The sequence below is a fragment of the Microtus oregoni genome, unplaced genomic scaffold (genome assembly GCF_018167655.1).
Source record: "Microtus oregoni isolate MIOR12 unplaced genomic scaffold, Mior012 000055F_ref0000237, whole genome shotgun sequence".
Lineage (NCBI taxonomy): Eukaryota > Metazoa > Chordata > Mammalia > Rodentia > Cricetidae > Microtus > Microtus oregoni.
The window spans coordinates 11,695,458-11,820,642 of record NW_024543831.1 but is presented as its reverse complement, the minus strand read 5'-3'; the positions used below and the strand labels follow the sequence as shown (position 1 = coordinate 11,820,642).

The 125,185-nt window shown below is 42.1% G+C and overlaps 3 protein-coding genes and 1 long non-coding RNA gene across 4 annotated transcripts; 1 reads left to right on the top strand and 3 right to left on the bottom strand.

Annotated features, from left to right (window-relative positions):
• Positions 1-13,034: 13,034 nt before the first annotated feature.
• On the bottom strand, positions 13,035-22,313 carry Psma4 (proteasome 20S subunit alpha 4). The gene is made up of 9 exons (XM_041638664.1): positions 22,196-22,313; positions 20,852-20,877; positions 20,576-20,618; positions 20,140-20,302; positions 17,859-17,936; positions 16,589-16,677; positions 15,261-15,391; positions 14,330-14,453; positions 13,035-13,436 (listed from the first exon to the last, which is right to left on the bottom strand). Exons 2-9 carry the CDS (start codon positions 20,852-20,854, stop codon positions 13,282-13,284), a joined length of 786 nt encoding a protein of 261 aa, XP_041494598.1. The 5' UTR covers positions 20,855-20,877; positions 22,196-22,313; the 3' UTR covers positions 13,035-13,281.
• Positions 22,314-23,011: 698 nt separating this feature from the next.
• Hykk (hydroxylysine kinase) lies at positions 23,012-45,820 on the bottom strand. The gene is made up of 5 exons (XM_041638581.1): positions 45,725-45,820; positions 42,152-42,502; positions 40,321-40,460; positions 32,871-33,054; positions 23,012-25,916 (listed from the first exon to the last, which is right to left on the bottom strand). Exons 2-5 carry the CDS (start codon positions 42,498-42,500, stop codon positions 25,456-25,458), a joined length of 1,134 nt encoding a protein of 377 aa, XP_041494515.1. The 5' UTR covers positions 42,501-42,502; positions 45,725-45,820; the 3' UTR covers positions 23,012-25,455.
• A 10,939-nt stretch (positions 45,821-56,759) lies between these two features.
• On the bottom strand, positions 56,760-99,402 carry Ireb2 (iron responsive element binding protein 2). The gene is made up of 22 exons (XM_041638462.1): positions 99,264-99,402; positions 97,573-97,662; positions 84,858-85,023; positions 84,058-84,195; positions 82,204-82,422; positions 80,578-80,647; positions 79,874-80,057; positions 78,919-79,058; positions 75,948-76,119; positions 74,698-74,795; positions 71,678-71,794; positions 70,530-70,689; positions 69,500-69,635; positions 67,899-67,983; positions 67,309-67,465; positions 66,859-66,983; positions 63,309-63,413; positions 63,079-63,221; positions 60,743-60,890; positions 60,536-60,658; positions 57,861-58,046; positions 56,760-57,177 (listed from the first exon to the last, which is right to left on the bottom strand). Exons 1-22 carry the CDS (start codon positions 99,280-99,282, stop codon positions 57,067-57,069), a joined length of 2,892 nt encoding a protein of 963 aa, XP_041494396.1. The 5' UTR covers positions 99,283-99,402; the 3' UTR covers positions 56,760-57,066.
• A 6,232-nt stretch (positions 99,403-105,634) lies between these two features.
• On the top strand, positions 105,635-122,562 carry LOC121438203. The gene is made up of 3 exons (XR_005973080.1): positions 105,635-105,721; positions 114,426-114,490; positions 122,126-122,562. It is a non-coding gene; the product is annotated as an uncharacterized LOC121438203 (long non-coding RNA).
• Positions 122,563-125,185: the final 2,623 nt, after the last annotated feature.

Below are 125,185 nucleotides of genomic sequence, written 5' to 3'. Positions count from 1 at the left end.
ATGAAAGCCAAACTGAGAAGTTAATTAAAAATAAAAATGGATTCTGTCTACTTTATTGCTGAAAGTAAATGAGTTGTCTCAGATTGGAGAAAAGAAGAGCAAGAATTGATAGGATATTAAAATTCAGCTCCTCAAAACAAATGCTGTAGGAAGCAAAGGCGAGGGTTATTTCAATACCACAGTCAAATGTTAGATTCCAAACATAGATTCATGTAGAGATCTTGGTTTTATTATATTTATCCTTGGTTTACATGTGTGTAACCAAGCATACATGGAAGTTAGAGGACAAATTGTCAGTTCTCTTTCTAATATGTGGGTCCCAGGGGTCAAACTTATACTTTTATTAAATTGAAATAACTATATTTAATTATGTTTAATTAAATATGATAAGTATATTTATATGATTAAATATATAAATTAAATAAATATACTCAAATATATTTTATATATAAGCCATCCATAAAACCCAAGTATCCTACTGGAATAATAATTACATAGCATACTGTCATAGATTTGATTGCCATTAGAAAAACAAGTATTAACAAGCAAATGGTAACTCACCTAATAGAACAGTAAGTTATAATGTATCTTGAACAGAAGTCAGCTCTTGCTTACAATGAAGAGACTGGGGAAGTGGCTAAGTGGGTAGAGGTCCCCTGTGCAAGAATGAAGAGCTGAGTTTAGAATTTCTGCCCCACAGAGGAAGCTGTGCGTGGTAGCACAATCTGTAAGTCCTGTCTTGGGCAGGTAGAGACAGGCAGGTCCCTGCGGTAGAGACCCCAGATCGCTGGCCAAATAGTCTAGCCAAAATGTTAAGCTTGAGACAGAGAGAGACCATCTGTCAAAAAAGAATTGGGAGAAAGAAAGAGAGAGAGAGGAAAGAGACCTGACATGAAGGTCTGGCTCCACTGTGTAGTGAGCACACCTGCACATAGATGGCACCCACATAAAACACGCGCGCACGCGCGCGCGCACACACACACACACACACACACGCGCGCGCGCACACACACACACACACACACGAGTAAAGATGTTATTCCCAAGTTAGGAAGGTACAATATTCCAATATTCCAAGTGTTAGGATCCTTTAGATTGGCAGTGATGAACCACATTATGAAAGAGTTTTTCTTTTAAGACCAGTCTGGATTCCTGTAGCTAAAGTCTCTCAGCCGATCTGCAGTCACAGTCCTGCACTGCTTAACCACAAAAAGCTGTTCCCAGGAACGCGCTCCTAGGTAATTCCTTTATCGTGAGAGCACCATAGAGTGCGCTTTCACAAACGAAGGCAGCCATGACCCATTAACTGATGTCATCTTGAGGGATTAATATGTCACTTGTGGAGTCCCTTGTTAATGAGGACATTGTTTTACTCAGGGTATGTTGTCTGAGGTTTCCTGTCCTGTCCAGTCCTTATTCTGCCTGGTTCCTGCAGTTGTTAAGTCCCAAGGAAGTCACACAGAGGTCTACATTAACTATAAACTGATTGGGCCATTAGCTCAGGCTTCTTATTAACTCATAACTTATATTAGCCCATTATTCTTGTCTATGCTAGCCACATGGCTGAGTACCTTTTTTCAGCGAGGCAATCACATCTTGCTTCTTCTGTGGTGGGCTTACAACTGCACAAAGAGCTTCCTTCTTCCCAGAATACTCCTGTTCTCATTGACCTGCCTCCACTTCCTGTCTGGTTGTCCTGCCTATACTTCCTGCCTGGCTACTGACCATTCAGCATTTATTTAAAATATAATTGACAGAATACAGTTGTCCCACACCAAGGGTAGGAATGGGTTTAGTATTTAAGAACCCAACATTTATTATCAATAAAGACAATTTATTGCAAATATTTTGTGTTAAAAGATGGTTCTCCATCAATGATACTGTTATAAGTTTAAACAAATATATCAGGCCGTTATTTTAATCTGTACAAGATGCCAGTGTAAATATCGAGTCTATGTAAAGGATAAAATTTAAATATTCTTACTAAGTGCATACTCTATCTCTTTCTCCATCTTCTTGTTCTAGAGAGACTACTTATCTATAGCTACTACTATGTATGTGAAAAGTGAATCCAAAGTAGCCATTATACTGCAGGTGTAGCTACAGATGTTCCAGTTGTTTGCAGTTGCACACCAGAACTGCCATCTCAGGATGTAACTCATGGAACCAGGCAATCCTAATGTGTGGTAGGCAAGAGGATTAAGAGCTCTAGGTTGTACACAGGCTTCAAGATAGCCTGGGTTGCATGAGACCCTGTGCAAAATGACTGCCTGCAAGGTGACTCAGTGGGTAAGGACACAAGCCTGGGAACCCGAGTGTGATCCCTGGAGCCACACCCATGTGGAAGAAGGAGAGAACTGTGCCCACAAAGCTCTCCTCTGATTTCCATGGGCACACTGGCACACTTGCTCCCACTCCAACAATAATAAACAAAAGTTTTAAATTAATTTGATTGCCAGTTTAGTTCCCAGAGTATTCCCATGGTATTGATTTACTTATTTATTTATTTATTGTTTTAGCGTTTATTTATGTTTGTCTGTGTTTGTGTGGGCGTACGGTGCCACCACAGCACATGTGGAGGTCAGAGGGCAGCTTTTAAGGAGCAGCTCTTCTTTTCCACCTTGTTCAGAGGCTGGGTCTCTCTTGTTTCTGCAGCCTGTTGCTGGATTTCTGATACATACTGTTGAATCTGGCTTTTTATGTGGGTTTGAGAATTGAACTCGGGCCTAGCCCTTTAACTTGCTAACCTATCTCCCTGGTCCTAAAATCTGATCTTCAAAAAGCCACAAAAGTTACAATTAAACTTATTTCACTTACGTGTGCAATGTGTAAACTATCTGTATCAACTCTCCTTGTTGCTCTCACCAGATACAGAAAGGAGCAGCCGCAGGAAAGATTCAGTTAGGTGCATTAGATACAGTCCAGAACGGCGGGGAAAGCATGGCTGCAGGCAGCCCCAACAGCCAGAACCCATCCCTGGGACGGCTAGCCCACTCAGCAGATCAGGAAGCAGCGAAAACCGAATGCTTATCAGGCTCTCTCCTTTTCTCCATTGTATTTGGCCCCGGCTACCAGTCTCTGCTATGGTGCCGGCCATATTTAGGGTGAATCCTCCCGCCTTCACTTAAGCCTCTCTGGAAATGCTCGCACAGACGCTCTCAAGAGATGTCTTCTGTGTGGTTATAAATCTGGTCCGGCTGATGACGAAGTTACCATCACATCACACTGTAACTCTTGCAGGGAAGTCAAGATAAGAGACCCAAATGCACCACTTCCGGGACCTGCTTTGAATCTCCTCTCGTCCACTCCTCTAATTGATTTAGCCAGGGTTCCTTTCCTATCTAGCTTCGTTTCCTGTGGAATAGTAATTAACATCAAAAACAAACACTCCCTTGCAAGGTTGGAGTAATGGATGGCATTAATGGTTCCGGTGAATTGATTATCTTTAATCCAATTCAGCCACCTGATCCAACGATCTTAAAATTGGAAATTAGTTGGTAATTCCCAGTCCCACAGCAGCCTCGTGGAAGGCAGGTGTGTCGTGTGTGTGTGTGTGTGTGTGTGTGTGTGTGTCCCCCTCCCCCCCCCCCCCCCCCGTCTTCTGATAACCTGTCCCATTAATTTGAGGTGTTTCTCATTATTTTTTGAAAAATGACAATTTCTTGAAGTCACCTATAGGAAGAAGGTTATTTTAATATTTATTTTTATTTGGTCTTTTTTTAAAAAGATTTATTTGTTTATTAAGTATACAATGATCTGCCTGCCTGCAGGCCAGAAGAGGGAACCAGATCTCATTACAGATCATTGTGAGCCACCATGTGGTTGCTGGTAATTGAACTTAGGACCTTTGGAAGAGCAAGCAGTGCTCTTAACCTCTGAGCCATCTCTCCAGCCCCTTATTTGGTCTTCTCAGTTGTTGGTGAAGCAAAGTAACAATTGTTTCACACACACACACACACACACACACACACACACACACCACCATAGTCTATATCTATCTATTTATCTAATTCATCCATCTATCATCTATCTCTCCATCCGTCCATCCATCCCTCCATCTAGCTAGCTAGCTATCCATCTATCTTTCCAATACTCTGTGGGTTGATACATTGGAAAAGACAGCCCTCTCCTGGAGTATTAGGAACTGTTCAGCCTTTACTCTGACTTCTGATAAACCTGAGTTCGCATCTTCACTCTCTCACGTTCTAGCTATTCATTCACTCAATAAACATTTGAGGACTACCCACATAACAAATTCAATGGAGGACACAAAAGCAAACAGAAAATGATCCTGTCTTCATAGGACTATTGCCTAGGGGAAACCAAGCTACGCTGGTGTCCAAATCTGATAAACACTGAGGAAACACAGATAACACACTGAAGGGAGAATAAATAGCCCTTGTGTGGGGTGGGGGTAGGGGCGTCTACTAGAGACTGCAGTTTTTAAAAAGCCTGCCTGACAAGGTGACCTGATCTAGAACTGTAGGCGGAAGAAGTGCTGTCCACACAGAATCCAGACGGAGGGAAAGGAAGAAACTTAATAGGAAGAGCAGAGAGGGGGATCCGGTGATGTCCGCTTGCAGGTTCAGGTCAGGATGAAGAGAATGAACTCTAGTCCAAGGACAGTTGGAAGCAGGTAATGGTTCAGGTTTACATGGAAGATTGTGTTGTGTGAGGGGTGGTCCTTGGTGTTTGCCTTGTTCCTGTGACAAAATATCCTACCAAAGCAATGTGGAGAAGGAGGATTCTGAGGGAGTCGCAGGGGCGGATGGGGGTTGGGGGATGGGGTGTGTGTGTAAAGCAGCTGGTTACGCTGTGCCCACTGTCCTGAAGCAGAGAGAAATGAGTGCTGGCTCTTTCCTTTTTATTAGGTCCAGAACCCACATTTACAGTGGGGTTTCCCACCTCAGTTAGCCTAGTAATCTCCTATGAATATTCCCCAGATTTGTTTCCATGGTGACTCTAAATCCCATCAAGATGACAGGATAAATCATCACATCCTCTTTAAGTGAAATGTAACATACAAATATGAACTTTCATGTGAAATTGGATACATACAAGAATAAAAAGAGCTCAACAAATTAGAAAATCTTTTGTTGTTCTTGTTTTGTTTTATGAAGACAGGGTTTCACTATATAGCTCTGGCTGCCCTAGAATTTACTATAAAAACCATGCTAGCCTTCAACTCAGAGATCTGCCAGCCTCTACCTCCCAAGTGCTAAGATTAAAGGCGTGTGCCACCACTTCCCAGGAAAAAATTAGAAAGTTTTAAAATACTGGCAAACATTATAATATCTAGGAAGTTAAAGTTTGACTAACGGCATGACACACCATAGTTTTTCCTCACCCCTGCCCACTCCCTATTCTTCCTGGCATTGATGAGAACTGAATTCTCAGCTGCCACAGAAGGGATTTCAGTTCCATCCATGTCCAGCTTTGTTCTCGTCCACCATCCGCAAATGTCCAATGATGGGGCCCAGAGATGGTTGTTCATAGCTTTCTTTTAATACATACGTGTTAGCATGTGTGTGGTATGTGTGTGTGTGGTGTAAAAAATGGCCCCCAAAGGGAGTGGCACTACTAGGAGGTGTGGCCTTGTAGGAATAGGGGTGGCCGTGTTGGAGGAAGTGTGTCACTATGGAGGTGGGCTTTAAGGTCTCATATATGCTCGAGCCACGTCCAGTGAGACAGTTCACTTCCTGTTGCCTTTGGATCAAGATGGAAGAACTCTCAGTTCAAGCACCTTGTCTGTCTGCATGCTGCCTTGCTTCCCACCATGATGATAATTGACTGAACTGTAAGTGAACCACCACAATTAAATGTTTTCCTTTATAAGAGTTGTCGTGGTCATGGTGTCTCTACAGCAGTAGAAACCCTAAGACAGTGTGTAAACCTCCTTTTAATATTTACGTGAGTGTGCGGTGTGTGTCTGAGTGCCAATCAGATTAGAACTCTTACGTAGGTTCCAGGGATGGGACTAGGGTCACCAGGCTAGTCTGCCAATTGCTTTTATCCACTGAGCCGTTTGGCTGCTCTCCATGACACAACCCCAGTCCTTGCATCTTCTTGTCACCAAGAGTATGGAATGTTGGTATCGTGGGAGCCAGTTTTACATGGAGCTAAATAACAACAATCTCGTTAAATGTGAAAACAACTATAAATAAATATATCCCATTCCACTATGGCTGCTTCAGTATCTTCCTAAAAGAGGGGACGTTTGAACAAGTGCACTTATTAATTGTAATCAAAAGTCTTATTTCAGGGCCTGAAAAATGATTGCTCGGTGGTTCGCTTCATACTGCTCTCACAGAGGACCCAAGTTCAGTCCCCAGCACTCTTGCTGGGTGGTTCACAATTGCCTCTGACTCCAGGGCAGCAAGGATGTTCATGGTCTGTGCTACCATCTGAAGCCATGTTGATGTCCACAGGCCATGCTGCTGCTGGAGTCACCAGAAACCACGTGGAAGCCCATGGTCCTCACTGCCACTGACTGCAAAGGGTAAAGGCCAGAAAGCCACTTTTGCGGTGGTGCCAATGACTGCAGACTCACAGTTGAGACACAGAGGCTTCTGGGACAACCTCCCCGCCCCCACCAACACACAAAGAAACGTCTAGACAGGACGCCATTGAAGAGAACTGTTAAAAATTGTGATAAGGAATGCTGAAGTTTAGCTCTCCACACTTGACAGCTTCTGGTGGGGATGGGGAAAGAACTCCAGTTACTTTAAGGGCCTGACCACTGAGAGTTTGAGCGTGTTCCAGTGAGAATATGGACAACATGGACTTCTTCTCTTACCCCTTTTTCTTTTTTTTCTTCTTCTTCTTCTTCTTCTTCTTCTTCTTCTTCTTCTTCTTCTTCTTCGTTTGGGGGGAGGTCAGAAGGGTGAGGGTGAGTCTGGGAGGACTGGAAAGTAGGCATGATGGGTGCATTATATGAAATTCCCAAATAACCAATAAAAATATTATGCTGAAAAGAAAGTTGATTATTGTGTTCTTCAGGACTTAGGAGACACGTGCCCTTGGATTCTCCCAGCTGTGTGACTGTGAAATTTTCAGGGAATGTTATTACATAAGGTTCTGCCACTGAACTACACCCCCAGCTACACAAGGTTCTTTGGTGCAGAATCAAAGACTTGGCTTCCTCTAGTGCCAGGTATACAGGAACCTGGAGAAGGAGCCTCCTGCCAGTGGGAAAGGAAGTGAGAATCCTCTCCAGAGCTGAGAACCACTCAACAACTGTCAAAACTTAGATATTTAAAGAACCAGGCTACTTCCCATTTTTATTGGCTACTTTAGAAACAATAGAGGAACACAAATTCATTTTATAAACTGTAACCCTTACATGAGTGTAGGACAGACTAAAATAAACCAAGACAGGGTGGGCACAGTGGTAGATACCGCTAATCCCAGCATTTGGGTGACAGAGGCAGGAGGATCTCTGTGAGTTCAAGGCTGCCTGGTCTACAGAGCGAGTTCCAGGACAGCCAGGGCTATGAAGGGAGACTCTGTCTGGAAAAATAAATAAATAAAGATAAAACAATAAACCAAGATGGGCCTGTGAGATTGCTCAGCATGTGAAGTTGCTGTCGCAGGAGAGAGGGACTCCCATGAGTTGTCCTCTGAGTGCTGAGTGCCGCTGTGGTACATGCACATGTGCCAAACACATACAATATGAGTTAAAATGCAATAAAAATGTTATTAATACCAACATAAGACTCCAAATTCCATCTAGGGATATTATCCTAAATAAAGAAAATATATGTGCACATAAAAACTTGCACCTGATTTCATGTATATGAAATATCTAGAATAGACACATCTGGAGAGACCAACGGTAGATCAGGGTGGGCAGGGGCGGGGATGATGGGCATAAGGTTTCTTTCTGCAGTGAGGAAAACATTCTGAAGTTGGCTATGGTGATGATTATTCAATTCTGTGACTATTCCAAAGGAGACTGAAGTGCACTCTTTTAAAAGTCAGAGCTGCATCTATGCAGTGGCCTTGAACTCCATGAACTTCTGGTCCCCCTATCCCCACCTCCCAATGCTGGAATTACAGCTGTGTGCACTACTCTCAATGTTGTTCGGTGCTGGGACTGAACCAAGGGATTTGTTCATGCTTAGCAAACCATCTGAGTTGTATCTCCAGGCTGAGCAACACATGAAGAACGGTCAGCAAGCCACCCCTCCATGGCCTCTACATCAGCTCTTGCCTCCAGGTTCCTGCCTTATCTGAGCTCCTGTCCTGATTTTCTTTGATGACAGTGACATGGAAGTGCAAGATGAATAAACCCTTTCTTCCCCTTACTTTTTGGTCATGGTGTTTCATCATTGCAATAGAAACCCTAACTAAGGCAACATGTATGTAAAAAAAAAAAATAATGAAGAAAAAACAACTTCAAATGATTGACAGTGTTACCTATACAAACAAAAACCACTCCAGTATGTCGGCATATAAAATTAAAATGCAAAAACTAAAGTAGAGAAATACTTGTAACACAGATGGCAAAGGGGTCCTTAAAAGAGCCTGGAAATGGCGCTCACAGCCGGCATGATAGAAAGATTAGTACAGTCCTGCACAGGGCTGGCGTGCACATTCATCAAGCCTTACATACTTCCGTAAGGGAAATGTGCTCCGTATTCACAATGGATCTTTCTCAGCCATAAAGGAAAATGAAATCAAGACATATGCAGGAAAATGGATGGAATGGAACTGGAGAGTATCAGGTTAAACAAATTAAGCCAGACCCAGAACAATACCTTCAGTATTTTTCTCATATGTAGAATCTAGATTTAGGTGTATGTATGCCATTCCTGAGACTGCAAACTAAGAGCTGAGGTCTCTTTATCACCATCCACATGTACCCTGATACCAAGAATTAACCAGAAATGTACTTGTTCAATAATTTAGTTTCCCCCACTGAGAGCTTTCTTTAAAGATTTATTTTTTATTTTAAGTGGATATGTGCCTGAGTGTATTATGTGAACCCTGTGTATGCTGTGGCCACAGAAACCAGAAATCAGCTCTCATGGAATTAGTTATGGGCAGCTATAAGTCACCCGAGTGGGTACTGGGAATTGAACCTGGGTTCTCTGCAAGAGCAACAAGTGCTCTTAACCACTGAGCCATCACCTCTCCAGACCAAGGGGATTTTTAGCTCTTGCTCTTTCTTGTTTTTTCCTGCTAAAATAAATGCTTTCATGGAACTTTCAAAGTGCTAGACTGTAGAAATTCCAGACTTATTTCTGATGAAGAAAAACACCAGAAGTGGAATTATACACAGGAGCACACAATTCGCCACCACATCGCTATTTTTAAAAGCATGATCTCAAACTCTCTAAAGTGAAATCAAGAGTTTTGATCTTAAAGTTTGATTCATAATTTAAACCTGAGCTGTCTTTGGGTTCCTAATCGTTTCTGTCAGAGGGCTGCTGTGTTGGAGGTGCCCCATGAGAACCATCCAGTTCTGCCCAGATGAGAATTCAATAATTGCTATTGGTGAAGGGTGCCTGTTAGGACGGGGGCAGCTAAGGCTACAATTGGGATGCATCAGGCAACCCTCTAGAACCAGAAAGCCCTGCAACTGGGATAAAAATATGCCATAGAGCAGCTGAAAAGGAGGCTGGGTGAGATACGCTAATCCCAAAGCAGGGGAAAACATCTCTGTTACAGCCGGGGCTGCCGCCACCACCCTTGGCTTCCCAGTATAAAGCTGTCAAGAGAGAGTGTCTTCCCCAAACTCCACAGATGCGTTCCTAAGGTGGTGGCAAAGTGCCCTGGGCTCTCTTATATACTGGTCTCTGAGGTGTCCTAACTTCTGGGATGTGGCAGGGGTTTGTCACAACATGGAAAACCCACTGGTCCTTCTAACCTAAGCAGGAAAGGGTTTTTCAGAATTTTACATAGCATATCAAGAAGGGGCACTATTTATCCATTCATCAGTGTCTATTTGTTGCTTTGAATGTGCCAGTTCCTGTTTATGGAACTAGGATATGGCTACTGAAAGAAAACGAAGTCCTTTCTCTAGAGATGTATCTGGGAGATGGACAGCAAATGTGACCACAGCTGGTGAAGAGCGCTGTGGAGAAAGCACGGCAGGGCAGGTGGCTCTTCCAGAGGCGCCGAGTGAGAAGGGAGCAGAGAGAGGTACCGGGGCGGGGGCGTGGGGGTTCCAAGGCAGAACTGGCAAATGTATGAACCGTGAGATAAGGACCAAGGACCGCCAGATCATTTGGATGAACTGGAGAGGGGAACATAGGCGGAAAAGGCAGCAGAGGGCCAGAGTACAGGGTGCTCTCATGGGCCAGTGTAGAGAACTGGACTTTTACAGAGGCAGTTGATTATGGGGAAAGAAAACCAGTTCAGCCTGCTGCAACCCAAACGAGAGATCATTCCTGATCCCTACAGTGCTAACTGGCTGGACTCTGAGCACAGGCTGGAGATACAGCCAAGACAGTTTTTGGACTCACTTTTCTACCCAGTCCAACTTTCAAGTGTAACAAGACAGAAGAAACAGGATCGTTTAAGGATAGACAGCCAGTCCTATCAAGATTTGGGGGATTGTCTACTTACAAATACGTACTTATGACCCCAGTATGCTGGCTAGTTTTACAACAACTTGACACAAGCTAGTCACCGGAAAGAGGGAAACTTTCAAATAGGGAAAAAAAAAAAAAATGCTACCATAAAATCAGGCTATATAAGCAAGCCGTTGGGCATTTTCTCAGTGATTGATGTGGGAGGGACCAGCCCATTGTGGGTCATGGTATCCTGGATTGCTGGTCCTGTGTTCTGCAAGAAAATCAGGCTGAGTAAACCATGGGGAACAAGTCAGTAAGCAGCACCCCTTCATGGCCTCTGCCTCAGCTGCTGCCCCTGGGTTCCTGCCCTGACTTCCCTCAGTGATGGACTATTGCCTGAAAGTGGACGATGAAATAAACCCTTTCCTCCCCAAGCTGCTTTTGGTCATGGTATTTCATCATCAAAATGAACCCTAACTGAGGCGCAGTGCTTTCCCTGCAGTTTGTGTAGCCTGTTTTGAGTAGTTTGAGGAGTATGTTCCTAGTGGAGGGCCAACAAGGTGACCCTTGACCTTCTCACATCAGCTCTACTGATGCTGAGCCTACTATCCACCTTGTGTCACGTTTTCATGCATAAGTGATTTTTGGTTGAAAATGACCTTCAGACACAGCGCTTGCTCATCTGCTAAGTGCAAGAAGACTATGATGTACCTTGAGAAAAAACATTTATCCCTAATGCTGTTGGTTGGGCCTTTTACAACTGTGTATAGTGCACACACCTGCTATTATCTCAGCACTTAGAAAACTGAAGAAAGATGGCTGTGAGTTCCGGGCCAGCCTGGGCTACAAAGACACATACGCCACATGCATACACACGCACCAAAAAAGGTGTCTCTTAAGTAGAAACGTGTATAAAACAGGTATGAACAGATGAATACACTATATATAGTTGATCTTAGCTAACAGGCTCCAAAGTGATAATTAGCTGTATGAACAATACAGTAACTGTTTCAGAAAAGTCATTATTAAGACATCTCGAGGACTGGACAGACAGCTTAGCTGTTAAGACAGCGTAACTGCTCCTGCAGAGGAATGGCGTTCAGTTCCCAGCATTCATGTTAGGTAGTTTGCAACAACCTGTAACTCCAGCTCAGGGGATCTTGGATGGCTGGCCTCTGTCCGCTCACACACACGTACATATATATAAATTATTAAAAATAAACTAACACACATCCTGCAAGAAACTGCTATTACTTCAATGTACTTTGGAGATAAAACTGGGATCCTGTTGGGTGGTGCACATCTTTAATCCTAGCACTTGGGAGGCAGAGGCAGGTGATTTCTGAGTCGAGGACAGCCTGGTTTACAGATCGAGTTCCAGGATAGCCAGGGATACACAGAGAAACCCTGCCTCAAAAAAAAAAAAACAAAAAAAACAAAAAAACCAAGAAACAAAAAACCAAAACAAACAAAACCCAAAACACTGGACCCTGTATTTGACAGACACTAGCTAAGGAAATCAGTTCTCATCCTGCCGTCATGAAATACCCCAGGTTTTTAAAGCCATGCCTATGTCTGGATCCCCTGGAGCTAAGAGGCATGGAGTTCAGCTTGTGCCCAAGTTTGAAAAGCCAATCAGGTGATCCTAGTGTGCAAAACTTACCTCTCCAACTTTAACAAGCGTTAAGAATCCCAATCTACGGCTTGTCAAATCAGGTGAGGAATGCATCTTTGTGCTCAACTGTGAGTTCACCATGCCCAAGACTCTAGGTCCAGTGCCCCAGGGTGGAGGTGAATGCAAGTGCAAGGACACAGGATGGGACTGGGTTTCAACTGCAGAGACTTGAATTCAGGTTCTACTCCTGTGATTCTATTCCTGCTGGGAGTCCATGAACCACATTTTAACAACTGCACTCCACTCCTTCTGCCAAGCCACAGAAGCACAAGCGGACAGAATGAGCTAAACCTAGCAAGCGTGCTCCCTCCGGCCTCACTGGAGCTGCTCTTCCTTGTTGGTCCCACTTCTCAGGCTGCAACTCCTCCCACGCTATCTTCTATGAGGCTGGGGCTGTTGACTGTGGGCAGCCTCAGTTCCAGTGTCAGGACTCAGTATTCCTTACAGACATGCAGATATACCCTAAGGTGCTGTTTAGTCTAACTGTTCAGTCTCAAACCAGTCCCTGGAGACCAGCAGGTAGCCTGTCCACTTTGTAAAATCCGGGTAAGTCATAGTATACATACCTCATCACTCTAGCAACCCTGGTGTTCTTTTGTTTACTCATTTTTATCATATGTGTCTGCATGTGGGTGGGCTATGCATGAGTGCAGACGCCAGGGGCACTGCATTCCCCAGCAGATGAAGTTGTGGCTGTGACCCACCAATATGGGTGCAGTGAATTGAATTTAGGTCCTCTGCAAGAGTAGTGTGTGCACTCTTAATTGCTGAGCTATCTCTCTGGCCAACTGTGGTATCTTCAACAATTATTGCTACAAAGAAATTTTTCCTTCACCATAACCAATCTTTCTAAATTTTATTCCAAAAAATTATGTGTTAAGATTAAGATGTCTATAAAGATGTCCATCATTACAATAAAGATCCAACTGGACAGATACGACAAGGACCCAATTCAGTATGTAATGTCCTATTTCCCCAATGGGCAAGTTAAAGAAGAAATAACAAAAAACCTTTCCAGGGTGGAAGGCCAGGACCACGCCTAACTGAATTGGTGCCTCTAAGGAGTTATAAAATCCGTGATTTTGTTTATTTATCCTTTTCTTTCTGTTCTTTTTCCTTCTTCTCCCGCTCAGCTTTAGCTTCTTCCTCCTCGTGTTTTTTGATCAACTGTTCTACTTCCTTCTGCTTGAGGACTCTGATCACGGTCTTTCCACTCTCTCTTGTTAGTGTGGCGATTTCCACTAAAAACACAAACACACACTTGTGTCAGAGGCAGAATGGCTTACTCTCTCTTTACCTGCATCTTGACCTTTTTCTTACTCTCCCATGTTTTATACTTTTAACGATACACTCACATTTTTACAGGAACAGAATACCTTTGATCCTGTGATACCCTGATTACCATTTTTACCTAAGGATCTTTTCTTCCCCCAGTAACTTTCTCAGCAAACATCTGTGTTACCCAGTAAGGCCAGGTCAGAAGTTGTTCTGACCCACAAGCTGAGCTGACCAGAAGGAACAAGCCAGAATATCCAAACAATACAACACTATTTTTAATGAACTTTCCTAATTTCTTTTTTTTTTAAATATTTATTTATTTATTATGTATATAATATCCTGTGTACATGTATGCCTGCAGGCCAGAAGAGGGCACCAGACATCATTACAGATGGTTGTGAGCCACCATGTGGTTGCTGGGAATTGAACTCAGGACCTTTGGAAGAGCAGGTAATGCTCTTAACCGCTGAGCCATCTCTCCAGCCCCCTAATTTCTTTTTAAAACAATGACCCAAAAGGCAGTTTCCATCAGGCATGGCGATGCACTATGGAAGCACAGGCAGGGATCACTGCTAGCTTGATGCCAGCTTTGTTCTAACAGTGAGGCCAAGGCCAGCCAGAAGCACAAGATCTACAAAACAGGAATTACATTCAGGCTCAAATCCTTAAGTCTGCCCTATGACGTAGGACTGTGGCTCTACAATTCAAGGCTAATCTTAGTCATTTAACAGCATGGAGTCTCCAGTATCCCCTAAGGTGACTGCTCCAATAAACTAAAACTCATTAAAGACCTAAGGCTGTAGCTACTCAATGAATCCCCTCACTCAGTTAGACAAATCAGGAGGACTGGGCTTACCTTTCTCAGCTGACAGTTTACTAACATCCATGGTCTTATTTAGCACCTTGATAGCGAGAGCAAGTGCCGACTTCAGAGTCATCTCTCCTTCTTTGTAGTCTTGTTTCAACATTGACACGGCTGCCTACAAAAAAAAAAAAAAAAAACAAAGAATCAACACAGAGTTTCCTTCAAATTTCTGCATTTAGGGGAGAGTACAACGGACTGGCCTAACACATCAACTGCCTAAATTCATATCAGCTTTGTAACCGGTACAAACAATGTTGACAGTGGGAAGGGTAACATGGATGGGGAAGGGACTAGGGTGACCAGTGTTCTGAAGGCCTTGAACCTGTGATCTCCACTAAAAGAGTTCAGAGGTGAGCAGGACGGTGGTAATGCACACCTTTTTTTTTTTTTTTTTTTTTAGTTTTTCGAGACAGGGTTTCTCCGTAGCTTTGGAGCCTGTCCTGGCACTAGCTCTTGTAGACCAGGCTGGCCTCGAACTCACAGAGATCCGCCTGCCTCTGCCTCCCGAGTGCTGGGATTAAAGGCGTGCGCCACCACCGCCAGGCGGTAATGCACACCTTTAATCCTAGCTCTTAGGAGGCAGAGACAGGTACAACTTTGAGCTCCAAGCCAGCCTGGTCTACAGAGCAAGTTCCAGGACAGGTTCCAAAGCTGCACAGAGAAACCCTTAATGGGGAACAAACAAACAAAACAGGGTTCAGATGTGAATTAACACATAAGAAAAAAGTTCTTACAACTTATAATTGAAAACTATCACTTAGCTATAAATATCATCAACAAACTACAGCATATAGCAGCAGAGACCACACTGAGGCCACGCTGACACTGGTGTTAAATGCTGTTAGACACTCTTGCACTAAATGCTACTCCAACAGCACAGACCTTAGCCTTCCCTGCATGTCAGCGTCACAAAGATACTCACCGCACTGTTGTTCCCGATACACGTGGCTTTCCATCCCCCGTAATTTCCACTTGGGTCACTCTGATAGAGCTGAAAGCCATAGTGTTTATCCCAGCCAATGTACAGCAGAGAAACACCAAAGGGACGCTTTCCTTTAACAAAGAAAAAAAAAATCAATAATCTCAATTTTAAAACCCAACCACCTCAATTTAGAGATGCCCATGGATGCGGCCCAAGCCTGTCTGTGGAATTAGGCATGCATAAATTGCTTTTGTGTTTTGGCCACCACAGATAAGCTCAGTCACAAATGCCACTTCTGTTTCCAGGAGCTGGACTCCGGCTAGGGAGGAAATGAGGAAACTGAAGCCCCCCACCCCCGTGCAGAATTTCATTATTATGTAAAAATAATCGGTTTCCAGACTTGAAAAGGCTACTCTGGCCACGAAGCATCCTGTTGTGGCATATGGAAGCATATTTTCATGAACAGGCGGAGCACCCAAGGGTTCAGGAGGCTGTGGCAGAAGGATGCAGAGAGCTCCAGGTGAGTCTAGGCTACACTGTGTGAATGTCTCACAAACAAAACATGTAGAGAGTAAGAGACTGCAGAGTGCTTATCCCTAAGCTGGGCTTTGTCACTCCTCCAACACCCAGTGATCACGGAAGGGACAAAGATACTGTAAGAGCCAGAGGTGGCGGATGACAGAACAATGTTTTCCAGACACAACAGGGAATTCACAAACAAGCTCGCAGTAGTTGTGACAACATGCTCAAGACCCATGCTATATAGCACATGGGAGGAGGGATGGGGGGGTGGGAGGGACACCAAAGGCGGAGGGATACAGGGGGGGCAGGAGGGAAGGGATTGGGGGATACTGAGGGGAGGAGGGATATCGAGGGAGGTGGGCATGACGTCCCACCTCCAGCTGATGAGTTTCTAGTATTGGCAGCTGCTGGGAGAGGAAGTCATTTTCTTTACAGGTGTGGCCCTTGCTAAAGTGACAATGCTATAGAGCAGGTCCCACACCCAGAGCGTTTGTTTAGCACAAACTGGACTGCAGAATTTAAAAGAGGAAAGTGGCAGGGAAAAAAAGAACATAAAGTCGGGCAGGTTGGCAGGTGGGGGAGAGATTTGGAAGGAAATGGTAGGTAAATATTATGAAAATTCACTGTATGGAATTCTCAGAGAATAAAAATATATTTTTAAAAATATATTTTAAAACCCCCAAAAGAAACCCAACAAAGCCAAAATATCAACCTCAAAAAACCTTAACACAGAACAAAACAAAGCAAAAGTTTATTCCTTATAGAATGTCTTAAGTTTTCAGAGTATTCCCAAAGAAACTCAGTACCTCCAAACTGTGTATAAGCCTGTTTGATATCGCATAATGCTGTAACCAACTGCTCACACGGAATTGGCTCCTGGTACTGTAATAAATACCTATGGTAAAGAGAATGACATATTAACAGGCTTCTCGAAAATATATACAATGCAAGGAAATGCCCTCTGGGGGGGGGGGAATATTTATGTGTTGTAATAAGAGCGATGGGACTGCGTCCCGCCACCCGGGCTTTACCCAGAATAATTACACGAAAACTGTATTCTTTTAAGCACTGCCTGGCCCATTAGTTCCAGCCTCTTATTGGCTCTTTTATATTGATCTAACCCATTTTTAATATTTTGTGTAGCACCACGAGCTGGCTTACCAGGAAAGATCTTAACCTGTGTCTTTCTGGAGTGGGAGAATTATGCCAACTCCTTACTAGGCTTTTTTTCTCCCAGCATTTTGTTCTGTCTACTCCGCCTACCTAATTTTCTCTCCTATTAAAGGGCCAAGGCAGTCTCTTTATTTAACCAATGAAATTAACACATTGGTTAAAAAAATAAAGAAACTGCTTGGCCCTCATAGGTTAGAACAGAGGTGGGTGGAGTAAACAGAACAAAATGCTAGGAGAAAGAGAAAGTGAGGTAAGACGCCTCAGACAGATCTCCCGGGCAGATGCGATGAAGCTCCAACCCAGGATGGACGTAGGCTAAAATCTTCCCGGTAAGAGCACCTTGGGGTGCTACACACATTATTAAAAATGGGCTAGTCCAGGTATGAGAGTTAACCGAGAAGAGGCTAGATATAATGGGCCAAGCAATGTTTAAAAGAATACAGTTTATGTGTTGTTATTTCGGGGCATAAGCTAGCCAGGTGACCAGGAGCTGGGGCGACAGGAACAAAGCCTGCAGCTCCCACAACATATATGGGGTAAATGTATAGCAGTGACTTATATTCTGAAGAGGACAGAGGGAGAAAAATACTAGTATTCTCATGTGTACCAGTATTTTATAATTTTATAAGTTTGTTTGATTAGGAAGAATACACTTTTCAATTAATGGACACTCCCCTCCCCCCCTCCCCGAGGGTATCTCTCTCTGTATAGCTCTGATCATCCTGGAACTCACTCTGTAGAGGTAGAGCAGGCTGGCCTTGAACTCACAGAGATCCCCCTGCCTCTGCAGGGATTAAAGGTGTGCACCACCGCCGCCTGGCCAATTAGGGGGTTTTCTAAACAACTTTAAACCCTTCCTTGGAGCCACGGGACTTGCTGGGTGTCCCACTACTCCATCCGTACCTTTGAGCAATGAGCCTTAGTTCATTAGTCAGGACGTTAGCATCAGATGTGATGCCTGCCACACTGCAAGCCATGTCCCTTGAAGGAAAAAAAAAAGACCAATGTAAGAGGAAAGATGCTTGCTAGGGCATTTCTGAGTGTTAAGAAGTACCTAGATCTATGAGGGATTCCCCAACTTTCCTTACAGGACCAGCCTCAGGGAAAAGGCTAGAAGATCATGATCTTGGGAGATGTTTAGCTAATGTCATTCAGCACAAATGATAAACAAATGCAGTCTCAGTTCTTTAGCAGACACATTTATTATTGCCCTCGGGGAGCAGGCAAGAGAAGGAACACTAAGTAGCTAAAGCAAGAGAGCCCAAGAAAAGGCTATGTTGAGTGGACAGACCACTCCACTGGGGTGTAACTCTCACTGCCTGGCCTGACAGGTGTGAGGGGAAGAGACACAGGGTGGGGGTTCACGGGCTGTCTAGGCATGTACTCCCTTTTCTGCCGGTTCCCAAAGCTTTCCCTGGGTCTCCACAGTCTAGCTACCTGCTGGGACTATGCCTCAACAAGTGCTCCAGTCACTGAGTAGGGCCTAAAGTGACTGTGGGGGAAGGACACTGTGTCAAGTGAGTGTGCCAAAAGCCCATGAGAGCACGAGGCCCATGCAGGAGTGTCTTTCTGGTGGCTATGTAACCTGGCACAGAACCCAACTGCCTTCTAAGTACCTATACCTTTCCTCTTGGACAAAAGTAGACCCCAGCCTTAATCAGAGAAGCCTCAGCTTAAGTGCTGGTAAGTGCATATCATGGATGTCTATGACGCTGGGGATAAGTGACAGTTGTGGGACAGCCCTAAAGAAGTCGCTTACACCACTGCCTCTCTAAGGCTTTCAGACAAGGCTTGTGGGAAAGGGGCCGGGAAGACAAAGAGTGGGCTGTAGACTACACTAAAATCATCAGTTCACAGCTGCTTTGGGCACAGGCAAGACCGGATGCTGTGGGATATTTGTACACTGTGTGAAGATGAATACAGTGACTGGTGTAATACAAAGCTGAATGGCCGATAGCTAGGCAGGAGGTACAGGCAGGATTTCCTAGGAGACACCAAGAGAGACAGAGAGGAAACAAGAGGGACAAGATGGAAGAGAGGTAACACCATGTGACAGAATGCAGATTAATATAAATGGGTTAATTTAAGTTATAAGAGCTAGTTAGGAATAGGCCTATAGGCTATAGGCTGAGCTTTCATAATTAATAAGACGTCTTCGTGTCATTATTTGGGAGCTGGCTACCAAGACAGAAAAAGACTTGCCATAATCCTACCAATAATCAGTCGAGAAGGGGCTCATAGGATCCTGTCTTTATACTGCAACTCTTAGCTGCTGATAGATTCTGACAAAGGAAGGATCACTGTCCTTGGTTATGTGCCAACTGCTAAGCCCACCGGCCTCCAATAGCTTTCAGCCCACAGTTACACAGATGGCCCTGGGAATGTCAGTCAATCTGTAAACAGACTAAACTTAAGAAAGATTTGTGGGGAGGGAGAAGGAAGACGGGGAGGGTAGGGATAGGATGTGAAAAGGGTCAGAATGTACGGTATACACCTCCAACACTGTAATAAAAATAATTAGATAGGCCTCAGTGACAAACATTCAGTGGGCCTACCCCACAAGGCAAAGTCTCTATGAAGCACGGCCAATCCTCCACGAAAAACAAAGTCCCAAGTACTCAACCTGAACAGAAACTAGATGTACTATGTGGCTGACTGTGCCCAGATCTCCAAATCCCGGTTCTTTGGTAAAGAGTCAGTGTAATTCTCCAGGATCTCTACTGTCATCCTAAGCAATACCACTAGGGCTTGCTTTATGCTAGGCATTGTGTGAGTTTATTTCGCTCATTTATTTTGTTTCTTTAGATTTCTATAACCACTCTGAGTCCCCAAGAAGTCAAATAATTGGTACAACATCACACCTTGTATTGATGGACGTTGACTTGTAAACCGAATCTGTGTGACCAGTAAGTACATACTTTTATCACTGCACAATGCCTTTTTGCACTGTTTAGCTTTGCACTCGAAGTGAATTACACATACTGAACATACTGAGACATAATACAATAAATGGGCTTCGAGGAGGTTTCAAGCAAAATAAAGCAAATACACATTTTCACAAGAAAAGAATTAATCTACTCCCTTCAGTTCTACCATCTCACACAGAAGACTCCTTTCCAGACATGCCAATCCCACTTGGGCTGGGAAGTGAAATAGTGCAAACTCTCCCCCAAGATCCACTTACTCATTAAGTTTGTAGATTTTTTCAGAAAAAAAGACTTCGTCCAGAAGCTTGTGGATGTTGCGCCGCTCTGCAGCAAGCAGGACTCCATCATTGGCTAAGATCCCCAAACAGGTGCCCGCGTGTCCGATAGCTTCCATGGCATACTCCACCTGGTATAACCGACCTGCAAAACAGCGAGACCCAGCGTCCCTCTGTGTTGCTACAGTGCTGAGCCAGAGAATCCAGCAGAATCCAGCAGACACAGCGGATTCAGCCTTAGTTTCACTACTCAACCTAGGGACAACAGCTATTTCAAAGTACAAGAAGAATGAGCCTAACACCAAAAGACACACGTATAGCTCCCCCCCCCCCCCCGCCCCGCTAAAAGTATAATACTTAAAAAAAAAAAAAACTAAACAAAAACTTTCTTTGAAGCAAGTTAAATTTTCTAATTTACCTTCTGGAGAAAATATTGTGGTCCTGGAGTCATATCTTCGAGACTGCAAAGGAAAAACAGAGCGATGATGCCTGTCACTGAAGTCAGTCAGCTTCTGGAAGCCCACAAACCTACAGCTGCGTCCCGGTGCTGAGTTCAGGGGAGGAAGCCACCATTCCACCCCACCCCACCCCACCTCCACCTGCTTCTGCTTCACTTCTCCTGTCAGTCTCTTAGCTGCAAACAAGAAGTAGCATTCAACAGGCACGAATTAAACAAAACGTGTCATGAACTCACCATGGCTTCTGAACTTTATGTAACTCCTGTGAAAAGAAAATAGGATCATTAAAAAAAATCATAATTTAAGAAGTATCTTCTAGCCAGGCACACGCCTTTAATCCCAGCACTCGGGAGGCAGAGGCAGGCGGATCTCTGTGAGTTCAAGGCCAGCCTAGTAGCTAGTTCCAGGACAGGCTCCAAGGCTACCCAGAGAAACCCTGTCTCAAAAAGCGAAAAGTGTCTTCTACCTTTTAAATAGTTTGCTCCACACCCTCATTCAGCTAACACTATGCATCAGGCAGCCATCGGGAACTATACTGGATGCCGAAGGTGAAAGCCAAGTCTGTCTGAAGAACTCAAATCGAGAGGCCAGAGGAGAGGGACACAGATCATAAAGTAACCAGAAGAGGCACCGAGGGTGGGGTGGGAAGAAGGGATGGACAGCAAGTAAGTTTTTGTGAAACAAAAACCGAGAATGAGAGTGAATCACAGATGGGAGAGACAAAAGTAAGTAGAAAAGCCTCAAGTCGAAGGAAAATTGGGAAAGGGTGAAGGGAAGGACATTCCAATTAGAGCGGGATGAGAAAGGTTAATGAAGTGGAAATGAGCGGATAAGAGACAAGACAAATTGTCTAAGCCCGATAAGGCCCTAAATTTCAGGGTGTAGGGGCAGGTGGTAAACCTGGGCCTCATATTTTCGAAAGACAGCAATGGAAGCTCTGCCTTTGTGGAAAAATAGCACCCTGAGTTCAGTTCCTATACTGCCAAATAATGGGAAACCAGGAATCGTGGCTGAAAAATTAAACAGACATCTGAAGGGTCTGGGTGCTCAGGTGAAAACTTAATCTCTTAACTCCTGACGGCTCCGTCGAATGACTGGGCGCAAGGACCCAAGAACTGACATTTTAGGAAAGTCGTCGGCAAGCTAACCTGCCAGGAGTCGATTCCAACGTGTAGGAGAAACAGAAAGGTGGCCCCGAGCACAGCAGCCAGGCCACGCCGGGTTTCGATTAGGCTGTGAACACAGCTCTACCTCCACGCCCCGCGCCGGCGCCACAAGCGTTGGACTTTCCCCGCAGCTCCACTTTCCCGAAGGGACTCGCAGGGCCGCCCCACCCCTCGCACCGACGCAGGGGGTCCCAGAGCCCGGGCCCGCCGTCCAGGCCGCGCGGGGATGCCCGACGGCGGACGGCGGGGTCCAGTCCCTGGCAGGCCGGTCACCGAGGAGGCGGGTGCAAAGTCATCGTGCCCACGGCTCCTCGGTGGCGGCCGCCCCGGCCTGGGCCGTTGTCTCCACGCAGATAGCCCCCGCCCAGGACACAGAGACCACGCTTCCGCGGGCCGTAGGGGACCGAGCCTCACCGGAGGAAGACAGTGAGGGGTGCAGATCGGTGTCGCTTTACTCAGCTGGAGAACCAACCCGGATGGCCAAGCATCCGCGGCGAATATGGCTCCCGAGCATGCGCAAAACTGCCAGGGGGCGGGGCGGCGAGGACGCGGAAGTCCTCCTGGTGGCGGGGCGGAGACAGGCTGCCCCCACGTGGACATTGGAGGAGAACAGCCTCGTCTTAGGCTGGGGTCGGAGTTAGAGGTGGATTGGAGGTAGGAGGGAAGAGCGTAGTCTGCGGAAAGTGGAACCAAGTTCGTCGTACACTTTGCTACACTTTGCGCTACACTTTCTGTTTCTCTTCCGGACCGTCCTAACGAAGCCCAGCGTAGCGACTATAGACAGAACCGAATCACTTGCTATTCCAACCTTGCCCCTTAACAGCTTTTCCTTCATCCTACCCTGAAGCCTCATTTTCTCCTCTCTCTGATCCAGCTCTTTCATTGGGAGAATTTCTCTTCATCCATCCCGCCTTTCTTACCTGGTTTCTGTGCTCATGTTGGGGTTGACTGTGCCTGGTTTAATATTGAAGTCATCTCAGCCCACTGGACAGGGCTTTATCCTCTGTGTAGGGTGCAAAATGATTTGGATCTGTTTTTGTTGTTGTTTGTTTTGTTTTTAAAGGGGGGAAGCTTAGAAATTAGTGGCATGTAGTCTGGGCCTGGCCAGTACTCAGCAGGCAGAGGTAGCAAGTTCAGGGCCAACCTGGTTTGCCCTGTGAATCCCAAGTCAGCCAGGGTTGCATAGGGAGACTGTCTCAAAAATGAGAGAAAAAAATAGTAAAATATCCATACAGTGCAGCAGATATTTATTATAACAGAAATCAGCAATATTTGCATTAGGAATTTAGTGAAGGGAATCCTCGTTAGCAAGAACAATCCAGAGAGAAACTGCAGGTTCCACTGTATAACAGGATGAACGCTGGTCTGGAGTAAGCCGAAGTTTCAGTCCGTTTTTCTGGTCCCTAGTTTCCTGATTAGCCAAGTAAAACAAAAATCTTAAATGTGAGAATCCCAAGTGTTTCACATGTGAGCGATCTCATTTGTTCTCGTTCTCTCCATCTCTCTCTCTCTCTCTCTCTCTCTCTCTCTCTCTGTGTGTGTGTGTGTGTGTGTGTGTGTGTGTGTGAACAGGAGAGGAGAGGCAAAAGAAGTATGGGATTCTGTAGTAATTAGGAGCAAGGATCAAAACCCAAAGACCTAATTTAAGATCTAAGCCTGGGCTCTCTTTTGAGTCTATTAATTCAGCTTTTAAAGGCTCTATTTTCAGACTATCTGTATAATTCTGTTCTGGATTAAATAATGTTCAATAAACATCGGTGATAATATATATACTGAACAACTTATGGCGCAGGAAAGAGGGCTGCTTCAGATTGTTGACCTAAGATTCTGATTTGTTAAAGCAGCAGGGCTCACTGGATATGGCAATGAGAAAAGCAAGCAGCATGTCACACCAGGATTTTGAGCTTAGGTAACCTGGAATCTGATCCATTATTTAGTAACTATTTATTGTGCCTCTGCTATGTGCGGAGTCTATGCTAAGAGCGTGTCATATTCTCTTACAAAACCTGAACTCTCTGGCATAGGTACAACCATTACCTTGATTTTACAAAACCCTAACCCTAACTCTCTGGGATAGGTACAGCCATTACTTCAGCTTTACAGAAAAGAAATCACAACATAGAGAAGTTAAAAATGAATTCCAAGTAAACTCAGAGAAATGCCTAGCTTGGGAAATTTAGACAGGTCGATAGGCAGACAGACAGACAGACAAGCAATTACAGTATCATGGCCTACTCACACAGACAGATAAGCACTGATGAGGTGTGTGAATGGCCAGGGTTCTGACCTGAGCCATCTGTAGAAAGCGTGGTTAAACCAAAAAAAATGGACCAAGTGTGGTGGACACGCCTACAGTCCCAGCTACTGGCTTGGTTGCATGAAGCAGGATTATCACTTGAGTCCAGCATGGACAACACAGTGGAATCCGGTCTAAACATAGAAAAGAAGCCCACCCTACAAGAATAAGTAAATAGCCACTTACATTAGAGTCATGGAAAGAAACCATTTCATTTCATTTCACTAACTCTACAGATTCCTATAAAAAGACAATCAGTTATAGAGAATGAAGAGCATCTGGTGTAAGGCTAGGGGCCTACACTGGGAGGCTGAACAGGACTGTGAGAACCAAGGGGCTGAAGACCAGCCTGAGCAGTGTAGGGAGCACCCATCTGCTGAGGATCCTTGCTGCTGTCGGGGTTAATGGCCTTGCCTGGATGTCTTCATTTGCTTCCACGCAGTTCCGCTGTTGTCTAATGTCGACCTCTGGATCGAGCTTCCCAGTAGCTCTCAATGTTCTGAAGTGTTTTCCCCTACGGCACCATAGCATCTTTCCTCTGGCGTGCGTTCATCTTGTGAATGTGTCCAAAGACTCTTCTGTGGGAAAGGCACTCTCACAGGTGCAAGGAGAGACACACAGACATAAGTGTCTCATGGCTCTACAATGGTCATATTGACAGGCTAGATGAGCAGATAAGACAGCGAAATGCTATGGTAAAGACAGAATCCCATGGGATGCTAGGGAGGTGAGGTCAGAGTACATACAGTTAGTGTTGTGTAGACTAGGTGTTTAAAATATGTGGATTATTTAAAATATATAAATATAGTTTACATATGTATTCCTTTCACAGTTTAGTTATTGATTTGCCGGGTGGTGGCGGCGCACGCCTTTAATCCCAGCACTCGGGAGGCAGAGGCAGGCGGATCTCTGTGAGTTTGAGGCCAGCCTGGTCTACAAGAGCTAGTTCCAGGATAGGCACCAAAGCTACATAGAAACCTTTTCTCAAAAAAACCAAAAAAAAAAAAATTATTGATTTAAGGCCTGGAATAGACTTTAAGAAACTGATTACAAATCATATATAATTATGCATGATTGAAAGAAAAGACAAACAAAGCCCACAGAAAGACATGCTTACTTGTGTGTTTTTCTCGTCTAGTGCTGAGGTTAAGCCCAGGGCCTTGCACACTAGGAAAGAGTTCTATCTAAATGTAGTACTTTCTTAAGAGTAGAAGGTAGTCCTAAGGTTGCTGTAAAAACTAGACCTTCCTTCGCCTCTTCATATTCGGCATGGATTTGTTTTACCATTTCATTTTTAATTCTGCAGGAAAATCCTTCATGAATTTGATCTGGACCTAACTGAGTTTTGATTGCCAAGGAAATACAAACTTGTCTCCGGTCACGTGGAGATCCCGGATTCATAGGACTTGGCAGTTTCGAACCAGATTTCTTCTACAGCCTTCTGGCCCATGTCGAACATCTGCTGTAAATGCTTCCACCCCGTTTTTGCTGTAACCATGAGGTACTCTCTGTTCTCCGGGTACAGCTGGCAGGAGTACTCAGCCATGACAAGAGACTGACTGAAGCGACTGCAGACAAGGAGAAACAGTGCGCTCCTCTCCACAGCCGTCAGAGGGATCACGCTTTCAAACCCTGCAAGGATGTGGCCTCCGACTTGTATGGGGTTTGTGCTTTCAATCATCATGTACATAATGGTGATTGCCACTTCAAAGACATAGTAGCCATAGCTCATGTCACCAAAGTCTAAAATCCCAGAGACTCGATACACAGCATCTCCAGAGGCTGGCTCGCTGGAGTCTACTAAGATGTTATGGTCGTTAAGATCACCATGATTGATACCTGAAATTAGAAAAATCACATAAAAAGTTATTTAACATGCCAACTCATTCTCTTTCTATCTAAAGCAAAGCCATCTAAAGAATTTGACGAGAAAAAAAAAGAACAAACTCTATTTTCTTAAAGCCATTTTCCCTGGAAAGGAACAGGCAGAGTTTTGGCTCCTTTGCTCTTGTTTCTCACCAGTGCAGAGGGTAAGGCTGAGACTGCAGTGCTTGCAAACACCCTGGAGGACTGCTCAAAGCCAGAGATGTTTAAAAGGAACAGGAGCACATTCATATCATTACAGGAAGCAGAGTCTTACATGGAACATATGCACCTTTATTTATAGCTAGGCTTCAACACGTCCTGATAGCCCTCGTGTGATGATGCACACCTTGTATCCCAGACTCAGGAGGCAGAGGCAGACAAATCTCTGTGAGTTCAAGATCAACTTGGTCTACATACAGAGTTTCGGGCCGGCCAGGGCTGTAGAAAGAGAGAGACCCTGTCTCAAAACCAAAAATAAACCAGAAACTGAAAGTGTTTAGAAAATGTTATAGCAATTTGACATCCGAGAACATGATACATGGCCTGATTGGTTATATCTAGTGTAGTTAGCTGCATGTGGTCCAAGCTCTGACCCAGGCATACACAGTAGAACCATGCATCAAACTTTAATATGTTGGGAAAACAGAAAACCCCTAACTTGTCTTTATCGTGGGCAGTTTGAAAAACACTGATTGAAGCTACTGTCTAGAATTTCAATACTGTCAGTTTGTTTCCAGCAACCAAGCACTGAGACCCAGATACCTTATAACTAGGTGATACAGAACATGTCTTTTTAACTTACAAATGTATTCTTTTTTTAATATTTATTTATTTATTATGTATACAATATTCTGTCTGTGTGCATGTCTGCAGGCCAGAAGAGGGCACCAAACCTCTTTACAGATGGTTGTGAGTCACCATGTGGTTGCTGGGAATTGAACTCAGGACCTTTGGAAGAGCAGGCAATGCTCTTAACCTCTGAGCCATCTCTCCAGCCCTACAAATGTATTCTTGAAGCGGAATCTGAATCTGTAGCCAAAACTGGCATAAATCTCATGACAGTCTTTTCGCCTGGGTCTCCCATGTGTGGGGAGTAGAGGTGTGAGCCACCATGCTCAGCTTAACTTCCATATGGTTAGGTTTACCTAAATTACGCTTAATTAACATGTATCACAGTAATACCAATGAACACTATTGTAAACCATAGATTCTATTTATTTATTATGTATACAGTGTTTTGCTTTCGCGTATCCTTGCAGGCCAAAAGAAGGCAGCAGACCTCATTACAGATGGTTGTGAGCCACCATGTGGCTGCTAGGAATTGAACATGGGACTACTGGAAGAGCAGCCAGTGCTTTTAACCTCTGAGCCATCTCTCCAGCCCCTAAACCATAGGTTTTAAATTACACATTTCTGAAATAGGAATGCAGCATAGAATTAATTCAAAATATAGTAAAATTAGACAGAAATACAAGGGACAAACAGAAAATCCACACCACAGTAAGAGATTACAGCAAGTAATCTTAGTGATGATGGAGGAAGGTCATTGGCTAATAAAGGCACTGCCCTGGCCCATTTTATTGGTTAGAGGATAGGTGGGAGGAGAAAACAGGACAGAACACTGGGAGGAAGAGGAAGTGAGGTCAGAGACTTGACAGCTCTCCTCTAGGGAGCAGACGCCTGAGAGAGACGCCATGCCCTGCTCCCGGGATGAAGCTCCGACCCAGGATGGACTAGGCTAGAATCTTCCCGGTAAGACCGGTTCTCACAGATTATTAGAGATGGGTTGATCGGGATGTGAGAATTAGCCAGTAAGGGCTAGGGCTAAAGGGCCAAGCAGTGTTTAAAAGAATACAGTGTCTGTGTAATTATTTGGGGGCATAAGCTAGCCATGTGGGCGGCCGGGTGTGGGGGACGCAGCCCTGCCGCCCCATATTACTACATATGGCGCCCACAAGGACAACTGAATCCACAGAAAGCCTGAAAAAGCTTGGGAAAGAGTAAAGCATGTTTTCTTGATAGTGACAATTTCTCGGATCTACTCTGCTTGCTAGAGGCAAGCAAGCGCCTCATCTGAGAGAGGCTTCCTGACTCAGCTTTAGCTGCAAAACCCTGCAGCTCATCAAGAGGTCCTGCCACGAAACACTTAAACTGTGTTGACGAAAAGCTGAACACATGCTTTTCGGTTTTCAGCCATAGCAGGAAAAAAGCTGTGCCGTTTAAAAATGCCGGCTTTCTGGGCCATCCTGCCAGGGCAAACTCTGACTGTTTGAGGCAGGAGGGCCGGCTACCGAGAGAGGACTTGAGTGTTGTCTGTTGTAGCTCACTTGCTGGCAGGGACCTTGAAATGCCATACACAGTTGTTGCAGTAAACATGGCTACAGCCTGTATATCCGCCACGAGGCTGGAAAGCTAAGGAATGGACTGGATCCAGCCTGCAAAGCCACGCCTTTAATCCTACTGATATTGCTTGGTAAATTAAAGACTCGTGTGGTCAGAAAAAGAGAGATATACAGTAAAGAGAGATTCAAAGACAGAGAAAATTTCTGAATGGTTTACAGTGTGTTAAAAATATATGCAGACTAAAAGTTGAAGTTCTTGAAGTAAAAAACAAAAAAAGGAAGAGAGTTGTTATGTGTGTTAGCACACGCCTTTAATCCCAGTACCTAGAAGGCAGAGGCAAACAGATCTCTGTGAGTTCAAGGTGTAGTAGTGTACACCTTTAATCCCGAATGCCTGGGAGGCAGAGACAGGCGGATCTCTGAGAGTTCAAAGACAGCCTGGTTTACAGAGTTACTTCAGGTCAAAGATACAGAGAACCTGTCTCAAAAAACAAAGAGTTAAAAGTAAAAATAAACTAAATAGAGGTTAAAACAAAGCTGCACAAAGATGGAAAATACACAGAGACTTTTGATACTGTATGCTATTATGCTCTCTTTGAATTGTTTAAATGCTGAGGAAGGAGCAACAGATGCTAAAAGATATTTATTGATAAATGCTGCTGAACTAATCCGACATAGATATTTTGATGCCTTAACTTTGAAATTTGGATCTAAGGACATGATGCTTTGGAAAGGAGTTTCTTATTTTGTTTTCACAGAGGATGAGACACTGTTCATTTCTTCTATTCCGATTTGGTATGATGGACCACGCCCTCCTGAAGGGTTGCAGTGAACATCTTCAGAAAATTGCTTCGCTCAACTGCCAACTGAGATGAAACTAGCACACAGGTTATACCATGAAAGACCTAATTAACGACGCCCCCATTCAGCAGGAAGCAGTTTGGAGAGAAAAAACTGCGCCCATGTTCCCAAATATGGTTTATAAACGTCCTTTTACATTTAAAGGGGGATATGATATAGATATGAATAATTTACATTAGTATAGATTTTGCTTTATTGATAGAAATTTAAGGTCAATTTTGTTATATGTATAAGTGTTTCTGATTTTGATTAAGGTATTGTGATTGTGTAGTTCATTTAAATATGTACTGTATAATTGAGAAATATAGGTTGTTAATGGATAATCATCAATAATAGTAAAGCTTGTAGTCATGTTAGTTAGATTTTCTAGATATATAGAGATATATTTTAGATAGACATTCTTCGTGTCTTTCAAAGATTACAGAATAGGACATTTAATGTTTTAATAACTGAGGACTTTTCATGACAATGAGACACTCTGCTCCTGGCAGCACCAATCTACTTCCATAGGAAGATGGGCATCGAAGAGGCACCTTATGGGGTTTGATAGCCATTTGGGCAAGAAACTGCTCTTGCCTGGACTATTGCATAAACTGGAAACAGAGAACCCGCAGAGAGAGGACTACTGAACTTGCCTAAGGTGAGATGATCTTTCGGGGTTCCTGATTCATGAAAAAGTCTGCGAGACATTCTGCAGGACACAACAGATAGTGACTGAACTGACTTTGAATTTTCCTGCTATATGGAAATGTCTGCTGGATACCATGGGCCTGAAGGCTGAAGATGGATGCCCCAACGGTACAGAGGAACTTTGGGTGACTGTCCAGGCAGCGAGATGTCTCTGTCATTTCTATAGTTTAAAAGTTGCTTTTTTCTTGTTTGCTTAGGTAGTATTGTATCTTTCTGGAGTCTTTGATGGAGTTAAGAATAGTTAGTTATAGTTATAGTTTTCCTTAGTTATGATAAAGATTATTGTAACTTTTAATTGATAACTGTTTTGTTATATGTAATTTTGCTATGTTAAAGCCTTTTTTTTTTTGTTTAAACCGAAAAAGGGGAAATGATGGAGGAAGGTCATTGGCTAATAAAGGCACTGCCCTGGCCCATTTTATTGGTTAGAGGATAGGTGGGAGGAGAAAACAGGACAGAACACTGGGAGGAAGAGGAAGTGAGGTCAGAGACTTGACAGCTCTCCTCTAGGGAGCAGACGCCTGAGAGAGACGCCATGCCCTGCTCCCGGGATGAAGCTCCGACCCAGGATGGACTAGGCTAGAATCTTCCCGGTAAGACCGGTTCTCACAGATTATTAGAGATGGGTTGATCGGGATGTGAGAATTAGCCAGTAAGGGCTAGGGCTAAAGGGCCAAGCAGTGTTTAAAAGAATACAGTGTCTGTGTAATTATTTGGGGGCATAAGCTAGCCATGTGGGCGGCCGGGTGTGGGGGACGCAGCCCTGCCGCCCCATATTACTACAGTTGTGAGGAGAGACAAAAGTGATCGGAAAAAGATACCGAAAATTTCAACAACCTGGGAGACAAACCTGACTGAATGGGCATACACCCCAAAATTACAGATATAGCTTCACTTTAATCAAACATGGAACTTTTATTTTATTTTAATATTTATTTATTTATTATGTATACAATATTCTGCCTGTGTGTATGCCTGCAGGCCAGAAGAGGGCACCCAACCCCATTACAGATGGTTGTGAGCTACCATGTGGTTGCTGGGAATTGAACTCAGGACCCTTGGAAGAGCAGACAATGCTCTTAACCTGTGAGCCATCTCTCCAGCCCCCAACGTGGAACTTTTATAAAAATGTAACAAACATCATATCATAAAGTATTTAAGATAAATGTCAATGACTAAAATCATATAGACTTGTCCTGTTCAAATTAATAGCCACTAACCACAGATGGCCATTTCAATTCATGAGATTTGAGCCTGGAGAGAAGGCTCAGCAGTTAAGAATACTGACTGCTCTTCCAGAGGACCTGGGTTCAATTCTCAGAACCCAAACGGTAGCTCATAACTGTCTATAACTCCAGCTCCAGGAGATCTAACACTCTTATACAGACATTTATGCAGACAAAATACCAGCGCATGTGAAATAAAACAAATAATTATTTTTAAAAAGATTAAATAACGTGAAATGGCTCAGTTCTTTTGTTACACAAACCATATTTCAAGTATTCACTAACCACATGAAGACTGTTTTACTGAACAATACAGATATACTTTTACTTTATTTATTTATTTATCCTATTGGCCAATAGTGATATGTAGTGTGTTTTATTTCGGAGTGTTTGTTTATTGGTTTGTTTGTTTAGAACAGAATTTCTCTATGCTGTCCTAGAACTCCCTATGGTGACCAGGCTGGCTTCAGACTCACAAAGATCCTCCTGTCTTTGCCTCCCAAGGCTCAGATTAAAGGCATATGGCACCATGCCTGACTAACATGTTTCTTAATCAAAATGCAATTACAACTGAAATCAGCAATGAAAAGATAACTAAAAACTTCATCATATTATGGAGGAAATAACTTATATCTCTAAATATTATGAAAAGAAGATGTTCAAAAATGAGTTACAAAATATCTAAAACTAAATGAAAATTATGTATTAGGACTTGGTGTGCACAGTTTCTCTTATAGCTGTAGATAGCTATATTTCCAAAAACAGTTCAAACGTTCTCTGACTAAGACACCCAGGCAGGCTGATGAAAAGAGGCTTCAGCAACTGTGGAGATCACGTAACGGGAGCGGCAGAAAACAAACAGCACAGTAAGAGACAAAGCAGGCGGAATAATCTAATATCACCTCCCTGCTTGGACAGAAAATGAGCCAAACAAAAGCTGGCTCCCATATTTTCTAGTTTAAAAGCAATAGAACTGACTGCTACCGGGTACAGGATTTCTCACTGTGGAAATGAAATGTCCTATAATTAGATATTCAACGTCTGCACAACCCTGTGGATATATAAAATCGTGGAATTGTACAAATAAAGGGATACGTTGTGTCTTCAGTGACTCATATCCCAATAAAGCTGTAAAAGAATAATGGGAAATATTATCTTCAATTTTAAAAGGACTAACAACATATTCTTTGATAAATAATAAATATCTCAGAATAAACTTTGCTTTTTGAAACATGCTCTTAGCATATGTCCCAGGCTGGCCTCAGGTTCCCAATCTATCTTCCTGTCTCAGCCTTCGAAGGACTGGAATTGAGGTTGTGGCCCACTATCCCTAGTTAGAATAGGTTTTTATAAAGTCTAAAGCCAAACGGTGCCTTTTCCAAATAAACAAACTTTAAATTTGAATATCAGTATAAAAAGAACTGGGCGTGTTGGCACATGCCTTTAACCCCAGCACTGGGAGGCAGAGGCAGAGACAGATGGGTCTCTGTGAGCTTGAGTTCAGCCTGGTCTACATAATAAGTTCCAACACACATGCGCGCACACACACCCTCACATGCTCACACACATACACACACACACTCACAAAAAAAGAGGAGGAGGAAGGAAAGCTAAGGAAAACAGCTTCCACATTTGTAACAAAATGGGTGCAGGTCATCACAAATCAAGTCTACACTTAGTTAATTTCATGTCTGTAGTCCAAATAAGGGCAAGGAATCTAAGTTGTGCCTCCATGTTTTCCTGACAGTATAAAACTTGCCAGTTTAGAGGTTGAGAAAAATACATACTTTGATTGGGAAAATACTCACATTCTCGAAAATGACTTAATTTGGTCATTACTTTTTCCTTGAACAACTGAATGACCTGTTCAACAATCTCCCGGTTTCGATTCTGGCTTAGAGCACCCATGTATTTCTCCAGAAGAGGGATATTTTTCAGATTCCAGATGAAGTTCTCCCGATGAAGAAGAGTTAACTTCGGATGACGAAATTCCTAGATGAAAAGCAAGAAACAGGAGAGGATGTAGCTTAGGCGGTAGAATGCACAACGCCCTACCTGGATCCAGTAAAAACTAGGCATGATAGCATTTGCCTGCAAACCCAGCCCCTGAGAGGTGGATATAGGAAGATCAGAAGCTCAGAATCATCCTTGGCCACATAGTGAGTCTGGGCCTGCCTCAAAAATAGAAAAAAGTAAATAAATAATTTTTTTAAAAGCAAGAGACAGCCTGTTGACACCTTGACACCCTATATCTCTATGGAGAGATCAGTGTCTTGCCATACTCTCCCCTCAAAAGGTGCCTATAGGAGGCAGATGGCACTCTCTTATGCCAACTGTCCTGCCTCATTTATGGTAACCCATAAAGCAAGGTGGATGAAGTGACACCTCTTAAAATCCAGCCTCATGTGGGGTTCCCCTCTGTATGCTGTGAATACCATTGGTGAATAAAGAAAACTTCCTTGGCCTACTGATAGGGCAGAATTTAGATAGGTGGGGAAAAACTAAACTGAATGCTGGGAGAAAGAAGACAGAGGCAGAGAGAAGCCAAGTAGCTCTGCTGGAGACAGACGCTGGAACTTTACCCAGTAGGTCACAGCCACGTGGTGATACACGGATTACTAGAAATGGGTTAAATTAAGATATAAGTGTTAGTAAATAAGAAGCTAGAGCTAATGGGCCAAGCAGTGACTTAAATAATATGGTTTCTGTGTGATTACTTCAGGTTTGAGCTGCCGGGACAGTCAGGAAACAAACAAGCGAACTTCTTACAACACCAGCCCTTGGAAGGTTGAGGTCAGAGGACCTTTCTTTTAAGGCTAATATCTCTCTTTCTTTATAAATCCACAAAATATTAAGTCCCTTTTTATTTGATCAAGACCTTACAGTTTTAGGATCATAGTTTCATTTTACTTGATCTTCATTGGTGTGAAGACAATTTTTTCCTTGTTTTAACTTTTTTTGAGACAGGGTCCTACATAGCCCACTCTGGCCTTGAACTCCCTATGTATTTAAGGGTGACTTTGAACTCCTGATCCTCCTGCCTTCACCTCCCAAATGTACTAGAATTAGAAGCATATGTCACTGTGTTGGGTTCTTAGAAAGGGATTTCTAACTAGTGTTTTATGGTGGTTTGAGAGAAAACGGCCCCCAAAGGGAGTGGCACTATTAGGAGGTGAGGCCTTGTTGGAGGAAGTGTGTCACTGTGCAGGTGGGCTTTGAGGTCTCTTCTCTCAAGTTTCACTCAGTGTGATCGTCAGTTGACTTCCTGCTGCCTTCTGGTCAAGATGTAGCCAGCTCCACGTCTGCCTGCATTCTGCCATGCTCCCTGTCATGATTATAATGGACTGAACCTCTGAAACTGCTGTGAGCCACCACCTCAATTAAATGTTTTCTTTGTAAGAGTTGCTGTGGTCAAGGTGTCTTTTCACAGCAATAAAAACCCTAAGACATGCTTACAAAAGGAATTGGAGGCTGCTCTCAAGATCATGGTGCCTCACACCTGTAATCCAGCATCTAGGAGGCTGAGACAAGAGGATCACTGCAAGTTCAAGGCCACCCTGGCTAGATGTAATGGTTTGAATAAAAATGGTTCCACAGCCCCTTCGGGAGTGACACTTTTAGGAGGTGAGGCCTTGTTGGAGGAAGTGTGTTACTGGGGGTTGGGCTTGAGGTTTCAGAAGCTCAAGCCAGGTCTAGCGGCTCACTGTCTCTTTCTGCTGTCTGCTGATCCAGATGTAGAAGTCTCAGCTCCTTCTCCAGCTCCATGTCAGCCTGTGTGCTGCCATGCTTCCCACCATGACTATAATGAGCTAAAACTCTGAACTGTAAACTAGCCCAATTATATATTTTCCTTTATAAGAATTGCTGTACTGGGCGGTGGTGGCGCACGCCTTTAATCCCAGCACTTGGGAGGCGGAGGCAGGCAGGTCTCTGTGAGTTCAAGGCCAGCCTGGTCTACAGAGTGAGTTCCAGGACAGCTAGGACTGTGACACAGAGAAACCCTGTCTCGGGGGGGGGGGGGGGAGGGGGGGGGCACAGTGAATTCCAGGCCAGCTTGGAAGAGTCTGTCTCTAAAACAAAAAATAGGACCAGTAAGATGACTAACTGGGTCCAGGTGCTTGCTATTAGGTCCAATGACCCGAGTTTTGATCCCTGAATCCCACAAAGTAAGAGAGAACTGACCCTAGAGAATTATCACCTGACCTCTACACTTCTAACACACCACACACACGAGAGAGAGAGAGAGAGAGAGAGAGAGAGAGAGAGAGAGAGAGAGAGAGGTGGGGGAATAAATACTTTTGTTAAGTATCCAAATCAAGAGATCTGTTTTCACCCACTCGTCTCATCTGAACCTGGCCCCTCTGTTATTTCTCAGTGCATCTTCACTCACTTGGTTCCACCACTCTGGCCTCTCCGGAGTCCAGGGGGCCTCAAGGCCTTGGTATATGCTGTTTCTCTCCTCCAGGATGCCCTTTCCACAGTGACGCTAGAGTCTTGCTTCCACTAGGCAAAAAGCACCTCTGTACAGACTTCCTGACCACTCTTAAAATTTCAACCCCTTCTCCAGCATTTCACAGCCCCCTCTATAGGAATATATTCATGGGAGATACTGTCCCTTAAGATGATTTCTTGCCTCTCATATTCACAGCAAATATAAACAGATGGGATTATATCGATCAAAGCTTCAGCATAGGAAACACTCAACAGTCCCTGGGACTGGGGAAATAGTCAGTGCAGTGATCTGATGATAGGCACAGGTCTGTAAACACTAACACTGAGAAATGGAGACAGGAGGATCCCTGGGGCTTGCTGGCCAGACAGTGTAGCCAACAGTGTAGTCAACTTCAGGCTTAGTGAGAGACCTAGCTCCAAGAATAAGGTAGAGGGCAAGTGAGATGGCTTACCTAGAAAGAGTATTTGCCAAGCCCGATGGCTTGAGTTTGAGTCCTGAAATGTAGGAAGAGAGAACTGACTCCTGTAAGTTGTCCTCACTGCAGATTTCTACACATGCACTATGGTATGCATGGCCACACACACACAGACATGCATGAACGCATGCACACACACAACATGAAAAGTTAAATAATAACAAAAAGATGGAACGCAATCAAGAAAGACATTGACGTCAACCTCTGGCCTTGACAGGCACTTGTGCACGTGTTAGTGCATACCCACACATAAACGAACATATTCACACACAAAGTCAGCGATTTTAATCTCAATCAATAGTTCAGGAAAAAGATGTAGGGGAAGGGCTAGCGTGCAAGATTTGTAAAGAATTAGTAAACTCAAGAACAAGAAAAACAATATAACTCAATTAAAAAATGAACAAAAGACTAGAACAGACATTTTTTTTTTCCCGAAGACAATACAAAAACAGTCAATGGGCACATGAAAAGGTGGTCACGACCAACAACCATCAGGGAACTACAAACTGGAAGCACCATGAGCTATCACTTCACACTCGTGAAAACAGACACGATCAGAAATATGAGTGATAACTAGTGTCGGGAGAGTATAGACAAAGAGAAGCTCTGTATACTGTTGACAAGAGTGTAGTCACTACAGAACACAGCATGGGAAGTTACTAAAGAAATTAAAACCCAAACTACTATAAAGACTTATATAACCGTTACAAAGTTTTTTCTGGATAAAATTAATATATGGAGAAAAATCTTGTAAAAATACACTTAAGCCGGGTATGATGGCCTACACATATAATCCCAGCACTCAGGAAGCAGAAGCACAAGGATTGTTACAAGTTTAAGGCCAACTCAATCTACACTGTTTCAGCCATTGAAACAGCAAGACCTTGTCATGGCGGCTGGAGAGAAGGCTCAGTGGTTAAAAGCACTTGCTGCTCTTGCAGAAGACTGGAGGTCTTTCCCAGCATTCAGGGGATCTAGCTCCCTCTTCTGGCCTCCTCAGGAAACGGCCCATGCAGTACACACAGATGTAGGCAAAACACTCACACATAAACTAAATAAATCTTCAGAAAGACCCTATCATAGCAAATAAAAGTAAAATAACTACTTAAATTCCAGGTATATTGCTATCCATAAGTGGATATTGTGTGTGCGTGGTGTGTGTGCGTGGTGTGTGTGTGTGTACATGGGTACATGACTCACGTGTGCACGTGCATACCTAGACACCAGCACATCTTCCTCAGTTGCTCTTCATTTACTTTACTTTTAAAATTACTTATTTACATGTGCATGTGTGTGCGCATGTGCGCATGGATATATATGTTGCACATATGCATACAAACACCCATAAGAAAATGTGTGTATTTATTGTGCCAGGGCATGAGTGTGGAGGTCTGAGGACAACTTGTGGGAGTCAATTCTTTCCTTCCAGCACGTGGGGCTCAAGCTTGGCGGCAAGAATCTTCACTGCTTAGCATTTTTACCAGACCCCTCCATCTTATTTGTGGAGACAAGGTCTCTAAGTGACCCTGGGACTTCCCTATTTGGCTAGACTGGCTGACAGAGAGCCCCACAGGATCGCCTGCCTCCACCTCCCCAGTGCTGGGAGATACGCTGCCATTCTTCTATGTGGGTATTGGGATCCTAATTCATGTCTTTGTGTTTGTGACAATGGAGTCATCTTCGTACGGCCATAAATGGACATTTTAGTGAACATCCACAAATGGAATTGCTCACACTTAACTGAAAGTGTTTGGATCGACATGCTTAATATGTGTATTACCCAAAGTTCTATGCAATACAATTTTTGTTGAATATGTAAACAGAGTGCAGTAGAAAAAGTTTATAAACACTAAACATCAATTCCAGCGAATGAGATTACTGATAACTTTTAATTTTTCTTTGTAACTTTGCTGGTTTTTTAAATGAGTTACTAAAGTGCTTTTGTTTAACTAGGAAGTAAAGGAATTATTTCTGCTTTGGGATAGCAGGGTCAATTATTGCTGTGTAGATGGTCATATGGCCTTAACATCTGGCCAAGAGGAGTAACAGTTATAAAAGCTAAAGCACTAAACAGAATTTAAATCACTGGCATTAAGTAATGAAAACAAAGTAAAATGAGTTTGTCCCCATTCACTACCTTGACAGAGGACTAAGTGCAGAGAGAAGACCCAGGAAGAGCCCAGAATGTTCAATGAGTTGAAGAAACGGAGCTGAGAGTCCAGGAAGACCAAGGCGTCTAGAGTTTGCAGGACAGACTTCCAAGGTCAGGCTGCAGAGAGAACACCAAGTCCTCCTTGAGAATTTGAAGGATTGGTATATACCCCATGTGCTAAGTCTGCGGAATGGAAGGTCTACAAGGGATTTGATTGGGCACAGAGGTGAGGCCGGGAGCAGTGTCTGCAGCTACCCACCACTCTGGATGTTATAGGATGTTGGGTAGAGAACTCAGAAGGGGCTTGTATTACATAATTCTTAGATTTAAACCCAGGCCTGGTCCCACCTGTCAGAAGTTACATTCAAGATACAAAAGAGTCAAAAGGTTTACAATCAACCTAACTGTGTCTACTCCCGGAAGTTCAGTGAGTACCAAACATGAGAAACACGGAAGCTGGACATGGTCACACATACCCCAAAGGGGAAAAAAGGAAAATGGCCTAAATATGTCAACTAAATGGCAAAGACTCTCGGTTTCTGCTGGGCAGTGGTGCACGCCTTTAACCCCAGTACTTGGGAGGCAGCCGCAGGCAGATCTCTGTGAGTTTGAGGCTACCCTGGTCTACAGAGTGAGTTCTAGGACAGGCAGAGGTGTTACTTGGAGAAATCCTGTCTTGAAAAACAAAAACACAAAAGAAAAAAGAAAGACTCTCAGTTTCTTTGTTTTTAGTCAGGATGTCAGAAAATAGCTAGGCTTGAATTTTCAGCAATCCTCCTGCCTTAGCCTCTTAAGTGCTGGGACTACAGACATATACCACCACGCCTGGTAAACACCGTCAGATTGCATAACAAACAAAAACCCCAAAATAAGACACTAAAATTGTTTTCCTGTAAGGAACATTTCAAGTGTGATGACTGCCCATGGAACAGCACTGTTTTCTGTTCGCTAACTTCGAGCCGACTACAGATACATTAACTGAAGCCCTTGATCAGTTTTCATTAATTATTGATTATCCAACTGCTGAACTAGCGTCCTGGATGTTCCTCACCTTTCTGGCTCTCAGAGTGCTGTAATCTGGTTTTGCAGGTTACTGCCTGTAAGTTACAGTTCCGACTGCTTACTTTCACGGGAGCAGGGGGGGAAGGCCAGGTCTTAGAATGTAGTCTAGGTGCCCCAAACTGAAGAGATTCCTGCATCTGCCTCCCAAGTGTTAGGGACAAACCAACTTCTTACTGTCACAGAACATGTGTCTTAGAATCTGACTCCACCTTATATGTTCAGTTTTATCTCTTGTGCGCCTTATTTATAACCCTTATATATCACAGCCACAGTGAATTACCCGGAGGTTCCGGAACATGGTCCTTCACTGTACTTCATGTGCTCCGTCCTTCACCTGGAAGGTCCTTCTTCCACCTTTCCTATGGCCAATGCACTCCTAACTTTAGAACAAGTTTGGAGTTACTTTTGGACCCTCGTCTTCCAGTGTGTCAAATGTGCAGTGACGGATGGATGTCAGAAATAAAAGCTGAGCAAATACGCTGGGGAGGTTAGCAGGATGCTTGTCTAGCAGGCGTGGAGCTCAAGCTCCAGGGCCATATGAACGAGGCATGGCACATGCCTATGATTCCAGTACTCAGGAGATGGAGGCAGGAGGAGCAGAAGTTCAGGTAATCTTTGGCTACACAGTGAGTTTGGGGCCTGTACTGTATGAGACCTGCCTCAAAAAAACATGAATATATGAAGCACATTGTTCTTAAGAATCTCACTGGCCGGACGATGGTGGCGCACGCCTTTAATCCCAGCACTCGGGAGGCTGAGGCAGGCGGATCTCTGTGAGTTCGAGACCAGCCTGGTCTACAGAGCTAGTTCCAGGACAGGCTCCAAAGCCACAGAGAAACCCTGTCTCGAAAAAACAAAAAACAAAAAACGAAAAAAAAAAAAAAAAGAATCTCACTGCTAGCTAGATGTGGTGTGTGCATATCTTTAATCCTTTAATCCCAGCACTTTTAAGGCAGAGGCAGGAGGATCTCTGTGAATTTGAGGTCAGCTTGGTCTACATATTGAGTTCCAGGCCAGCCAGGGCTAAACAGTGAGATTCTTTCGCAAAGCAAATAAAACAAAAATTATAAGATAAACAAACAAAAATCCCTCACAAAATAAGGCCCCAAATCTTACCTCCAATGTCTTATCCAGCTGGGCAGCTAGCCTTCCTATTTCATATAATTGCTGGTGGCTGACGGCAACCTGGGCTATGGGTCTTCCTGGGAGGTAAGTGAGCATTCTCACCAAGTAGCTTTTGATTTCAGATCCACTGTCTAGATTGAAGGAATGACATATTCTGTCAATCAGTCTTAAGGAAACAATAAAGCTACTTTTTCTTTAGAATTACTATTGAAAGGGAAAGGAATTTCACGGCAAGAAGGAAAGTACACAAAGCTAAGACTATGCTGGAATGTTCTGCAAGGTAGGGCAAAGGGGGTCAAAGCGAACAGAAGGATAAACCATTTACACACTCAAACAGCCCCAACTACGCAGGCCTTCCTTAGCTCCAAGGAGTACCTTGAACCCGCATTTTCATATACACTTGCAATGAAATGAGGAAAACCAGGTGTAAAAAAAGGGCCGTTCCATAAGTCACAGGTTCCTTTGTGGCAAATTGAAGCGCATCTTGTATCTGTAACACAGCTCTACTGTCTATTCCTCAGGGACTGGAGTGGGTCTTTGTTGTTAGGGGCAATACAAATTAAAAACTAATAGATAAACAAGAGAAAAGATGATGGTGCACCTCATACTTAAAAAAAAAATCCAAGAAAAGGGAACACTACTGCATTGCTGGTGGGAATGCAAGCTGGTACAACCCCTTTGGATGTCAGTGTGGCGATTTCTCAGAAAATTAGGAAACAATCTTCCTCAAGACCCAGTAATGCCACCTTGGGTATATACCCAAAGGATGCTCAATCGTGCCACAAGGACATGTGTTCAACTATGTTCATAGCAGCACTGTTTGTCATAGCCAGAACCTGGAAACAACCAAAATGCCCCTCGACCGAAGAATGGATGAAGAAAATGTGGTACATTTACACAATGGAGTACTACACAGCAGAAAAAAGTAACGACAGCTTGAATTTTGCAGGAAAATGGATGGAGCTAGAAAACATTATTTTGAGTGAGGTAACCCAGACACAGAAAGACAATTATCACATGTACTCACTCATAAATGGTTTTTAAACATAAAGCAAAGAAAGCCAGCCTACAAACCACAATTCCAGAGAACTTAGACAACAATGAGGACCCTAAGAGAGACTACATGGAAGTAGAAAGTAGAAAAAGACAAGATCTCCTGAGTAAATTGGGAGTGTGGGGACCTTGGGGGAGGGTTGAAGGGGGGAGGAGAGAGGCAGGGAGGGGAGCAGAGAAAAATGTAGAGCTCAATAAATATCAATAAAAAAATCTATAAAAAAGGAAAAAAATCCAAGAAACTGATCTCGAGCTCCTGCTGGCTAAGCTAGGCATATCTCGGCACTCTTTAAAGGAAAGGGGTCCAGTCCCACAGAGGAGAACCTGCAGCTTTGCGTTCAAGCATTGTACCCGAGGTCACACATGTAGCAATGACAAACCAGGGTTTAAAACGCCTGAAAGCTTGTTTCATGTTCTTTCTACCACACCAAAGCACTAGCGTGTGCAGCCAGTCTAATAAACAAAAAGACGTCCTTGAGGCTGGAGAATGACTGGCGAGTGCCTGCCTAGCATGTGCAGGGGCCTGGGTTCGATCCCTAGCAACACATATAATCTTTTTGCGTTGAATAAGAACAGAAGATATTCTCCGGATTTTCGCAGTTCCCTTAGTTACTATTTAGTGGGACATCTCTAAACAGAAAATTTAAATTTATACTGGATCTCGACACAAACCATTTCCAAACGTTATCTCCACTTGGAATTGTCTTTGATACCACGCTTCTACCTGTAGCCAAAATGCAACAATATGACTGCATCAGGAATCTCTTACCGATGGACATGAGCGAGATCGTGTTGCCTCCTTTAGTTCGGCACACGGAGCCTGTTGGAAATCCAGCCGCTCTCAGAAACATGATGACATGGTTCTGCATTTCAATCAGGTCTGGAGTTTGACTAGACTCCATGCTGCTTATTTTGAGGACATATTCAGCAGGGTCATCGCTAGTGTCTGTGGTTCTTGAAACGTGAACATGAAAGTTTTGGTCGTCATAGCTAGGGAGGGGCCGGATCTTAGAAACTTTGAACCCAAATACTGATTCTACCAGAGAAGAGGCTTGAGCCTCTGTAAAAGTGGGCTTGGTTAAGGCGTGGGACTGCTGACCGTCTTCACTTGACATCATGTCTAGAGGAAAAATGACAGTCAGAAGAGAGACATATTACAATGACAGTTATTTAAATGATTATTCTTAAGACAGACCAGTGTTTCTTTACATTGAATCTATGCTTCTTGATATTTTTTTATATTTATTTATTTATTTATTTATTTATTTATTTATTATGTATACAATATTCTGTCTGTGTGTATGTCTGCAGGCCAGAAGAGGGCACCAGATCTTATTACAGATGGTTGTGAGCCACCATGTGGTTGCTGGGAATTGAACTCAGGACCTCTGGAAGAGCAAGCAATGCTCTTAACCACTGAGCCATCTCTCCAGCCCCCTGCTTCTTGATTTTTATGTGTAACGTTTTTTTGTGTTTTGTTTGATTGTTTGTTTGTTTGTTTGGTTGATTAGTTTTTCGAAACAGGGTTTCTCTGTAGCTTTTGGAGCCTGTCCTGGAACTAGCTCTGTAGACCAGGCTGGCCTTGAACTCACAAAGATCCGCTTGCCTCTGCCTCCCAAGTGCTGGGATTAAAGGCGTATGCCACTACCTCCGGGCTTTATTTGTAACTAATCAAATTAGTGAATGAGATCAAGAAGAAGTCCTCGAAATTGAGAGGTGACTCCGCAGCTAAGAGCACTTGTTTCTCTTTCAGGAGACCTAAGTTTGGTCTCCAGCACTCACAGTAGGTGCCCCTAACACCTGTAACTCGGGTTCCAGGAGGATCTGACACCCTTTCCTGGACTTTGTAGGCATCTGCAGTTAAACACGTGCACCCTAGCCACGCAGAGACATTTAAAAATTAAAACAATATTTAAAAGAAAAGCAAGTTGATGTTCTGTCAGGGCAAAATGGTCCATGTGTATAATCCCAGCACTTGGAAGACAGGGGCTTGGAGGACTGTTTCAAGTCCAGGCCACTTGGTCTACTTTGCAAGTTCTAGGCTGGCCAAGCTGTCTAGGGAGATGTTGTCTCAAACAAAACAGAAGTGGATGTGTTGGCGAGTCAATCCTTGTGTCATAAATTATTTTTAAACTTCCCTCCCAAATTGAAGGGACAATTCTAAGGACAAACACGCTCACAGATGCATTTTTTTAATCATCCAATTCAATCCTTTCTCTTGTCTATCAACTTTACAGGGAAATGTAGGTGCAACAGAATTAAGAGATGTGTCAAAACTAGTACTATGTTCTAAGAACCCAGCTCTGTGGGCTGTGAAGATGGCTCACAGGGTGGGGGACCAATATGTGAGCATGAGGTTTGCATCCACGGCAACCGTAAAAAGCCAGGCTCGATGGCACGTGCCTGCAATTCTAAGTTATTGCATTCTTTCATGTTTTCATTTTTTGGGAAAAGGTTTCATGGCATCATATAGCCTGGACCTTCTGATCCTTCTCTTTTACCGCCCAAAATGCTGAGATTACAGGGAAGTACCATTATGCTTGGTTTATTTGGTGCCGGGGATCAAACGCAGGGCCTCACACACGCCAGGCAAGCACTACACACACCAAGTGAACCACGTCCCCAGCCAAGCTGTTGTATTCTTGACAATCACGTCTCACGTTTACCTTCGACCGTGGTATTTGCTTTTAGAAGCAAGTTAAGCCTTTCAGGTTTTGTTCGCTAACATATTGTCACAAAGATTAAACAGGGTTTCAAAACAATCTTTGCACCTGAAACTTCTGGAAACTAATATATTCTGTCACATTGCCTTTGGCCTTAAGACTTAACAAGGAATTTTAAACATTCCTTCTGAGTATATATATAACATAAGGCCAGTGTTCATAATGTAATGTTAACTGAAGCATTAATTCCAAGGTGAAATCCTTTCCAACTCTGAAAGTATTTACGGGTTTTAAAGCAAACGTGATAGGAATTTGATAGGGAGCTGGGTGTGGTGGGGCACGCCTGTTGTCCCGCCGACCCAGAGAGAGCAACAGAGAACACTACTTGCTGAAAGCCAGTCCAGACTGCCTCTCAGTTCCAGTCTAGACCCGGCTACAGAGGAAGACTCCTCTGGAAAAGAAAAAGTTCTTAAGAGTTGAAAAGACTGTTAAAGGCAACTAGTGAAGGCCAATCTCCAGAAAACGTTCCCACGACCTTAAATGGGGTTTGTTAGGCATCTTTTTGCAGAGCCTTGCTTGCTAAAGCAGGGCAAGGTATTATTGGCAGGTCTGGTCACAAGACAATCTGGTGCACGACACAGGTGCTAAGTTGCAAAAAGTTGTCCAAGTGCCAGCTGCGCTAACAACCTCTGAAACTTCAGCCACGTGGCCTCTCAAAGAGCTCAGCGACGCCTTCTCTAAAAGCCCCTTCTAGCATTAATATCGAAGCTGTTTTTGCTGTTGTGTACCCGAAGAAAAGGCTCACACTGAATCCTGCCACTGCAGCAAATACGCGCAAAGGAAAGTCTTTATCAGAGATTTCCATCTTAACCAAAGGTGCTCCGTGTGTGGAGAGGATGGAGGGCGAATCCAAATCCTATCTAGGTGTTAGTGTACTTCTTGCCAACAACATTTAGCTCCTGAAAAGACTCAAACGGTATGGGCTTCTAACTGGGAGGTTGGCACCATATTCATAATTTTTGTTGAACGAAAGGGGAACGAAGAAGGAGTGGACTTTACACTCTGCACTTTGTGCAAAGTACACCAGAAAAAACCAACAATAAAACCAGAAACCAGCGTTTCCTCTCTTCCTCTCCTAAAGTGTTACAAAGTCCCGTGAACTCTGACCTAGCACTTCTTCCAAGTGGGTGGGTCTTCAGCGACCCTTCTGCTCTGCGCTTCCAAAGCTGGGAAGCAGGCGCTTGCTTTCCCTGCATCTATTTGGTACACCAATGGTTGCCACCACTCGCAGTACACAGGCTGCAGGAACTCTCTCTACACGGTCATTTTCCAAGGGCGATTGGAAGCAGCAGCACCAGCTGCTCCAGTGGGTCTAGCTGCGGAGAAAGGACAACGATGGGAGGGGGGCGACCCATAGCTGGGTTCCCACCCTGTGTCATGTAAGTCCAGGGGAGCCTCTAGGATGGCTTCCATCCCGCATCGTGCAGGCCCGCGAAGGGTGAAAACCTCGGAATTGCGCTCTGAGATTTCAGCCCAGTTGGGGCTGGACAGTGAGCTGCTCGGTCAACAAGCAGCGAGTGTAAGGAGCACCAGGGCGACAGGAGCCACCCGCCCGATTTCAGCGACGTCCCCTTCACGGAGACCCCGGGCTCGTCTAAGCCTCCCCCAGTGCCGCTCACCCGCCGAGACCGGACGTCCCAAGGCAGACCCGCTCTCCTCGTTCAGCAAGCCAGAAGCCACGGTGCTGGAGGTTGAGGATCGACCCGCGGCCGCAAGCCCCGCCCTGCTATTGGATCCGCCCACATTCCGCCACCCAATCAACGCACACTACTGACCGCCCATGCCCAACCCTTTCCCCGCCCCCATCGGAGGGACCCGGCTTATGATTGATTGTCTGCAATTCGGCTCTCTAGTTAGGATTCAGAACTCTTGCTTATGATTGGTCCCCGAGTAGCCATTTAGTAGACTTTGGGCCCTTGGGCGGCGTCTGTCAATTTAGACCCGGTGGGTTTAGTCCCGCATCGACTTAGAGCGCGCCCGTCTGGAAGCTGCCTCTTGAGAGAGCTCACTTCTTGGCTTTCTTTCTTCAATCCTTCCCGCTCTTCCTGGAAGCGCGTCTCCTGGAGGCCATCTTCATAGATCGCGGCCAGAGCTCCATTCTCCCCAGAAGGGAATCCCTAGTCCTGAAACCTCAAGGGTCGGTCCCCCTCTGTGAGCCAAGGGGGCTCGCTGTCTGGGTGCTGGAATGTTCCAACCCGAAACAGCTGTATAAGCAAGCCTACGCTGTCTGTGCTGACGGGGAAACTGAAGTCTAGAGTGCACAGAACAGTTAGACTGTGGGTACCAACTCTCAGTTCAGGACCTTGGCCACAGTGCTCGTTTTGAAGCGAAGTAACTCAGTACAACAGAGGGAGAGAGAGAAAGCTGTTAGCACCACAGTTCAGATCTGGGGTGACAAGCGATTCTTTCTTTCACACCGAGGAACAGAGATGGCAGTTGGGCTAGAATCCCTACTTAGGTCAACGGGAAAGTGCTCAAGAGCTTGCCCGGGATTCTGGAACGAGAAGTTAGTTGGACAATCTTAATTTTGAAGGACACAAGACCACATAGCTGGACGTCCTTCTCCAGCTAGTCCGACTCCTCTGATCGGTCAGAGTACTCTCCTGGAAGAGCCTGTCCGTCTCTCACTCGGGCTGGCAGTTTGCTCTCCTTCTGATGTTTTGGTGTGTGCAGTTCTTGTGTTTTTCCCGTCATAGCAAACTCACGGGTGCGATAGCCACTCTGATTTATTTATTAACTTGCCCGTTCTCCCCAATTCCCACCAACCACCTAGCGTTATGAGAAATTTGTTCCCTCCTTTAGATATATGATTCTTATCTGTTTCATTTCTAATCTTCAAGTAGCAAGGATGTTTTTCCTACACGTTAGGATGTCAGTGACTTTGACTTGGATTTCCTGTAACCAGAAATGAAACACTCTGTGCGTTCTAAGGCCCCTCTGCAGAATCTGAATTCTTTTTTTTTTTTTTTTTTTTTTTTTTTTTGGTTTTTCGAGACAGGGTTTCTCTGTGGCTTTGGAGCCTGTCCTGGAACTAGCTCTGTAGACCAGGCTGGTCTCAAACTCACAGAGACAGAATCTGAATTCTTCTCACCTTCTCTCACCAGTCTGCTTCTACTGGACATTTTCTTTCTCCTCAGCACTAGGGTTGCAGAAATGCACAGTAATGTCTGACTTTTTACGTGGGTTCTGGGGATCTGAACTCGGGTCTTCATGCGTGGGTTGCAAGGAGTCTAACCCACTGAGCCATCTCCTGTGACATACTTCAGAAATGCATAGTCTGGTATAGTGATGGCTGTGCAATCCTAGCACTTGAGACATTGAGACGGGATTCTGAGTTCAAGGCAGCCAGGCTGGGCTACATAAGGAAGCCCTGTTGTAAAGGAGTCAAAAAAAATGCTTTCTGTAACTTGCCATTTTCACTTTAAGTAGATATTTTCCCATTTTAAGGGTATCTTTATACATAAACTTTTTGTACATCTTAAAATTTTGGTTGAGACAATCTCATGTAGCCCAGATTGGACTCCTGTTGTCACCTCCAAGTGCTGAGATGATAGTGCACACCACCTTGCCCAGTTTTTGTGTACTTCAGATTGTCTTTAGGATGAACTGTTCAGTATTTTAAGATTCCTAATGTGTGCTGCCAAACCATTTTTCCCTCAACATTGGAGATTTTGTGTGTGTTTGCATATGATGTATCACACACACACACACACACACACACCCCTCCAATTTGAAACAAAGACAATTTGCAGTGTCAGGGCTCAGTGTCTAACATGTATAATGTTTTGGGTTCAACCTCAACAGAAAATGTGTTCTAGAAAACAATCTTGTAGTTTAAAAAATATATTAAAGCTGGGCATGGTGGCACGCACCTTTAATCCCAACACTAGGGATACAGAGGCAAGTGGGTCTCTTTGAGTTTGAGGACAGCCTGGTCTACAAAGCATGTTCCAGAACAACTAGGGTTGTTATACAAAGAAACCCTATCTAGAAAAACCAGTGTGTGTGTGCGTGTGTGTGTGTGTGTGTGTGCACATGCAACCATAGGCAACATTGTAGCCTCAGTTCTCTCCTTCACCTTTGCATGGCTCTGGAGATAGAATTTGTGTGACCAAGTTTGTCCAACAAGCACCTTCTATTGCCCTGTGGCAACCATGCAGTTTTGTATTTCCTTTATATAACGGACATTCAGAGTTTAGTGCTAACACAACGAATACATAAAATTCAATGGTCATATGAGCAGACTATGAGGATTGTACATATACATCTGTTTTTGCTATAGATGACTAATTTTTAGGTACTAATATGATACTGCTGGTACATGTTCTGAGAAATGCATCCTAAGGTGATCCCATGTGCAAGTGTCAATGCATTCATACAGACTAAAATGGCTACTAGGAGACATCTTAGAAACCAGTTCTATGTGGTCTGTAATTCACTGGTAATCTCATTTTGCAAATGTCAATGCAATTACACAAACTAAAATGGCTTGCTGTAGGAAATCCTACAGCCAGTAGCCCTTAAGTTACCTGCCCACTGGGGCGTGGCCTCTTATACTATTTATGTCAATGTAAAGCGTGCATCCGGCCTCTTTTCCGGCTGCAGGATTCGGTTGCTGTTCTCCATTCCAACAGAGGATATTGATTTGTGAGTCTACCCCCATAAATAACCATCTATTATTCTCAATTCTGAGCTAGTGTGGGATTTCTTTCAAGTGTCCTTCTTCAATGGCTATTGGGTGACATCTTAGAAAACAGTTCCATGTGGTCTGTTATTCACTGAAAAGTTACTATGTGGCCCAAACATAACCTGAACACCAGTGGATAGCCTAGCAGTTGTAAAATCTATCCAAACAACTCTCATCAAAACAGCAAGACTAGCTGTAAGTGGTAATTAGGAAGCAAAACTGAAATCAAGTGATAAATGCACCAAGGCTGTTGTTTCTATGAAGTCTGAATATCCCAACTACCAGGATGCACTTGTGTTGGTATTTGCTTTTGTGACACTACCCTAGAATCTGAAATTGTAATCATTTTAGTCTTTGAATGCCAATGTTTGGAGAATATTATTGTAAAGTGTGATGCATTTTTCCTACTACTTTTGCTAACAATTCAAAGGTATTTGATTAAAGAAAATTAACCTGTGAGCAGGAGGATGCGTCACCAAGTAGCTGACAAGCAGTGGTAAAAAGGGACCATGTGTAGCAAGGCAGAGAGAAGGATGGTGGGTTTTTGGGTTTTTTTTTTTTTTTGGAAGATGCCAGCAAAAGGAGGTTAGCTACTTGCTATTCTGCTTGCCTCTCTGAGTGAGCAGAATCCCACCTCAAACCTTGAATTCTGAGTTCTTTAGATTTAGATAGTTTCCCTTAGTGGCTTTAAAAAATTTGAGACCTGCAGGAACAGAATCCCCTCAGACTGCAGGCCTTGCAGCTGAAGCAGTGCTTAAGGGGCAGCCACTGCAGATAATTAAAAAAAAAAAGTCAAACAAACATAAAAAAAACAAAAACCAATTGGCATCCAGTGGGTGGTAGAACCACACAGGAGGGGTCACACCAGCCAGCTCTTCTGGACCTCCCTATGCTAGCAGTCCACTGTGACTTGCCTGGAGAAGTCAACAGAATTGGGGAGAGATTTGGGAAATCCTTTAGAAAAGTAGGAGAGAGTTAAATAATATTGAAAACAACTTCTACATTAAAAATGGGAAAATAACAATGCAGGATGCTAGGGATCTCTATACCGTACTTTAGAAGGCTTGATGTTAGAAGCAGAATATGGGAAGATCAATGATTTAACCAACACTGATTAATACTGATAATCAATACTGTCAGTATGGTATTTAATGCCTTATCAATAATAGCCTTAGTGGTTTTTGTTCTAATAATGATGAGTGGATGGATAGGATGCAGACCTTGGAAAGATATACTAATGAAAAAGAAAAAAAAAAAGCTCAGACATGGGCAGAGGAATTTAGAGCAGAACTTACCACACAAGTGCATTGTAAAAACTGGAGAGGAACAGCCTAAGGTTATTAGAACACCAACTTTAATACATCTGGTTACTTACTGTTCAACAACAACCACCAGATGATATGCATCCCCAAAGCTATGCAGAAGTTAATTGGAATTTTGTAGATATATTAGAATTAAAGAGATTTAAGGAGCAGTAGTTTCATATGACATGCATTCACCCTTTGTGAAACAGATGTTAAATTCATGGGCAACTGGAACAGAATTATTCCACAAGACTGGAAGGACTTAGTTACAGCCATATTATAATCTGGTCCTCAATTACAATAGAGAACTTGGTGTAGAGAGGAAACCAGGGCTCTAGAACGAGGTAGGGCTAGAGGTCATGAGATTTCCCAAAACCAAATTATTGGTAAGGGTCTGTATGCTGGTTTGCAAAGACAGTGTATATTGAATGATAACACCCTGATTCTATGTTGTATAGCAGCTTTGAATGCTTGGGACAGGGTTGAAGAATCAGGAAAGAGGACTGAGTCATTTACTAAAATTTTACAAGGCCTGAAAGAAGCTTTCACTGATCTTTTATACAGATTAACATCAGCTTTAAATAGAAAGATTCTGATCCAGATGCTTGACAAATATTAATTGAAACTTTGGTTTTTGAAAATGCTAATGCAGAATGTAAAAATGTGATAAGGCCTTTAAGGGCAACATCAGCACCTATAGAAGAATGAATCAGAAATAAGTCAATATTGATTCTAATGATGATACCTGGATAGGAGCACTGCTTTCTAAAAATATGAAGAAAAATCAAAATATTAGGTGTGTTAATTGCAGTAGACAAGGTCATCTGAAAAAGGAGTATAGGTAAGGTGCTCCTAGAAACGATGCTTATTCTAGAAATAATTCAAACAGAAGGCCCCAGCCCTCTGGAGTATGCAGAAAGTGGGGCAAAGGCCAACATTGGACTAATGAATGTAGATCAACACGGGATAGGCAGGGTTACCCTTTGCCATTGGGAAATGTCCTCTGGGGCCTCTCCAAGGCCTCAATATCAAATGTAGTTTAATCTTTACCTGCCAGCATTGGGAAAATCTTCCACAAAGTGATTAATGGCCTGTCGTTAAAAAACATACTGAACCGGATGCCAGAACAGCTTTAGAAGATAAAACAAAATGTTCACAAGATATCATAAAGCAAATACTTTGGCAAACTTCTATAAATGACCAAAGGTAGAATTTGAATAAACAGCATAGAAATTGAGGGTTTAGTAGACACAGGTGTAGATGTAACAATAATTGCACTAATTATGGCATCCAGGTTGGCCTCTTCAGGAAGTAAATGTTCAGCTTTTAGGGCTTGGCAGTTTGTCTCAAGTAAAACAAAGCATGAGATGGGTTGAATGTATAGGGCCAGAAGGACAAATAGGAAAATTGAAACCAAATATGGCTAACAAAGCAATGAATTTATGGGGAAATGATTTACTGCAGCAATGGAAAACAGATTAACATTCCCCCAATCTCAGAAAAACACTATAAAATAAGGAATGCTTATGAAATATCAAAATATACTATCAAGAACAGTAACAGACCATTCAAATCATAGATAAGCAGGGCACCACAGTTGTTGGTATTCCAAAGGTACCAACAGCCCTACCTTTAAAATGGCTGATTGACAAACCTGTTTGGGTGGAACAGTGGCCTGTGACATCCAAATAATTACAGGCCTTAGGCTAGTACAGGAGCAGTTAAATGCCCAACATATTGAAGAATCAACCAATCCTTGGTATTCTCCTATATTTGTTATTTAAAAGAAATCAGGAAAAAGGAGAAAGGTAAACACATCGAAGAACTGTTAATAAGGTGATTCAGTCAAAAGGGTGTGTTTGGAATTTCCCTGCCTTCTCTATTACCTGAAGGATTGAATATTATAGTTATTGAGTTAAAAGACTGTTTCTTCACTATACTTTTACAAAAAGGATGAAAAATTTGCCTTCACAGTGCCTACTTATCATGATTCTCAACCCATTAAGAGATATCAATAGAAGATTCTCCCTTGAGGGATGTTAAATAGCCTAACCCTGTGCTAATGTTTTGTTAGACAGTCATTGGAAATAATTTGTGTACAATGCCCTCAATCTCTTATTGTGTGAATTCATTGTGTCAATAGCCTTTTGGGTCTATAATGGTCTGATAAGAGCTGATGAAAACCATGCTTGCTCTCTTGGATGGTGGTCAGAGTTCTGTTCTCAGCTTCTGGTGCCCAAAGAGGACCACAGCTCTCTACCATTAATGTTTTTCCCAAATAAATACTTGGTATACTTTATTCTGGGTTATCATGGACCCTTGTTAATTACACCTACAATCTGTAATTTTTCATTATATAGAACATTTTACTAGCTGATTCAAATATAGATACTTCAAAAAATGTTTGAAGAAGAAAATTTTGCCTTGGTGTGGATTACAAATTGCTTCTGAAAAAAATACAAAGGGGAGATTCTACTAATTACTTAGGATTTAAAACAGGTTTACAAAAAATTCAACCACAAAAGGTACGAATCAGGAGAGATCAATTTCAGAATCTTAATGACTTTCAAAAATCGTTGGGAGACATTGCCCATGTAGGGCCCACTATTAGAGTAACAAATAAAGAACTAAGTAATTTGTTTCAAACCTTAGAAGGTGACATGGACTTAAATAGTTCAAGAGAATTATCTGATGAAGCTGAGAGAAAGATGACTTTGGTGGAAATTACAGGATGCTCATGTGGATCGTTTGAATCTGGAGTTTGATTGCATTCTGGTTATTTTACCTTCTACACATTTCCCTACAGGAATTTTAATGCAGAGGGAAGATAGTATCTTAAAATAGATATTTTTTTATCACATAAACAGAGTAAAAAATTAAAACCTATTACATCTATTAGAAGTAATGCTCATTATGCAGACAATATACAAATTAAGACTGACAGCATATGTATCGAGTAAAATGGAACAGTTTTGGCTCAGCCTGCTCTTCCCACAGGGATTTGAATCCAAAGCTTGATCCTGCTAGACACGTGACCTATCATTGCCCTAAACCCTAACTCCTGGACTATCCTTTCCAATCAGTGGAAAGCTGACCATATTTACAAAACCTTGATTTAGGCAGAGTGCTGTGGTCCTAGCTCCTGGCTGTGGAAGACTTGTTTTGCAAAAATATCAATAAAATTGCAGCACAGTGAGTGACACCATTAGTAGGACCTGCAGTGTGAAGTTTCCAGAGCATATGACACCACTGTCCTATAACAAAGCCATTTTCTCCTGTAATAAACAATTCATATCAATGAGCTTTCCAAATCTGTCCTAAATGTTATCAGTTACCGTAACAAAGATCTATGGTATAAAGGAAACATGCAATGCCATTTCTAGTAGCTTCAATTTATAAGTAACTATGTATTTAAATTAGTTATTAGAATGAGGAACAGACAGATTAGGGAGAAAGAATCAAGAAATATCAGCTACGAATAGGAGATTTCAGCTTGAAAAAAAAATTTGCTTTGGGGCAAGTAGTTGGCCACAGTAGCGGCCCTCAACTCAACCAATCCTCCTTGTTTTAGCTCCATAAGCACTGAAATTACAGGCATGCAACACCACACTCGGTGAAATAGTTTTTAAACATCCAAATGTCAGCTCAGCATTGAAATTGCCTGGTAGAATAGACAGTCTCCATCCCTTGAATGTTAAGTTGCCTGCCTTGTGCATGTACAAAAGATCCTGGCTTAGGTCAGGTTAGTCCTTTCACACTGAACTGATTCCATGACTTGACTATGTTGGAACACTCCCTGAATTAAATCCATTTACTGTTTCTTAAGTGGGTCCTAACCATATTTCAGACTTTCGATTAAGTCTAAGCATAGAAAGGAATTTCGAGATATAATGGTGAGATTAGCTGGTTCAAATGCTGGATGGGAATGAACAAAGGCCAAACATTACAGAACATATTTAAGGAAAAATTTATGGATAGCATTTTATTTCTTAAGTCATGCTATTTTATTCTGTTATAACAAAATACAACATGAGTCAAATGTGGTAATACAATTTCTTTATTAAAAATAATTTACAGCATCAATAACATATACACAATTTCATTAACTGAACTTTACCTCCAATATATTTCTATACAATACTTAACATTATTGAACTTAAAACTGTTATGCTATTTTGTTGGCTTTAAATAACAATGATTTGTAGTTACTTAAGATATATATATATATATGTATGGTTTTATAGCCATGTATTATGCATAAAATTGATAAAACAAAAACAAAACAAAAAAGATCACATCAGCACAGTCACAGTTCCCCTTGAAGGGGAAAAAAAATTCCATTGAAAAAAGTCAAAGTCCACTTCCTTTCCCTGTTTTTTCCCCAAAATCAAATCTAGTATCATTATCCAGTATCTTAGTGTCTTCTCCCTAGACTCAAAAGCAAAAAGGAAGCCGGTTTTCAACCCCTGAAGAGTGTCAATTTTTCTCATCTCGTCACTTACCACTGAGGAGAGGAATGCACACTACATTGTTATCACATATGAAAATAACTGGCTCTGGCTTTACAACATCTAGTTCAATACCAGTAAAACCCACACAGCCTGGTGAAGAGATACCTCTCATCCAAGTGTTAACAGAGACGGGTACCTGCTGGAAGTCTTTCCTTCATTTGTACGAGCAGCACAACTAAGGCACACAACAGCATGGAACACACGTTCTTGAGATAAAATGCTGCTGTTGGTAACTGCACTATGTTCACAATACTGATTGCTTTTTTGTGTTCACTTCCTTTCCCCAAAATTGGTAATGTTTAGAAAATAACAAAAAATACTAAAAATAGTCAAAATAAAGGAAGTAACACATTAAACACAGGCCATCACATTTTTGCATCATTTGGCTGGAGGCAGAATTATAAAATATACGCATTGAGACATGCGCTTAATTTCCTTCCCCCATTTAAAACCATGCTTATCAAGAGTTTAGTTCACTGTTTATAAGCAAGAGATCGAGAACCTTGACTTTGTTCCTGAAATACAATTTTTTTTTTTTTTTTTTTTTTTTTTGAGACAGGGTTTCTCTGTGGCTTTGGAGCCTGTCCTGGAACTCGCTCTGTAGACCAGGCTGGTCTCGAACTCACAGAGATCCGCCTGCCTCTGCCTCCCGAGTGCTGGGATTAAAGGCGTGCGCCACCATCGCCCGGCTGAAATACAATTTTTTACACCATTCCTGGAGGGTGGACTGGAAATGTAAATGTTTGATTCACAGCATCTTAGATGTCTATATCCACACCTTTAACTCAGATTATTGACAGAGTGTGCCTTCAAAATAAGACACCCCCCATATAAACATCCTGAATTAACATTTCTTCAAAGCATGTACCAGTATTTTAATATTCAACTTGTAACTTCCCCATTCCTAACTCAGGATTCCACCAGATGAACACAGATGCACAGACAGAAGACACATGGCTTCTACCAGAACACAATATGATTTCAAAGTAGCAAGAAACACTCATAACGAGACTTTGTTTTGTCAAATTCTAGTCCAACTAGATATACATATCTGAAAAAGACTTCAACAGACTGTATGACTGATTATGTGCAAAGTTCAGTTCCCAGTGCTCCTTACTCACTACTGGTTTGGTAGTTCCTGAATTTTAGCATAAAACAAGTACTTTTTGTTTTGTGCTATGCTCAAAACCAGATCAGATGAAGAAAACATTTAAAAAAAATCATTGCACTTAATTAACATTTTGCTGCTAAGTTTAATTTCTTAATTAAAAAGAGGTATAGGGCCTTCTAAAAGTAATTACCAACCCTTTTAAAAACGATTTAAACCATGGACAAAAGCATGTGATGTGGTATAACAGATATAAATGCAACTGGGGGAACACACGACGTGCAGACAGCAGTGATCGCCAAGTGTCTTATCCTCACGGTCAGTCTTGATTACAAACAAACAAATCACAATGAAATGAACAGAGTGATGTATCCCAAATATTCAAATAGCAGTAAGTCAACTTAAAGGACTGAAAAAAAAAAAACTTTAAAAATACTTTGGGTGTATAGCCAAATAATTTTGGGTAGATAATTTTAAGTTTAGAGGAAATATAGAATTGATTCAAAGTTGTTTTCAGCATTCATAAAAGGAGTGTGGAATATCAGCTGGTAATACCTAATTAAGGTTACAGAAGTTACAGCATCATGTAAAATGAGTAAAATCTAGCCCAAATTAATACACCAGAATTTGGGGCTTGCCAGAGGGGTCACAGTGGCAAATTACTAAAAAATTAAAGAGCTGTATCATAGCATATATATTTGACCTAACACATGGTATCATACAATCATCTATATTTTGCAGTTTTTTATCTTCAGGCATGGAGCAAACTTTGGTTGGACTGGTCAGAGGAACTGTGATCTGGGGCAGGTTCTAATCTTCAGACATATTGAGACTAAGGGTAAACCTGATTTATATTACAAATTGGGAATATCAACTGTGTCCAACTCAATTCTGGAAAGAAATACACTTAAAAATTCATTTATAAATTAGGGTCTAATCTGGATTCTTGTATTTCAACTTGCTATTCTTAAACCAACAAACAGCAATCCAAGTTTATAGGGCAAAACAAAACAAACAGCTTCAGAAAGGCTACTCATATGAATCTTCAACACAAGTTCAAATTCTATCTTTATTTACAAAATGTTCTGATAAAATATAACCCCCATACTTACAGGTCTCTTCCACAACACACTTCACACGTTGATTTTTAGCAATGTTAATAGCACCATTCGTATATTATTTAAGATCAAGATTTCATTTCAGTTACTACACTGATTCATACTCATTTACATCCATGGATGAGAAAAACGAGTTTACTGGAATTATCTGCAGCTCCATGGCAAGGGTTCCTGGCTCCAGCACAAAAGGCTTTGCAGTTACCAGTCACGAAAGATACCACGGTGAGTATATACTATGAGAATTTTCGAGCCACAAAGTTTAATAAGCCTCCATGTTTGTACAAAGTTATCTCCACATCATTTTCAAATGATGCAATCACGCGGAATTCTTTTCCAGTACTCGTCTTTAAACAAACAAAAAGATGTGTGAGCGTCAGAGCTTCAAAGTGTTACTTGGTTAAGATCATTTGCATCCACATCCACTAACTACCTGATTTATTGCCTCACTTTCCCGGTTCTAATTCCTACATTTCATTGCCCCAAACCCTTCCGATGTTTAAAAACATGAGACCCCTCCCAAAGAGCTAAGTGGAAAACCAGGTAGTTTGCTCTCTAATTCTAAAGAACTCTGCAATTCCACAGCATGACGCGGATGCTGCTTCCCTTAAGTCATTACTCACTATATACATTTACGAGACATAAGTGTTGACCACATACAATGTCTACTGTCCCTGACTTTCTTCCCTTAGTTATAAAGTCTTACTATAACACTGAGTGATGAACTCTTGCTTCTCTTTGGAATGGATTATTGCCTGGGTCAAATTTAGATCAAAACATAAACAGCTGAAAATCCAGCACAAGGAACTGAGCCTCAGTTCTCTATCAGACATCTTTTTCCTAGACTAACCAACCAGTTCCTTCTACCTTTCCTCAGACACGAGCTCTACTAATAACACATATTAACAGGAGAGAGCTACAGCTAACATGCACTGACATTAGCATGCAATGAGAAACAGCTCTTACTCACTAACAAAAGCCCATTTGAGTACAGAGTACACAATTGTGTATTTGGAAATCTTCAAGATACCTTCATATTTAATGTAATTCCAGGAGAGAGTTCTTCAGGAAATGATAAAGAAAATACTTCTCTACCAGAGAGGCCCAAAGTATCTGCATTTTCTCCAGGAAGGTACTCAAGTGGAGCGATGCCAATTCCAATCAAATGATCTTTGTGTATTTTTTCATAACTTTCAGCCAAAACAGCCTTTACACCCTGTAACAAATATGCATTTTATTTCCTCACTTTAATTTTCATTTATCACCATCATCATCTTATTATGATTATTTCTGAGACAGATCTTGGTTTGTAGCCTAAACTGGCTTCAAATTCATAGCAATCTCCCTGCTTTCTGGCCTGGGGTGCTAAATTTGTAAGATGTACAATCATGTCTGTTTTACAGGGACTATTTTAAAGAAAAAAAAACAGATCTTTGGCCTTTGTTTTCTATAGTTATTTTTGTTGGACTATACTATTACTGAGATTGTAGTTGTATATGGTATCTACAGAAATCTTTTCTAGATTCTTCTTTAAACAAAAACAAAACCGAAAACAAAGAAATCCTACAACACTCTTAAAACTGAGTGGTGATGGCACACCCCTTCAATCCCAGCAGTATGGAGGCAGACCTCTGAGTTCAAGACTAGCCTAGTCTACAGAGACAGAGAGTTCCAGAACAACCAGGGCTACACAGAGAAACACTGTCTCAAAACACAAACAATGCCCCCCCCCAAAAAAAACAGAAACAAAAATCCTTACATTGCTTTGACCACCAAAACAGCTCAAGGGTTAACACTCTGACTCGAAGTAGAACTCTGGGGGCCTTTGGAGAGGTAGAAGGAGGTGGATCTGTGAGTCTCAGGCCAGCCAGAGCTACACAGAAAGATTCTGTCTTAAAAATAATAATAAAAAGGTAACTGACCTGTCAAAAGAATAAACTAGAAATAAGACACTGCTATCAGCATTAAGGTCTGAGTCAGTCTGCAAACTGAGCCCATGAGTTTTGAGATCTAGAAGAGTGAGGACCCAGGAACACTGGAGAACTAATACGCAGTGAACTATAGCTCTACTCTGAGCTAATGTTTATTCTCTAGAAAAAGTGAGCTAGAGAGGCGGTTCTCAAGCTGTGGGTCATGACCTCTTTGGGGTTGAATGACCCTTTCACAGGGGTCTCATATCAGATATTAACATTACAATTCAGAACAGTAGCAAAATTACAGTTATAAAGTAGCAATGAAAATAATTTTATGGCTGGAGGATCACTACAACATGAGGAACTATATTAGATGGTTGCAGTGTTAGGAAAGTTGAGAACCACTAAGCTAGAGGTTCCAGGCTTAAAAATAAGGTTTCTTCACTTAAAAACAACAAAAAAAAAACACTGTCTCAAAGTCTTTTAGGACATTTCCCCCACCTCCTTAATCATGCATTCTTCACCATCTTTGCTCCTCCAAAATTTGAACTGTACAAATGTGCTGTATACTTGTTCAAGTATTGCATGTTTACCTTGTACTTATACAAAAATATAACTTGTTCTGAGACAGGGTCTCTACATAGTCCTGGCTGTCCTAGAATTCACTTTGTAGATCAGGGTGTCCTCAAACTCACAGAGATCCTGCCACTGCCTCTGGAGTGCTTGGATTAAAGGCATGTGTTACCATGCCTAGCTCAAGAAAAAACATTTAAACAAAAACGAGGCACACTGGGGTACTGGGGGGTACATGTGACATGAGACAGGGATGACAGATGAATTGATAACACCAGACTGAAAACAGAGACGGTGTTAACACATGCCTCCTGTGTAGGTCACTGTCCTGGAAGAAAATGATAGACTCACAGAAAATATAGACAGGTTTCTTACTTGGTCAAGGAGTATGATATTTGGCTACCTGAGTCTCTTGACAGAAACGAAGTTAAAGAGGGGTATTACACATGATAATTTTTTTAGACAGACTTCTCCTTTCTCTATATTGCCCCATGCAGATTTCCTTACATATAAAAAGATTTGAGGTTTTATCAAATTCAGAGTAGCAAAATAAAAATATATCATCTAAAATTATTGAAAAAATGTGAGATCCAAATAAGCATATAAAATTCAAATAAACCAAATAAACTTTGAAAATATGTTACCGAGAAAAGAAATATTAAAAATTCTTTTAAGTTTAAGAATATAAAATGATATCTTGCATATCACCATAGAACCTTCATCTGGTGATGGATGGAGATAGAGACAGAGACCCACACTGGAGCACTGGACTGAGCTCCCAAGGCCCAGATGAAGAACAGAAGGAGGGAGAACATGAGCAAGGAAGTCAGGACCGCAAGGGGTGCGTCCACCCACGGAGACGGTGGGACTGATCTAATGGGAGCTCACCAAGGCCAGCTGGACTGGGACTGAACGAGCATGTGATCAAACTGGACTCTCTGAATGTGGCTGACAATGAGGGCAGACTGAGAAGCCAATGATAATGACACCGGGTTTTGATTCTTCTGCATGGACTGGCTTTTTGGAAGCCTAGTCTGTTTGGATGCTCACCTTCCTAGACTTGGATGGAGTGGGGAGGGCCTTGGACTTCCCACAGGGCAGGGCACCCTGGCTTCTCTTAGGATTGGAGAGGGAGGGGGAGTAGAAGGAATGGGAGGGAAATGGAAGGAGGTGTAAATTTTTAATTAAAAACAAGAATATAAAATTTGAGAATCAGTACCAGCAAATAGGGTCCTTTGGCAGCCCAGTCTCTTGAATTTCCTGAACCGTATTTTTTCCCTGCTAAGATTATCAGTGGGATACCTTCTTTCTGGTATAGTTCTGCAGCTTCAAATACATCAAGCTGTAGATTAAACAGACAGAAAAATATTTAATAGAGAAAATGATCCTGTGAGCAATGGCCAAGGCACTCTGTGTACACCCTTACCGTCTGTCCTGATGGAAAATGAATTGTTTTGGGAGCTGGCTTCCCAATAAACTTGTTAAAAAGCTTAATGTTGGCAAAGGTGCCTCTCGTCATCACAGCATCGTTACCTCTTCGGGCTCCGTAAGAGTTGAACTCTCGAGGAGTAAGACTACAAAAGTTATAAAAGACAGTTTTCATGCCAGACAGAAAATAAAACAACTGAGTTGTACAAAACTGTTAAAGGCTGTTGTCTACCTCCCAACCTTAAAATATCTCCAGTTAGTTTAAAACTTGAAAAGATCTCACGAGTTTACCACCAATCTACAAAACCACACAGTTTCTTAGGTAATTGCCCCCATTAATCTGAAGCAAATCTCGGATCTCATTTTCTTTTTAAAAGGCAAGGTCTTAGGTATGTAACCCAGGCTGATCTCAAACTTGCAATACTCTAACCCAGCAAGCAGTTTTAGAATCTAGAACAAAACTATCTCAACAATCAACAACTGATTTTGATTAGCCTCTGATTTTATCTTTTATATAGAAGTATCAATGCTCTGAACTTGTACATTTGTTTTTTTCCAAGGCAGGGTTTCAGTGTGTAGCCCTGGCTGTCCTGGAACTTTCTCTGTGGACCAGGCTGGCTCGATCTCAGAGATCTGCCTGCCTCTACCTCCCAAGTGCTAAAGGCATGCACCACCTCTACCTGGTTTTAAAAAAAACTTTTTACTTCAGGATATAGTGGTGTAGACTAGTGGTTCTCAACCTTCCTAATGCTGAGACCCTTTAATACAGCTCCTCTTATTGTGGTGACTCCCAACCACAAAATTATTTCTTTTGCTACTTTGTAACTATAATTTTGCTACTATTATGAATCATACTATAAATATCTGTGTTTACTGGTGGTCTTAGGTGACCCACATGAAAAGATTGTATGACCCCCAAAGTGGTCTGGACCCACAGGGTGAGAAGCACTGGTGTAGATTCTGGGTGTCATATTTTCAGGAAACTTTAAAGTGATGAGAACTACTAGATTAGTAATACAAAACTATATATTTAAAAGAAGTGGTAACTGGCTTTCTTTGTGGAAGATGCATCACCAGGATGGAAATCATAGTCAAAAAATATTAGGAGGAGAGGGTAGCCAGATGGCTGAGTAGGTAAGGCACTCGCTGTGAAGCCTGACTAGAGTATGGGTTCCCAGGGTACAAGGAAGAGAACTGACTTGCACGTTTACACACAAATATATATTAAATAAAAATACAGTAGGATTAGACAAAACTTTGTAATAAAAGTTATAGCATGAATCTGTCAAATCAAGCTTCATAGCTCCGATTTTTATAAAGCATTTCAATAAAAAACCTTATCATTTGAATCTCTCAAGCAACAAATAATGTCTAAAAACTAATCAATACAGCAAATAAGTTTTCTATCTAACACCAAAATAGTTGTTCAGTGAGAGCAACTCCACATTATTTCTCATACAGAAATGAAACAATACCTTTCTAGTTTTAAATTTTATCTCTGTGGCTCAGTAGTTAAAATTGCTTGCTGTTCTTACAAAGACCTGAGTTCAGTTTCCAGAAGCCAAGTCAGGAAGCTCACAGCTGTAGTTTTCAACTCCAGCTCCAAGGGATTCAAAGTACCCTTTTCCTGACTCCACTGGCAATACATAAGTGGCTCAGGCACAATCACGTGCACGCGCACACACACGCACACGCGCACACACAACACACACACACTACAGCTTTAAAAAAATTAGCAATTCACATTTGATTCTGACAGTCTTTGTTACTGATACATGTCAATCCTAGCCTCACTACTCCATAGCTTACAGCCCCACAAAGCACGCATTTGTTACACTTTAATGATGGAAAGTTGTTTAGAACCAAAAGGTCAGGGTCCATTTGGTGAGTCAAACTAAGCTTGATTATTGCATCTAATCAGTTATGTCTTCAGACTATAAAGGCTTTGTTTGTCTGAATAAGGGCTCAATTAAAAACAGTGACTTTAATTTCTAACAGTATAAGGAAAGAGCTCCTGCTGAAGACAGTGTGCTAACAATGAGGTCCTTAAGATAGTATGTTATTTACAGGACATAGGAATAGGACCAAAAGAAGTCTCTTGCTGGGTGGTGGTGGCGCACGCCTTTAATCCCAGCACTCGGGAGGCAGAGGCAGAGGCAGGCGGATCTCTGTGAGTTCGAGACCAGCCTGGTCTACAAGAGCTAGTTCCAGGACAGGCTCCAAAACCACAGAGAAACCCTGTCTCGAAAAAAAGAAAAGAAAAAAAAGAAAAGTCTCTTATTAATGACTGAGTAAGAAGGTAAAGCAACACAGGGGAACCGTGGACACACATACCCTCTGTTTGTTAAATACTTAGCGGCAGCACTACTTCTAGCAATACTTCCAGCAGGTGATATGTGATCTGTAGTGACAGAGTCTCCCAAATACAGTAAGACATGGGCATTTTCAATAGGCTGGAGTATGGATGGCTCTTTGGTCTAAAAAGAGAAAATTCAAAACTCTGAACTCTTCTTCTTTTAAACTGTAACAATCTCTAAAAGCTCGAGCAGTACACTAGTACTTACAAGTTTATCAAAGAAGGAAGGGCATCTGATGTAAGTAGACTTCATGTCCCATGGAAACAGCACCGACTCTGGTGCTTCTAAGGAATTCCATCGTTTATTTCCCATCTGCAAATGAAGTTTGGATGAATGGATCAAAATAGGAAAAGAGACTTTAAAAAATATCCATAGATAAGACTGAAGGAAAACAAGTCTTGTCCACTTGAAGAATCATGACATTTTTGGACAGAATAAACAGACTTCCTTTAAAACTTTCAACTCAGCCGGGCGGTGGTGGCGCACGCCTTTAATCCCAGCACTTGGGAGGCAGAGGCAGGCGGATCTCTGTGAGTTCGAGACCAGCCTGGTCTACAAGAGCTAGTTCCAGGACAGGCTCCAAAACCACAGAGAAACCCTGTTTCGAAAAAACCAAAAAAAAAAACAAAAAACAAAAAAACAAAAACAAACTTTCAACTCACCAAATTTTCAGGAGCAATTTTGAGAGATAAGTTTCAATGTAAACAAATATAAATACTTCATAGAACTGCTCCATCCCCACTAAAAAACTGAAAAAGACATATATGTGTACGTATACTCACACTCTGCAAAAAATTTTTATGTATGGTATAATGTTAATCTTTAGAAATGTCACAAAAAAAGGGTTTTTTTTTTGTATTTTGGTTTTTTTACTGTTTAAAGGCAAGACTAACAGGTAGTCTTAGTATTTTTTTAAACTCCATTTCTCATCAATCTCCACTGCTACCTCAATGATTCATTCAACCAAAAGCTTTGACTATTTGACTTGAACTTTCTGATACTACATTCCTTATCAACTCTCTCTCAAAATAGTAGACTGAGTAGGTTAGAGACAACTCAAAGGTTAAGGGCACTGGCTGCTCTTCCAGAGGACCCAGCTTCAATTCCAAGCACCCACCTGGCAGCTCACAGCCATCTGTAACTCAAGTTCCAGGAGCTGAGAGCCCCATCTTCTGGCCTTTACAAGCATCAGGCATCCACATGCTATACAAACATGTACACAGGCAAACACTCAGACATAATTTCCTTTTTCTGTATACATTTAACATAATGTTCAATTTATATAATTCTTTTCTTTTCTTAGAGACAGAGCCCTGCTATGTAGTCTTGGGTGACCTGTAGCTAACTCACTGCAACAGAGCAGGATGACCTCAAACTCACAGTGATTCACTTATCCCTGGTCCAATACTATGAATAAAGGTGTAATTCCAGCACGTGGGCGGCAGATGCAGGTGGATCTCTGTGAGTTCGAAGCCAGCCAGGTCTACAGAGCTAGTTCCAGAACACCAAAGGCTATACAAAGAAACCTTGTCTAAAAAAAAAGAGTGTGTATCACTACACCCAGCTTTCTTTTTGAGTCAGCCTCACAGTGTAGCCGAGGTTGGCCTGGGAACTAACTCATGATGTATGCCAAGCCAGCTTGAAATTTATGGTTATCTTCCTGCCTCAGCTTCCTGAGTGCTAGGATTACAGAAATCTGCATAGCTGGCTCCTGAGTATTCTTTCTACAGTTCACTGCCTCTCTGATGGGAAAATGCTTTTCTTTGTTCAATGATGTGTCTAAACAGCTACAAGAGGAACTGCCACACAATAAGGCATTTTCTGAATGTTTATATACTACTTTGAACATAAAGTCTGCATAAATGTATTTGCTCATTTGTGCACAAAGGCAAGACAAATTAAAAAAAAAAGTTAGTTATAGGACTAACTTTTATAGTTATAGGACTGCTCTCTGTCCTATAGAGGTAAAGCAATGGCCAGGATTTTAGTGACAGTAAGGTCCATTATTTGTTCTTGCTTATTTTGATTTTTGAACTATCTGAATGGAATGACAAACATTTCCATAAGTAACTCAAAATCAATTGGAATATTCTAGATATTCCTCTTCATAATTAGCAATTCCAGATATAAAATAGCATTCAAAACTATGAATTCACCAGAGATATTTGCACATCTATGCTTACTGAAACAACAGTAGCCTGTTTATAATAGAACTAGCCTGGATGACCATCAACAGATGAAGAAAATAGGCTTTTTATAACAGTGGTATTTTTATTATGGCGTTAAAAAAATGGTTAATTGTGGGGAAAATGGATGGACTGATGATCATCATTTTAAGTGAAATAAGCCAGGCTCAGAAACGGTAACTAACTTATTCTCTCTTACATGTAGAATCTAGATTCAAATATAATAGTAGAAACAGGACTATGTGAAGGGGCTGAATACGAGATGGTGATATGAGTAAAAATAAAGACAAATATCACACATGTGAAACAGACTTATGTGCGTGTGCATGCGTGTGTGCCTGTGTGTGTGTGTGTGTGTGAGGGGGAGGAGAAATTGTTTAAGAAAATGGAACTAGAGCTGGGCGGTGGTGGCACACACCTTTAACCCCAGCACTTGGGAGGCAGAGACAGGCATATCCCTGTGATTTCGAGGCCAGCCAGTCTACAGAGCAAGCTCCAGGGCAGGCTCCAAAGCTACAGAGAAAAAGAAAAAGGAGCTACAGACCATTAAGTTAAGAAAAGCAAGCCAGATTCAGAAACATATATATTTCACATTTTTTGTCTTATGTGGAATCTAGATTTCAAAATAAAATATGTCAAAAGCATGACATTCAGCCTAGTTTGAGGGGTTCAACAGATAGAAGAACATGTTATAGTGTCTATGTTTAAAGCTGTAAAAGAAAAGGCAGAGGTAAGAGTAGGAAGATAGATTAGTAAGTACGTCACTTGACACTGATTCTGAGTTTGGATCCCCAGAAGCCATGTAAAGCAGGACACAGGCTGCAATCCCATCAGTCTTATGGATCAAGTAGGAGGTGGAGATTAGAGAATCCATAGCTTGTGGGTCAGTTAGGCTGGCAGAGGCAGCAGCAAACCATGAGCTTTTCTCACTATGGTGGAAGGTGAAGACGAACACCCATGGTTGTTCTCTGACCTCCACACATGCCGTGGTCCACACAGGCTCACATTCATACACATGAACAAACAACCACCATTCACACGCAAGATTTTAAAATGTCTGCATGAACACACATAGATATGAAAGAGGGGGTACTGTGTGGGGGGAGAAAGGAGACCAGCAGGAGACAGTGGGGACAAGAGAAGAGTAGTGCACGAGTAAAGTCCAATGATACAAACATGAAAACGTCATAAAGAACATTAACCCCTTATGAAACAGAGTCTCACTGTGCAGCCCTGGCTGGCCAGGAACTCAGAGATGCTCTGACTCTGTCTTCTGAGTGCTGGGATAAAAGGCCTGGTGTTTTTAATGGTACACACGCGCGCACACATGCTTTAAAAAAAAAAATTCAGCCATAAAAAATGAAATGTTCAAAATTTAAAATTTTCATTCTGCTTAGAAAGCAAAGACACATAGCTCATGCCTATTATCCTAGCACTGAGGAGGCTGAGGATTGCTGAGCTCACAAGTTACTGTGGACTATTAAGGAGTGGGTTCCCAGCTAGTATGAGTTAGTGAACCTTACTTCAAAATAAAGAACAAAACTAAAAACAAAGCCCCATAAGACTCTTACCTCTACCTTCTCTTTTAGAGCTCTAAACATGGACAAAACAACATGTTCTTCTTCTATCTGATGAACTTCTTCTCGACTAGGCCAAATGTCATGCAGGTAAATTCCCTTGCCCGTAGAGTCAGTACCTGCTCAAAATTTTAACACGGTATTCAGTATACATGTTAGAACAACACAAAACCAACACCTCAAAGTACTTCTATTTTTTCATAGACAAGTCACAGAAATAAGTAATTAACAGGGTGTGCTTCAGGGTTAAATATTGAGAACTAATGACATACACAGCTCAAGTTCTCCACATCGACATACGCATTAATAACAAGATGGATGGTGAACGGAAGTAACAAGCATTGCATGTTTTCTTTCATATCAAGACTCTGGTTTTAACAACTTCTGGGAGGAAGTACGCACAGAATACATATAAACACACAGATAATATATAGGAAAACACACCTAAAGGCTCTGTCTGGAAATCTATATTCACTGTGCCTGCTATGGCATAAGCCACCACTAAGGGTGGAGAGGCAAGATAATTGGCACGAACACAATCACAAAGTCGACCTTCAAAATTTTTGTTTCCAGATAAAACTCCACAGGTAACCAAATCACCCTGAAGGGAAAAACAAATATGCTTGATTCTGAGAGCCAGACAATCAAAAAACAAATCACTAAGCTTTAAGTGCACAACTATAAATCTTATAAATTCTAATGATTCTTTACACTACTAAAGAATTATTATAAAAATATAGAAGTAATTCTTTATATCAATTTAAGATCCACAAGTTACTCATTCCAAGAGTTGGAAGTATAAATATCAACACACACACCAATGCACACTTTCTGTAACTTACTAACAATATATAGTAAAAACTAGTTGGGGCAACTCTCAACGCTCATACCCCTGCTCTTCAGTGTGTCCTAATTCTTGTTTCTTTTACTTAGCACCTCTTTCTTAATCTTGGTGCTTAAGCAGATATTAAAGTATCTTTTTAAAATTAAACAAAAATAAAAAAAGCACTTAGATGTGCTAATCCACATTTTACCTGTTTTACTGCACTCAAAACAGCTTCTGATAAAGGTGCTGTATTTCCCACACATGTTGAACATCCATAGCCAACTATGTCAAATCTGCATTTAAAAAGTGAAGCGTGAGTGGAGAGCACATCATATTTGTAAAGAAAGGACAAGATTACTCAAAAATTACTTGGGAGTAGAATAATTACCATCAACACATTAATTTCACAACATTTTGAACATTCAAGCCTCACTACTGCATGTTCTTTGTACTGAATGCAAATCTTAGAAGAGCCAACATATCTACAGCACCTGTACTAGATCCAAAGTATTTATCACACACCAGATAGCTCCTATAAGTATGCTGTGTTTCCACTTGAAAGGCATATTTAAAACTCTAAAGTGTCAATATGAACTCACTATAGCAGGTCCATCAAAGGCCCTCTAGTAGAGTAACTTATTCAACTCTGAACCAACTAGACCTAAAAAAAAATACCTGACTCCAATTCCAACATAAGACTACAAACAAAATCCTCTAAGTTACTTTAGTTGCTGTTCTAGAAGCAAAATAAAGAAATCTAAAATTTGAGGCTTTGAAAAGAACCCATAATTTACTTAAGAATATTATGTTCTAAAATTAGACTACTGTCAACTTCTTTATAGAAGAAACATAAAAATTAAGTTTAAGATTCACAGACAAATTACCCAACATATTGTAGACCCAATAACTTTGTAAAATCTGAACTAAAGCAATCTGTTCAATTTTTTTTTTTTTTTTTGAGACAGGGTTTCTCTGCATAGCTCTGGCCATCTTGGAACTCGATCTATAGACTGGCCTCAAACTCAGAGATCTGCCTGTCTCTGCTTCACAAGCGCTGAGATTAAAGGTGTGTTCCAACCACCGCCCAGAGACAATCTTTTAATTAAAATCAATGCAACTTGTATTATTTTACTCTTTTCTGAACTAAAGATGACTCATGAGAATTAGGCATTCCTCACTGTGACTTGGTTTCCCCTGTCCTGACTTCCAAGTGTCTTACTCATCATGACATATTTGCAATGAACATCTGAGCGGCAGGCATGAGACTGTGATAATGGCAAGGTAAAGAGTGAAGCGCTCTAGACGGGCCTGAGCATGGCAAACATGGCACCGAGGGTTTGCCTTTTATCTTTCCTTCTCTCCCTTGCTAAACACCGTTAAACTACACTCTAAAACCTAGAACCCAAGGTCCGTTCCCTTTATAATGGCCACTGGCTCATTCTAAACACCAAAGTCCAACAATCAAAATTCATTATTTGTCTAGTACATCTAATCAGGACTTAACAGCTCACCCAAGCAGACTCCCCCTTTTTCTCCTTAAAAACTCACTCTTGCAATAAAATAAAATAAAATAAAATAAAAAATGCTTGCTTACTGCTGCTTGCAGTCTGCCTTTGCAGCCCTACCCCCACCACTTGCCCCTCCAGGTAATAAATCTTTAGTGCTGATGACTGGTCTGGATGTGTCCTGTGGTGACTTAAGAGGGCCATCTTCTCTTACAACAAGTAATATTTTTTTGTCTTTATCTTCTCTTGTTGTTTCTCAAACACATTTAATACCTGGTGAACACCAACAGTAAATGTAACTTACCCCAGCTTGCTAAGATAGGGTAACACTCCACTTGAACTGAGGTAATGCGTAACCATCCCACTGCCTGGAGATAAACTTGTTCTTATATAAGGTTTAACTCGCAAGCCAGTTTCAACAGCCTTCTTAGCCAAAAGACCTGTAAAATCAAAAAACAATGACTAAGACAATATACCCTTTCCTCCTTCACATTAGAATAAAAACCAAGAAAAGGGTGTGATTACTCTCAGACTACAATTTATAGTAAAATCTCAAACTCATAAACTTTCTATCATTACTACTGTACATTTTAATCACTGAAACTGAATTGAAATTTTTAGTAGATAAAATAGTCACCACGTTGTTAAGTTATTGGGATGGGCAGACACATTGGCATCACAAAAATATAAAAAAAAAAAGAATATTCACATACAGCAATTGACTGAATAAAAAATGCCATAATCATAGTAAATAAAGAGCAATTTAATATCGATTATACATAGTTGTACAGACATTAAGAATTGTCACTGTAAGTCGGGCGGTGGTGGCGTGGGCCTATAATCCCAGCACTCGGGAGGCAGAGGCAGGTGAGTTTGAGGCTAGCCTGGTCTACAGAGCTAATTCCAGGACAGGCTCCAAAGCTACACAGAGAAACCTTGTCTTGGGGGGCGGACGATGACTGTCACTGTGTATACAAACTGACATTAATTGCTAATGATCCCTCACTTGCATAACTTTGAGTGGGATCAAGTATACTGTGATATTACGTGGTAGGAAAAAGTCCAAGCAATACCTGTGGTACTTCTAAATTTACTAAAGACAGATACAATTTAAAATTAGTAGATATGTAAACTACCGTTTTCAAAAGCTACCTTTTGTGTAATAAAAACATTATACATCAAACTCAAGGTCCTAACAACTTAATTAAAAATTTCAGTGCCTCTCAATGGAAAACAAATATGGATACATCATATAAGGAAGAGAAATAAATATAACAGAAAAACAAACAGTAATTTACAAGAGAGAATAATTGTGGTCATAAATACCAACCTACCTGCAGCAAGCATGACAGACGGGTTACAATTATTGGTACAACTGATAACTGCAGCAATGACCACGGATCCATGGGACAGCTTATACTCATTTCCATCATAATGAATAGAGACAGTGTCACTTTGTTTTTCTGCTGCAACTTGAAAACCTTTAAATCCAACCTATAAATTTGCATGTAGATATTACTGACTTTGCAGAGGAAAGAGTGACAGAGAACACAGTGTGGACACCTGACACCTCAGCGTTGTAACAGTTGAAATTCTACTATGACATAGAAAGTCTACACCACTCAGAAGTGCAACTCATCTTAAGATGATCTGAATAGTTACAAGAGGAGCCTAGTGATGCTCAGAAGCAACACTTTTATATCAAGTGACTGCAGCCAACCTCCCAGAGCCAGTCCTAACTCACACATTCCCTATTCATTCCTGTTTACAGGCATTCCCAAAACATGGTAGAAACTCTTCCTATTCTAAAGATCTGCACCAAAGGACTCAAGTGTGTGAGTGCAGAAGAGAGGAACAAGATTTGCTAAGTTAGTAAGTACTGAAGCTGCCCAACTGGAACACATCAATTCATCAGAGAAATTTCTTCTGAATGAGTTTAATGTATTCCAAATAAAAAGTAAAGAAACTATAAAACAAGGCGTGGGAGACAAGGCCAACTCTGGCTTTTCCTAATAAAACAGAGCAAGACATAAGACCAAATATGTAACTCTCAAGACAAAAAATAGAAACCCCCAAAGCCAGGTTATTCAGTTTTTGTTTTTTGTCAGATTCTATGAGAATAATTACAGTGTGGTGACGTCTTCCTAGCACTGACGCCGCCCAACAAAATGTCCTTCACTGATGGAGATGGTCAGACTGTGCTGACAGACTCAAGGCAGGCCACATGTAGCTGATTGATAGTGAAAGGTGACTACTGTGACTAAGAAGTATAACTTTATACACTTTTGATTACTTTCAATAAATATAATCCAAACTCCGACCCTCAGAGTGGAGTTGAAGAATAAGCTCAATGAATGACTGACAGAAGAAAAAAGAGGTTGTTGGCATATGCCATAATGTACACTGAATATGAAATAGTCCCAAATCCTGATGGTCCTTTACTACTTAGCACACAGCATAAAAGTAACAATAAGTAACTTACCTTTTCATTTAAGCAAGCCTGAAAATCACTTTTCATATCTGTTATAGCAACTCTATCCTGAGGCCTCTTTGGACCACTGACAGATGCAACTATTGAATTCAGATTAATCTGTATCACCTGGGAAAAGATTGTAGGGACAGAGATCAGAATTTCTAAGTAGAGATATAAAAGCAAACGCTACTTTTTAAAATAGATGAGTACATTTACATTTTTCTTAACACAGCTTATGAAAATCACGGTTCCTCAAATGTCTTTTTTTTCTCCTACAGATATAAATAGTGTCCAAGGGGCTGGGGATGCAGCTCAGTTGCTGGTGGGCTTGTCTTAGCATGCGTAAGGCCCTGGAATCCACCTGAGGACCACACGGGATCAGACTTGATGGTGCACTGTCTGTAATCCCAGCACTCCAAAGGCAGAGATAGGATGATCCTAAATTCAAAGTCATCTTCCTATATAACGAACCAGCCTGGGCTACATAAAGACTGTCCTAAAAGAACAACAAAACCAAAACCACTGTCACAGCGGATGCCTGCACAATACTGAAGCAGAAGCTCTGCTAATCACCAACTCACTGCTTCTGAGTTCTGACTCCACTCGTGCCTTACTCTGAGATCACAAAGTTAACGGTGAGTAAACATTGCCCCCAGTCACCTCACACGTGATGGCTGGTCAACAGAATGTGTGCCAAAGCACAGAAAGGTTTTCTTTCTCTCCGGTTCTAGATGACCTTGCTGCTAGGTTCCTATGAGTAGTAGGCTTCTATTACTTGGTTAAAAATCATTAGTTTTGTTAACATCTCAGTTGCACACTAGCTATTTCCCTCTCCAAATATTTATCGTTTCTTTTGTGTACTTTATTGTACGAGGTTAGATAAATTTGAAACTTCCTCTTCATGACAGCCTCTTCACTGTTTAATAGCCAAGCTTATTCTGACTGATCCTATTTTGATTTAAAGGATTCAAATAATCCTAGTCTTTGATCTAAGTAAACACTGAAGGAATTTATTATTTTTTTAAAGATTTAGTTTTATTTTAAATGTATGACTATTTGCCTGCACTGTATGTATGTGAATCACATGTGTATCTGGTACCTGCAGACATCAGTAGAGGCTGTCAGATCCCTTGGAACTGGAGTTACAGTTACGAGACATCATATGGCTGTGGGGAACCCACTTGGGTCCTCTAAGAGAGCAGTAAATGCTTCTATCCACTAAGTCATCTCTCCAGCTCAAGAAGTTCCTTTTGAAATCAACATCTTGATGGATTTTAGCTTTACTTCCAACTATTGTCAAGAGTTTACATGGTGGAGGAGTTTATTTTTTTAAAAATGTTCATGCTATGCAGCCCAGGTTGGCCTTGAACCATGTAGCCCAAACTGACTTTGAATTTACAATCCCCTTCTCACAGCTTCCAGAGTCCTGGGATTCCAAGTGAGAACCAGTACACTCTGCACAGCCAGTTTTTTTTTTGTTGTTGTTGTTGTTGTTTATTTGTTTGAGGTATAGTCTCAAGCTGTGCTGGCTGACCTTAAACTTACACAGTTGAGCTGAGGATGCCCTTGAACTGATTTTCCTGGCTACAGCTCTTTGTAGGTGTGGGTAACCAAGTACTGGAGACTGGACCCAGGGCTTCATGCATGATAAACACTCTTATCTTATACTAAGGGAGCTGCATCCTGCTGTTAGCTGGAGTGTTTTTCAGTAAACAATCAATGCAACTTTACTCTACTTGTCATTTTTCAGAACTGTGGACAATGCACCAGATTCAACAGAAATCAAAGGAGAAAGAAAATGTAAGAGAAGTTAAAAGATTTTTCCAGAATCTTGAAAATTCGATGTCTAAGTCTTTTATTCTGGCTTTTAAGGCTGTTCTAAAAAAAGCCAGCTGTGGTGGCTTACACTTCAAATCAAGAGACCATGGTAATAGAACAGCCTCAAACACGAGAACAGCCTGGGCAATTAGTGACTTCCTGGTCACTCCAGAGGGAGACCCTTCTGTAGACAAACCAACTTCCTCATGCCATATTCTGCTCTCCCCCATCTGACTTTTTCTCCATTCTACAAACTAGGAAAACAAAGCTCCTGCCTTCATGGAACTGACTCTGCTCTAGGTTAGGGGTAAGACAGATATGTAGGTATTCAAATTGTGTAAAATAGCAACATGCTGGGAAGAAAACAAAGGTGAGTGAAAAAGATCCCCACCCCAGGAAAGGCAAAATCATAATGCCAAATTGTTATAAATCCTTGGTATATTGTCCTTAAAAATAATTTTATTAAAACTAACCTTCCTGAATGTAAATTCTACCTATGGCACAAAAAATATCCAATAGATAAGAATTAAAAGTATCTTTAACATTTAAGACCACATAAAAATAGAATAGTACAAAGTATTCATAAACTAGAGAAAGACATCACAAAAACTGAAATTGGCTGAGCAGTGGGTATATTAACAGTGTTCATCATGAAGCAGAAAAAAAAAGAATTAAGAATTGATATTTTGAATACTTAAAAAGTTAGACTGGGAGCTGGTGAGATGGCTCGGTGGTTAAAAGCATATACTTCTTACTCTTTTATAAGACCCAAGTTCTGTTCCCAGCACCCATGTAACTCTAGATCCAGGGTATCTGGTATTCCTGTGGGCACCTGCACTCAAATATATATTTGCTCCCATAATTAAATATAAATCAAAATGGTAGATTTCACAAAATGTTGCAAAATTTACTACCACCAGAATCTATGTAAATGTCATTATAAAATAAAAATGGGTCACAAATGGGATTTCGTATTAATAGCTATCACTCATTGAGTCACAAGTGGCATTTCTTATTTGCAGTTAGCACTTGTCAAGCACTTACTACGTGACTGGAACTGTTCTACAAATCTGCATTTAACTTAAGAACTCTAAGGGGTACAGCACTCAGTTACCTAGCTACTAAGTACTTAGAACTAGGATTCAAACGGAAGTGGTTATGCACAAACACTCATCCTTCTTATTACTCCTAGGAAAGTTACTTTCATATACCTGAGAATATTCAGGTTCTGAAGAAGTTTCATCATTTCGAAACAATTTCACAGCTTTAAGGTATTTTTCCATTGACTCAAGTTTGGTTTTGTCAAAACCTAAAAGAGAAAACAGTAAAATAAGATGTAGTAAAGAATCCCGAGACCCTAAAGATAGGATGTGAAACTGCACTGGTGGGCAGGGGCCACTTACTTACCTGTTTACTTGACCTTGTCTTCTGCTCTACTTACCAGAGTCCAGACTGCATGAAGGAACCGCATGGGCACACTACATGACACATATGAACGGATGGGCTGACAACCCTCCCTGAGCCCACAGCTGACATTCATATAAGTAAAGTCTTCAGGATTCCAGGCCTCAGCTTGTGAACTGGGCAGCTGAGGCCCTAGACACAAAGCAGCAAGTTCTTCCTGCTGTGCCTTGTCTGAACTCCTTGACCCACTAAAACCATGAGGCAATAAATGATTATTGCTAAGTTTGTTTTTGAGTGGCCAGGACCCCGTGGCATAAGACAAGTGCTCTACCAGAACCAAACAGCCTGACCATTGTTTTGTAAGCCACAAAATTTTAGGCTTTATTTGTTTTTTTTTAACTATTTAGCAAACAAACAAAACAGTAGTGTCCTACCTCAGATTAGTAAGTGAATAATGAGGTAAGCAGAGCTGGGGTGCAATATGACAGTTCAACACTAACAAGGGTCAAGGGAGATGTGCTCATAAGGAACACACCTGAGAGTAGGGTACCATCTTTCTCAAAAAAAGCATTGCTTTTCTCGTGAATGCTCTACCATCAAATCCTGATGAAAAAGTTTTGCACTTTCCAGAAAACCCTCTTTTCAAGGGCCTGTTGATCCACTCACTGTATCATTCTGAAGGTAGCTTCTATAGTCATCAGGGTGACCAAACACCCTCGCCAATCAAGCTTCACAAAGATCTTGAACCTGAAACCCTACTTCACACTCGAAAACTCTAGTCTGGTTGCTCCTCTACTAAATATAGATAGCAAGGTTGTTCTTTGTGAGGCAAAGGTGAAGTGAGCATCAATGTTTAAGTACTTCCTTTACCATGTTGTCTGTGGCTCATAAGGGACTAGGGTTTGAGGACTCTTTAGAGGTATCTATTGAGATTTGAGTGTTACTGTTTCAAAACAGGACAGTTTCATAAACATTCACTAGCACATATGACTGTAATTTGTTATAAAGTATTGTCAAGCAGCTATTTTGCAAATACAATCATTTTATATTCTCTTACCTGTATGTTCTAAATGTCGTAGTGTCACATTGTCAACAGGGAAAAAGCTGAGGATAGCACCATATTCTGGACACATGTTTGCTATAGTAGTTCGATCAACGATAGATAATTGTGAAACTCCACTTCCAAAAAACTCAACAAACTTTCCAGCCACTCCTACTTGCCTGAGGTGCTTTTAGGGATATACAGAAACAACACAATATCAGCAATGATAAAATCAGCATGGATTTCTAACCAATACTAATGATAAGGTCTTTTATCGTATGGAACAAACTCATTTCAGTTTACTGGTATTTTAAGATAAGCAGTAAATAGAAGAGTGGTCTGTGTTTAAAAAAAAAAAAAAGAGCTGGGTATACCTTAATCCCAGCTCTTAGGAGGCAGGGGCAGGAGGATCTCTACAACAGCCAGAGCTACATGGTGAAACATTGTTTCAAAAACATAAAAAAAAAAAAAAATCCCTAAATGCTCAGAAAAACAATTTTAATATTAATGTCTCTGAAATCAGAGATATCTTAGATTCCTCAGGATGCCTACATAGCTGGCAAGCACTTTTTCTTCATAACAGTACATAAAACAATGGTGTTCTAACCACTGCTGGCATCCTGTAAAGTTTATGAAATAATAATATACTTACGAGAGACACCATATAGTGGACTTAAAACTGTATGCTGCTATACAAAATTCTTCAAATTATTAGTATTGGATCAAATATTTACAGCAACAGTATTATAAGTAAATTCATTTTGGTCAGATTTAACATGATTTAAAACTGAATTCCTCCAAAAATTATTCTTCATTATTACCAAGTAACTAAAACAACTTCTAATCTTAGTTTGCTTTTATTATTTATTTTCTTTTTACTTTACAAGTGTGGACACTTTTGCCTGAATGTATGTTTATGAACCACATTTATGCCCTCTGACTGCGGAAGCCAGAAGAGGGTGTTGGATCTCTTGTAACTGGATTCTAGGTCCCTGATCTCAGTTTTAAAGATAAAAAGAAAAATTAGGGGAGCTGAAGAGATGGCTCAGTGGTTAAGAGTATGTACTTCTCTTCCAGAAGATCTGAGTGTGGCTCCCAGCACCCACATTAGGTAGTTCACAATGGTCTTTTAACTACAACCCCAGAGGCCCTGACACCCTTTCTTGGCCAGTATGGACACAGCATTCATGTACACAAATGCATACATGGACTCAGATATGCAAGATTAATATAAAAAATAAAATCTTTGAAAAAGAAAAGAAAAATAAATTAGGTTAAATGTTATCATCTTTAAATATGTACTTGGGAAATGAGATGGTTAATTCTATAAAGACCATAAAAAGAGAAGAACCTCAACAGAGAAATAATATATACAATAAATACAAATAGATAAGAATTCTCTCACAATAAGCTGTCAAATCACACAAGCAGTAATACTGTCAATTAAGAACAGACAACAAGAATCACTATCACTACTGAGAAGGTGGCACTGCTCTTTCACCTTGAGGAGCAGCTCCAAAGCTGTCTCATCAATAACTCAGACAACACTGCTGAGGAGAGCAGCCCACACTGCAATGATGAGAGACACATGTCTCAAGTGCAACTATTTTTCAAATGAAACTTGGTTAGTGAAAAGTAGAAAAACTAGACTGCAATATCACAACTTAATATTCAGCATACTAAACATATATAGCCAGTACTACTTCAAAGTATGCGAAAACAGACAATGGAGAAGTCTGACTATCACATTTCTATCACAGACTGTTCCAAAGCATTGCTTAATAATTTTTGTCTTAAGCTTTTTTTGGGGGGGAGGGGGGTAAAAAAATAGGGAGGAGGGTCAGACAGCTCAGGGTGTTAAGGTACTTCCCACCAAGGCTGATGAGCTGAGTTTGGTTCCTCAGACCCACATAGAAGAAAGCCAACTTCTGAAAGTTGTCTTCTGACTTCCACATGTAAGTCACGGCACCCATATGTACCCACACTCATACACAAATATGTAATATAATAAAAATACTTTTTAAAATTGGGGATAGACACTGGAGAAATGGCACAGTTGGTAAAGTGGTAAAACTGTTGGCTTTGTAAGCACAAGGGCCTCAACTTGATACCCAGAACCCGACTTCAACAAGTCAAGCATGGCAGCATATGCTGTGACCCCAGTGCTGGAAAGGTGGATCCCTAGCCAGCACAGCCTACTTAGAGAGATCCCAGCCCAGGCCAATGAGAGATTCTGTCTCAAAACAAAGGCACCAAAAGAACAACTATGGGTGATGCCTCTTGCACTTGCAAAAGCATGAACACGGATATATACATACACATGCACACACAAAAATTACTTTTTGGAGTCTGGCCTCTTATTTTATGATCCTCTTGTCTTAGCCTCTTGAATGCTGGGATTATAGGCATGTGCACCACACCTGACTTCTTAATTAAAATGCCAAGTATTACATTTTGTTGTTGTTTGGTATGTCCTGGAACTTGATATATTGAACAGGTTAGCCTCCAATTCACAAAGAGCTACCTCCCATGTGCTGGGATTAAATGCCTGTGCCACCACCACCTGGCTTAACGTAACATTTTAAAAACCCAAGTGGTCAACAAGTTATTTATTGAGGCAATAATGCATAACTGTCAAGGGCAAGGACTCCTGGGTCTGAAGCCTTGATCTACTACTTAGTATTGAGCCCTGTGCTCCTTTGATAAATGATGAGGCTGTATGTATTTTCTGCTCAGTTAAAATAATTACAACAGTAACTCACCCATAAGCTTATAATACAGTTATTTAATAAATGTGTTGACAGGTAGCAAGTACATAATGACCTTTTATGTACTTCCAAGCATATATTATGTTACATTTAATGTAATTACTATGGTAACTTTATGATATAGCTAGTGATGTGAGAACTAAGGATGGAAGCATAAATTCAAATCTGGGCTCTCGTGGGGCTGCTCCACTTACATAACAACTAATATTTGAGCTTACCTTTGTAATGCCAAGGACAATATCTATGGATGTAACAAAAGTGTTGGACGAGCCAGTTAGCTCACATCCAACCACCTCTGGTAAAGTAAGAGTAACTGGCAGGCCAAGCATAACTGCTTCTGTTTCAATGCCTCCAACTCCTGTTAAGAAGGACAAGTACATCAGCAAAGGACATTTAACGACAATTCAGATTAGCCATCTTCCATTTTCAAATCTCCCACATCTCACGAGTGTGACTCACACGGCATCTTACAAGGAGCTGCCACATTACTATCACTGTGGACTTTGGACCTGAACCCTTTATAAAGGATGACTCCACTTACTTAATTGAAAAAACTGGTATTTTTATCCTAATATTAAATTTAAAAAGCATTTTCTGAGAATGTTATGAACTGTTCAATGACCAACAAAACACCTGGATAAGAATACAACCCAGCTTGTGCCTTAGTATCACGAACTGAAACTAAGAAAAAACCCAAGTTATAATACTCTAATACTCCATTAAAAAAAAAAGTACAGTCTGGGGTACTTTTTGATTGATGAGATTCTACAAGGATTAGGGATTTCAAGAAGCAACTGTGCTTAATCTTGAAACAGTTGTAAATAGGGATGGTGGGCAAGGCTGTGAGACATGAGAGGTCATGAAGGACTGAACAAAATGACTTGATGGATTTTGGGTCTATACAGGCGGCAGGGGATGTGACACCACAGCCACCACCAGCACTGCTACAGACCTCACCATTACCCAGTGCGGGAATGCCTGACAGGGGTGCTGGGCTGGCAGTATATAATCCTTCTTTTTCAAAAATCATCTTTACTATAATTCAAAAAATCTTAAGTCTGTTCCTTTGTTGCTATTATGAGAAACTGTCTCAAAGAGGCTCTCTGCCCTCTGATAATATTCTTGGTATTCCTTCTTAAAAATAAACCAAATTATACTGAGGTATTTACTTACCCCACCCAAGAATTCCCAATCCATTCACCATGGTTATATGAGAGTCTGTGCCAACTACACTGTCTGGGAAGAGTAGGTCCTTTTCTTCAAAAACTACTCTTGATAAATATTCTAAGTTCACTTGATGAGCCATTCCAGTTCCAGGAGGGATGACAGCGACATTCTTAAAAGCTCCTGAGCTCCACTACAATTTGTTTGGATTTAAGAGACACAAGTGTTAGTACATTGTGTAACTTTGTATTCACAATCAAGATACAAACAAATACTGACACTATAATGTTCAATATGGTCTGCTCCAAATTTATAATACTAAAAATACACAAATATCGAGCCTATGCATTTTGAAGATCATTAAAACCAAATTAAGCTGGGCACGGTGGTGTTTACCTATAATCCCAGCACTTGGAAGATGGAGGCAGGAGAAATCAGTTCAAGGCCATTCTCAACTATGTATCAAATTCTAGGCCAGGTACTGTGCTCTAAGACTCAAGGAAAGCCAAAGAACAAGACTGTGGATGGCTCACTTAAAATATGGCCATTATTTTCATTATTTTTTATGCCAAATATAAGGGTTTCCAAAATAATATGGTAAAAGAAAGTTCCATGATTATAAAGCTTTTATTAAATACAAGTTTAAATATTAAAAACTGTACAGGTTTAGTATTTTATAAATGTTAATCAAAAATTCCTCAAATCATTTATACCTTAAAAAACTGAAGCCTCTCTCGATTTCTGCCGAATTCTATTTCTTGATTTTTTAACACTGTCTCAGGTCTAAAAGGATGAAAAGCTGGTATTAAATACATGTACTAGTAAAAACTCATTTGCCTTATGTCTAAGTTTTCATTCTCACACATTTAAAAAATGCCCATAAGTATTTTCAGTTCCTTTTTTTCCAGAATTATTTCTCTCTCAACAAGGAAGTCCTTTCTGCCTGACCCAGCACACAAGATAGCTATGGAATTATTATCTTACTGAGTACAACAGGCAGCTTCCACATCAGCGCTCAGACTGCTGTGGGAAGCCAGTCAGACCACGATAAAGGAAACTAAGCTGTGCTAGAAGGAACAGGGCCGTGAGCGTGGTCAGAGAAAAGTGTGCACATTCTTACCCCCTTGGCTTCTGTGCCAGTTAAAACAGATAGATGGGAACCGAGGTGCATCCTTAGAAATAAAAATACCACATTAAACACTTTATTCTGCAGTTATATAGAAACAACTTTTAAAAAAACCAGGAATTTGTGAGGATGGATGGCTCCGTAATTAAGACAGCTCTTGCAGAGGACCCAGGTTCAGTTCCCAGCACCTACACTGTATCTCACAATCACCTGTAACTACAATTCTAGGAATTTGGATGCCCTCTTTTGGCTTCCGAGGGCTCCTGCATGTTTGTGGAGCATTTAAACTTACACAGGTATAAACGTTACATACAAAATAAAATAAAGATTTTGTTGTATCAGTCATTTTGAATCAGTAAGCATTGTCAGAATGCTACTTTGTATATAAAAGTCAACACACCTAGCCATGGCGGGAAATGAGTATTAAGGAGTTATTACACAAAATAATTGAAACCATACAGCAAAGGAATTAGAATACAGCTAATCCTTAGAAAGGATGTAGGATATCACTATAACCTAAAGTTTTATAAATAATACTAAACCAAGATTTTAGAACTAGACTGAAGTTGAAGATTCAAATCAGATTCAGTTCAAAGACAGACAAAATTACTGCATCACTTTGGCATTTACCATGTATATGTGTGAATACTTTTTCTAGCTACTTAAAACTTTAAATGTTTTAATACTTCTTAAGCCAAAAGTATTTTTGTTTATTATATTTGTTTTTATTTTACTTTTATGTGTATGTGGGTGACTATATATCTGTGTACGATATGTATGAGGTGACCACAGAGGTCAGAAGAGGTATCTGATGCCCTGGAATTGACATTACAAATGGATGTTAACCACTGTAGCTTCTGGGAATCAAATTCCAGTTTTCTGCAAGAGCAACAAGTGTTCTTAGCTATGAAACCATTATCTCTCCAGCCCTGTTTACTAATTTTTTTTAAAAAAAGTTAGTAACTGACTAGTAAAGAGCAACAAAAAAAATTTGCAACTTTATAGCAGGTAAAAATGGTGGCACACATTTTTAATGACAACACCTGGAAGGCTGGGGCAGAAAGAATGCCTAGAGCTCCGGGCCAGCCTGGCTCTAGAAAGCAAATGAGAAGGTAAGTTGTGAAAGCAATGCAACAGGAATCAGACATGAGAAGTATGGTATTAACTGAAAAATAACCTGGTAGCGAAAATATTAACAGAAACAATGTCATACTCAGGCACTGGCTGCAAATGAAAAGGACACAGGATGGGCGTATTCTCAATTTGTGAAGAAAATGTTCCTGAGTTTCGGCTTAGTTCTCCAGAATCACACGATCCTCGGCAGGTAGTCTGGCCTCGGCACGGAAGCTTCTTAGGCTGCACTTTAAGTGGAGAGAGCTTTCCCGCTTTCTGTAGGTCACCACCTCCAGGATTTGGTGCATTCTGTATTGCACTATTATTTCAAAAAGGAAACAAAATAATAATGTACATACAAGTGAAAGAAACTTGAGCTTTAAAAAAAATTTCACATCAGCGAGTAAATGAGGTCCAAATGCTGAGTAGTAGTTTGAATGTAACTGTTCCCCATAATCTCATGGGGGGGGGGGCACTATTAGGAGATGTAGCATTGTTGAATGGGTATGGTCTTGTTGAAGCAAGTGTGTCACTGTGGGGTGGGCTTTGAGGCTTCCTCCACAAGACAACATCCAGTGTCTCAGTCAACTTCCCAGTGCTTACAAGATGTAGGACTCTCAGCTACTACTCCAGCACCATCAGCCGCTAATGCTCCCCATCATGATGATGATGGACTGAACCTCTGGTGGTAAGCAAGCCACCACAATTAAATGTTTTACTTATAAAAGTTTCCATGCCATGGTCATGGTATCTTTTCACAGCAATAGAAACCCTAAGACAGGCTTAATGTTAGAAAAGTATTTCAGGTTATAAAAGAGGAAAAATAAGGTAGGACAGTGGTACACTTGCCATCTGAGGCAAGGGGACTGACAGGAATTCAAGGCTCACTGTGGCTGCACAGTAAGATACTGTCTCAACTCTCTCCACAACCCCAAACCAAGTAGTTTATGTTCATGAAGGTAAAAACATAATCCCAAACACCTCATATAATCACACACCTCCCCAAGAGCGGATGTAAATTTCTTCTAATTTGACATGCTAGAGAAGAGAGTTCTTTAAGACAGAATCTCCCCATGTAGTTGTAGCTGGCCTGGAACTCCCCACTACACCAGGTTGACCTTGAACTCAAGAGATCCACACCTATCTCTGCCACACCAGTGCTGTGATTAAAGCCACACCCGACACTCATTTTTAATGTTCTATACCAATATGAGAAACTCTGAGCAAATACAATATACTTTTTTGACATAAGGTCTTAAAGAACATACAGTTTTAATACAGGGTATTGATTTCTTTCATGAGTTAGAGTAAATTTCAGTATTATTCCACTACTCTAAGAAATGTAAAAGACTACTACTGGCAGAGACAAGAAAGCTTCTCTAGCCTTCCCTTGGCCAACTACGTTAGAAATACACGAAACTTACTTCAATGGAAGGAAGACAGCATTTTCAATCACCAGTTAAAGGAAAATCCTTAGATTTTCTCTAAAAGGTAAGTAAACTAAAACCAAAAAGGAACTGAAGCTGGCTGTGGTGGTGCATGCCTGGTATTCTACCGCCTGGGAGAGGAAGAGGTAGGAGTTTGAGGATGCCTGGTTTATAAATAGGGCTCAAGGCCCATCAGAGCTAAAAAGCAAGATCCTGACTCAAAAACAAAAACAAAGAGAGAGAAACTTAATTCAGATATTCAGATACCCATTCCAAAAGCGGGTTATAAGCATAAACATTTCCATCAAAGATGGTAACAGCAATACACAAATATGAAAACAGCTTTAAACTCAGAATAAGTACAGAAAATTACACTTATTCAAGTCCCATTGTTTTTTCTTTAATGTACAAGTCAGTTCTGAGCACAACAGGCTTTACTCTGTGCCAGAGCCATTACTCCTCTACCTCCACACTACCCACTCCCAGTTAACTAGGGTGACTTTCCACACATGTATGTATTGCAGTACCATTTACTGAAATCGATCTGTAAAGAATGGTCAACGGTGAGATCTGTTGGACAGGCAGGGTGGACTTTCTTAGGATCACCTCCAAGACTTTTTACTGCCTCCCTCATAGCAGCAAAATCCACCATCGCTGGTATTCCACTGAAAAATAAAGAACAATCAAATTACAGGTCTAAATGCTTAATACTCACTTGCTTCCATTTTTAAAACCATCTCTTTTTAGCTGTGTGTCTATTTTTGATAATGTACTTCTGATTTAAAGTTAGATGTACCCCCTAGTTTAATGAGAATCAATACCAATAGTATCTGAGAACTTTAGGAGTAGAACTGCCAACATCAGAAGAGATGACTTGTGGAGGTCTAAGTGAACACCATAATTGGCTGTGCAATTCTCTCCTCTAGGCCCTTCCTCCACAGCCCTTGCATTATCTCAAAGCTATCCATAATAGCCTTTTTACCATTTTATATTCACCCATCTGCATATATATGTAAAACAAACATGTACCAAATGACTTCAATATTTTTCATACTGAAGATACCACTCAAACGTTTAGTTCAAGATTCACACTTCCATAAATATCCCATAAATAGAACAGGAAGGGCCAGTCTTGCAGGGTGCTGTAAAGAAACGGTACTTGATTTTGAGATGGAAGGCTGCATATATGGAGGAATGAATGATATAACTTAAGAATTTTAAACAAATCAGCCCATACTGAGTATTCTACATGTGGAAATGAGGCCATCAAGTTAGAGGCAAATGCACTTACAATACAAAGTAATATAAAAATGAGGCTGTCACTCACGTAAAATCTTGAAGAACAACACGGGCAGGGAAAAAGGGCACTTCAACATTGCTTTGTTTGGTCTTCCAGTCCAAAATGTTCATAACATCTTCCTTTTTCATTAAAAAGCCATCACAATTTCGTACAGCAGCTTCCAACATGACCCGTATTGAATAAGGCAGAATATCTGATTACAGACAAAAATATTACTATAACCAAGAGAACAGTCATATCTACACATTGCAGAAATTACAACAGCAAAATCCTCAGTATAAATATAGAAAAAGACAGAGTATCAACTAATTACTTGAGTATTTCATACTAAAGAATGAAGACACCCCTATTGTCCCAATTAGTTTTAAATGTAAACTTGACATAGTCTGGAGTAATTAATCGAGAAACTCCCTAGATCAAAATAGCCTGGGGGTTGTGTCTGGATTATCAACTAATGTCGGAGGGCCTAGACCACTGTGGGCAGTACAAAGTCCAGGCAAGGCGGTCTTGGTTTGGAGAAGGAAGTAAGCCAGAGTGCAAGCCAGAAAACAGCTTTCCTCCATGGTTTGTGCTTCAAGCTCCTGCTTGGGTTCCCACCCTGTCTTTCCTCAAAAATGGGCTGTGACCTGGAAGCCTAGGATGAAATAAATCCTTTCCTCCCTTAAGTCACTTTCAGGCATGGCATTTGTTATAGCAATAGAATAAAACTAGAATACCTATAACATCTTCAAGTGCAGGCACCAAGCAGACAGAGTGAACTGGAAGGAGGGTGAGGCTACATACTCTCAAAGTCTGACCAGTGACATACTCCAATGACTCCAGCCAGACTGAGCCACCTCCCTCAACAGTGATAAAACTGGGAACCAAGCGTTCAAGTAACTGAAACTATCTATGTGAGACATTTCTCATTCAAACCAGCACCACACACAAAATAATACATGGATAAATACATCATTTTAAAAGAATTGCAATGTTTATAATTCACAAGAGCCAACAGAAGGAGCCGAACCAACATAATTTTGAACAGTATGACGTGTATCTGGTCATGGGCTAAGTAGACCAACCACCCAAAACACACTGGCAATTAGACTGCCGGGGGCTTCCGAGCTGGCACAGGAGAAACTGGAAAACTATGTAGTAATGCTTCAAATTTTCAAGTCAGAATTCTTTTTGTTCCTCAAATTTATAAACTGGTGAACAATGAATAAATCCATTTTATTTCCCAAGTATCTTCCTTTCTTAAGTAGCTTATGGAAGATATGCTTGTAGAAGAATTTTAAGTAGAAAAAAAGACGATACTATTCTCCACATTAGCAAGATTTGACAGGAAAATGTGAAAAAAAATGGAGGATAAGATGAAGTGTTGGCATGCCCTCTTACAGATGGCAAGTAAGTGGCATAAGAAAAGCTGGTATTCCTAGGCGAAAAACTGACAAGAAGTCAAACAGTACTTGTGAGCCTCTGGACAACTTTAAAACCTGAGCAACAATTTATCAAGGAGTTAGGGTACGTGTGAAAAGACTCAGTTCATCTTAGGAGCATACTTAAATTATTTAAGCTGGTGGTACAGCATATTAAGGAGTGGAGACTGATCAAGAGTCCAACTATAGCAGAAAATGCAGCAGACAAGAGTAAGTTCTGCTCTCCCTTTCCCTGGGCAGGATGAACAGAAAAGCCAACATCATCCAGTTCATGAGGCATGGGGAGATACAGACGCCCAATGACAACATCCAAGGTGAGAAATTAGGATGGTTCTCTGGATTACAGAAAGATAAATGAGGTGCTTCTCATCCATCATGCTGAACCCAAGATTGCTTTTTTGAGGAAACAATGGACAGAAATAATGGGTATTCTTTCTTTCTTTCTTCCTTCTTTCTTTAAATAATGGATAATATTACACAGGATACTGGAATTTGCTTATGTTAGTGTCTCTTTAGATGCTGAATCTAGAAGCAAATTGCCAATTTCTTGGAAAGATCTAAGATATTGGTAGACCTTTAGAGACCCTGTCTACAGTCTCTGAAGAAAAAAGAAAAATAAAGAAGTTTTACACAATACTAATCCCCAAGTATCTTACAGTTTTGAAAAAGCATCAGGAAAGACAGTAAAATCAGCAGAGACAGAGTTTGAAGAAACTATGTGGGTGGAAAAATGAATGTCTATAAGCCATAATTATTTAAAAATAAGCCACAGGCAGGTTACCTTCCTATATGTTGCTGGTCAGAGAGGCCCAAGTCATAAAAACTATTACTGCTGCTTTTGTTACATGCCAGAAATAGATGGTAAGTTCTTGTTGCTGCTTTAACTGAACAAGATGAAGAAATAAAGATGGAACTGAAACAAATGTTCCTTCCCTGTCTCTGACATTATGCAGGCTCCTGTGGCAACTGTCACTGATGTACCTGCTTGAGTATAAACCCTGAGCCCTGTACAACCAACATGTCACTAGTGAACAGTGGCACTGGCTGTCACCGATTTCCGATTTAAAGCCCACTCCAGGAGAGGGCCTGTGTTTTTTTTTTTTTAATTTTATCTCTACTTTTTTCATTATATACACCAATCCGAGTTCCCACTCTCTCCCCTCCTCCCATCCCCTCCACTTATCCAGCCTGTGTTTGGTTTGTAAGCCAGGGCAAAGACCTGTAGCTCTGGAGGCCATATGCCCTGGTGGGAGGCTGCTGCTACTGTTTTGTTAAACAGATGTTATGTGCCTGTCAAATGCCTTCTAGACATCTGTATTTACTCCTGCACTTACTACTGCTGTCTGTTGTAGAGGGAGTCTTTTATGTTTTGTAGTGGGTGGTAGTTACTGTAGAGACTCTAGAGTCAAACTCCCGAGAGTAAGTGACTATTCCTATAGCATAGTGGCCCAGTGCTAAGCTATAAAGGGGAGAAAACGAGACATGTACATTTCCCATTTCTAGTCAAGGCTCAGGGAATAGTTTTACAGAAGGCACAGAAGAAATGGAAGAGGAGGAAGAGATGGGAGTGTTATGTAGCTGCATTCTTCATATTGAGACATTCTCTCCTGTAAAGAGGAGGGAGGCTGAGAAGACCCAGGAAGGGTCACAAGGCCTTTCCTCTTAGCAGTAAACAATCGCAGGGAGAGCAGAGACTCTATCAGCTGTTATGAATATCCCATATTCCTGTAAGTAACTCAAATAACCCCCTGGTTCACCAAACATGACTGAAGTAATCTTTCTGGTCTGTTGTCTGGAGAAAAGAAGCATTTTTTTTTTTCAATTTTCCCCAAGAATAGCCACACAATACTTAGCTTTTCTGCATTTTCAGTTAGTCTGTATTACTTCCCTTATTCAAGAACTGCTTTTTTAAACAAAATCAATTAAATTGAGACATATTTTGCATCTTATATTTTACCCTTTCCAAATGAGCAATTTAGTATTTTTTTAGTTCATCCCTATTACATTATGTATCCACAGTTAATTTTCTTTTATTAAGTGGTACTCCATTACTCACCCTTGTGCTTCAGTTTACCAACTGTAGGATTTAGGGTGGTACAATTTTTAGCTCATATGAACAAGGGTTCCTATTTTTCTTGTGCACATACATAAGAACACTATGTACAGAGGTTTGGCAGTTAAGAATACTGGCTTCTACAGGAACCGAGTTCAATTCCTAGTACCCACAGACGGTGGCTCACAATCATCTGTGACTCTAACTCCAGGAGACCCAACACCGTCCTCTGGCCTTCACAAGCATCAGGCACACACATGGAGCACAGACATACATGCAGGCAAACTATCCATATATATAAAATAATAAAACATAAATACACATAAATCTTTAAAAAAAGGACACTCTGTATATACAATAGCTAGGTCATATGATAAGTTTATGCTTAGCCACTAGTTCATTCATTCACTGGTGCTATTAAGAAGGGTTGAAACCTGGGACTTGTAGATGCTAAGCAAACATGCTCCCACTGAGCTACATCCACAGCCCAACTATCTTCCGAAGTGGTGGTATCCTTTTATATTCCCACCAGCAATGAATGAGGCTTCTATTTTCCATATCTTCCCTAATACTCATTTTGTCTCTGGCATCACACCCACCATGCCTAGTTAAGAATTCTAATAGCCTCTCAGCAAGTTAACAAAGTTAACAATTTCTCCTTTCAAACTTTTTCTATAGACTCACACAACAGCTCTCTGCAATTTTCTCCCCAGCATGCCATTTAAAGACAGTTTTCCATGCCTTCCAAATGATGTGCCAAAAGGCACTAAATTCCCTTTGTTTGTTTTCAACCTGTAGGTTGAGACCCCTTTGACAAACCTCTATCTCTAAAAATACTTACATTATGATTCATAACAGTAGTAAAATTAGTTATTAAAAGTAATGAAAATAATTTTATGGTTGGGGTTACCAGAACATGATGTATTAAAGGGTTGAGAACCACTACTTTAGAGCAAAGAGTAGACAATGTTTATTGCCCATTTTAAAGATTCAGGTTCCATTAGTTCTCAGTTTCACATAGCCAGCTTCTATTACAGGTATTACGCAGCCCTATTCAACATGCCTGTTAAGAAACCAACACAGATATTGTCAACTTCTTCAAATGTAGGCTTACTTCTCACACGTTAGTGCTCTCCCTAGAAGCTCGAGTTGCTACTGTAGCTTCAATCATGCCTATCTACCCACCCTCACTCACTCCAGATCTAACCCAGTCTACATCACCAATAATCCTAAAACGTTTTCTGCAGATCAGATTGGTCTTCTAAACTCCAAAACTACATACCTAGTTGCCTCCCGGTAAGTTCCCACTCAAGTGATTTTCACTCTGCCCTGGCTCCTTACTGCCACCTCTGGTTTTACTTCCTGTCACTATCATCCATTCAGACATCTATGTCAGCACAAGCATCACAGCTGGGCTTGGGCACAGGCAAGATCAGAAGTTTAAAGGCTGCTGTGAACTAGAGTAAAGTTCAAGGCCATCGTGGTCAACTTATTGAAACTTTATCTCAAAATGAAAAATGAAGGAAGGGTTGAAGATAAGAGTTCAAATGAGTGCTTGCCTAGCATGCTCAAGGTCTTAGGTTCAATGCCCAGTACAAGGAGTTTTTAAAAAGAAGCACTGTCCTTTCTTTTTGGTTTTTCAAGACAGTGTTTTTTCTGTGTAACAGCCCTGGCTGTATAGGAACTCAATCAGTAGACCACTGACCTCAAACTCACAGAGATCCATCTGCCTCTGTCTCCTAAGTACTGGGATTAAAGGTGTGCACCGCCACACCTGGCTTTGAAACAATGTTCTGTTTTGTCTATCATCACTCACAGTCCAAACTCCCACTACAAATTGTCAACCTTCAAGCCTGATCCACACTAGTATTTTCAAAATGTGGTCCCAGGGCTCCTGAGATTCTGAAATCCTTCCAAACAACCAAGGAGGTCAATTGAGACATTGTTTTCTCTTTTCCTTGTTAACATTTTGACCTTTCCAGTGTTTTGTTTTTCTTATTGTGGTGGTGGGAGGGTTATGTGTCACATTATGATCGTGGAGAACAGAGGACAACTTGCTGGAGCTGGTTCTCTCTATCACCTGAGACCCAGGGATCAAATTCAGATCATTAGGCTCAGCAGCAGTTCCTTAACACACAGATATTTTGCATGCCCTTCAATGATGGTTTAAAACCAATAGTGAAGGCCGGTAGTGGTGGCACACCCCTTTAACCCTAGCACTTGGGAGGCAGAGGCAGGAGGACGCCAGCCTGGTCTACAAGAGCTAGTTTCCAGGACAGACTACAAAGCTACAGAGAAACCCTGTCTTGAAAAAGCAAAAACAAACAAAAACCCAACAGTGAGGCCAGGCTTTTAACAGTTCATGCCTACCATCCCAGCACTCAAGAAACTGAAATACGATTTCCTTGAGATCAAAGCTCCTCTGGCCTACAGTGAGACCCCCATCTCAAAACAGCAACAGAACAAAAGCCAAAACTGAGTGCTTGATGAATCAAGGCAGTGGCACCAAACTGTACTAGTATTTATATGGTTTAATCACACAAAAACCAATTTCATTTAAGAATGTCACTGAAGCAGAGTGTTGATTTCTTAACATTTAGCTGCTAAAATCTTTTCTAATTCTGTGTGATGAAGTACATACACAGCCTTTCTGCTTAACATCAAAGTACAATGGCTGCGATGGATGAAAAAGCTCTAAGGAAACTTGCTACTTGTAAGCTAATTAAAAAATAAACTTTAAGCTGGGTGGTGGTGGCCCACGCCTTTAATTCCAGCACTGGGAGGCAGAGGCAGGAGGATCTCTGTGAGTTCGAGGCCAACCTGGTCTACAAGAGCAAGTTCCAGGATGGGCTCCAAAGCTAGAGAAACCCTGTCTCAAAAAACTAAAACCAAACAAACAAAAAACACTTTAGAAAAAGTACAATAATTGCCTAATTGCCTGGAGAAAAACATTTGTGATACTATTAAGAGTTTCAAGTAAAATGATTTTTTTCAAGTTTTCACTTGAACAACTCATAAACCACGGCTACTCAAATGTGGGCAGTTAGCAGACATTTCTCAAATAAGTGCCAGGAATAATGACAAATGCCTTTATTTTTTTTTTTAAAGATTTATTTATTAATTATGTATACAGCGTTCTGCCTGCATGTACACCTACAGGCCAGAAGAGGGCACCAGATATCATTACAGATGGTTGTGAGCCACCATATGGTTGCTGGGAATTGAACTCAGGACCTCTGGAAGAGCAGTCAGTGCTCTTAACCTCTGAGCCATCTCTCCAGCCCCGACAAATGCCTTTAGTCCCAGCACTTGGGACACAGAAGCAGGCAGATCTCTGTGAGTTCAAGGCTAGCCTTGTCCACACCGTGAGTCTCAGGACAGACAGAACTACACAGGGAGACCCTATCTCAAAACAACAACAAAATAAACTTAACTATTAACTGTCTAGCGTTACACTGTCTGGACATTATATTTATTCATCTTTGAAATATTAATGTTGCAATGAGTTATGCAGATTGTGGTGGTTTGAATAAGAATGGCCTCCATAGGTTCATAGATTTGAAGGCTTAGTCACTAGGGAGAGGTACTATTTGAAAGAATCCAAGGATTAGGAGGTTTGGCCTTATTGAAGGAAATCACTGAGGGTGGATTTAAGATTTCAAAAGCCCATGCCAGTGCCTGCCTGCCTACCTATGGTGCAAGATACAGAATTCACAGCTACTTCTCCAGCAACATGTCTGCCTGTATGCCACCATGTTCCCCACCATGATGATAATGGACTAAACCCCTGAAACTGTAAGCAAGCCCACAATTAAATGCTTTCTTTTAGAGCTGCCTTGGTCATGGTGTCTCTTAACAGTAGAACAGTGACTAATACCTTCCAAATGTATTACACAACTTATTAAAACAACAATAGCAGTTGCCAATTTCAGTATGGCCTTCTCCACATGGAACTGGTGCTTCAACATTTTGTCAGCACTCCTTTGAAATAAACTCAGGAACCATAAATATCCTTGTGAGCAGTAACTTTAGGTCAAGTTCTGAAAGACCGCTATCATATATGAGAGGAAGTTGATGAAAGAAACCCAGGCTTCCAAGACAAGGCTAACTGGCTGCTATAAGACTAGGCAATACAGGGTTGAGGATGTGGTTCAGCTGTAGTTGATGGAATGCTTGCCTGGCATGCATAAATATTGGGCTTGATCTCCAGCACCATATAAACAGCATGCCTACAATCCTAGCACTCAGAAGAGGAGGCAGGAGGATCAGGAGGAGTTTAAAGTCATCTTCAGCTAAATCAAGAGTACAGGGCCATCCTGGGCTGAGTGAGATCCATCCTAGGAAGGAAAAACAACAAAAAACTAAGCTAAGGACTGAGATTTCTTATTTGGGATTTAGGGATATGTATGAAGTAAGCACACCCAGAAGACCTGTCTTCAAATGATCTGAGTAGAAGGGACAGAAAAATCAAGTCCCTGGGAGAAAAACAAAGAATGCCATCAGTACTGGCCCACTGCCTATTTTCTTGACAGTCAGCCAGATTTAACTGGTCTGAAAGTTGTATACCATCACAATAAATTCTACTTTGGCTGAGCCAGCAAGTGTCACTCACTTTCTTTTAATCAGAGACTAATCAGGAACAAAAGATGAAAAACAAAGCTAAAGTCAAACTCTAGAACACAATGTTCCAGGTTAAATGTGTAACTGTACCTGGAAACTACAGAGTCCCATTATGTGATCTTTAGAAACATATGTACTGTGTATAGTTTGTAAGTAAGCTGGTCACTGCTTACCCAACCTACAGCACTTTCCAGAGTTCAGGGAAGATACAAGATTAGAGAATACATGTTTACCCATCCAACAGGATTACTGGGATCAGCAAAGGAAAACCAACAAGCCCAGCTAAAGCAATAGGTGAAAGTCACTCAGAGATATCACCTTAACTGGATGGCAAGCCATTCACAAAACACAAAGATGGTTGAGTGGTCATGGTGGGGACTTACTCATAAGTACAGTGAGTTAGACAGACAGAAGACTCAGGTAGACAGAAAAAAGAGAGAGATCAGTCTTCAAATGGCAAATAGCCTCTGCCTGGTTTTGTTAAGACTATATTTTTCCTCCGCTATCTTTCTGTGTCTGGAAACTGTATTGTATTTTCTATAAAAGTCTTTGTCATTCATAGACCATGATAGAGACTGGGACAGCATATACTAAGAACATAAAAGTACAAGTGTGTGATGGAGGTCGAGGAACAGCACACTTTCAACCTAATGTATCAACAGCTTGAATTAAAAGTGTGTGTGTCGGGGCTAGAGAGATGCCTCAGAGGTTAAGTGCATTGCGTGCTCTTCCGAAGGACCCGAGTTCGGTTCCCAGCAACCACATGGTGGCTCACAACCATCTGTAATGAGGTCTGGTGTCCTCTTCTACCCTGCAGGCATATATGCAAACAGAATATTGTATCCATAATAAATAAATAAATATTTTTTTTTTAAAAAGTGTGTGTGTCTATGTTAGAAGCCAGGGATGTAGACCAGTGGTATCACATTTGCCTCGCATGTATTAAGGCCCTGAGTTCCATCTGCAAGGGAAGAGGGGCTAGAATAACCACAAAGAGAAAAGCCAGCCGGGCGGCGGTGGCGCATGCTTTTAATCCCAGCACTCGGGAGGCAAAGGCAGGCGGATCTCTGGGATCCTAGCCAGTTACTTCATTCACGCTTCTCTAAAGCTGCTCACTTAATTCTAAGGTTGACCTCCCTCCACATGCCCTTTGTCCAATGGCAATTCAGCTGCTTCAGAATGCAGTCTCTACTACAAGCAAAAGAGACTGTTCTACCTTGGGAATATGTATATTCTTAATTCAGAGAAGAGAGTCACCAAGCTCCCTCAAGTTTCTGCTGAGCATACTAAAAAAGTACCCAATAGGCAACTCAGAAGTTTAAAAACACAGTTTTCCATGAAAGTAATCAGGTCAAAATATTGTCAAGATCTCATGAGTGTCCACTTCCATACCCTGAATAAAAATTTGAAAAGCAAAAGGTAAAATGGCCAGAGACCAGCTCATCTCTGTGATTAAGGCTACTGTGGTCTACACAGTGAGTTACAGGACAGCTATGACTATAGAGAGACCCTGTCTCCAAAAATAAATAAATTTTAAAATAATTTTTATAAAGATAAATGACATTAAAAATAAATAAATTTGCATTACACCCTGTCTAAAGACTAAGAAAGGGCATTAGGAGTGGTGCACACTTTTTTTTTAAAAAAATATTTATTTATTATGTATACAATATTCTGTCTATATGCCATTACAGATGGTTGTGAGCCACCATGTGGTTGCTGGGAATTGAACTCAGGACCTTTGGAAGAGCAGGCAATGCTCTTAACCTCTGAGCCATCTCTCCAGCCCCTGGTGCACACTTTTAATTCCAGCACTTGGGAGGCTGAGGATCTCAGTGAGTTCGGGGTCAGCCTGGTCTACAAGAGCTAGTTCCAGGACAGGCTCCAAAGCTACAAAGAAAGCCAATGTTGAAAAACCAAAAACCAAAAGAACATTAGGTTAGTGAAGCAGATGGTATAGGCTGGCCTACTCATTTATTCTCAACAGTTCTATCTTTTTCCTTACCAAGAAATCTTAAACTGTTTTTAAAGGTATTTTATTTATTACAGTTATAATAAATATAACTCTGGTAATTATGAGAAAGTAGTACATATAGATGTCCATGACAGCTTATCTTCTATCAGATAAATTAACTTTTATATTATTATTCATCCCCTTTCATTACAATAGCTTTTGATTCTCTACTGATTACGTTTCTAGGTCATCTTCAAGTAGGCACATTTCTAAAAATTATCCTGAGAGATTATTTATTCTCAAGTACAAAATACTACCCTTATATATATGGCTTTTATAAATTGTTCAAATTGGGTTCAAAACACTTTTATAGAAAGGAAGATGTAATTTGGATGGTAAAGTCCTTGCTTGGCGTGGAAGAGGCCCCAGGCTTGACCCCCAGCACTGCCTAAATCATGTGTGGTGCCACATACCTGCAATCTCAGTATTTGGGAGATGGAGGCAGGAGAATCAGAATTTTGAGGCCAGCCTGGGCTAGATAGTGAGTTCCAGAATATACTGGGCTACATAAGATTCTATCTCAAAACCAAAACACATCAAAAGCAAAAATCCTTTGAGGCCAGTGTGGTGGCTTAACTGAGAATGGCCCCCATAGGCTCATATACTTTAGTACTCGGTCCCCAGTCAGTGGGACTGTTGGGGAAGAACCGGGCACTGTGGCTTTGTTGGAGGTGGTGTCACTGGCGGTAGGCGTCCAGGTTTCAAGAGACCAGAACCAGTTCCAGAGCTCTTTCTGAGTTGTAGTTGTGTCTCAAGATACGAGCTTTTCAGCTACTGTGCAAACACTGTGCCTGCCTGCCTACCAGCTGCCATGTTCCCTGCCATGATGGTTTATGAAGACTAAACCTCCGGAATGGTAAGCCCCAAAGAAACTGTTTTCCTGTTAAGTTGCCTTGGTCATGGTATCTTGCCACAGTAATAGAAAAGTAACCAGACAGAGAGAATCACGTATTTTGGAGAAAAGAGTTTATAAAGAAAACCTATTGTGCATGTGTGTATATGTATGTGTGATATATGCCTGTCTGTGCATGTATGTACAACAGAGATCAATGTCAGGTGTAGTTCACTATTGCTTTCCACCTTATTTTCTGAGAGAGATAGGGTCTCTCACCTAGAGAGCTTGCCATGTTGGCTAGACTGGCTGGGCGAGTGAGTCCCAAGGGTCTGCCCGTCTGCCCCCCCGAGCTGGAACTACAGATACATATGACTGTGCTGAGCTTCGCATGTGGGTTCTGGAGATCTGAACTCAAGTCCTCAGGCTTATGTGGCGAGCACTTTACCACTGAGTCACTGCCCCAAAGCCGAAGACCCCTCTTCCTTTTCTGGTAAATAATTTTCTAAAGCCAACACAAAATCATTAAGGGATAGAATAAATGAAAGACAAGTAGTACAAGAAATAAACTAACCTCTCTTATCTACGAATTACTGTAATAGAAGGTATCAAGGCTACTGCTTTCATTATGGGGGTTAGTTATTTTTGAAGCACAATCTAATTCTAAGATGGGGATCTTCTAAGACATTAAAAATTATCCACATTGTCTCACAATGAACCCAGACACACTCTACGTGACAATGTAGAATACTTAAATTCATAAAAATCTACATTGCTTATAAAAGAGAAATAAAAGGATTAAAGAAAATCTCCAAACTGTAAGGCTGGTCACATATTTTTCATAAAGCTTTAACAGAAAGTTCATCAGCAGCCATGCTTCCTTAACAGGTCTTTGGTCTGGCCGAAAAGTTACTCAACTTTCAACTAAGTCAAGAGCTGGGCTTGGTGGAGCATTCCTTTAATTCTAACACTTGGGGGGCCGGACAGGAATGACAAGAGAGTTCAAGGCCAACCTTAGGCACTTAAAAGACCCTGTCTCAAAACACAACACAACTCAAAGTCAAGACTCCACCCATCCAATGCCAACAGGTTAACTTTCTTCTGAAAACCCGATGAAAGGTCTGACCTCAGTTAGGAAGGTGCAAATGTTTATCAAAGTGTCAGAGAACCACACTGTGTAGTGAAGAACAATTTAAACCAGTGGACTCACTTGATGATCCTATTCAAAGATGGTGTAAAGAATAATCAGAGGCTCTGGGCACTGGTGGCACACGCCTTCACACTCAGCACTTGGGAGGGAGAGGCAGGTGGATCTCTGAGTTCTAGGTCAAACTAGTCTACAAAGTGAGTTCCAAAACAGTCAAGTTCTACAGCGAAATCCTGTCTCAGAAGCAAACAAACAAACAAATAAACAAAAACCATACAAATAAAAAAAAAGAATAACTTGAAGCACTGGCCACTTGAAAAAGTTAATGTATACTTTAAGTCACTATAGAATATTGCTATGCTTTCTTTTAAAATAAATTAGCTTCTTGGGGGTGGTGGTGGGAGAGTCCATTTAATTAACTAAACTCTTTAAAGGGGAAATTAATGTATGGGTTTCCATTTTCCTCAACCAGATGTCCCAAGGGAAGTTTTGTAAATAAGATATGGGTAGGTGTACCTGTTACCACATGGTGGAAATAAATTTAAAATGTCTTCAGCTCTGCTTGACCAATGTGCATAATTATAACTGTATTATTATTTACATATAATTATAATTACCAGAAACTGAAGCCCAAGAAAATGTAAGGCAACATTACCATATTTGGTGCCTCCAAGTTTAGGTACATTGAAGAACTTCTTATGTGAACTGTCATCCAATGTTTCAAGAAGGTACTCAAAAGTGTATCCTGGAAGAAGAGAGAGGAAAAAAAGAGCAAACTTTTCACCAAATACAGTTACGAGGTATTTCTTATTCTTTTTTTGTTTTTGTTTTTTGTTTTTTTTCGAGACAGGGTTTCTCCGTAGCTTTTGGTTCCTGTCCTGGAACTAGCTCTTGTAGACCAGGCTGGCCTCGAACTCCCAGAGATCCTCCTGCCTCTGCCTCCCGAGTGCTGGGATTAAGGGCATGTGCCACCACGGCCCGGCTCTTATTCTTATTCAAAGAGAAAACTCCCCAAAATTTTGTTCTGGAAAATGGAAATGTTATATTTGCATTGTCCAACAAGGCAGCTACGAGGTGCAAGTGGCTTTAAGTGTGGCTGCAGTGTTGGAGGAGCAGAGCAGTCCACATTATAGACACAGGCTAGTCTCCACCATACTGGGATAGCTTAATTCTAAATCATGGCTCTTGTCAAGTAGAAAACTGGTAAGAGAATTTTGTTCATTGAGACACGATATGCCACTATAGCCCAGGTTGGACTTAAGCTCATTGGCAATCCATGAGTGCCTCCAACCAGAGGCACACATCCTTTCTCTGTCTCGTGAGTGCTGGGACTACAGGCAGGAGCCACCAAGCTCACTCAGTGGCTTTTCACTCTTAAAAATGTTAAAAGTCCAGGAGACAATAAGGATGGTTTAAAAGATTAAACCATTAAACCAAGCATTTGGAAAACATGCCCTGAAAATTGCTTAAGTAGAGAGAGAATGTTTTGAGAAAACTACTGTTAGGTTTTTAAAAGAGTTCAAAGACAGTTAACAATCCAACAATAGTTAGAACACTATAAAGATTTTTTTAAAAAAAAAATAAAGACCATCAAAATATTTAGATAAATTGGTACATTACATTCTCCTAAGAGCCATACCCTTATGGTTACGCACTAATTCAATATGCCCCCTACACTCAGGGTTGTGGGGAAGGGTGAAGCAACCTTGGGGTTGAAAAGATTTCATTGTGCAGACTCATTACGTGGATGGGCGGGACCCCTAAACACAGCCACTATCTTCCTCCAAAAGGAGAAAAGATAAGTATAGTTCACTCGGAACGGATAGTGTTTTTCTTTTGCGGAGGGAGGTGGATGGGGGAGGAGACTCGGCGCTGCAATAATCTGGGAACCGGTTGACTAGCGTTCAGCCTCGACGGCAAGCCCCTCACTCCACTTCCAGAAGCCAAGAAATAGGGAGGGACTCCAAGCTGCTGAGTGCAATGAACAACCAGCGGCGTGAAACCCAAAGGAGGGGTCCCAGGTCTTTCCCACCTCAACGTTCACAAAAGGGGGGCGGGTAGAGGAAAATGTGGGCTTGTCCCGATACCAAGAGTTATTCCCGGGGGCCTGGAGGCTGCCGATATCAAGCAGCGGCTCCCGACCAGGGGCGGAATGACCGCCCCGCTGAACAGCGGGACGCGAGCGGGGAGGCCTGGCTTTGGCGGCCTCGGCCCTGAAGGGGGAACAACCAAGCCCGAGCGCCGGGGAGACCCCCAGAGGACCGTAAGCAAAGCAGAGCGAGGGCCACGGCGGACGGCAGCGCACGCCTCCAGCCGCCAGCGCTAAGGCGGCAGCCGGGAACTGACCTGCACTTGGGGAGTCCATCGCCGGAGACCATATTATCCCTGCCGGGAGGGGGCCGGCAGGGGAAGGAGGGGGGAGGCCAGGCCGGGAAGCTAGGAAGGAAGGCAGGCGGACTGGCAGGGGAAGGAGGAAGGAAGCAGTCTCGCGCAAACACCGCGAGAGCCGCAGAGCTGGCCCAGGGTCGGAGCTCGCGGGACCTGCCGGCTAACTCTCGCGATATCTTAGGACCCGGTGGGGGGGGGACACAACAAAGAAAGAGAAGGGCGGAGCCAGCCAGTAGGCGGGTTCCTGCGCAGTCTCCGCAGTTCTCCCAAGCGGGAGTGGGCGCTGGGGGCGGAGACTCGGGAGGTATATAGGTTTGGCTCCGGGGCGCTACAGGGTCCGTTACTTTATTGTAACCGGAAGTGTCCTGTGAGGTTTTGAGGTCCAGCGACGTCTTCAGGGTGTCTTTTGGAGGAAAGGGTCAAGACCGGAAGAACAGCTTAAGGAGAATTAGCTCTGCTCCCTACCCCCACCATGGTAAAGCCTTGTGTTAAGCCGTGATGTCTGGGGCGCCCACTTCCGGATTCTCAAGAGAAGACGGCCAATGAATTAAAATTGCCTTACTCGCCTATAACTTCAACTTTTCTCTTCCTAGTAGCAGTTAGTTAATCATGATGGTGTCTTAAGTCCCTTTGCCCCAGCCAGGGAGAGTCCTTACATTTTCCTGTCTGCTGCTTTGTGCCTTAGTTAGCTGACTCTCTGTGTGAAAAAGTTAGGGATAACTACTTGCTAATACATTTCCCACACCTTGCTTTAACTGCTCTTTTTCTTTTGTTGAGACATAACTCCCAACTATTCTCTACTTCCTGCCTCTGAGCCAGCTTCATCTCGGTGGTCTCTGCCAGAGCCTTTCTCTGCCCAGCCTCAAAGGTACTGACGCGAATTCTAGCTCATGTTTTGCACCAGATCTCATTTTCTCTGGCTCACTTCGCCTCTCCATTGGCTACAGTTATTCGTTCATATGTTGATGCTTCCTAGCCTACCTGTAACAAACTCATTTCCCAAGCTTGGAAAATACCCTAATACTTGTTACCACAAGTACCTCGTGTGCAAAAACCTCTCCAAAACAATCACCATAAGCCTCAAGCCCTCTTGTGCTGCCGGTTCCAGTGAATGGCACTGCCAGAGCTCACACCAGCACATTGGTCTTGACTACCCGCTCTTCCACCATGACCGATAGACGTCCACTTGATCTGTTTGCTTTCTAATTATTTCCCTTGTTACCACCTTGGTCTAGACAACTATGACAATCTCCTGAAAAAAGTCTCTGGGGCATGACTATTCTAACCATGTCCATGACACTGAAACAAACTCAAAAGAGCATGCTAACTGATCTCAGATACCAAGAAACTGACTTAAGGTTTGAACTCCATTCAGATGGGAGCAAGAGCTCATATTTAACTTAGATGCTCACGATCTGGTGTCCCATACCTATAGTTTATACCCTGACATGCTAAACTTCTGGCTGAATTGCCTCGTACCTCTAGACTATCTCAGTTTCTTTTTCTCTTGGAACGCATCCGTGCGTTGTCAGGCTAACCCTTACTAATTCTTCAAGACTCGATCAGGTTGTTTTTTTTAAGATTTATTTATGTGTTCTACATGTTACGTTATGACATCTATGTATGTCGTCTGTGTAACCACCCAAGGAGGCCAGAAGATAGTGTCAGATCATCTAGAATTAGTTATACACAGCTGTAAGCAGCAAGTGCTCTTAACTGCCAACCCATCTCTCAAATCCCATGGTTTTTATTACTTAGTTGGGCTTTTAAGAATTTTTTATTTTGTTCCTGGAGATTGAATTGAGGTCTTCTATAAGAGCAGAGAGAGCTGAGCTATCTCTCCAGGCCCCCAGGACAGTCTCTTTCTTATACAATCACACTTTGACAACTAAATTCAAGAAACTTGGCATTGATACAGTACTATGCACATTTACATTTTATGAATTTGAATAATCAAGCCTTATTAAATTCTCTAATCAAACATTGACACAGTTTACAACCAATACTCAAATTTTCCCATTTGTTTCAATTGTCTTTATTTTTCTTTTGTTTGTTTATTTGTTTTGAGATACAGTCTTGCTGTGTAACACAAGCTGATCTGGTGCTCACCACATAGCCCAGACTAGCCTCAAACCCATGGCAGTTTTCCTGCCTCAACCTCCCACGGACTGGGATTACAGATATTTGGCACCATGCCCAACTAATCCTTTTTTTCTATAAACTTTTTTCACCTCAAAATCCAATCCTATCTAGTCTATAACTTAGAACAGTTTCTTAGCTGTTTATTTTCCTTGGAGCTGTTGGTATTTTTCAAAGCACGCTAGCCAGTTCTTTTGCAAAATGTTCGTTAGTTGGAGCTTGCCCAGTTGTTTCTTCATGCTAAGGTTTGTTAGGGAGTCCAGCCTTTTGACATTGTGTCACAGCGTTGTGATTACAAAGTTCATGAATGTTGGTGCAATCAAATTAACGACAAAAAAAATCATGCTTTATTTCTTTACAATTTAAAGGTTTTTATGGCAAAAAAAATATGAACTGGCACAGCCACTTAGGCCACTAGAATGACATCTACTAAGTATGTGTCAGCAATGTCACTCATGACTCTGCCTATATGAAGATGTATGTAGGAAAAGCACTAGATTACTGCTTATAATAAGATTTGAAGCAGTTTCAATGCCAACCCCAGGAACATAAAGGTGTGCTACGTACGAGGTGTTAAAAGTGACTTTGAGCCGTGTGTATTAACATACAGGTTTTAACAACTATACATGTGTTATAAATGTATGCCTCTCTAATACCCCAACTTCCTCTGAACATTCCCAACACACCTCCCTCCTCCCTTCAATAATTCAGTGAGTTTAATTAGAGTCACTTGCATATCCACAAGGGTGGGCTTATGTACAGGATCAAGGGCTACGTACCTCTGGCTATACCCCTGAAGAAAAATAGCCACCCCCCAAGCAGCTATTACTCATAATAAAACTCATATTACTTTATGGTTTTGTGTTGGGCCACATTCCTAGTCATTCTTGGTCATGTTTCCTCAAGGCTTGGGCTGGACTCACCTGAGAGATGAAGCATTTGGGGCAGGAATGCTATGGAAACAATGTCACCACGACGCTGTGCTCTTTCTGGTTCACTGCTCCGGGAACCACCTGATTTCACTTAGTTCCCTTTCTGTTGGTAATCAAGTTGCTTCTTGGGGTGGGGGACAAAGAGACTTTGGTTTGGTTTGGTTTAGTAAGGGTGAAGCTGGAAGCTCTCTCAGACTTTGGAAATCTAGTGTGACCATAGTAGCTAAGCCCAGAGGTCTGCCATGTTCAGCCAGGGTATAGTTTAGTTCCATTGTCAAAGCCTGTTTGATTGTTGATGTTTCCACAATACATAGTGTTGAATATTAGGGAAATAAAAAGCAGGATAAACACAAGTGCTGCCATTCTGAGGATCACTTTTAAAGCCACTGCTGCATCTGACCATGGATAAGATAAGAGCAGCCGGTTGCCAGCCCTGGATGTGTGAAATCAAAGAGGGCCATTGTGCAATCAAAAACACGTAGCTGTGTGTTCTGCCCAGCTAGCAGGACGAGTGCAAACTCAGGGTTGTTTTTTCTCTTCACTAATAACAACTTTTAACTTTTTTCTTTTTTAGAAAATAAAAAAAATACAAAATGAAATCTTTAAGTTTTTAGAAATGGAGGTTGCCAGGGTTATGCTTGGGCAGCTGAGGAAGGAAGATTGCCCCAAGTTCCAGTCTAGCCTGAGCTATAGAGTGAGACTTTTTCTTAAAAAAAAAAAAAAGTGGGGGAGGGGGTTGGAAAGTGACTGAAATTTCTGCTGAGAGCAGATAGTAAAGAATGTTGATGCAGGCTTATGGCAAAGAATACCTTCTTGGATGTGTTCTAAGACAAAACACAAAAGCAAAAGGTACAGAAAAAAAAAATAAAAGAGATCTTTACTCCCCAGGCTCCTACAGCTCTTGCTCCTATTTTAAAGAAAACAAAAACAAAACAAAACACAGACCTGCTATTAGCAAAAAGAACAAGAACTTAAGATTCAAAAGTACTGTTATGTAAACAAGGATCTGGGGATGCGGTTCTGTTGGTAGAGTGTTAACTGGATCCTAGCACCACATGAAACAGGCATGGTGGCACACACCTGTAATCCTAGGACTAAGGCACAGGCCACTGCACACAAGTGCGTAAACGTGCGCACACAAACATGCAAATAATATAACTCTTTAAAAACAAGTTCAGAGTCATCTACTGCCACAGACCTGGAATACCTGGGACTCTGTCAAAACAACAGCAAACTCCACCCTTGCAGATTTAATTGTTCCACCCCCTCAGTCCGTGCTATACTGGAGCAGGATTGATCATAACTCAGCAAAATGATCCATGTCACCTGTAATACCTGCACTCAAAAGTGGAGAGCCGGGGCAGGAGGATTTTAAGTTCAAGAACAGACTGACCTAGTATCAAGACCCTGTCTCAAAATAAAGCAAGAGGAAGAGAAGAAGAGAAGGAACAGAGGGGAGGAGGGAGCAAGCCTGTAGGCACAGAGGGAACTTAGCACTGTAAGAAACAGGTGGTCCAGCATGAGGAATGAGCATGACACCAGGGTGATCAATTTACAAGCAAGGGCAGGCCTGACTAAATCCTTCCTGCAGCCTTCACAGGGAACCAGCCCTACCAACCTCCATCTGGCTACTAGCCTCCAGAACTATGTGAGCTTCTGTTGTTTTTGCCACCTACTCTGTGGCACGGAAACCCTGGGAAACTTTATACTAATATCTCCTTTGATTAGCAAGGATATAACAGAGACAGGCGAAGTACCGTCAAGAGACCTGGGGTTAATGCCAACTTAGGACTAAACGTGGTTATACGATCATATCCAAATGGATCTATCAGGCCTCAAGCTGTGAAGTTCATCAAACTAAATAGAAGTAAAATATCTAGGTTCAGGCATGATTTCCTGTGACCTGTAACTGTGTTTCTATTGTCTCACATAGACCTATGTTTGTCTGTTTCATGGAAGATACTGCGCTGTCATAGTGGAATTCCCAAATGTTGCTTGAGCTCATCCATCAGTACTATAGTTTAGGTTCTGGTCATTTCTTACCTGGCATTAGGATGAGCCATCTCAAATTGACAGCTCCAGGCCAGCCGTGTGCCTCTGTGGATAAAGAAACTTGCTGCATGCCTGGCAACCTGTGTTTGCTTCCCAGAATCCATGTAAAGATGGAAGGCGGGAACCAACTCCACAAAATTGTCCTCTGACCTGCACACACATGCTGTGGCACCTGCACTTTCATATATCATGTGCACGTGTACAATCACACACACACACACACACACACACACACAAACAAAAATTCATCACCTTTGGCCACTGTGGCCTAAAAGTGGTGATTCTATATAATTCAACTTACTAATTTTCTAACAAGTCTCCCTGTTTCATCTTTGACTTCTTCATCCACCATTTCTCCAAACACCCTTCCAACCCCACCCTTAAAGGCAAAACTGATGTCTGCTTAAAACCTTTCAGAGTTTCTACACGTGTCTGTCTATCAAGATCAGACTTTTCAGCTCAAAAGCCGAGGTTCCTCTTGGGCATTGAGTTTTTGGGTTTTTTTTTTTTTTGTTGTTGTTGTTGTTGTTGGTTTTTGGCATGCATCAATGTGTGGGTGTGTACACAAGAATGTGTGTTTTGAGACAGGGTTCCATGTGTCCCAAACTGGCCTCCTACCTGCTGCGTAGCTGAGGATAACCTTGAACTTCTGATCCTTCTGCTTCTGTCTCCTAGTGTTGGGATTACAGACATGTGCTACTACTATGCCTGGTTTCTCTAGGCTTACTATTGACACAAGCTTCTCTTCTTTCCTATGTCTCTGTCTCTCCCCCTCCCTCCTTTCTTCTGCTGCTGACAAGGTCTTATTTTATAACCCAGTCTGCTCTCTAACTCATAACCATCCTCCACCTTCAACTTCAGAGTGCTGAAATTATCTGCACACACCATCGCGCTCAGCCACAAGCCCAATTCTTACCTAGAACTGTGACAGAGTTTCAGATCTAGTCCCTGGACTCAGGAATCTCAAAAGACTCCTCTAGCCAATATCCCAATATACCAGTTAAACAATAAACTGAAGTTGCCAGAAAAAAAAAAATAGCCACACCTATGTGAAAGTATCTACAAGGCCGAGCAATTAGGCCAAACGTCCTGATTGTATAAAGCTGGAATGCTGGGCTAGTTTCTGTCCCCTTCATAACTACCCATTGCCTACTCCAAGTCTGACCTGACGTCCTCCTGACTGTCAGGTGATCTCTGGAATACATTCTCAGCAGACTATCAGCTTCCAAAAGCTGTGGCCTTTTCCCTGCTCTGCTGGGACCCACCTGCCTGACGTCCCTGTCAGTTTGTTTGGTAAGTACCTTGATTTATAACTCCTTCGTTCTATGAAAAGCTCATGAAATCACTTCCACATGGGAACACGTCATTCAGGACGCCCTGGACCCATGCTCTCAGGCCGTGGTCACTCATCTTTGGCTAAGACTTCCTTTGGAAAAGAGGTCTGAGTTTTTTGTGTTGATACATCAGTACTTACAAAAACAGAGAAAAGAGATCTAATTAATCACTGTGGCCACACTGGGCAGGAAAGACAGAGATTTGGTGGCCCTGGGTCCTCCATATTTAGGGCACTGAGATGAACTTTAGGTTTAGACAGTGGAGTAATTATGGCAGGGGGAGAGTGGTACCTAACTATGCAGGCATGGCCAAGCCGTATGTGGTCTGGTTACCAAAGTTCTAGTCCTGTTTGACTTCCCAAGACATTGTTTTCCACTTGAGGGAAAGCAGGTTGATTCCCACAGAGACCATCAGTCCTGTGCCAGGCTGGAGCCTCACCGTGATAGATTAATGCCCTCACTTGGGAGCCTTCCATTGCTTGTGTGGCAGTTTCAACCCTTGTCATAGAGGTGTCTGTTGGTCCTGTGGTTCTTGGAATCTAAGATGAATGCAGGTCTAGGACGATGACTTGAGACATTTAGTTCTTTTTTGGACATCTGGAGCAGGACAGTGTAAAAGCTGACAGTAATATCCAAGGATAAAGGTAGGAAGAGACTCTTTTAGCTCCCTTTGATTATCAGACTTTTGAAACAATGGACATTTGCCCTGGAGTCTCATGCTGAGAGAATGAAAAGGCAGAAGTCTGATACTAGCCAGGGGAGGACTTGTCTCTTGGAAAGAGAGCTTACAATTATTTCCTGTCAGACCACCTTGCAGGAAAGATTGAAAGGGAGACAAGGATAGGTCACGGGCGGCTGAGACCATAACTTGACCAGGACGACTTGTTTATACACACCTCTTATCCCCTATTTAAAGCTTGAACTTTATATCAGGACCAAAGAACACCCCAAGAGATGTGCTGGTTAGTGCTAATTGTCGCCTTCGTAGGATCTGGAATAGCCTAGCCTCTGGACACATCTGTAAGGACATGCCTGTAGGGAGGACCTTGATTAGGTCCCTGCCATGGGGATAACCACTCACTCTGACTGGCACCATTCCCTGGGATGGAATCCCGGACTGTATAAAAGGGAGACAGTGAGCTTGGCATAAACGTGTGCTGCTTTCCACTTCGCAATTCTGGATGCGACATGACCAGCTGCTTCACGCCCTGCTGCCTCGACTTCTCAGTCGTTATTAGTGAGTACTCTCCAGCAGCAGCAAAATAAACCCTTTGTCCTCTGAGTTGCTTTTGCGAGGGTCCTTTATCAGAGCAGCAGGTAAAGAAACTAAGACAAGGGACCATTGGGCCTCTTTATCTGTTCTTCTCAATGTGGCCACATACTTTTACCATTCCATGTCTGCATATTTGACTATTTATGGGTAGCCCAGCTTGGTTTATTGGGCATCTAAGGCCTCATGATGACTAAAGAAAACAGATGCAAAATGAAGGCAGAAGCGATGGACTTTTAGCCATTTCTGAAACAGGTACTTAAAGGTTGCTTCTTTTAAGCATTATCTCCTGGCTTGAACCCAAAAGGCAGCTAAACGCAAAGTGACATTTCTGCCTTCATTTTGTATCTTTAATTGGCTGAAGGCATGGAAATAAATAATTGTCCTAAGTCAGCAGTCACTTTGGGTTCCAGGAATAGCAAAGCCCATCAGAACAGGCCACCTCCCACTCCCCATGGAGGGCTGTTATCCTGGAGCAGGAGGATGTCCTCTAGAGCAGAAGCAATCCCTCTCTGAGAGCCACCTTCAAACACTAAGGACTTCTCAGGACCACCTTCCAGGGTGAGCGCTCAGGCCACCCATGATGCATATGCCTGCACCTGACCAGGACTGCTTAGTTGTGCACATGCCTTGCTCTGTGCTTATTCGTCCTCTAAAGCTCATGCCACTGTCTTAAAGATGAACTCAGAGTCAGTGTGCCGACATGACCTGGATCAGGAGTTGGCTTGGTTCCCTAGTCTCTGCGATCACTATCACATGGTCTGGAGATGAGGCACGTAAGAAAGTGGGGTAAAAGATAGTTACACACTTCCTACAAACAGAGCTGGCGCACTTTCCAGTCCAGGTGAGAGGACTAATGGCCGAAGAGAACATTGTGTGATATACATTTCATTATTTCTAAAGCCTCTAAACCGAAAGAGCATTTTCCTGTCCAGATGACTGACTAGTTCACTTGGGTTAACTTGGAAAAGAGGGACAATGGTATGTCTTTGTTCTTTATTAGGAAGTCTCTGGATAGATAATAATCTTATCATAGCCTTCTGGGCAGTTCAGAATACCATGTCTCCATGCAGAGTTAACCATACTTAATTCAGACCAGTAAGCAGAGCCCTGTGGTTTGACTTCCTGATTTCATAAACTGCTGATATTGAGGGGGGGATCCATCCCCATGACCTTTAACCCTGCTAATATCTAAATAGCTACCCTTCAAGAACCGGGACCCTTTGATCACTTTTCAGGCTTGTCCAGCCTGCATCATACCTAATAGGAGACGGGTGTTGAGGCGGTTTGATTGTTTCTGGATGAAATAAGGTGGGAAAGATTTAGGGTCTTCATTCTTGCTAATTTGCAGACCTCAGATGATGATCAAAGGGACTAAGACAGATGAAGTTAAGCTGCCTTCTACCCTACTACTCAGCTAAGTACATAAAGTTCAAAGACTAATAGGATCAACCCATCTCAACCATGAAAACCGAGAGGTCATAGCCAGATGTGGTGGCTCCCCTCCCCTCCCCTCCTCTCCCTTCCCCTCCCCTTCCCTCCCAGCTTCCTGGGTAGAAGAAACTGGGTATAGAAACTGATTTTGCTCTATGTAGTAGGCCATTGATGGGAGCCTCAAGTCCTAGTGACAGTTGTGGTGACTTCTTTCTGATTTCAGGAACAAGTTGAGTGGTTATTTGTCCCAGAAGCGTACACCTCTACAAACAAAGGAATCAGTAAGAGTGGGCATTTTTATGACCTCGAGTTGCTAGAGAAAGGCAGTAGGATCTTTATTAGGTCCCTGGTCAATAGTCGCCAGCTTGGCATGACTCACAAGCTGTACTTCAGTCCCTTGAACTCACCGATATTGAAATGAAGGCATTCCTGGGCAATGGGGACACTAAGTGTGATAAGCCTTTTGTGGGACATCTACCATGGGCTACTTAAGCTCTATCATCTATAACTCATTGTACATTACCTCCTTTTAAATCATTAAAATTATCTCAGATACAAAGATGAGGTCAAAGTTGCCTGTTGAGATGATGAATGTTTTCCTATAGATTCTCAATGATAGAAATTAAAGACAATAAATAAAGTGTGCTTGCTTAGGGCCAAAACGATCTATAACCTTGAGTTTTTAGTATCTGATTCTCATTCTTAAATCTAAACAATACACTTCATAAATCCACCTTATAACACTGTAAAATAAAATTATGTTTCTTTCTCTCTCTCTTTTTCTGTCTCTCTTTCTGTGTGTGTGTGTGTGTGTGCATGTACCTGTGGAGGCCAGAAGTTAAGTTTTCTTTCCACATTATTGTTGTTGTTCTAAGAAAGGGCCCCTCGCTGTACTTGGCACTCACTGATGGGCAGGAGGCTGGCTAGAGAGCTCCAGGGGGCCTCCTGTTTGCTCTTCCCTGTGCCAAGGTGACAGGTACACACTGCCTCTGGATCCAAACTCAGCCAGGCCTGCTTTCACAGCCTGTTTGTTACCCACGGAGCCCTTTCCCCAGTCTTACAAAGGAAAAGTCTTTAACCTTTATACCCCGCTGTAAATTACACTCTCTGAGAAAGTCACAGGATCACGTACCGCAATTACAAAGACAATAAGGCATAGTTTTCCCTTAAGAAGCCCCCGCCCATGTGTGGGTGTGTCCTAGTCTCTCCCTGAGCGTCTGGTTCTATTAATCCTTCCTTCTAAGATGCACATTAAAGAGTCTGTTAACAAATCCTGGCTCTGCTACACACTGCATTCTCCGAAAGTCAAGAATCCCGGTCTTGCCTTAATGGACGCCTTTAAGGAGAGCAGGAATTCTCCAGGCTGTGGGTGACACTGAGGAGCTGTGCTGTGCTTCTGTCCTTGCCCCTGCTTGTGGAAGGACCACTTGAGATGGGTTAGAGGTGGGTTAAAGACAGTACTGTTAATCCCTTTAACCCAACACAAGACATGCTTTATCACAAGGCAAGAGGACTGCATGAGAAACATTACAAGAGCATAGTCACCTTCCTTTTAAGAAAGACACATAGGTTAGGTTAGCAGGGATGCAACAGGAGACGGGAGTATACAAGAGGATGTGACCCAAGGTGTATAATTCTGAAACTAAAGGAGATCCCATAGTCAAAGGAAGTTGCACATGTAGAGGAACAGGAAATTCCATGGTCTAAACCCAATGAAGGGAAGTCCCCACCTTATCCTGATGAAGATGAAGGAGTTATGACGGTAACCAAGCAGGAACACCAGATGTCAGATTATTTAAGGTTGCTGTAGAGAGACAGAAGGAGGACAGAAAGAGAGGCCTTTGGCTCATCTTAGGCAGAACCAAATTTATTCACAGCATGGGGACATGTTATTATCCACCTGTGTGAATGAGCAAAATGCCCACAGAAGAACGGAAATTACTACTACACTATAGTATGTTCATTCCTGTAGCCACCTTACCTAGCAGCAAGGAAAGTTGGGAAGTGTAGTCTTTCTGCCAGAAACTGGTTTGTTTTTCTTTTTTGTTTGTTTGTTTAACTTGGGGGTGTTATAGCTGCTTCTGTTGAGGAGAGTATTTGTCAGAGGAGTCATTCTGGGTCCACTGAAGAGGGGGGTCCTCTAGTCACATAGTAGGGGGAAGAGTCTTAACTTGATCAGTTGTAATGGATAAAGCAACTGTCATTCTGTATTTCTGAAGAGACTTGAAAACTAATCAGTAGAGGGTTGTAAGCAGACAATCTGGTTACCCTACCGAGTAAAAACTGAGACTCCCCAGGAAGGTTGAGGGAGAGGGAGCAGCAGAGGTGGAGAGACAGAGTGAGCGGGTGAGAGGAAGTGGGTAGAGTTGATTCAAGGTGGTGGTGGCAGTGACAGGTCCCATTGCCCGGACTGTGGCACCAAAAGGAGCTAGCGGAGTAGCAGGGAGCCACCGAGCATCAAAGGAGGGAAACAGGAGAAAACAGAGGACTTATGAGAAAACCGTATCCGGCCTGGGGTGAAAGGGATGAAGGCCTTTTAGCCGGTTTGCCCACATCATCTAACGGGTCTTTTGGCAGATGTATCGGGAACAAATGTAGGATGAGAACTGTCGGGAGAGCTTATGTGGAACATTTTGTTTGGGCATAGAGTGAAGTTCAGGAAGTTCAATACGCAGGGAGCTGTTGAATGACGTGACTGGGGCACGGATCTGGAGTCCATTTGGCCTGTGACGGGTGCATTCAAGCTGGGACTCCCTGAAGCTTACATGAATTTTTAATTTACGAAAAGAGATCAAAGTTTCAGATATGGTAGTACCACTGTTTGTAATCTATACTGAAATCCACATTGTAGCTTTTGCTACAATGTGTCTGTAAAGCAGCTGGAGCAGACAGACTCCTGCCTTCAACACGTAGCAAAAGCTATGGCTTTGGGTTAAAAAGTACTCTTTTCTCTGTCCAGAGGACTGTGATACACTTGGGCAGAGATACTTTTGGTTTGATATGAAGCACCTTGAGACTATACTTAGAAGAAGATGGCCAAAGGAAATTCATGTCTTGAGTTTGTGATTGCTAATAGCGGTCAGTGCTTTGCCAGCCTATGGGAACTCCATGGAACTCCATCGATCAATGTTGAAACTCTGACCTTGTGAGATCTTAGCAGACCAGGAAAGGAATCGGAAGCATTCCTCACTTTTCACAGCCCTTAAATTACTTCCTTAGATCTTCGCAACTACTTAAGCTTTCATGTAAATTTCTCTTAGACCCTGGCAACTTTAAATTTTAAATCTTTCTTTCATGGAATCATTCACCTCAAGACACAAGTGGTCGATTACTGAGAGCAGTCCTCCCAAAGCAAGTTCTTTTGCGTAAAGGAATAGGAAAAAGTTAGACTGAGCCTGTTTATCCTTTCATATGAAGCCTGTTAGCAAGGCAAGCCTGTCTGCCTTTCTCAGCAGGAGACCTGGGAGTGCCAGAAAAAGCGAGGCCTGATGTCTTTATGTATGAAATGAACTAACATGGTAGCTGCAGCCTTGGGGGAGAAGCTGGGTACCTACAGTTGCCATAGTGACAAAGCTACTGTTTGCTGTCATTATTAGAGATCTGAGAAGGATAAATTACAGCAGGAAGTATAAACCAAATGGCCTCTGTACCAATTAAAATGGCAGAGACTTAGTAGCTTCCTGGACTCCTGTGGTCTCGATGGCTTTGCTGCGGGGGCAGAGGTCATAGGTCTATGGCTATCACATAGAACAGCATTATATATTTAACTGCTACACAGGACAGCATAGGCCATCAACGGCCAGCCCCAAAAGGTCTGAGAGATTTTTCTGTGAATGAAGAACTCGGGAAAAGTGACTTTCCTGACTTACGCAGGGTAGAGCAGTCACCTGAGTGGCCTAATAAAAAGTTTAATGGCCAATAGCTAGGCAGTAGAGTGATAGGTGGGGCTGTTGGGCAGAGAGACTAAGTAGGAGGATGAATCTAAATTTAAGAGGAGGGAGAATAAGGGAAGAAGAGAGGGAGATGCCCCAGGCCAGGCAGCCACCAGCCAGCCAGCCAGAGATGAAACAGGAAAAGTAGGACATACAGACTGAAAGAAAGGTTAAAAGCCCCAAGGCAAAGCGTAGATGAAGAGAAACAGGTTGAATTGAGCTGTAAGAGCTAGTGAGACAAGCCTAAGCTAAGGCCAAGCATTCGTAATTAATAAGTCCCCGTGCCTTTATTTGAGAACTGGTTGGTGGCCCAAAGGAAGCCTGCTACACAGGGGAGACCGGCAATTTTACTTCCCTGGTCCTTTCATAGTGCACCGTTACAGAATATCACAGTCACTTGTGTGACTCAGCTTATCAAAATAGCTAAGGCTTAACAAAGTTAACAAAGACAAGGCTAGACATACACTCTTAAGTCAGTCTCTGTAAGTCTGAATAGACCTTATATAAGGAGACACATTCTATAGGCTCTTCGCCAGACTTCTTGGACCATTGTCTTGCTGCCTGGTAAGATAGGGACATCCTAGTTTCTGGTGTTTAGTATTTGGTGCTCATAGCTGTGACCCTAAATCTTTAGCTAATTAATTAATTAATTATGATTATACATTAATAAGACATCATAACATAAAACATTTTATAAACTTAAAATGTCCCAGAGTCTTATAACTTTTAATATTTAAAGAAAATAGCCTTTATTTATTTTTGTAAAACTCTAAAATGTCTTTTAAAAACTGTTTGAAGTCTATCAACTGTGGGCTCCTGCAATATCGAAAGATAAATTAAGTATCTTTTTTACTCCAAGAGGGAAGAAACAGGGCACAAGTACAGTCTGAACAAGGCAGAACCAAACTCCAACCATGCAAACAGCTCAGTGCTCAACATCAGAGATTCACTCACAAGCTCTAGGCTTCTCCAGGGGGCTCAGGTCAGCTCTCCAGCACACACAGCCTGTCTTCTAGTCTCCAACCAGCTCCATTGCACTGTGGCTGCTGTTCCTGGTGGCCATCACATGACACTGGCATCTCCAGAACTGCTGGGACTCTCCTTAGGAACTCTAGCCCTCCCTCACAACCAAGCCTCAGTTGCTCTCTATGGCTGCTTGTCTTTAAAACCAATACCACCCGGGTTTGGCTGCATGAGGTAAATTTTTGTATATGAGCATAGGGAGATGCAACTTTAACCCCTGATTAAACACTCATTGTTTTTAAATCCTATCTTTTATAAAACTTGTTTTTAATGGCTATTTTCAGGACAAGAATTATACAAGAATTCATCCTAATCCAAAATATTTTGGAGACCTGTTGTTGCCTCCTTGGCTGATTTATACCATGTGGTCACCTTTAATCAAATGGTGATGAAGTCACATGACATCCACCCTCTCCAGTCCTAGCAATGTTTGTTGCCAGTCACATGGCTGTCTCTATACAGAGTTTACAGATTTTTAAGCATACCCAATAAACTTACAAATCTTTTTTTTTTTTTTTTTTTGGTTTTTCGAGACAGGGTTTCTCTGTGGCTTTGGAGCCTGTCCTGGAACTAGCTCTGTAGACCAGGCTGGTCTTGAACTCACAGAGATCCACCTGCCTCTGCCTCCCGAGTGCTCAGATTAAAGGTGTGCGTCACCACAGCCCAGCTAAACTTACAAATCTTGAGGTGCAGAAAGTTCACATAATAATCTTAAAGAATCTTGAGATAGGGGCTGGAGAGATGGCTCAGTGGTTACGAGCATTGCCTGCTCTTCCAAAGGTCCTGAGTTCAATTCCTGGCAACCACATGGTGACTCACAACCATCTGTAAGGAGGTCTGGTGCCCTCTTCTGGTCTGTAGGCATACACACAGACAGAATATTGTATACATAATAAATAAATAAATAAAATAAATATTAAAAAAAAGAATCTTGAGATAACGTTTATATCTTAGCAAATGTTTTAAGCAATTTAATGAAACTAATAGTCTATTTTTCTTTTTAGCTGTTTCATTTTGCTCTTATCTCTGCCACAAAGTCAGGTGGACAGATTTTGGAATAGACTTCCAGGTAAGCATGCTTGGGTCTAGAGAAGGGGGAGCCAAACCTAATTATAGAACCAGTTTTCCCACAAAGTGGACAACATAAAACAACTATAATGTTATTCATGCTCAAAAGACATTTGAATCCTTGCTAAATTGAATCTAGAGACCAGAAATCTTGGAGATAAATCCTGAGTCCTGATTATCAAAACAACCATGGCAAGCAGCCTTGGTGGTGGTGGCTGGCAGCCGGCAGTGGCAGAGATAGCAAAAACAAAACTAGTAAATGTAGAACGCAGAACACTCACATACTCAAAGGGGACGACCAGTCAGAAACTAAGTATGCAGTGGCCATCATTATTCATACATTCAGCTGAGCCTGACCTGTTTCTGTCTAGGCTTCCATGTCAGCAACAAAACTTACAGAAACACCAGAAAACACAGACCTAGCCACATACACAAAACAGACATATACAACTTCAGGACATTTCATGGGCCTGACAGATTGGCTTAGTATCCAACAACCAGAACCAGGTGGATGTGTGACGTATCACTATTGCCCTGGGATGGGAGAGTATTGGGTGCCATTGAACCTCTCCATGTCCCAGATCGTGATCCCAACAGACCAGATGTCAAGGGAAATTACTACGACTTACAAGGAGAGACTTCTATAGATGCTTGCTGCTTTTTTTTCAGCCCAGCAGTTCATTCTGATAGTTCGCAAAATTGAGAGCATACCTCGGAACTTTGGGATGTCTCAAGGTGCATACCTCTTGAAGCAGTCCTTCAGCCCCGGAGTCCTAGGCAGAAGTTCTAGCTTTAGAATTTGGGTAGGTGGCCTGCCCTCACTGGGGGCATCCAGAAAATGTTAATCCAACTGGGTGAGAATAAGATCACTGCCACAAGTATTGAACCAAATCTGAAGCAAGCTTTATTGAATACTGGCCAGGGCAGCTGACACTGGCTAGGTCCATACCTGGGAGTTCTAGGGTCATGGAATTGAATTACACTAGCTAGGGTCTTATAAAGGCAAAACTCACAAGGCTATGTACTTCCTGTCTTCATCCAATTAGGAGCAAGCACATATCCTGATGTACTTCCTGCCTATGGACCGCCCGCCTACATGTGATCAAGTACATCCTGTGCAGCTGGGGCAACCGAGCTTGTTTACAGTAGCAAAATCTCATGGCTTGCAATCTTACATGAACAACAGCCCCCAACATTCCAGGAAATCATCTGTCCTTAGGCAAGTGGACTTACAGGTTAGAGGAGGTTTATTTTATAAATCTCTTAAGCATGGTAATTTAAACTTAAAACATAATTTTAGCAATCACAGGGTCCCTCTGCAGTGCCCTCCAGGCCTGAATATCTAACTAGATACTGAACAACCAGACCCCTTTAACCCATTTCTCTTCCCACTGTAGCTAAGTTGAAGCAATCTTCTTTCGTAAACACCCTGGTATGACTTAAGATAGTCTAGAGAGACACTATGCCCCTCTGCTTAGTTATCAGGCTATTGAAACAATGGTACTTTTGGACCCCAGAGTCCAATCACCGAGGAGGAGTCGCCCCTAGAGACCATCTCTCACACCACAGCTGATGTAAAAGCATGAGGATTTTATTAATTCTGTCATGATACGGTCCCTCCACATTCGGTAAGCTGAGAGACCCAGAATAGCTGGTACAGGCTACTTTTAAATGAAAAAGCCACAGAAGCAGGGGGATGTCTGGGGGTTGTTCTTTGACTATTATGATTGGCCTATTCAAAAGGGCTATTACCAATAATTGGCTGGAGTGCAGTTGCCAGATCAGATGACGTAAGAGGCCACTTTGACCTCGTTTCCTAGGGACTGAGTCAAAACATACGTGTGTGGGTAATTGTTCAGGAACTGAGTCAACATCTTAAATGTTATCTTGCTCCAATTTCTGGAGAACATATGTGCACATGTAGCTGTTAGGTCCTTGGTTCCCAGGGGGGAAGGGAAGAGCATTACTGCTGAGCATGAGAGGGCTCAGAATTGTCAGAAATGGGTTCAGAATTGTCTTAAAGTTCTACAGTACCCAAGAAATTAAATTTTTATCAGGAATCTCATGCTGAGAGAAAACAAAAGGCTAAAGCGTGCTGTTCAGATGGAAACTTCCCCCTCAGCCTTTGGCATCCATATATCCAAAGAGTTTGGAATGTTTGGGTGAAGGCCTCATCCCAGCCCCTGGCATCCATATACCCAAAGAGTCTGGAATGTTCCGGTGGAGGTTCTACCCCAAGCTCCCTCAATCCAGACTCCACCCCCAAGAAAGCCTGCCAAATTGTGATCCTCCCTCCCCAGAGATGCTCAAGACCACTCCCACAGGGTATTTAAACTGCCCCCCAGAGAACAAACAGGCGGTTATCTGGTCTTCTTTTCCAGTTTGGTCTGGGAGCATGCTATAAAGTTATCTGTGAGTGTTTGTTTCCACTAAACCTGGGCTTTTTCTAATTCAGTTTGATTTGGTCTGATTCAGATTATTGTGTCGGTGGAGAGGCTTATTGGGGTACAGAAACTTTTCACTTGTTATTAGTCAGAAGCAAGCCTGTCTCCTGAAAAGCCATTTCACACAGTTCTGATTTTCATAGTCCTGACAACTCGCAAGAGAGACTCTAGCCTAGACAATGATGATGGGAGGGACCACACTTTAACCAGCACTGTTTAGTTACGTATGCTTCTCATCTTCTATTTAAACCTAAACCTAAACCTCATGTGAGGACCTCAGAGAGAACTTGAGAAGGTGTAAGAAGTATCAAATGTGAGTCTTTTCTATCAAATACTATAAAACTTTGTGTTTAGGACAAGGGCTTAGAATCTTTTTGTCTCCCTCACCTTGTAAAACTTTTAATTCCCCGACTCAGTAAAACCTTTGTTTACACCACGGCCCAGTGTTGTATTCTAGGGATTTGATGGACTAGCGACCCCCCTTTTCCCTTGGGAGCAGTAACCTCTTCCCCTTCCTCCTTTATTTCCCATGCACTAAATATTTTCAGACTAGCCAGCTAAGATTGTGAGTGAGGTCAGACCCCAGCCAAGGGGGAAAAACAGAACCAGCACATGAACTGTAATAAAAACCAAAGGCACTTCCTGTCTTGGTTTGTCTCTCGCCAAGCACACTCTTTTGATCAGTGTTTCATGAGTCTTGTGAAACTCTTGTTTACATGCCTGTTTGCCCAAACTCTGAACATTCCTGAGGCCTGACGCTATCACAACCTAATGCTTTGCACAGATTATGAATTAACCAATTGCGTCAGATTGTGAGGCCCAGCCCTCACCAATGAGACGAGATGCTCACCGTCACGTTAGAATAAAAACTAAGTGAACTTTCAGCCCCGGTGTGCTTGTTTTTTCGCTTTGGAAAGATGCACACCTTCTGCACAGGAACAAATTGCCCTGCCAAGTCACCTTTGTTTTATTTACATGTTTGTACAATACAGGAAATATTCTTTTCTGGCACTTGTGAATTTGAAAATATCTTGAACTTAAACATTCAACAGGCAGGGCCAGTCGAGATAGGTCATACGTGTGATTCCCACTTAGGAGGCCACCTTCCTAAACTCAGGTATGAGCCAAGCATGGCGCTTGCAGTCTCAGTGCCTGGGAGACAGAGGCTGCAAGGTCAGGACCATGATGTCAACCCTGGCTACTTAATGAGTTTGAGGCCAGTTTTGGTGACAAGAGAACATGTCTCAAACTAAAACAAAGTAAAATTCAGCTGATGGCCACTTGACTCTTGTGAAGGGGTAATCTTCACATTTGAGGTTAGTTCATTCCGTTTATTATCTACAACTGTCACGGGCATCCTATGCCAGAAACTGATTGTGCCTTCCCATAATGTCAGAATTCGATAATAACAAATCCACAAAGCACAAAAGTCTTGTTGGCAGCAATTTGCCTGGTAGTACCTCTTTCTTAGTGAGCAAAGAAAACACATGATTTTTTTATTCCAATCCTAATTACTAATATTAACTCTTAGCTATCTTACACATACACAGTAAATAACTCTATATAGCTGTCTATATGTACATGTATAGGTTATCAAATGGCCACAAAGGGTTAGATAGGCCACGGTACGACTCAAGGCATTTCAAATTTTAGAAGCTGGGAAGCTGATAGAAATGCAAGACAGAGTCTGTGTTGTGTGTCAGGCCATTGTCCAGCCACAGAGTTCAGCTGTAGAAGCAAGGTAGAGTAAAGTCTTTAGGGGTGGAGGACAGGACTGGGTCCCGGCAAACAAATGGGCTGGTGGGTGGATAGCAGATCCAGAGGGACCCACAGGTGGCTAGATGGATGGTGATTGACAGCCCATGTCAGCAGTGAAGACTGAGTCAAACTGAAGCCTCTGGGACAATCAAGAGTTCTCTGTCTGTCAGTCCCCTAACACACACCAGGTGTCAGATGGGGCCATCAGCACCCAATGCTAGGTGGCCCCTTCTCTATGAGATGAGGTACAAGTGAAGCGCACACACACACCCTGGGTGTCAGGGTCATCAGCACCCAGCGCTAGGTGTCCCCTCCTCTATGAGGTACAAGTGAAGCAGTTGTTCCTTCCCCCAGTCGGCTAAGTCAGATTGGTTCTTCGGCCTGGTTTTCCTGAGATGGTTTTTGTACTTCCGGGAGCTCCTACAGTCCCAGTTTACTCGGGCGGTACCCATTCTACTTTTAGGAATACAGTCAAAGCTTTGTGAGTGCTGACTAATGATGCTGTTACATATCCACTGTGGTGTGGATTTGCCCTCCATTCTCAGAATGAAAGAAAAAGCTCATTGTGAAGGTACAGTCTGAAGACTCACCATTTTATGTAGTAGGGGCACTTTAGAGCAGCACGATCTAACCAACATTCTAGAACATGGGGAAGACCACTGAAGCCCTTGAGGATCTCCTAAGTAAACAAGGCTAGTGAATGTGATAATAAATATAATATAGGCTGGGTGTTGGTGGCGCACGCCTTTAAATCCCAGCACTTCAGAGGTAGAGGCAGGCAGATCTCTGTGAGTTCAAGGCCAGCCTGGTCTACAGAGCTAGTTCCAGGACAGGCTCCAAAGCGACAGAGAAACCCTGTCTCAAAAAAACAAAAACAAAACAAACAAAAACCATAATAACAAATACCTGTTAAAGCTGATTAAGTACTTTACGCATATTACCTCATTTAAGGTCTTGCTTTTGTAAGGAATCATACCCAGTTAGGATGTGTTCAGCTGCAAAAACAAAACAAACCCAACAAAAACATGCAAGTAGGGCACTGGAGAGATGGTTCACTGATTAAGAGTAGTTGATGTTTTTGCAGAAGAAAGGGTTTCAGTTCCCAGCATCCATACTATTGGCAGCTCCAGTTCCAGGGGATTCAATGCCATCTTTTGTCCTCTGCAGGCCCGAGACATGCATGGCCCAGGACTGTAATTCCAGGTGCTTGGGAGGCTGAGGCAAGTTCAAGCACTGCTTATATCAAAGAATAAGTTCAAGACTAGCCTAGGCAACTTAGTGAAAACCTCTTAAAAAGTACAAGGGGGAGGGATGGAAACGATTAGGACTAGGGATGTGGCTGAGCGGCAGCATACTTGCCTAGCTTAATTCAAGCCACTGATTCGCTAACTGAAGTACAGCCAAGCCTCCAAACCCAGAGACTGAAACTATCTGGGGAAGATTTGCATTTGTATTAAACACGTACATTTTCTCTTATCATTATTTGCTTGGCAGCAGGTTTGTGAAGGTTTGATATCCAGTTCCCTGTGTCTCCAACCCAAACTACGTTGCATTTTGAATTCAAAACATTTCCCCAGTTCTCACTCCCAGGTCCGCTACTGGACACGGGCTTGGCTCAGGAATTGGGGCTGTCACCTGAAGAAACTCAGTAAGTTGTGACAAAGCTCACTGGGGCTGCTGGGGAAAGAGCCCATGCCTTCTTCCTCTGCAGCCTGCAACTGGAACCTGAGGCCCTTGAGCTATACCACGGCGCTGAGTCTGGAGCCGTGGGGGCCCCTCAGACCTGTGGATCAGTGGAGACTAGGAGACAGATAAGCCAGAGAAACACTGGATCTCGAGTGTCGCCTTCTGACTTTTGAATCCAGGCTAGCCTGTTCTCTTTAAGAGCATCTTGTTTTACGAGTCAACAAATTCTTTATAGCGTCTAATAAAAGCCTCTACTTTTAGACGGCTCAGCGGGTAAAGGGCCAGATGACCTGAGTTTGATTCCCAGGGCCCACATGGTGGAAGGAGAGAATCAGCTCCTCTAAATTGTCCTCTGACCTCCATATGTGGGCTGCGGCAAGCTTTTGTGTTCATACACACATTAATAAGTATGGAACAATGTTAATAAACTCCTTGAGGCTGCTGGTTCAGGCTCTGCACTATGCTTAACAGACCAAACCAAAGTGGCATTGTGAAGCTCCAGACCATTGTGCCAAAGCTAAATTATTTGACCATCTAAGAAATCAGGCCATGGGGAGAGGTGACAAAAGCACCAAAAGGCCAGTTTTGGCTGTCACGGTGTGAAGTGGCCCCCTCAGCTTCAAGTTTATAAGGAAAACAAGCTTCAAATATGTTTTGACGACACTCAGCCAACTTATGGCCTGTTTTTCTCTGTGTAGCCCAGGCCATCCCGGAACTTGCTCTGTAGATCAGGCTGGCCTCAAACTCACCGAGATCCTCTGCCCCTGCCTCATGAGTGCTGGGATTAAAGGTGTGTGCCACCACATCCAACTCCCTTCCTTCTTTTCTTGTAGCCTGTGTCGGCCTTGAAATCACAGTGATCCTCCTGCCTCCACCTTTCAAATGCTGAGGTTATAGACTTACGCCACAATGCCTGGCTCAGTTTGAAAGTATGTGTGTGTGTGAATGTGTATGTATGAGTGTGTGTATGTGTGTGTATGTGATGAGTGTATGTGTTTTCAGTGTGAGGGATTGACCCCAAGGCCTTGTGCAGGCTAGTTAACTGCTCTGCTACTGAGCTACATCCCCCACCCCTGTGCTTTGTTCGTTGTAATTAGCATCAAAAGACTGTAACTGGTGAGTGGTTAGGATCATTGGCTGCTCTAACAGAGGACCCAGATTCAATTCCATTTGTAATTCCAGACCCAGGGATCCAATGCCCTACTCTAGCCTCTGTGGGAACTGTACACAGGTGATGCCCAGACTTACATGTAGGCAAACCACCTAGACACCTATACACACAAAAATTAAAATAATCTGATACTTTTAGTAATTAATACTTATAATTGAATAATTAAATTAATTTTAATAAGTCAAATATTAAAAGCTCAGACACCGTCTAGAGCAGTGGTTCTCAACCATCTTAATGCTTGAATCCTTTTAATACAGTTCCCCATGTGTGGTGACCCCAACCATAAAATTATTTTTGTTGCTACTTCACAACTGTAGTTTTGCTACTGTTATGAATCATAATGTTAACTTTTTTTTAGAGGTAGAGGTTTGCCTAGGGGCCGTGACCCACAGGTTAAGAACCACTTTTCTAGATGGGCAAGGATACTATTTGTATCCTTGAAATGACCTTAAAGACAAATGTGATTATATTAGCCAAGATAGTTACCCCATTAGCACTTGTCAGTTGGTAGAACTAGAAGTAAGTCTTTTTTCTTTTTGTATGCATGTATTTATTTATTTTTTGTTTTTACATCCAGAAGTGAGCCTTAATGAAATATGAAGAAGACTAAAACCCCTAAAGTCAGGGTCTGAAGGCCCGGGAAGCCCAGAAAAGACCTCAAATTGTGTTTTTTTCAAAATGGTCAGAGGACTGTGCCCAGGCACCAAGACAAGGCGTTTGGAGAGAATGAGAGTCATCTGGAAGGAACTGGGGATGATGGGAAGCTGTGCTCAATTTAATTTACAGATTCCATAAAGACTGACATGTGAGTGTCCAGAGACTGCGACATCAGGAATGGTGGGATATGCCTGTGATTCTAGCACCAGAGAGCTGATGGCTGAGGATGGCTCGAGTTCCTTTGGGAATACCCAGCTAACTATAGCTGCAGTGTAAGACCATGCCGAAAAAAGAAGAGGGAATGGAGAGAAGCATCTCCCTGAAGGCTCTGTATATTGGTCTGTCCCCTCCCCCCGAAATCCCAGAGTCACCCCCAGAGATGATGGCAGAGCAGGAAGGGGAAGGCTGGATTGCCCAGCCCCCACATCATCTCTGGGATCCTAGGCCAGCATCCAAATTAGACAGAAACTGAGTCATCTCAATTCTCTTAGGGCTTCGCTATGGGTTTCTGCAGGGGTTACAGTGTGGGCTGCTTTTAGGAATAATGGCCTCTAGGGGGCAGCAGCACAAAGCATTTGCCTTTGGCGAGCTCAGCTATTGTGTCTAGGCCTTGACACCAGTGTTCAATGAATGAAATACTCAGGGAATAATACTAGCATAAAGTTCTCAGCTGTATCTTCTAGAAGTGCAAGAAATTCAAATAGTCCTTTCAAACACACTGCCCCAAAGCCAGCATGGTGATGCATGCCTGTAATCCCAGAATTTGGGAGGTGGAGGCAGGTCTGAGAAATATGATCCTGTCTCAAAACACCAAAATACAAAAATACAAACAACAACAAAAAATAGCAAAGCAGCCCTATCACAAAAGAGCTGCCCTTGCTCAGAACACTTGAAGAGAGTCAGTGAGATCGTGCTGTGTGATAAAACTTCCTGAGGAGGTGCAAAACACATCTACTCACCACAGACAGGGAGCCCGTGAGAGACCAGCGTACAGACGCCACCAAAGTCCAGCTTGGTGAACCTATGAGTTTCACTGGGGGTACTTAGAGGAATATGGGCGAGGGGTGTAGGCCCATATTTCTATTTGCTGTGGCAGCCAGGCTCTAAAGCCATAGGCCACACCTGAGATGGTCACGTAGCCTTCTAGGCAGGCTGCCGCTGCCCTAACAAAGGGTCAGGATGTCGTTTTGCTCCTTTCTTTGTAATTTGGAGGATGCCTGATCGAGATGCTGATTCAAGCCTACGTGCCAGACAGCATACAGAGAAGATAGGTAGATGTGGACGTGACTAAAAGCCATTCGCCTGGTTACCTAGGAGACAGAATGCTAGTGTATTTCCCACTCAGTTTATGTTTTGGTATAAAAGCTGTTTGGAGAATAAACGAGAAGGAATTCTTCAGGATGTGAACTCAGGACTTCAGGAGGGACCACTGAGAATCTTCCTCCCGATAAAGCCATGTGCGTTGTGTCTTTATTCTTGCACCTCCACTCTGGTCCAGGGAGATAGTTTATGTTGGGATCTGGTTCAGGAAAATAATTTATGGTCCGGGCTAGCACCGGACCCCGACAGAGGGGTTACTTACAGGAGTAGAAACGACTCAAGGACAGCAGCATCACCAAAGCCCACTCCAGCGTGGGTGAGAGCTCACAAAGCTGGGAACCTGGAGCACACTGCACAGCCTGCAGGCAGCGAAACAGGTTGGAGGGCATCCTCTCCACTTTCGGTTGGTATTACATCTCTTCTAGACTGTTCCTTGTCTCTTGGCTGGCACTCCCTCTGCACTCCACTGCCCAGCTAGTTTCTGGATACACCAGCTGCAATCCTAGTTGCTTTCCTGCCCCAAATGTCTAGTCCACGCACCCAAGGCCAAAGTCCAAACTCTCTAGCCTGATATTTGAGCTTCCTGGCACGCTACTTTGGGCTACCTATTTCCATTCTCGTTGGCTTCTCAACTCCTTGGGTCTTTTGTGTCATCTAACTTAGCCATCCAACAGGTCCTGAGTCCCAGAGTTGGTGACGCCACTCCCACTTCCTCCAGCTACGCAAATCTGCCTCCTGTCACCCAGTGCCCCACTTGCCCTGAAGTCTTCCATGTTTCACACACCTGTACAGCACTGTGTCTCTGCACACAGATGCAGCATCTTCTTTGGGTCTTCCTGTCAGCAGCCCTTCAGACCCAGAGAAAGCCTGAGCAAGAAGCTGGGTCGGAAGAACTCCCTTGGGCTCCAGGGACCCTTCAGCAGCACTGCTTCACACCAGTGGCACCTCTGGAGTGACGTCACTCCCTTCCCACTCACCTTTGACCTGCTGGAGCTCCAGCTTACTCATTTTGTCTGTTCTTCATGTCATGGTTGACACCGTCCTCTTGCTTTTGCCCCTGAGCCCCTTTCCGTTTAGCAGAGTTCACTTTTTCATAGTGTGAACATTGGCTTGAGACTCCAGGTCTGTCTGTGCATCTATCTGTGTGCTGAAAATCTTTTCTTTCTTTTCTCTTTTCTTCTTTCTTTCTTTCTTTCTCCTTCCTCCTTCCTCCTTCCTCCTTTCTTCCTCTTCCTCTTCCTCTTCCTCTTCCTCCTCCTCCTCCTCCTCCTCCTCCTCCTCCTCCTCCTCCTCTTCTTCTTCTTCTTCTTCTTCTTCTTCTTCTTCTTCTTCTTCTTCTTCTTCTTCGATCTGGTTGTCCCAGAACTGTAGATAAGGCTGGCCTCAAACAGAAATCTGCCAATCTCTGCCTTCTGAGTGCTGGGATTAAAGGCGTGTTCTATCACCACCCAGCTATTTTTATACATTGCGCAACCTAAGTCCAGGCCTGGTACTGTCTAGAGCAGTTACAGCTTCATGGTCATTGTCATCTTCTTTTTCTTCTTCTTACGATAGCTAGTAAATGGACAATATGATTAAGTCAATAACTTAGAAGCTGCTTGTATTAGGGTTCTCTAGAGAAACAGAACATACAGAACAAATATCTATCTATCTATCTATC

What these genes read in the sequence shown, in the direction of transcription:
- Ireb2 (XM_041638462.1), bottom strand. An exon ending in ATTGGGAATTCTTGGGTGGG is followed by an intron (nt 79,059 to 79,873) that starts GTAAGTAAATAC and finishes CCTTCTTAACAG; the next exon opens with GAGTTGGAGGCATTGAAACA. An exon ending in CCAAAGGACCCTATTTGCTG is followed by an intron (nt 58,047 to 60,535) that starts GTACTGATTCTC and finishes TATTTGTTACAG; the next exon opens with GGTGTAAAGGCTGTTTTGGC.
- Psma4 (XM_041638664.1), bottom strand. An exon ending in GTATCGGGAACAACAGTGCG is followed by an intron (nt 14,454 to 15,260) that starts GTGAGTATCTTT and finishes TTTTTTTTGTAG; the next exon opens with GCAGCCGTGTCAATGTTGAA. An exon ending in TAAACTGTCAGCTGAGAAAG is followed by an intron (nt 13,437 to 14,329) that starts GTAAGCCCAGTC and finishes TTGTGTTTTTAG; the next exon opens with TGGAAATCGCCACACTAACA.
- Hykk (XM_041638581.1), bottom strand. Translation starts at nt 42,500, where the DNA reads ATGATGTCAAGTGAAGACGGTCAGCAGTCCCACGCCTTAACCAAGCCC. An exon ending in GATCTCGCTCATGTCCATCG is followed by an intron (nt 40,461 to 42,151) that starts GTAAGAGATTCC and finishes CCTTCAATCTAG; the next exon opens with ACAGTGGATCTGAAATCAAA. An exon ending in ATTAAGTCATTTTCGAGAAT is followed by an intron (nt 25,917 to 32,870) that starts GTGAGTATTTTC and finishes TTCTAATTTCAG; the next exon opens with GTATCAATCATGGTGATCTT.